At 39.2% G+C, this 143,320-nt stretch overlaps 12 protein-coding genes across 13 annotated transcripts; 8 read left to right on the forward strand and 4 right to left on the reverse strand.

Annotated features, from left to right (window-relative positions):
- Window positions 1–24,529: 24,529 nt before the first annotated feature.
- Window positions 24,530–84,272, reverse strand: LOC129758382 (pseudouridine-5'-phosphate glycosidase-like). The gene is made up of 8 exons (XM_055755886.1): window positions 84,068–84,272; window positions 78,980–79,064; window positions 70,823–70,988; window positions 70,161–70,526; window positions 69,761–70,097; window positions 69,554–69,699; window positions 69,323–69,382; window positions 24,530–24,733 (listed from the first exon to the last, which is right to left on the reverse strand). The coding sequence occupies exons 2-8, from the start codon at window positions 79,057–79,059 to the stop codon at window positions 24,701–24,703; spliced, it is 1,188 nt and encodes a 395-aa protein (XP_055611861.1). The 5' UTR covers window positions 79,060–79,064; window positions 84,068–84,272; the 3' UTR covers window positions 24,530–24,700.
- On the forward strand, window positions 47,943–49,069 carry LOC129758384 (luciferin sulfotransferase-like). Its single transcript, XM_055755888.1, has 2 exons — window positions 47,943–48,337; window positions 48,394–49,069. Exons 1-2 carry the CDS (start codon window positions 48,000–48,002, stop codon window positions 49,004–49,006), a joined length of 951 nt encoding a protein of 316 aa, XP_055611863.1. The 5' UTR covers window positions 47,943–47,999; the 3' UTR covers window positions 49,007–49,069.
- LOC129758383 (luciferin sulfotransferase-like) lies at window positions 57,128–58,878 on the forward strand. Its single transcript, XM_055755887.1, has 3 exons — window positions 57,128–57,457; window positions 57,541–58,056; window positions 58,116–58,878. Exons 2-3 carry the CDS (start codon window positions 57,719–57,721, stop codon window positions 58,729–58,731), a joined length of 954 nt encoding a protein of 317 aa, XP_055611862.1. The 5' UTR covers window positions 57,128–57,457; window positions 57,541–57,718; the 3' UTR covers window positions 58,732–58,878.
- LOC129758385 (luciferin sulfotransferase-like) lies at window positions 59,190–60,431 on the forward strand. Its single transcript, XM_055755889.1, has 2 exons — window positions 59,190–59,534; window positions 59,594–60,431. The coding sequence occupies exons 1-2, from the start codon at window positions 59,197–59,199 to the stop codon at window positions 60,204–60,206; spliced, it is 951 nt and encodes a 316-aa protein (XP_055611864.1). The 5' UTR covers window positions 59,190–59,196; the 3' UTR covers window positions 60,207–60,431.
- On the forward strand, window positions 79,498–84,178 carry LOC129758381 (EF-hand domain-containing protein 1-like). The gene is made up of 3 exons (XM_055755885.1): window positions 79,498–80,606; window positions 80,673–80,857; window positions 82,979–84,178. The coding sequence occupies exons 1-3, from the start codon at window positions 79,873–79,875 to the stop codon at window positions 84,001–84,003; spliced, it is 1,944 nt and encodes a 647-aa protein (XP_055611860.1). The 5' UTR covers window positions 79,498–79,872; the 3' UTR covers window positions 84,004–84,178.
- Window positions 84,273–84,974: 702 nt separating the features above from the next.
- Window positions 84,975–86,722, forward strand: LOC129757710 (uncharacterized). Of its 2 annotated transcripts, none has more exons than XM_055754999.1 (5): window positions 84,975–85,187; window positions 85,247–85,953; window positions 86,007–86,325; window positions 86,379–86,578; window positions 86,644–86,722. In XM_055754999.1, the coding sequence occupies exons 1-5, from the start codon at window positions 85,023–85,025 to the stop codon at window positions 86,708–86,710; spliced, it is 1,458 nt and encodes a 485-aa protein (XP_055610974.1). In that variant the 5' UTR covers window positions 84,975–85,022; the 3' UTR covers window positions 86,711–86,722. The 2 variants fall into 2 exon arrangements, with proteins under 2 accessions (XP_055610974.1, XP_055610975.1); XM_055755000.1 differs by having other exon boundaries at window positions 86,406–86,578.
- Window positions 86,723–87,322: 600 nt separating this feature from the next.
- Window positions 87,323–88,676, forward strand: LOC129755550 (MRN complex-interacting protein-like). Its single transcript, XM_055752101.1, has 2 exons — window positions 87,323–87,429; window positions 87,493–88,676. The coding sequence occupies exons 1-2, from the start codon at window positions 87,379–87,381 to the stop codon at window positions 88,444–88,446; spliced, it is 1,005 nt and encodes a 334-aa protein (XP_055608076.1). The 5' UTR covers window positions 87,323–87,378; the 3' UTR covers window positions 88,447–88,676.
- Window positions 88,521–89,387, reverse strand: LOC129755551 (probable Golgi SNAP receptor complex member 2). The gene is made up of 2 exons (XM_055752102.1): window positions 89,119–89,387; window positions 88,521–89,053 (listed from the first exon to the last, which is right to left on the reverse strand). The coding sequence occupies exons 1-2, from the start codon at window positions 89,250–89,252 to the stop codon at window positions 88,552–88,554; spliced, it is 636 nt and encodes a 211-aa protein (XP_055608077.1). The 5' UTR covers window positions 89,253–89,387; the 3' UTR covers window positions 88,521–88,551.
- A 774-nt stretch (window positions 89,388–90,161) lies between these two features.
- LOC129755979 (histone-arginine methyltransferase METTL23-like) lies at window positions 90,162–91,111 on the forward strand. Its single transcript, XM_055752724.1, has 2 exons — window positions 90,162–90,319; window positions 90,381–91,111. Exons 1-2 carry the CDS (start codon window positions 90,188–90,190, stop codon window positions 90,969–90,971), a joined length of 723 nt encoding a protein of 240 aa, XP_055608699.1. The 5' UTR covers window positions 90,162–90,187; the 3' UTR covers window positions 90,972–91,111.
- On the forward strand, window positions 90,996–91,378 carry LOC129755980 (SRA stem-loop-interacting RNA-binding protein, mitochondrial-like). The gene has a single exon (XM_055752725.1). The coding sequence runs from the start codon at window positions 90,996–90,998 to the stop codon at window positions 91,269–91,271; it is 276 nt and encodes a 91-aa protein (XP_055608700.1). The 3' UTR covers window positions 91,272–91,378.
- Window positions 91,379–91,666: 288 nt separating this feature from the next.
- On the reverse strand, window positions 91,667–93,741 carry LOC129755133 (probable ATP-dependent RNA helicase DDX55 homolog). The gene is made up of 2 exons (XM_055751484.1): window positions 93,518–93,741; window positions 91,667–93,430 (listed from the first exon to the last, which is right to left on the reverse strand). The coding sequence occupies exons 1-2, from the start codon at window positions 93,623–93,625 to the stop codon at window positions 91,691–91,693; spliced, it is 1,848 nt and encodes a 615-aa protein (XP_055607459.1). The 5' UTR covers window positions 93,626–93,741; the 3' UTR covers window positions 91,667–91,690.
- Window positions 93,742–95,905: 2,164 nt separating this feature from the next.
- LOC129755541 (uncharacterized) lies at window positions 95,906–110,042 on the reverse strand. Its single transcript, XM_055752088.1, has 3 exons — window positions 109,896–110,042; window positions 99,375–100,471; window positions 95,906–99,312 (listed from the first exon to the last, which is right to left on the reverse strand). Exons 2-3 carry the CDS (start codon window positions 100,373–100,375, stop codon window positions 96,339–96,341), a joined length of 3,975 nt encoding a protein of 1,324 aa, XP_055608063.1. The 5' UTR covers window positions 100,376–100,471; window positions 109,896–110,042; the 3' UTR covers window positions 95,906–96,338.
- Between the last annotated feature and the right edge of the window lie 33,278 nt (window positions 110,043–143,320).

A 143,320-nucleotide genomic window follows, 5' to 3' on the forward strand; every position in this document is an offset into this window, starting at 1 on the left:
TCGAGTTACAAGAGTAGAAAATAAATCTGATTTGAACCGCAAACTAAATCTCTTACTTTTATTTCTAAAAATTTCACCAATGCCTCAAATAATTATGCCTGTAGTTAAATAGAATAAGCTGACTACTTTCTAATTTAAATTAATTTAAACATTTTTTCTTTAAAATTAAATCTTCAAATTCTCATTTATTTTTTAATCTTCTCGAAAAAAAAAGGTAACTTCAAGTTCTTATTTTCGAAAATTTCAAGTTTAAATAAATACTGTACTATTTCTGTAAAACAACTACAACCTGAATAATTCTGAAGAACCTTCGGTTTTTTTTTACTTCTTTCTTTATGTATGCATGTATCTTCTTCTTTATGTATGCATCGTACAAGCAAAAATGTTAAAGAAAGAGTTTTGTCACAAAACCTGCCGCCCCTCCTCTTCCATAAGCCGTTTTTGTCTTCGGCTTATCTAGAATCTAAAATTAAGAATCCAAAACCTGAAGCCTAAAATCTAGAATCCAAAATCTAGAATCTTTGACCCAGATCTAGAATAAAGATTCTAGAATCTAGAATCTAGAATCTGGAATCTAGAATCTAGAATCTAGCATCTAGAATCTAGAATCTAGAATCTAGAATCTAGAATCTAGAATCTAGAATCTAGAATCTAGAATCCATAATCTAGAATCTAGAATCTAGAATCTAGAATCAAGAATCTAGAATCTAGAATCTAGAACCTAGAATCTAGAATCTAGAATCTAGAATTTAGAATATAGAATATAGAATCTAGGATCTAAAATCTAGAATCTAGAATCTAGAATCTAGAATCTAGAATCTAGAATCTAGAATCTAGAATCTAGAATCTAGAATCTAGAATCTAGAATCTAGAATCTAGAATCTAGAATCTAGAATCTAGAATCTAGAATCTAGAATCTAGAATCTAGAATCTAGAATCTAGAATCTAGAATCTAGAATCTAGAATCTAGAATCTTGAATCTAGAATCTAGAATCTAGAATCTAGAATCTAGAATCTAGAATCTAGAATCTAGAATCTAGAATCTAGAATCTAGAATCTAGAATCTAGAATCTAAAATCTAAAATCTAGAATCTAGAATCCATAATCTAGAATCTAAATTCTAGAATCTAGAATCTAAAATCTAGAATCTAGAATCTAGAATCTAGAATCTAAAATCTAGAATCGAGGACCTAGAATTTAGAGTCTAAAACTTGAAGTCTAAAATCTAGAATCAATAATCTATCATCTTTGATCTAGAACTAGAATCTAGAATCTAGAATCTATAAACTAGAATTTAAAATTAGGAATCTAGAATCTACAATCTAGAATCCTGAATCTACTGTCTAGAATCTAGAAACTAGAATCTTCAATATAAAATCTTGAACCAGAAACCTAGAAACAGTAACCTAAAAACTTAAAGCTTGAATTTTGAATATGGAATCTAAAGGCTGAAATATAGAATCTTTAGACTAGAACTAAGATGCTAGAATCTAGTCTTTCGAATCTAGAATCATATATTATGTATCAGTATTCTGAAATCGTATATTAAGATCTTGAAAACAAAAACCAGAAATCTTAAGCAAGGATCTAGAATACAGAATTCTTATGCTAAATTTTCCGTCAAAAACGCAATCAAATTTCAAATAAAGAAAACACTGTCCAATATCAAAGCTCCATTACAAGAATTTCAGATCTCTGTTCTGATTAGCTTAATGTTTTAAATCAATATATAAAAAGCCCGGTTCCAGTATCAAATATGGATCGAACAACAAATTCGGAGCATAGAAATTCTGCTTTCAAAAATTTCTTAACAGTTGTAAGAAAATTAAAAAACGTAGGTAAATATTATTTAAAAATCATTTAAGCCTAAGTATGTAAACAGAAAGCTTAACTTCCATACAATTTTTTGCATAACTTGAGATCTAATCAAGCAAATGGAACCAAATTTGGCAAAGAAGGTATTTGAGTACTTTAAATATTTTATGAATATTTGGAACCCCTCCCTCAATCTAGTGGAAAGATAGGAATGGGAAAAGAGGCTGCCTTAAAGTATTTTTAGATAAAGAAATTTGATTATTTGAGACACCAATACACCAATAGGAGTACCATTTTGTTGACATAACTTTAAAATAAAGTTACCAGATTTCCCGGTTTTATAAGGGGTTTGCCTGAATATTTAATATAAAATTCGGGTACATTCTGGCCCGGCCCGGTTGCCAGGATTTCATTGAAAAATGCCCGGTTGGTACACCGTCTTAGCCGATTTAGGCTTTACAGACTGAATAAATGACATGGACAACATAAGATTAACATCAAACACCCAGTACCGAGATGGGAATCGAACCCATGCTATCCCATGTGGTCCAGCGAATACAGTCTTAGCCACGCTAACCAATCGACCATGAAAGGTTTTTTGGAAAATATTTTTTCCCCAATGTTATTTCATTGATTTTTTTTTAAAGTAATTTCTGGGTTTTGACTAAATTTGTCCGGGTTGTTAGTCGCCAATTTTGAAATCAAATGCCCGGATTTTGCCAAGTTTTTATATGACATGCCCGAATTTATCCGGTACAGTTAGGTGCTGAAAAAAATCTGGCAACCTAACATTAAAACAACCGAGCAAATGGAATCAAATTTGACATGGGAAAGAATTTGAGAGGAGGGGACTCATTATAAATTTTGTTTAACATTTAAAAACTTATCAACCAATTAAATGTAACCAAAATTGATGTGAGAGGATTTTTGAGTTATTTGCTCAGCAGTGAGGGATGGGAAGCGAAAGATTTTTTGGCATTAACCGAGAACTTATCAAGCAAAAGGAACCATTTTTCACAAGAGAGATTGTTTGGGTACGAATAATTTGTGTCCCCAGGATTTTCTTCAAGCTTCATTCGGCATAATTCGAAAATTTATCAAACTAATGGAGCCAAATGTAACATGTGACTTAATTTAGATACTAAAAAATATTCCTATCATGGTCGTGCGCCCAGTCGTGCGCCCTTCCCACATTGGAATAGGAAGGTTGGGGGATCCATACAAGTGAAAGATACATTTCAGCATAATTTAAAAGTCATAGCGCTGAAATAGAGTAAACATTTCAAATCTTGAAACAAATTCAGTGAAGAAGTTCCAAGAAGTTCGATTATATCATCTATGTAAGGCAATTCGATACTCCAGCTACAGTTCTCATTTGAAACCGGTTGCTTCTGAATAATGTTGAAATATGATTTGATCCAAATAATAATCTTTACTAACATCGATTATTTTTGGAACGCACACAGGATCAGCTAGTCATTAATAATTCCACAACAATTAAAATCAGTATCAAGAACTTTAACATTGAGATTGAGACAGAATTCAGATTCTAAATTTGATTTTAAAAGAAAATTAGAACTTTAATAACAATGCACAATGCAATTCGTTTTAAAAATAAAAACAAGTAAGAAAATGAATATAATTCAGTCCCTCTAAAAATTCAAGTTAGCTGGATTAACAATGTACTTTATTATTTCAACTACGATGCAATTTGCGCACTTTAAAGAATGTAAACAACGGTAGATAATTGGTTATGATCCAGTCCAAGCTCTATTGGATTGAGAGAGATACATGAAAATATTTATTACTTATTTTCAGTTTTACTAATAAACCCTTTTTGAGTAAATTACGAATTCTTTTGAAAAAAACTCGAAAAAAATATTAAGAATCTGGTAAATTTTACAAAAAAAAAACTTTTCTCTACCAAACGCACGATAGGAGTTTACTAAAACTTATTGATTTCTTTTTTTTTAGATCCACAAAGTTACTGAGAATACTTTTGCCTCGAATCTAAGTTTTCATTTTCCATATTTTCAAGTGAACGAAGATTTTCCATCAAAAAAAATAAACGATTTAGGAACTCAATTCTGCTTGAATATTCACATGAATTTATTAACTTGCAAAAATAATCGTAAATCGCTGTATCAAATCTGCCCAGGTCCCAAATGTTTCGAAACAATGTTCAAAGTTTTTTGTGCCAGTATGTAGTTGTTTTGTTCACATTTCCACATGCAACCAACATAAAGTAACAGATTTTGGTTCAGTATGTTGAGTTGAAAGTTTGTAAATGATAAATCCAGTTGTCACAAACTTGCATGTGTTTGTACATAAAAAGGATAAAGGGAAAATTTTGGACCAGATGATTATTTTGGACCACTTTGCATATATCTCTTATACAAATCTATTAATTTTGAACAATTTTGGCAAATAAAGTTGAAGCCTGGGCTTCAAATATTTTTTTCTAAAATTGTTAATGATTGTTTGCTTTATAAGAGAGATGTGAGAAACCCAGACAACCATTTGGTGGGTATATCAAATTTGCAACACAAATATACGTGCAAATATACGTGTAAACATATCGTATATAATGCAGCAAAACCAGTATATACGTATCATTTTGGATGCCAGATAGGTATATTAGCACACATATTCTTGATTTGGATTGTATTGTCGTAATAAAATCATGCAATGTATTTAAATACGATAAAGAATATGCATGGGCCGCACATTGTAGGTGCAGAAATACGAAAATAAGTTTAAATAGCATTCATACGATATAATCTGTAAAATAATATACGACTTCTGGTTGTCTGAGAGGTGGTCCGAAATAATCACCTGATCCAAAATAAGTCCATTACCCTACGCCAACTATAAATATGACGAAACATTTCGAACCGACAAAACTTTTCCATTCGAATTCTGTCAGACATAATTGAATTGTCAGTGTCGTTCAGCGTCCGTCAATATTAAGTGATGTCACAAATTTCAAAACAAGTTTCAATCGCATTCGGATGAAAACTGTTCTCTTCGATAGAAAATATTCACAATTTGCAATATTGTTGTACATCGCCATCATCATCGTCAGCCGGTGCCGTGTTGCAAATTGAACGAACACGATACATTCCAATCAAAGTTGGGTGCAGGCAGCGGCATTTGGCTGCGTAGTTTATTTCCATCCAGCTGCATCGAACAATTCCCAGCCAATTTTAGCTAGTTCTGGCATGAAGCGAGCATCAACTAATTGAATTAATTTGACAATTTAAAGCATACACATAATTTCAAACGCCTAACCCTCTCCATTCAGTTTGGTGGGAATGGGTCGATGAGAATTCCAATTTCTGTAATAAGAGAAGAGGGACAATTCAGCGGAAGAGCCTGCGAGGAAGGAGGATGTCCTCAATTCTTTCTCATTAGTCTCCCCATTCAACCGAGAGTTCATACAGTTGACATTGTGAAGCAAAGCCGGCTCCATTCTTCCCGCTTTTGGCTGGCTGGCTAGCCGGAATTTATAGTCTCATTTTAGTTTAACAAAAGCGTTATAAAACAGAACAGAAAGGCAACCGATGTGGGGCACCTTTTTCCTGCTAATTCGCACCAGATTAAAGGTAATGAGAAAATTTGTACCCAATGTTTTTTTTTCCTCTTGCTTACTTTTTTCTACTCTCGCCTTCAAACGAAAGAGAAAAGATCCTTTTGGTTTGGTAGGGATTTCGTGAGGTCGGTTCCCTCTTTTTACCCGGCAGGAATGAAGTCATTTTTGTACTCATTTCACTTTACGACGTCCTGGGATGGTAAAGGTATAGGTACGCGTCCTTGTGCACAGAAGCGTAGCCAAAAATCGCGATTCTTTTCAGCGAAAAGCTGCTTACTTTTAAATGACTTTTTTTGCATTCGTATTTGGAGTTTTCACTTTCATCGAAGAATCATACCATCAGCATTTCTTATTGCTTCCAAACAAACGTTATTCTCGGTAAAGTAATATTATGTAACTCTCTGGAGCCACTAACTAATTATTATAGGTGATTATAGAGTCAGAGTTTCTGCTACAAAAATATAAATTTTGAAGTTCCATCAAGTTCAATCGATAAATGATAAACTCAAATTTTAATCATTTTTTCATAATTTTAGCAAATTAGACCCATTTTCAAAATCTTTAAAACATGCTGTATAATATGTAAAAAAATATTCTAAAATCTGAAAGCCCTTTTCAGTTACCCTTTGGAAATTTTGATCGATATTGGAAATAAACACTGAACCTACAAATAGGAAAGGGTTTCAGAATCATTATCGAAATTTAAGCCTCTATTTTATCAATAATAATTCAGATTCTAATTTTAAAAAATAAATTCAAGCGGTTGCGAACCAGATAATTGTATACATCAGAAACTACAAAAAATAACTAGAATTGAAACTCAAATAACTCTGAGTTCGAATGCAGAATTTAAAAAAACGAATTGAGAATATCTAACATCAAGGATCGAACTTCCAATTTTATTTGAAATTCTAAAGCTACTAGTCTGAATTCTTTTAGGTTAAAAATCGAAATCAGAAGTCTTGAAAAACCAAACCAAACATTACCAAAACTTAGACTTTTACCTCTTGGGATGCAATCTTTTAAGATTGCAGTTATAAAAAAAAACCTACTGTATTTTTACTAAGAAAGTTTTTCTTATAATGAACATAACAGGGTGACCAGCGGGTTTCCATTTTAAAATTCCCGTTTTCTCCCGGTTTTTCCGTAAGATATTTTAAGATTTTTCCTGTTGAAGAAATCTGTCCATCGGTTTTTTTTTTTAATAAAGCAGTAAACATTTATGTGTATGAATGTTTGTTTTGTTATCCAACAGAAAATAAAATATAAACAAATTGAATTACAAAGCTTCAAGAAAATAATTTGAGCAGAAAATAATTCTAGTATCCTGCGAAATCTCGTCGAATATTGCTAAGTTTCTGAAATATCATGAGCGCTTAATTTTGGAGTGAAGTACTGAGCCACAAATCAAAACAAAATTTCAAATTGGAATTCATAGTTTGAAATTAAATTTAAATTTTTTCTTCTAATGTTGGCTCAATATTCATGTTAGGTAAAATTCGTTTTTTTTTTTTTTGTTGAACAACTTTAATTAACTTTTTAAATGCGTATCTAGAGTCTGGGTTCTGGGTGCTGGATACTGGATTTGCAATATTAATTTAAAAAAAATGTAAGAATTTTCAGACGGGCCCCAAAAATATCTTAATTTAAAATCCAGATATTAAAAACCATACTTTCAAAACCATAGGAAATTATTAAATTCTAGATTTTTTGTGATGAATATTATTCCAAATTTCATACACATATGATTAGTATTTTTTCACATTAAGAAATAGTTTATAGACGAGAAATTTTTTGCTACGTTTCGTTATTTTAAAATACGTATAAAGTATTTTGGGACTAAAACAGGAACACTGAAAATGTAACCGCTGCTAGAGCAAAGGAATTTCGATTTTTGAAAAATCTCGATTTTTCTTCAATTTTTCCTTACGGAATGTAAAGTGTACTCTGAAATGTAAAGCTTCTGGGAAATAAATATTCGTGTTGAAAATAATGAATTTTAGAACTGAATAGATTTCTATATGATTCTAAATGATTCCTAAAGAATTTTCCTGGTTTTAATTTGAGATTCCAGGTATTTTCTCTCGGTTTTTCTAGTTCGCTGAATGGACTGTCCAAGAAAATCAACGATTTTTTTTTAAACGTTTAAATTGCACAACCAAATCTTGAACAAGAAAGTAAAGAACTTTAAGCAGAGTAAACGCACTAATAATTTCCCAATCTCAGCAATTAAAAGGCTGTATTTGAAGAGTTATCTACTATTAACGCAGCAAATATGAAGTTTGAAGCAGAGGCGAAAGTTGCCATGTGAAAGTAATTTATTTCTTCATAATAACTTTTCAGTAGATGGGTTTTCAAACTCCCGATTTAGACTATGCAACAGACTAATTATTTTCAATGAAAGAAAATTGTGCACAACGGATACCTGTGAACGGTTTTGATTTGCAAAGATTATAAGGATTTTTTTTTCGTTAAAAGGAAAAATGTTATACAAATTCAAGACATAAAACGGTGGTTTTTGGCATTAGTTTGACATTAGCCTGATTTAAAATATATGTTAAAAAAAATTACTCTTAAATTTATATACCTATTTTTTTAATTTTTTGATAAAACGGTACAAATATACAATATGAATTATAACTTTGTTGTAGGTTTCCGAATTTCAACTTTGATTCTATTACAAAACAAATTCGATTACAAAACAAATTCTCAATCATAGTTCCAATTCTAAATTTTTAAATCTGAAATCTGAATAATTCATATTTAGATTTTGAATTTTTTAGGTCGATAACATTAAAGCTAGAAAATATGAATTAAAAATTGGTTTTCAAAACATTTTGAACAATAAATATGAACTATAAAGTTAAATTGTTCTTTTTGAACTTGAATTTTCAATCAGAATAATGTTGCGAATTCGAATATGGAATATGAAAAATAATTTTAATATCGGTTTTCTATAATTTTTTTATGTTTAAAATATTTATTACAAATCAAATTGAGACTTAATTCAACTTTAAATTATTAACTGTTCTTCGAAAGTTGACTTTATGTCTAGTGCTTAAATAGTTTCAATACCTACTGTTTAGATTTTTTCCAACTAAGCTGAAATACAAACCAAGAAGAGTTTTTTTTTAACCAGTCATAAGCAACATTAGAATTATTCACTCTAACGCCTCACCTTCCATTATTGAAAAAAACTGAAAATTCATATCGAAATTCTTGTCTGAGATGAGTGTTTGAGGCTATTATTTCTGTTTTTAATCATTATTTTTACTCTCGAAACACAAGTTTTGATTGAGAGTTTTCAGTAAAAAACCTCGTAAGATGTTTTTTCGCCCAATATTTGCCGCAGCTTTTTCAACTCGATGAAGGATAAGATGCATGACACATCTTTAATGCCAAAGTTTTGTTTTTGAGCTTTGACCACTCTCCAAATTTAAACTTCTCTAGAAACTGTTTTTATTTATTTTATTGTTTTGATTCATTTCTTTTATAACTTGTATGTATGTTCAACGCTCAACGTGAGATAAGAAAACCTAAAAAGAAATTAAAAAAAAAACTCCACACTGAAATGGTAAGGAGAAAACTGATTTCATTTAAATTTTCCAAAAAAAAATTCATTTAGAATTTGAGTTTAGCAACAGACCCCAGATGCGATTTTTTTTTACTTTAAATTGTTAAATTAAGGATCTCAATTTCGAAATGAATTTTGAATTATATTCGTTTGAGTTCTAAATAAACATGAACTACAAGTGATTAAATTTGGAAGAATTGTTTATTTGTCGATTCACAGTTCAAAACTTTCAATACATTTTGAGGATATTCAGCTGCCTTGGACGGTATCAGCTCAATCTTAGTTTTGATCAGTGAAGAAATTTCACCTCTGGAGCCACAATTTTTGATGAATTTTAAACTTTCAAAGTCGTTGGCCCGTGCTGAATAAAAATTTGATATGTGATAATAATGCTTCTAAATAAATTCTACCCGCTCAATTTTCCCATCTTTCATTTCTTTTAACTTTCTATCCGTTTATAAAATTTCAAATTCTTGAGATGTTTTTACTAAAAAGCCCATCACTTTTCACCGATAAGGCCGACGAAATTAAGTAACATAAAGATTAATTCCATATTGAAGACTCATATTAAAACCAACATTCCCAAATTCATTTCACCACATTATCAAAGGCAAATAAAATCCTTAAAGCCAAAATAATCCTTAAACAGGCGAAAGTATTTTTTTTGTTTTTTTTTAATTTCATAGAATTTAGAACCACTCCTCAGCTGGTAGAAATCGCGCTAGGATTTATGAATTAAAAATCTTCTACTTGTTACTTTAAAACATCCCAACTTCCATAAGAAGACATTAGTAACTGTTGACGGAGATTAGGCAATTTTACTCTCTGGAGCCACAACTAAATTGAAAAAAGATTAAATTTAAACCGAAAAATAAACCAACAACAAAGTTTTTAACTAACCTTTCGAGAAAATATTTTGTTTAGGGTTAAGCAGGGTTTACATTCAAGTTCGATTTATGATTTCCTGCATTTTTCCAATTTTTTCCAGCATAGATTCACGGAATTCCCGACCCTCATAAACTAAAAAACCTAAAATGAGGTTGCCAGATTGTCCGATTTAATCCGGGTTTGCTCGGATATTCAATAAAATTTGACAAAAGTCTGGCGCGACCCGGATGCCCGAATTTCATTGAAAAAAGCCCGGATTTTGCCCGGATTTTTTCACTTTATTTTCCTTAACAAACAAACAAAAACAAATTGTGATGTAAAAATCTTTAATAATGCGTCCAAAAGAAAGTTTTACGAAAATAATCGTGAAAGGTTTTTTGAAAGCCTTAAATATGATTTAAAACTGCGGATGAGTTATGACGAAAAAAAAAATGTTTCTAAGTTTTTTTCTTGATTTGTGTTGAATAATTCCTGGGTTTTGACCAAATTTGCTCTGGTATTGCTCAGACTCAGATTTTTGGTCGAAGTTTTTGAAGTAAAATGCTTGGTTTTTCCAAGGTTTTCTGATAAAATAACCCGTATTTGTACGGCCCAGGTACGTGCTGAAAAAATTCTGGCAACCTAAAACTAAAACATTTAAGAATTCTCAAATTCGCTATGGCATTTGGGGTTTGGTGAAAATTTTTGTAAATAAATCTTAAGATTTAGAAATTTGAAAAAACCTCATTTAAAAAAAGCGCGAAACAAAAATGAGAAAATGCGCAAAGTTTGGAACTAGGTAAATAAAATTTAAAATGTTTTGATAATTTTTAGGAATTTTTTATACACTGATAATGTCAGAAAAAAAGGAATTTCCCATCTAAAACAAAGCGGGAAAGATTTAGTTTTATCGGAAACTTGTATACATGAAATTTGAATAAAAATGATAAAACGATGTATTGTAGAAAAACTGATTCCTATTGACATTTAGTATAAAGTACATTTAACGATTCAAAACAATCCCAATGGCTTTCAAACAATCCGAGAATTCAGTTTAAAAAATTCAGATTCAGTTCAGATTTGATTTCAATATTTTGATTTAATTTTTTTATTTCCTAGCTTCCTATTGATACCAGAGGACAAATATTCGTAAAAAAGTTCACTAAAGGTGGTAATTGTTCAATTCAAACAAAAAATTTGAGTATTCAGTGATATGTCCCAAAACTCAACATAGTTATGTTATCGCATTTTTTGAAAATATTTTCATTTAATATACTCTTTTTACTGAGCCGTTGTAATTTGTCCTTCGGATTCGTTCAAGTGCTTCTATAAATGGAATGTTACTGACTTACCTCCATGAACTTAATTGATTATTTCATAAACGAAACTTTAAACTCTAAACTGTAAAGAATTCAGCAAAAAAGAAGTATGTACTCCTGGTACACTCCTGTAAGTATACTCTTAAACAAAAAAAAATCTTTAAAACAAACCCCTCGTAACTGCACCTAAACTTGTCAGGATTCCCTTTGACCAAAAAAACCATTCTAGGACGACGGGTGCCTGCTCTATTCCTGGCACCAGGCAGCACTCCTAATGATGGGGTTGGTTCTGGGCCAGCCATGGTTTGTGGATTTTATTACGGTGCAAATTTGACTGCACAGCAAACCCAGCCAGCTTTGGCACCTTCACGAGGATGCCATCATGCAGGTTGGGCAATTATTTGCAAAGTTGCCAGTTCGCGGTCATGAAGCTGTTAAAACTAGGCGGTGGTGGCAAGATGGTCAGCAACCTAGTTGTTTGGAACAATTTAGCTTGTAACCTGGTAGATTGCAGTAGGATTTTTTCAGGGATTCACGATGGCGATGAACTTTGAACTTTTTTGGTGGAATTTGAATCAAGTTCCGAGAACAGAAGGACTAAGAAGAAAAAAAAGTCATTGGTCATATAGCAATTTTGAACCAAGCAAAATAATTTATGGAAAGTGTACAGTGTACACATTATCGAAAAACATGAGTTTTGCGTTTCTTCATTGAAAAGCTTGGTATAGACCTATTGGAGTTGATTTGCATATAATTACAAACTTTACACTACAATGTAATGTAACGCTTGAAAAATCAGCTTTTCTAAAATGAAAAAAAAAATCGAGCTCCACGATGCGATATCTTAAAAAAAATCTTAAAGCTGGGTATTGCTTTGTTCCAAATGAAATTTGTAACATCATGCGAAGCGGTACACAATTTAGATCAACGAGAAAAACTAGAATTCAAATTGCCAATTCCCTAGCGCTTTGAAATTTTCCCAACATTATTAAAATGCACCAAAATCCACCAACTGCTGAAAAAACTCCCAAAATCGCGCCACATCAAAGAACAAAAATGTGAATAGAAAAAAAATCCTAAACACAAAGAAAATCCGAAAGGAAACCCAACACATTTTTGCTAGCGCATTCTCTACTTCTCCCAGGCAGCCGAAAAAAGAAGCAGTAGCTTGAAGCGAAGCTTAATGTTCCCATCGTTAAAACCACCCACTCACTCAATTGGGAAAGTTCCACGGGGTTGCCTCCCACTTTCACTCTTTTATTTTCGGTTTTATTTTTCCACCGGGAGTTCTGGAATGCTTAACTGGCTTAGAATGAGTGAAAAAAAGAACTACCGAAAGAACGAAATAAAATGCAGCAGTTGCAGCATAGTTGGTGATTCGGTGAAAGGAACACCCAAAATTGTCTGCATGTTTAAGTACTAGAATGACAATGGCTGCCTTCAGCAATGATGAAATTTTTCTAGTAAATTTAACCTATTTTTGCAACTTTCTCTTGACGTGGACCTGTACTTTTGACTCCATATTTTGGCGAAATGATTTTACTCCTGCCATAAGTAAGGTTATTTGAGAGGTTTCACTCTCTGGAGCCACTTTCAGCTAAAAAAAACTGCATTTGCTTCCACATCTAACGATTTTTAACAAATAAACACTTTATCAAAATTTTGGGTGTAGAAAGCAGTTTCTAGTAAACGGGAACAGTTGTTTATGTTCGAACAATTTGGTGGCAAATTGCAAATCCCAGCCTTGGATGCAAGGGAGCAGCTCAGCAAAATGTATAAATTCAGTCCAACTGGGAGAAGCATTATCTTCATCATCCTACTGAATGAGCACCGGAGCTGGCACTTGGGGATAATCTATGAAATATGATTGGACATAATTCTTGATATTGAGTTGAAATACAACTCTTTTTTTCCTACAATTTTTTAACTGACTGTAACTAACGGTGTTGATGAAAGATGAAAATAAAAGTTTTGAAGAAAATAATCAGTATCATTATTATCATTTCAAACGCCGAAAATCTAAAAAACTTAGTTTCAAGCAAGGTTGCCGAAATTACAGAAAAATCTATAGTTTCACAGAATTTTGAGCAAATTTTTAAAATGTTGTATGCATTTCCAAAATAACAAATGTTGTGTCAACAAAATTTTGGATTTTCATCTTTTTTTTGCAAAAAAATGCTAATATTGGCAATGTCAACTGATTTTTCTTAAGTAAATGTATAAAAGACTAATTTCTTCATGACTTTTCAAAGAAATTTATGCTGCTACCATTACAGAAAACGATCACAGAATCTGGGTAAAATCACAGAAAGTTTTTTGCAAAAACAAAGAATTATTTTCGGCAATCTTGGTTTCAAGTTTCGACTAATATAAATACAATTTGGAATTTAGATTAGCATATTGGTTTCAGCTTACATAATTGAAATTTAGATTTTCCGATTCAAATTTTAGTTTCAGTTTTTGATTTGAACTTTATTTTCAGATTTAACATCTCAGAATTCAAATTCAAATTTGTGATTCAGATATAAGATTTTATATTTCACTTTCAGATTTCAGATGTTAGATTCCAGATTTTAAATTTCAGTTTTTAGATTCTGATTTCTTTAGGAATGGAACGACTGTTTAGGTTGATTTTTTTTAGGGATTTTTCACGGCTATCAGTCTCGAATTTTTTCAAATTAAAACGACTGTTTTTTACTTCTGGAGTAAAAAACAGTCGTTTATACTTTTAAAAAAATACGAGACTGATAGCCGTTAAAAATCCTTAAAAAAGGATTCTGATTTCAGAATGAGATTCAAAATTTCAGATTCTGATCCTAGATTCAAATTTCAGAATTTATATTTTTTTTGTTGAATTGGATTTTGATTAGCAGAATAAAATATAAGATACCGGATTTAAAATTATAGGATGCAAATCGAGGTTTTAGATTACAGATAATGATATGAAATATCGGATTCAAAACTTTGATGAAACTTAGATTGAAATTCAAGATTAAGATCTAAACTCTTCATTCTATTTTCTGATGCAGCATTCAAATTTGATATTTAGATTTGAGGCTAACAACTCAGAATTAGGATTTCAGCCTAAGATTTCAGATTTCATAATTCAAATTTCAGATGCCACATGACCAGCTTTGAGCTTGAATTTCAGGTTGTACAAGGCAAATTTAAATTCAAACATTTGATTCTTATATTAAATTCAGGAATAAGAATCTAAAATTCTTGTTCAACACAAATATTTTGTTGAAATTTTCGAAATCTATTATGACTGTTGCTTTTTCAGAATTTGTTAAGCTTACAGATTATTATATAAAATTTAGGATTTAGAACTGTGATAGAACTCAGATTTAATTTCAAGATTAAGATGTAACTTCTTTATTCGGATTTAAGATTCAGATTTGAAATTCATAAATCAGAATTAAGATTTCAGATTTCATAATTCAAATTTCAGATGCCACATGACCAGCTTTGAGCTAAAATTTCAGATTGTACAAAGCAAATTTAAATTTAAATATTTGAATCTAATATTAAATTCAGGAATAAGAATCTTAAATTTTTATTCAACACAAATATTCTGTTTGAAGTTTTTGAAATCAATTATAGCTGCTGCTTTCATTTTCCTAAATTTGTTAAGCTTACAGATTATCTTGTCAAATTTCGGATTCAGTACTGTGATAAAACTTAGATTTAAATTCAAAATTAAAATACATACTCTTTATTACAATTTAAGATTCAGATTCGAGACTCCTTGCTCAGAATTAAGATTTCAGCCTAAGATTTCAGATTTCATAATTCAAATTTCAGAACCACATGATTAACTTTGAGCTGGAATTTCAGATTGTATAAAGCAAATTTAAATTCAAATATTTGATCGTTATATAAAATCTAGATATTAGAATCTGAAATTAAAATTCAACAAAAATATTCTGATGGAAAATTAGAGGAATCGATTATGACTGCTGCTTTCATTTTCCTGAGTTTGTTGAGCTTGACTAGAAGTGAAGCACTTTTTATCCTTACTTGTACATCATCAAATCCTTCTTTTAATCCTCATCATCTGAAATCCGTTATGTTTTACTTTGATTCGTAAAACTAAATAAAAATTAAGGAAAAAACATGAATTTATATGCAACATGGTCAGAATTTTTTTTTAAGTATGACCTGAAGAAATTGAAAAAAAAATATTAGAGATTAACTCTAACTAGATTGATAAGATTATTTAAAAACATTTAGACATTTTTTCACTTTAAGATTTTCAAAAAGAGCTCCAGATGGATAAAAAATTCCTGTAAAAAAAAGACTTTCTACACACGATTATGCTTCCTCCTTTTTTCAACACATAACATCTGCCTCTCATCGATTTGCTTGAAATTTGACTAATAATTAATATTTCACGGTAATAATTTAATATTTCACGATTAAAAATTTAAAAATAGAAATTTGAACTCATATTTTAAGTTCAGAACAACTTTTACGGTTTGGTATTTTTCAAATGAAAAATCAAAAATCATCAAAATTTAAGTATGAGTTCCAACGAAAGTATGAATTTACATTGATCGCAGTAGCTTAAGTACTTTTTATTTTCATTTTAAATTTTAAGACCAGATTCAAGAAGAAAAAACAATTCATTGAATTAGTTTCGGATGTTTTCTATGACTCTGTTTTCTTTTAATTACTTTTTTTAATATTCTGATCTCAAATTGTTAGGATCTGAGACTTTTAAAGAAACCAATTCTGAAATTTTAAATAAAATTGCATTGATTACCTCAAGTATTTTTTATTTTAAATTTTATTTATTGGCCACTGTCTACGGCAATTTAATGTCATACAGACTGATAACTTAATCTTATCTTGAAACTATCCTTACTTACATTGAAATCAAAATATACATACACTTGGTTGAACAAGATATGTCAAACAGGTTATAAAATTCGTTCCTACCATAGTTGTTCAATCTCAGAGGCTCAGTCCAGATTCTGGAAAAAAAAAAGTTCATTGAATTTTTTTCGGACGTTTTCTATGACTCTGTTTTTTTATTATTTTTTTAAATTCTAGATCTCAGATTGTCGAGATCCGAGACTTTTGAAGAAACCAATTCTATTTTATTTTGATTATTTTTAAATAAAAAGTATGAATATAATGTAAGGTTGCCAGATTGCCCGGATTTATCCGGGTTTGGCCGGATATTTAAAACTAAATTTAAGAACAGCCCGGATTTATTCACTTTATTTGGCAAATTTAACAAACAAAAACAACAAACATCTCCAAAACGAAATTTTTTGAGCAAGTTTTATAAAAATTATCATGAAAGGTTTTTTGGAAGCCTAAAATACGATTCAAAATCTATCGATGAGTTTTGATACAAAAAAAAAATCATTTTTTTAGAAAACTAGAAGTCTTTTCTATGAATTTAAAAAAAATATCAAAACTTACTGAATTTATATTGAAATTACTGATTGAAGTTATGAAATTATATGAATTTTCAAATTTTTGTGGATGTATGTATCGGAAATTTTATTTTGAAACTTTAAAACAAGTTAAAAAAAAACAAAATACCCTCTCTTATTTCCCTCTTATATGCTCCTGATGAATTCGCTTTTTTTTAGATCTGGTATTTTGATTTAAAACAACATTCTGGGTCTTTTCATTAATGCATTTGCAATAACAAAACAAAACCAGTGATTTTTGATTTATGATTGGAAAACAAATTGGATTTATGAAGTTTGATTTCAATTATTTCAACTGAATTTCAACTTAAAAATTATTCAGCTCTTCCTTCAGCTATTTTTGGCAGTTTTTTCATGCTCGTTAGTTCTAAATTATTTTTTTAAAGCTTTTATGAAAATTTAGAACTGTGACCCAGAGATGGGTCTTGACTCAAACGTTCAGTCAGCGAAACTTTTTTTTGTGAAGAAATGAATCCAACTTGGTAAGTTGAAATTTAAGGAATAGAATAGATGAAAAATGATGTTAAAAAACATGCGAACAAAATTTGCCTTGTCTCCTGGTAAAACTTTTACATAAATTTTCATCTGATCTATTCCCTAAAATTTTATTATAATTTTCAAGCTCTTTTTGTTTTTATTTTATATTTGTTAATCTAAAAATGAAGTCTTTTGAAAAAAATCTTTGGTTCTCAGCAAAAAAAAATAACTTTTGATGGAACAGAAGGAATATATCTCACGTGAGCTTTCGTTACGTCGTATGAAACATCTTAAGAATTCACAGAAAACTGCTGCAAAATTTATCAAAACAACTTTAAAATTTGTACTTTACATATAGAATATTTTGTCCAGACTACAAATATTCTAGACGGAAAAAAGTTGCGACTGATTTATGTCAATTTTTGAATTTTTTTTTTAATACAACTGTTTGTTTACATTTTTTTTACATAGAGAAAAACTAAAAATTAGTCAACAACTTTCAAAAGGAACTTTGACTTGTGAAACGAATTCTGTGACAAAATAAGCTTAAAAATTTACATTTTAAAAGACCTTGGCAATATTTTTTTAAGATTGCTGTAAAGATTATTTGAAAAAAAAAAAAAATTATAATATTTAAAATATCAAAAACTAACAGAAGTTTTTTTTTGTAAATTGCGACCCAGAGATGGGTCTTGACTCAAACATTCAGTCAGCGAAACTTTTTTTTTTATTTTTTTTTGTAGAGAAATGAATCCAACTTAGATGAAATTTCAGGGACTAGATAAGAGAAAATCGATGTTGAAAAACATGCGAACAAAATTCGCCTTGTCTCCCGGTGAGACTTGAACCCACATCTTGCGCCTCTCCGGGGCCCATGTATTAACATTCTACTACAGGAGACCAACCTGGCGTATGAATATTATACTGGTTGAGTGTCGATGTCTATCGGAATGAAGGGAATAGTTCTCCCATGTGATCATAATCATTTTTCTTGGTCTATTTCTATTCCCATCATTTCATCTTATGGTAGTTGGAATCAAGTTTGGACATTTTTAAGCACGGCAAGATTTGCATTGCCTTCTCATATCCTGCACGGGTTGTCAGTTATGATGAGAAATGATGCGTTTGCCGTATTATGATCACATTGGAGAACTATTCCCTTCATTCCGATAGACATCGACACTCAACCAGTATAATATTCATACGCCAGGTTGGTCTCCTGTAGTAGAATGTTAATACATGGGCCCCGGAGAGGCGCAAGATGTGGGTTCAAGTCTCACCGGGAGACAAGGCGAATTTTTTTCGCATGTTTTTCAACATCGATTTTCTCTTATCTAGTCCCTGAAATTTCATCTAAGTTGGATTCATTTCTCTACAAAAAAAACTAACAGAAGTTTTTCGATTTTATCACGGCCAGAAAAAAATTCACCGTGAATATAATAAAAATTGAAGTGGAAAAAAGTATTTTTATTGTCTTTAATCAATAATTTTTAATGTTTTCAGTAGTGGAAACGATTTGCATCAATAAATTTTGATAATAAGATGTAATTATCAAAGATTGCTGAACACAAAGCATCGATTTTAGTTCAAATTATTCTTTCTACAGCAATTTTAAGATTTTTTCTTGAAATAAAACCATGTAGAATATCAATTTGATAGTCTACATCTAATTAAGGTAAATTAAAAGGTGATAAAATTGAGCGTGAATTTGGCGAGTATTTAAAAAATCGAAAAACTGCTGTATTTGCATTTTTCACCCATAATTTGAGATGAGTAATAGCAATCTGTTTGGATTGAAAAGAAGGTTCGATAATTTCTTAAATGAAATTGAAGATAAAACAAGAGATAGTTCTCAAATTTTATTCAAGAAGACACGATTATGAAACAAAAAAACACCAACTGCAATATTTAGTTTGAAGCACAAAACTTAGATTTCAAAATAGAGATTCAGGATTGGATATTGGATCAAACATTTTTAATGTTGTTAAACAAAGTTAAATACGAATAAAAAAAAAATCAAATTGTCGATGCTCTCTTACACTAGTTTTAGCAAAACTAAAAGAAAATTTGATGTCTATTCAAAAAGGATTTTTGGATAAATCTTTGATTTCCACTAAGAGATTATAGACGGTTTTCCTGCCAAATCGACACGAAGTTGGCATGACCCTTTTCGAATTCAAAGAAACTTTGTGAGCCTAAAGATCTTACCTAGTAAAGCAACTTGGCACACTTAGTTTTCCCAAAAATTATCTAGACTAACATTTGAAAAGAGCCATACTTTTCGGGCAAAAATTTTCTGAACATTTTTTGCTCGAAAATTACAATTCCTACTCAAATGTGCTTCATTAAAAACTTTAGAAAAATGGTTGAATTTTTAAAGAAATTTTGTTTTGATTATTTTTTTTTTGGAATCCTTCACTGAGAAAAATGCATTTCAAAAACAAACACTCAATTTCGCAAAAAATGCCATCTCAGCAATTTATGATTTTTTTCTAAACCGAAATAAAAAAACAGAAGAAATACATATGTGTACATTTTGTAAAACAGAAAATTTAAAAAAATAATCAACAACTTTCAAAATGAGCTTTAATTTGTGAAACGAAGTATGTGGCAAAACAAGCTCAACAATTTACTTTTTCAAAAACTTTGGCAATATTTTTCAAGATTGCTTTAAAGATGATTTGAAAAAAAATTAATAAATATTTGAAAATATCAAAAACTATCTATTTGCATTTTCACCCATAATTTGAGATTGATAAAAGCAATCTGTTTGGATCAAAAAGAAGACACGATAATTTTTTAAATAAAATTGAAGATAGAACAAGAGATAGTTCTCAAGTTATTTTCAAGAAGACACGAATTATCTCAAAAACACCAACTGCAATATTTAGTTTGAAGCTCAAAAATTTGGATTTCAAAATACAGATTCAGGATTGGGTGTTCAATTAAGAATTATTAGTATTGTTTAACAAATTCATATTTGATATAAAAAAAAATATTGCAAATTGTCGATGCCCTCTTATCCCAGTTCTAAGCAAAAATAATAAATTTTTCTTATGTCTGCCCAAACAGGATTTTTGGAAAAAATCTTAGATTTACATTAAGAGACTATAGATGGATTTCACGCCAAATCGACACGAAGTTGGCATGACCCTCTCAGAATTCAATGGAACTTTGTGGGCCTAAAAATCTTACCCAGTAGAGCAACTTGGCATACTTAGATTTCCCAAAAATTATTTAGACTAACATTTGAAAAAAGCCATACTCTTCGGGCAAACATTTTCTGAACATTTTTAACTCGAAAATTATAATTCCTACACAAATGTGATTCATGAGAGATTTTAAGGAAAAATGATTGAATTTGTATAAACAAATTTTTTTTAATTTTTTTTTTTTTTTTAATCCTACACTGGGAAAAATGCATTTCCAAAACAAACACTCAATTTCCCAAAAAATGCCATCTCAGCAATTGATGATTTTTTTCGAGGCCGAGAATAAAAAATAGAAGAAATATATGTACATTTTGAAAAACAGAAAAATTACAAAATAATCAAAAACTTTCAAAATGAGTTTTAACTTGTGAAACGAGGTATATGACAAAATAAGCTCCAAAATTTACTTTTTCAAAGAATTTGGCATTATTTTTTAAGATTGCTTTGAAGATGATTTGAAGAAAAAAATAATAAATATTACAAAATATCAAAATCTATATAATTGCTTTTAACACCCATATACTGAGATTAATAAAAGTAATCTGTTTGCATTAAAAAGAAGATTCGATAATGTCTTAACTAAAATTGAAGATAAAACCAGAGATAGTTCTCAATTTATTTTCACACGAATAATCTCAAAAACACCAACTGCAAATTTAGTTTGAAGCACAAAAATTTGGATTTCAAAATACAGATTCAGGATTGGATGTTCAAGCAAGAATTATTGGTATTGTTTAACAAATTCATATTTGAAATTTAAAAAAGAAATTGCAGATTGTCGACGCCCTCTTATCCCAGTTCTAAGCAAAAATAGTAAATTTTTCTTATGTCTGCCCAAACAGGATTTTTGGAAAAAATCTTAGATTTACATTAAGAGACTATAGACGAATTTCAACGCCAAATAAACACGAAGTTGGAATGACCCTCTCAGAATTCAATGAAACTTTGTGGGCCTAAAAATTTTACCTAGTAAAGCAACTTGGCACACTTAGATTTCCCAAAAATTATCTAGACTAACATTTGAAAAGAGCCAAATAAACATTTTTAGCTCGAAAATTACAATTTCTACACAAATGTGGATCATGAGAGAGTTTAAGAACAATGATTGAGTTTTAGAAAAAAAAAAAAGATTTTTTTTTAACATCCTACACTGAGAAAAAGAAAAATGCATTTCTTCAAAAACAAAAACTCAATTTCCCAAAAAATGCCATCCCAGCAATTGATGAAATTTTTTTCTAAGCCTGGAATAATAACGTCTACAAGGCGTCCATACATTGCAACTTGTGCATTTTTAAGGGGAAAAAGTTTTTCTAACAAAAACTTTTTCATGATTTCATTGAAAATCTAGTAATTTATTTTTTCAGTGTAGATTTCCAACCTTTAAGTCAAAAACTGCTTCGTTGAACTGATTTCGAAGAATTAAGAGCTTCGATTGTAATAATTTATGGTGAAAATAAGTGAAAATCCTACACTGAAAAAAAAATGCAAACTAAAACTTGAAGTCGATTTAAAAAAAAGGGCCTTCTAAGAATTCGATGATTTTTTCTTTTGGTGGTAAGTAATAATGTGGTCTACAACTCTTCTAAACATCGCAAAGTGGGCAATCATATAGGAAAAAAAATTACCAACAAAAACGCTTTTAGGTTTTTTATGAAAACCGCATAAAACGACAAAATCTGGTGTTATCCCGAAAAAAAAATTGTCAAAAGTTTACTTTAAAATTTCAAATATCACGTCAAGGGAAATTTGGAAAATCGCAATTTTAATTTTCAAGCCAAATAACTTAAAAATGCTTCAAACATCAAAATCTGGTGTTATCTCGAAAAAAAAATTTTTTTTTTGGTTAAAATTCTTCTTGTGGGATTTCGGAAAACCGAGTCTCAGAATGTCGAGTTTTGCTTTCTTTCGAGATAACACCAGATCTTAACGTTTCATGTGTTTTTAAGCCATTTCTTGGCTTAAAAATTAAAATTTATTTTTTTCCGTTTTCCTTTGGTCCCCCATTCGTTGATTTTTGAGGGTAAAAAACCGAAATTTTTAGCGCTTTGAGGCACCCCTAAATCCAGTCTGATTGAGCTGAAATTTTGCTCAGGGCAATTTTTTGGGCCAATCTTCAAAATGTATATGATCGGTTTGCGAAATTCGACATTACCCCTTTTGGTTGTCACCCTAATGTACAAGTGGATTTCGATCGTCGTTAACAGACCTTTGAAAATTGGTTTGAATTAAGCAGTAAGAATTTTGAGAAAAATCCTATAAAAAAATTTCTTGTCAAATTTACTAAATCGTACAGATATATCTTCAACAGACCTCTTGTAGGATAAAATATGATATAAGGTAAGTAAATCATAGGAAAAAGTAAAAACAAAAATCATGTATTTTATAGCACTTAAGTGTTTTGTTTTTAATAAATAGCAATTTGTTTTTTTTTTAAGTTTCAAAACTTATTGTTTAGTATACCTTTAACTTTAGATTTTAATTTCTTAAAAAAACTGTATTATTTTTGTGTTGCCTGCTATTTTCATCAGTTTTCCCCCACTTTGCAGAGATCTATTTAGTACCAACAATTGCTCCATGATAGTTTCATTTGCTACTTTCACACTTCTTTCGAATGAAAGTCGTGCTCTTGGCTTCCATCGTTGTACTTATTCGTTTCCACTCTTATTTAGTAAGAATCCCTGGTACACAGTATCCCGCAGAGCGTTGTTGGTGCACTCGTAAGGGAAGCTCAGCCACCCCTCACATTTTGATGGCAACAGGACGTACATTACGAATGAAACGGAACGAACTTCCTTCGGAATAACAGACGATTCATAAAATCTGCAACTTCTCAGTTGAAAAAAAAACGTTGAAAAGAGCTGGTAAAATGCCCCGGGATTTTTGTTTCCCTTATTTCCCTTCATTAACGGAGCAATGGAAATGGAGAATGGAACGTTAAAATCAAAATTAGGTCATTGTAGCTGTGTACTGAATAAAATTAAATAAACTGTGTGGGAGAAAAAAGCGACCGCATCGCAGAGAATGTGCCAGCCTGTGGATAAGTTTGCCAGTTGTGTCCTACTTGTGTGATGTAAACTTCGAAACGAGTTTTCATTTGAAAAATGAACAATAAAGTGCTAAAAACAAAACTACAAAATACCATGTGCCCCTAACATTAACGAAACAAAAACAAGCTTACTCATTAGGATATTTAATAATTAAAACGTCAAACGACTCACACTTTAACACTAAATTAGCACCACACTGAGCTGTTCTAATTTAAACAAAGTATTTTCAATATTTAACCAATTGGAAAAACAAAAACAAATCTTCCAGCTTAAAGTGGTTCAAACCTTTCCGAAAGAAGAAAAAACTCCTCATCCAAACGAATTGGGAAGATGAAAGCGAACACAAAGCAAAAAATTAAGAAAAATGTCACAGCACTCAGCCAATGTTCTATAGGTGTGAATTGGTGTCAAAATGGGTGTGAGCAAATTAAAACAAATATTCAACAAAAAAAAAGTCCTGAAAGCAGACGCCCGTACGTATGTACGTTTAATGTTTCAAGTATTTAAAACCAAAATATTTAAACTAGCAAGTCGCATCGAACGAACCCGGACCTAAGGTAAAGATTTCTTCAGCAGCATTATAACCGGAATTAATAGAAAAAAAAACACTGACATTTGTAAGGATTTGCTAAATAAAAACCCAAACAAACGAGCGAATAACAACATTGAAAAGTTGAACAAAAGCAGTTGAGTCATAAAAAGAGCAACTGAAAAAAACGCGCACATGAAAAAGTTCGAAAGAACAATTAAAGCTAAACAGAACCGAGTTAAAAAAAACGAAGTAACATTAAAAAACAAGACAGCTCGCTCGTGGCTAGCCGCTGGGACATTGGAAACAAGAGAGCGAAACAGCAACAGTAACAAAAAAAAAACATACAGGTTAGGTTAGGTAAGATAAAATGAAATTGAGATTTCAGAGGATAAAAAAAGAACCAAACAGACATACAAGAGAGCTTTTTTGCTCCAACAGAAAAACTTCGGACTACGTTATTTTTTTGATGGCTTCTTCGAAGGACAGTCTGAAGTAGGTTTAACTGAAATTTAATTGCAGATTTTCAATTTGGCTTTTCTTTTTTAGGTAATGGCTTTTTCTCTTTGTTTTCCAGACACACTTACAGGCAAATGCAAATACTTTTGAACAGAACTGTAGATGGAGACCGATTTCGAGACACATCCACCGGTACAGCTCAATTAGCATGATGTTAAAGCTAATCTGAGTTTAAATTGGGAAATTACATTTTGAGACCTTTCCTATTGTTTGAGGGATTGTGATCACTCGTTGGGAATGGAATCGTTTAAGATCTTCCGACCAATTTGAGATCAATTTTCAGAACTCACCAATTATGAGGTTCAAATTGATCCTTTTCCATTTATGTGTCGTACCTGAAACGGAATTAAAAAAAAAATTATTAATATTTGTTCATAAACAGCTCATTCCTTCAGAACTTCATTATTAGTTCATATTATTATGGATTTTTTTGAAATTAATGATAGCTTTGAGCGATAAATTTTTAAAAGTGTCATCAGTAATTCATTTCGTATAACAAAATAGTTCAAGCACCTCCAGGATTCGTCAGATAATCGCATATTCAAATCAGGGAGATCTGGTCGGGATAGTAATCGTAAGGACAAGAGATCACATACCTACATCCTAAAATTAACCTGAAGGTTAAGGCCTTTCCTCACCAAACTTTTGTACGTATCTCAACAGATCAGAATCATTCATTGAGACGTACTCAGGTAAAGAGTCGCTAGATCTTAACTGAGACCTCTGAATTACAGCCCAAAGACTCTGAATTGTATTTCGATTAGACTCTGACGGCCTTTCTCGACAATATAATACCAAAACTTTCGATAAAAATCCAGTAAAGCTAGCTTCAGATAGAATTGGAACAAAAAAAATTGCCTGTATTTCAATTAAAAATACGGATAAGATTATTCGTCACGGTTTCGAAGGAATTCTCGAATTTTTCCTGTAACACGGCTCATTAAGCGGAGCACACCTTCTTCGTCCATCGTTTTAGCTATCTTATTCCACCAGGTCTTCATTTGAGTCATGTATTTGACAACCTTTGCCTTTGCCTTGAGTCTCCTCTTCATGATTGCCCAGTTTTTCTCAACATTGCGAAACTGTGGGCAGTTGAGTGTGTATTGATTTTTCGGAACAATCTGGACCCCTTTCTCTGCATACCATTCTTGAACGACTTTGCTGTAATGACAGCTTGCCGAATCTGGCCAAAACATTACGGGATGGTTGTAAGATCGAATGAACGGAAAAAATCGTTTTTGGAGACACTCTTTTTGGTATAGTTTCGACGTCATTGTCTTATTTGTAACGAAAACTTTCGTTTTTTGACACAGCTGCGAATGTACTGCCAAATCATAAATTTTCGTGCAAATTTTTAGACAAAAATAAATTTAAATTTGGCTGGAACATCCCTTGAGCCGTTGACATAGGTTTAATCGTCCATCAGAAGACACCCGTCGAACTTGGTCAGCACCTGGTCGTATAGTTTCCGAGCACGGATTTTGGCAACACTATCCTGTTTTATGTTCCGATTTGGCTGTTTGCTAGCTCGATACGTCTCGATTTTTTCCCGGCGTCCAATTCTCCTTACGGTACTATGGACAGCACCGAATTTTCTGGCCAAAGTCTTCAAAAACTTACCACGCAGTTTCCGGTCGACAGTTCCACTCCGACGATTGGCTTGAGGCTTTCGAATCGTCGTCAATGTTTCTATATACCGTTTAATAACGCGCCGTTTAATAATTTTTCCCTTCTCTCGGCTTCCATGTTGATTGTTTACAAAGTACAGCCGATTTGCAGAATGTCAAAAATGCATACGTGAAACTGACAAAATTCCCGACACGTGGGCGCCAAGAACTTCCAAATCCGTCCATCAGGAGTGCCCCAATATAAGCAAAAGTTTGTTCCAATTCTAAATGAAGCAAGCTTTATTCCACTAACTGCTCCCCTAGCTGCTTCGAGGTTCATAAGCATTTTTGGTTCTCTTCGAAGACAATTAAAGATGTGCTTTTGTTTACTTTTCTATACCTTCCAACTCTTTTTTTTTTCCTTGATGGAATCCGAATCGGCTTACGACACTTGTCGTCTGGATTAGTAATCAACTTGAGCCTCTCTTCTCCACGCCAATAAAATAACGCTTTCCCAAGGATAAATACTGCGGAGATGGTCAAATGTTAACCCTACAGCTTCTATCCTAAGAAAGTACACTGATCGGATACTACGCGGAATACCCGAAGTATTCCATTACTCAAAAGGTCTAATCTTACGTTACTTCCACTGTAAGATTGAAGCACTCAACTCGACCCATCGATGACGTCAGTTCGACCATAATCTGGCCTTCCTTTGATCCAGGAGTCTGGACTAACACCTGTCAAAACACACGCTCAGAACTTCTTCCACGCTACGATTCGGATGATTCTCAACGATGACGACATCCTCCACTGGCTTGAGAGTATCTCCCGATCGGTAGTGACATATCTCCTTCCTAAAAGATCCACTTTTTTCATTAGTTTATTATCCGCGTGGTAAATCCTCGTTTACGGAGTACAGTCCAAGGCAAGGCAAGTCACTGCGTAGGTCGTACTCGCTCTCGTGCTCTCCGCGGCATCCCAGCAAACATAAAAACGCATTAAAAATGATAGCTCAAATCGTTAACACTGTTAATGAGAATATCAATTCCTACCAAATAAGTAAACGATCGTAAAAATGGCTACATAAAGTCGGTATAGATCGGATATAATAAAAAGCCCCAAAGCAGCAAATATTGTCGCTGGCAACGGTTTGCAAGCAATGAGAGCAAAACTTCAGCTCTCTCGCATACTTTCAGGATGTACGAATAAGGTGTTGAATATCGTCCAATTTGAATATCTCTTATCGCTTAAGCCAGATGTAAAAAATATGTATGTATATCACCTCCACTTTGGTAGGTAAATGCTGTTTTTCGATTTTTATGCGATGATTCTAAAATGTATATGAAACGTGTAACAAAGTTTGTTGAGAAATTCACCTACAAACAATGTTCGGAAAATCACTCAATTCTCATGAGAGACACTGCCATGTTTTCAACAGCGAGAGCAAAACCGAAATTGTGGAATGGTTTCTCTCCCAACGGGGCAAAGATTATGTTTGACAGTGCTGCTCCGAGAATCAAAGAAATGAGATTTGAAAGAGAGGCGTTCCTCCTCCACTTGGGATTCTCAACTGAATGAGGAGCTACCTGATTTTCAGTTTCTTGTTTCACTCAATCACTTTTCCTGCTCACTCACTACTCACTCACTCACTCACTCACTCACTTACTCGATCACTGATCGATGATCGTATGCTGTCTGCCTGATAATTCTTGCTTTGATGTTGCTGTTATTTTTTTTAGTAATATCCATTCGAGCGCACAGGCAGTATGTTTGTATGTATGTATGTCTGCCGGTATGACAGAAGGAACGAAGGTAGTATGAACCGACGCAAGGCCGCATTGATTGAATTGACTGAGTTAGTGAGTGAGTGTCTTTTAGAATTGGACCTTGTATCAGTAATACCGTATTTGTTCTCTCCCCTCGTTCAGTGTTCCACCGTACCCGATAAAAACAAACACAAATCATCGCCAGTGTATTGCTACCTCACTCACTCACACGCTCTCTCGCAACACTGACAAAATTTTCGGGGCAACACCGCCCGATGCACAGTGGTCCGAAAGGGCTAAAAGTGGAACTTTTTTCGTAGCGCCTCTGTCTTTCATCTGATCTCATCAGTGTCTTCAGAACATTTGCTTCTTCAAACATGCTTCATAACCTGAAAATATCAAAAGTTAGTCAAAGTCCACTATAAAAAAATAAAAAATTTCAACTTTTTTATTCCAATAGATAGAGCTTTACTTTGTACCACAAAGTTGTAGAATACGTAAAAATATGAAACTTTGTTGATTACATCAAAACTCTATCTCTTCTAAGAGCAGAGTTATAAAGGTTTTATAATAAAAGTTATTTAAAAGATAGTTTTTTAAACTTAACTATACTTAGATGGGGATTTTCCTGAAAAAGGTGTTCTAGACATTTGTTGGGGCATCCAAATCACACGTTTTGCACAAGATTTCAACATTCTACGACGTTTCTTAGCCAACTTATTGCAACTTTAAGTTTTATTTTTACTCAACTTCACGAGCGTTTATTGCAAAAACGTGCAAGTGGAATTTTAAAACTAATATACCATATTGAAGCTTGAACTTAGTACAACGAATTGGCGTTAGCGCCATTTGTCTCCACGCGCACATAATTGATCATAACAAGCATATGTTTGATGTGTTTTGCGTGTCTCCATACAAAAATTTTTTCAACTGGCTTCTGCCTTCGTTTTGCGTTGCATCTGCGTAACCTGGAAATAAATTTTTCCATTTTTTGTATGGAAACACGTTAAACACATCGAATATAAGCTTGGTGTGTTCAATTATGTGCGCGTGGAGACAAATGACGCTAACACCAATTTGTTGCACTAAGTTCAAGCTTCAATGTGGTTTATTAGTTTTAAAATTCCACTTGCACGTTTTTGCAATAAACGCTCGTAAAGTTGAGTAAAAATAAAACTTAAAGTTGCAATAAGTTGGCTAAGAAACGTCGTAGAATGTTGAAATCTTGTGCAAAACGTGTGATTTGGATGCCCCAACAAATGTCTAGAACACCTTTTTCAGGAAAATCCCCATCTAAGTATAGTTAAGTTTAAAAAACTAACTTTTAAATAACTTTTATTATAAAACCTTTATAACTCTGCTCTTAGGAGAGATAGAGTTTTGATGTAATCAACAAAGTTTCATATTTTTACGTATTCTACAACTTTGTAGTACAAAGTAAAGCTCTATCTATTGAAATAAAAAAGTTAAAATTTTCAATTTATTTATAGTGGACTTCGACTAACTTTCGATGTTTTCAAGTTATGAAGCATGTTTGAAGAAGCAAATATTCTGAAGACACTGATGAGATCAGATGAAAGACAGAGGCGCTACGAAAAAAGTTCCACTTTTAGCCCTTTCGGACCACAGTGCGATGGCAGTGCAACATCAGGTCAAAACCAGTGCAACACTTTCCGAATAAACAAACAGTTTGACAGCACCTAGTGGTGCACCAGTGTAACACTAGTGCAACACTCGGCATAAACAAATACGGTATAAGTATCTCTCTCACTTCTGATGCACCAGGTAGTGAGCTTGAGTTATCGACTTTGATGCGAATCAGCTCTCGTTTTTGAATCCTGTTTACATTGATCTCGCATTGTCGCTCTTTCGGCTCTCTACGGAACTATAGAAAGCAGCATGCGAGTTTGAATTTTTCCAACTGTAAACGGATCATGAGCGTTTCTTCCGAGTGATTTTCGGAACATTGTCTACAAAAATGTTTGCTGGGATACTTTAGTCAACGAAACCACTTTCAGTAATGCCTCTCTTTCTTACGACTCGAGCGAGATCGGATCTGATCGCGATGTCCTTCTCTTTTTTCTCTACTCTAATGACTTAAGAACAGACTTCCCCCTGTAATGACTCATGGTTCACACTATAACCTCTTCTCTGACTACTCGAAATATGACCTCTCTTCCTAATGACTCAAGATTAACAATACTTACCGCTCCTCTATACGACTCAAGACCAGACCTCTCCACTAACGACTCGAGATCTGAGCTCTCCTCGCAATGACTCGATGTTAATACGCAATCTGATGCGCAATGATATTTTTTCTAACGACTTGAGATCCAACCTTTTCTCGTAATGACACGGGGTTTGAAACCCAACCTCTCCTCTTGGTGACTTATGCCCGTCATGTTTCGGTCGAGAGCAGCTTATCCTTTGTAACAACATTGCCCTATCCGGAGTGCATCAAAGTCAACACGCAAATTCATAATCTCAGAAAAACAAGTAATTTAATTGGCAAAACTGGCCGAAGATTCAATTCACTAACGAAAGCTTTAAGCATGAGATGCGCTGAAATTGGCCCGACAATTATAAGGCATCTTGCCACAAACATTGAATTTAAGGTACGAGATATAAGTACGGTTTCACATTGAAACTCTATTCTGAATCTATCTTAATGCCTTATAATCTAATCGAACCTGTACCCCTTCACATAAAGTTGTTGCTACTGATCAATGTCAACGGGACCCTGTATTCGTAGAATGCTTTCTCACATGCATTTATCCTATACGCCTCCTTCGCAGCACGCGCAACTCACTGCGTTCCAATACCGTGATAGCTTCTCACTTGCTCTGTTATTGCCTCTGCCTCGAGTGTAAACATGCATACAACACTCTCCTTGTTTTGCGTCTCTCTTCGGCAAACACTATTGCTCTATTGTTGTCGGAGTTCTCATTCCGCGGTTTTCGAGCGCTGATCGACAATAAAGTACTGTGGCGCTCATACACACTGGGCGACGAATAATGACAATCAGTTGATTGAGTTTCAGGCAGTTCAAGCAATATTCTGTCGCTTTCTGATCTCCTTCAGCAATCAGAATCATATTAAGAAAAAGGCCCTGAAATGGCATGATTTATGTAAGTATGCACGTTGAATTCTAGTGCTCGTTACTTTGTCCTAAATACCTGCGTCGTATACGAAGACCTTCTCTGGTTCGGCAAACAGTGTGTAACGGGTCGTAGTAGGCAAAGTGGAAATATCCGTAGTAGGAATTCCAAATCATAATGAGAGCATGTATCACGCCAGTCTTACTGAGAAACTGTGTACTGAAGTGAAAATTTTCGGTTAAATGGAAATTCCACCTATAAGGACTACAGAATAACTTATCGTTATTCTAACAGTCATCATGAGTTACCAATAGAGACCTTCCTTTGGGATGTTGGAAAATGGAGTTTCCTTGAGACCAAAAACAAGAAGGTAATCGAGTTTGGAAGACGTCCTTTTGAGTAAGCTGTGAATTTTATAATTTAGTATGGCAGTTTTTATACTGTCGTCACAAATTTTCGTCCGTTAAATCGCACCGAGTATTACGCACCGCGCAATAAGTGATCCGAATCTACGATGATCTCGATAGTTAACAGCCTGGCTCATAGATTCCGGCCGCCAACCCCAGTCCGAGAAATTCTCAGGCTGTAGCTGGTATGTAGGTGTACCCAGTAAGCGCGTCCTCTCCAAAATCGACAGAGAATTCACAAAATTTAGTACTGGGTATCCCGACTTAGGATGAAACGGTTGTATTTCGGCAACACTCGCGCAAGCCGAGAAATGGAGAAATCGATAAGATTTCTCTGGCGATTTGAGTTTTCTCTCTGTTTATTAATGTTTACTTGACGATTTTACTGGTAAGTTGCATTTGTGAAGTTCTTTTTAAGCATTGTGTTTGGTATTTTTATGATACGAAAATTACGGCTATTACCACGGCGACAAAGTTCGTGTAGATACATACACAAACTACCCTCATTTCGGCAACCCCATTTTGTTAAGTCTTCTTTGGAAGCCCACCCCTGGGAAGAAAGTTCGGGTTTTAAGCTACTTCAGCACATCAACTTTCTGAGGGTTACATCGTCTTGTTTCAATTTCGAACTCCGAAGGAAATCGAGACGGTACAAGTAGGAGCCACTTCAGTTAAGCGGCTATCGTATAATCGAATGTTCGATGATTTGTGGTACATAGATCATTTGATTTTCTCAACTGCACATCTATGTTACTCATTTATGAGTTTGTTGCTAAGCGAAATTCTTATCGCTGGAAAGTAGGTCGGGATGAATCATCCACACGGATGAAAATCCGTGCAAAAAAAAATCGTTGGAAAGTACTGTTACAATTTGCACCTGACACTAAACACTTGCGGGACTCGCGCAACACGTCGAATGACTCCCTTCACAGCTTCCGTGATGCAAAGAAGCTTAAGTCTTATCTTTGCAGCTTCAACCTTAGTATCAGGCGCACACTACTCGACGGCCTCTACCCGGCAGAATCTACTGCGACCGTGGTCCGGTATTCCTTCATCCTATTGGTTGGCAACCCTAGGTTTTTGGCTGGAGATAGTCGAAAACGTTGTCTATCTCGGCTCACTGGTGACCGCAGACAATAACACCAGCCGTGAGATCCGGCGACGAATCATCAGCAAAAGTCGTGCCTACTATGGACTCCACAAGCAACTGCGGTCGAGAAGACTTAGCCCTTGCACGAAGTGTAACCTGTATATGACGCTCCTTAGACCGGTTGTTCTCTACGGGCACGAGACATGGATATTGCTCGAGGAGGACCTGCGTACACTCGGAATATTCGAGCGACGAGTGTTAAGAACCATCTCTGGCGGCGTACAAGAGAACGGAGTGTGTAGGCGAAGGATGAACCACGAGCTCGCGCGACTCTACGGCGAACCCAATATCCAAAAGGTGGTGAAGGCTGGCCGGATACGCTAGGCAGGACGTGTTGCGAGAATTCCGGACGACTGTCCTGCAAAACAGGTGTTCGCTACGAATCCAGTAGGAACAAGACGAGCGGGGGCGCAACGAGCGAGGTGGTTAGACCAAGTGGAGCGTGATCTGGCGAACGTGGGGTGTCCGAGAAATTGGAGAACGGTTGCCATGGACCGAGAGAATTTTAGGAATTATGTTCGTCAAGTTATGTCATGAGACGGAATACTATGTAAAAAAAAGAAAAAAAATGTTTTTGGCCCACGGATTTTCTACCCGTTGTGTGCCGGTCGAGATCGAGGATAGGCGGGCGACATCCTAGATTCACAGCACACGATCGGCACTGCTTCTGGGCCTGTCTCTTCTTCGCTGCATATCTGGAGTCTAGTCAAACGCCTCTCTGCAAATCTCTATTTCATCTTTTCACAGCGTGTGCCTAATCTAATCATCTCCACTTACGTTCCCGAATCTTGATTTCTAGCGCCTTTTTATGACACCGGCGATGAAGTTCTACGATTGAGATCCTGTTGGCAGGCCCTCAAGCGCGGATAATATTCTACAGACAGCTATTCACAAATAATTGCAGTTTTCGCGTCGTCACTGTATAAGTTTTGCACTCGTACAACAAAACGGATTTGACGTTTGAGTTGAAGATTCGGATTTTCGTTTCGTATAGGGATCTGGCGTAAGCGCCAGATGTTTCAGAGATTCGCGAACTCAAATCGGGCTTTTCTTCCAGGTCTCGATGTCTTTCTCGGTACCACCATCAGGCGTCATCTGACACCAAGAAACTGAAAGCATTCCACTTTCTCATGTGTTGATCCCCATCGACTTGGTCTTTCCGACATTGACTTTGAGACCTTCTGCCTTTCTGAGCTTTCGGTGAGGTCATAAAGTTTGCTTTGCATGTCTTGTTGTCTTTGGACAGGCAATACAATATCATCAGCCAGGTCAAGGTCGTTTAGTTGCTCCATTGTCGAGGGATTCCATGGCAATCCCTGGTTCGGTGCACAGTAGATCGGTGCAGTAGTAGATAAAATACATACTTGTCTCACTCCAGCAGTTACCGGGATTTTATCGAACAAAACACTGTCGGGCAGGACCTTGCACGAAAATGCCTCGTACTGTGCTTCGATGAGATGAACTAGCTTCTCTGGGACTTTCCCGAGAGTACCATGGCTTGTCGTGATGAAGGCATTCTTGATTCCACACCACTGCTCGTCGACTGTTCCGTCTGACGCCAGTTCCGAGGCTCGGGATTCAATTTGCTCGAACATCGCTTTAAAACGTACAAGTTCAAAATGCGTGAGTTATCTGTATTTGCAGGTACCTTAAAAGATCATACAGTTGCCTACAATTTTTGATCCCTCCGAACAACAAGCGAAACCATAAGACCACCCAAAAGTGGTCAAATTTTTCAAACACAGTCTGCTCACCTCTGTTGTACTCGAGGAATCACTCTTGGACGTAATTCTTGACGGGGAATCAATCTTTGGAAGAATTTTTTTTTTGTAATTTTTTTATTTGAAACGGCTCATACTTATGTTTTTTTTCTAGAAAATTAGAATGGTTGCTCTGATGGGTCATTATTTTTAGACGAATTATGTACGACTCTTTTCTCGATATTTTATATTGATGCTTGAGAAATGCCTTTTAATTTATTATGACAGTATTCAGCGGAATTTTAAACCCCTTTTTTCTCGTCAAAACAAACATTACGGAAACGGGGCAACGAGCATCTAATTGAAATAAAAGCTCGCGCGCGCACCCAAACAGCAGCTAGTAGCTAGCAGCTTCAGCAGTTTAATTTCAACCGTAAACACGATGACGGACGCCTTTAGCCACCGGCAGTTTTTTTATCCATTCCGTTTCGTCTCCAGAGGGAAAAAAGAAAACCACACGGTTGACTTCCGAGAGCGCCCGGGCACGGTGGAAAAACGGAAATAAAAGTATACGTGCACAAAAATATGCACCACCATCATAAGAAAGCGGATCCATAAAAGTCCCTTAACGATCCACTTTTCGGAAATGGTGGCGGAAAGAACGAAAAAAAGAATGCTGGGAACTAGGAAAGGGGGGATGAAACACATTCGCTGTGTTTGGAATCCGTTGAAGGACAGAAGCTCTGGATCTGGTTTTGTTGTTGTTGTTGCTGTGTTGAAGTTGGATTTCTTATTTTCTTGGAAATGTCACATCATGACCTGGGATTGTTTGCCCACAAGCAGCAGCAATGGGAATTTTTTTTTTTGCTCGACTTAAAACAGGTGCTGAAAGTTATTTCGCTTTAGATTTGTACAAGCGTATCGCTTTCTACGGATATTTAAATATAACAGCAGCAACAGAAAAAGAAAAAGCGGCAGCTGAAACGAGCGGAAATAAGATATGGCAGTAAAAAGATATTGTAAACACTGAAGAAAACGAAAGAATGGAGGGGCCGAAAAAATCTTCGAGGGAAAGCTGTTTATGGCCGGGGAAAAAGTACTAATCCAAACAAATATTTAGAATATTTGAGTGTGTTTTTACGAGCTTGTTTTCCGGGGCCCAAATGGCAAGAGCCGGTCTCCAATCGACGAAAGAATACTCGCAGGTAATTTTTTTAAGCGTATTTTTCTGCTGGATCGAAAATTTAAAAAAAATATGAAGTGTCCTCTACAATATGTTCTTGTTCAATTGTATTTCGTTTGTTTAAAAAAAACCTCAAAATTCTTAATAAAAAAGTACAGTTATTTTTAATTTTCTTATCAAACATTTTAACAGAAAAATTAAAAAAAAACCTTGAAAGAGGACAAAAACGTTGATAACAGAAAACACAGAGATATAGATGAAAATATAGTGAAAAAATCAGATACAAACAAATCGAAAAATTGCTTTGGGAGATTGCTTTAACTGAGTGTAAATAATTTCCAATATACAGTATATTTAGAACAGATAATCGAAAATAATAAAACGAAACCTAGGGAAAAAATCCAGTAAATAGAACAATAGTAGGAAAAGGTAAAGAAGGAATAATTTATCAATGATAGATGAAACGAAAAAAAAACTAAGATTCCGGATAGGACGCAAAAATTGTTCAGTGAGGTGCAAATTTCCTTGGGAAACCTTGCAGGGCCAGATCAAATTTGTCATTTGTTGCCTGAGTCCGCTTGCCTTACTCTCTGTATCTGGTAAGTTTTTGCTAGAACAAAAATGGAAGGTGTTACTAAGCCACTTCTTCAACTACACCTTCCTTCACCCTCTTTCTCGCCAACTATTTCTATCTTTTATCTATTGTACAGACACTTCGTATCTTTGGATTCAAAAAGAAAAAAGAAAGAAGTTATTCTTCAAGATTTGTTCTACGTTCCGTTAAATGCACGTAGCAAAATAACAAAAAAAAAAAAAAGATTACGCACCCACTTCAAACTTTGTCTCTACCCGATAAGGTTGGTTGATAGGAACGAAAATGTATAAAATAAAAAATAACAACATTTTTCTCGCCCCTTGGCATTGAAGGAATCACACCAGAGAAAAGGAAGCAAAAAAAAGCAGCAACTTGGAAAAAGTGATTCGCTTGAAGTGAACAAACACCGAAAACGTTCAAGTGTGATGTGCGTTGAAGAAAAGAGAACAAACTCCGTAAGAAATCCAAGTTGGAAGAAAAGGAAGTCACAGTCAGGCCAAGAATATTTTTATAAAAAAATGAACCTAAATTGAGGGAGTAAGAGAAAAAAAAACAGTCACGAAAACTGCGTTTCCAAGACGTAAACTTCTTCTTACTGAAAGAAACTGAGAAAAAACCAACTCAACCCAACGATTGGTGGGTGAAAAAACATAAAAAAGCAAACTTGAAAGTCAAGTGCCTTAAATTTTATACTACTATCAATGAATTGAATTATCTAAGAAAGAAAAAGAGCAACAAACCGAAACAACCAACACTGTAACTAAAAGTAACGAATGAATTGACTAAAGAAAAAAAAGAGAGAGAGTATTTTTGTACGATTCTAAGCCAGATATAGAAAGTCCTAAATAAATTACATACTTTTTAAAATGTGCACCAAAAAATTGAGAAATTTTCAACACCCCTCTGTCTAAAGCTTTCTCAAACTGTTGTTCACCTCCTTCGACTATCAGATTCTAACACTTTCCGGGAAAAAACAGAGGAAAAAAATAGCCGGATCGCTTTCAAACCCCGGTAAACGCTAAACGTACATATACCTACTACACTTCACTGAACAATTTCCGGTTGTGCGTTTGTTTGATCGGGAAATGAGGATTCAAATTGAAGGCGGAAGAGTGAGGGAAATCCGGACGCGTGTAAAGAAAATCTGCTGCCGGATGTGACTTCGAGAAAATAGGGCGTGAAGGCTTCGAGTGTAGGGTTAGGAAAATTTAAAAAAAAAAGTAAAAGGTTGCTTCCACCATCCTTTGGTAAGTTTGTTTAGATTTTCAAAATTACAGAATTGTTGAACCCAAAAACAATAATTTTTACATGATATTGATAACAATAGAACAAGTATCAAGAAAGTTTGCATTAGATCTACAGAAATAAAACTCAAACAAGGTCAAAATCGACGATACTGAAACTTCGAATGTGAAAATATGATCTTGATATGAATAAGAATCAAGATCTAGTATCCAGAACTGCTACACTTGAATTTAGAATTCACATTAAAAATCAAAATTAAGGATTCAAATTCAGAGTAAAAATTCAGAATTCCAATTCAGAATCCATCACCAAATTCATAAATTTTGAGACATTTATATCTTTGAGATCTGAAATTGATTTTTATCAATAAGATAATTTCGGAACTAATATTTTCAAAAATAATACTTCAATAAACGAAATTTCGAAATAAATTGTGAAAATTCGGAATATTCGCAGAAAAAATGCAAACTTTCCGGAAAAATATAAAATTTGATTTTGACTCACAATAATTGTACTCTTCAAACCAAAACTACGACCAAACGAATTTTTGAAATCATCCAAAATTATTTACGCTTAAACCAGTGAGTAGTTAGCAACGATTGTAGAAAATAGGAGAAGATCGGAAAGTCAAGCAAAAGTAGAGTAAGCAACTGAGGAAACCTTAAAACTCATATCCATAGATAATGAAAACCAACAGAAACTAACTACAAAAAAAAACACTACAGAAAACAAAAACAACAACAACTGAAAAAGAAAGCTGCTTAACAATAAACAAATAGAGGGTTTAAAATTAACAATAGTAGGAATTATAGAGAGCGCGCGTGAAAGAAGGAAAAACACTAGTCGGAAACCGGAAATAGATAGTTATGTACATTCAGATTTCTTTTTTCGAATTGACGAATAGTTTAGTAAGAAGAAAACTCTAAAGATAGAAAATGTAAACGATGAAAAAAAAACCTAAACTGAACATAGTCCCGTTTCTGTGGAAAAAAAAAAGTGTAACCCAACTGATAATAATAAAATTAAATTAAACTAAAATTAACTGAAAATAATTCTCCCTAAAAAAACTCCATGAGTGACGGATAGAATAAAAAAAAATACTTAAAAATTTAATCAGAATAATAATGAATAGAAGTTTAAACAGCTCTGTATAATAATAATTTAAATAAAGTGAGAAATTTCTTCTGCTTTAAACAAAAACTCGATCATTGGCCCGAGAGACCAAGCGATGAAACACATCAAAACGAGAGATAACATTAAAACGAATTCGACATAAATTCATCATTAATTTAAGGGAAATAACAGCAACCATATTCTGTCGGGAGCGATCGCAAATTAATCTATAATAAAAAAAAACTCGGTTACAACAATTCATGAATGTTAAAAGCCAACGAAGAACGATAACAGCGATGAATGGAGAGATTAAATGACACCTGTTCAGGCGCAAATCAATCAAACGCACCAAAAACATGATGCTCACTGGCTCACTGCAATTTCCGTGATTGGCAAAAAATGTAAACAGACGCAACAAAAAAATTACAAAGAATGAAACTGACATGTCCAAACGAGATAACGATACAATCTGTTCGGGTTCCAGATCGAAAAAAACTCCCCTCGAATTAAATACCTGTGAGCACACATATGAATGTACGTTTTCCAGATAAACATTAACCAAATAACAAACCGGATAGTGAACAGATTGGAATTAAGTTCGCGTTCGCCCCAAAAAACCCAATCAGCCAAGCTCGGTCAATTTCGGATCCTGTTTAACGACATGAAAATTGCAAATTAACTTGCAATCGACGCGCGGCACGACAGTTTGTGTTAATGGCATTTCCGCGGGATTCCGGAGCACCCAGCTTCCAGCAAAGGTAAGAGGACGGAAAGCTGTCCGGCACATTTGGAGATGTGTTTGGCTCATTTGGGAAGATGGTATGATTGGTCACGTTGACTTTTATATATAACATGCATCCGGATAGGGAAACTCGAATAACGACCCGAAAATTGTAAATATGCACGTGTTATGCTTGCCCGACTGATACAATGTGAATTTTCTCCAAAACTCGGAGTCGAGATAAGCTAAGGTTCCATCAACATTTTGCGGTATTGTACGATTACGACTGGCATAAACGAGAGAAATACACTTTTGCAAATGGCAACAACCCAATCAGTAGTGAATTAGGGAATCAGGAAAGGGGAAAACTTCAAATTGAAATTCAACAGGTCAATGAGGCCGTCGTAAAACTTTGCATGTCGTCAGACCACAAAGGTCATCGTGATATCTTGAAGGTCGTCTTCAGTCCTTAAATGCCGTCTTTAAGATTCGAAAATCGTCAGACTTCGAAGGTCATACATATTCAGACCTCAAAAGTCACCTTCAGTTCGTCTTCAAATCCTGGAGATGTCAGGCCATTAAGATCTTCGTAAAGCTGCGAAGGTCGTCAGACAACGAAGATCATCGTAATGCCTTGAGAGTCACGTCAACCTTGAAGGTTTCACACCTCGAAAGTCGTCGTCAGGTATTATATGTATGTCGTCTTCAGGCCTCAAAGGTTTTCGTGAACCTTGAAGGTCGTTAGAACTTCGAAGGTCATTGTAAGGCCTTGAAGATCGTTATAAGACTATGAAGGGCGTCGTCAATTTCGAATGCCGTTAAACTACAGAGGTCATCCTTAGTCCTAGGTGGACATCATCGGGCCTCAAAGTTCGTCGTCAACTTTAAATGTCGTTAGACTTGAAAGGTCATTGCTCGGACCTTCAAGGTCCTCGTTAACCTTAAAAGTGATCACACCTTGTCGTCAGACTTGAAAGTCATCAGACAATGAAGTTTTGACATCCGACCTGAAAGGGACCTGAAGGTCGTGGTCAGACCCTAAAGATCATCATCAATTGAAGATCGTCGTCAGGCTTCAAAGGTCATCATCAAGACTTGGAAGTCATCGTCAGACTTCGAAGATTTTCAGGCCACAAAGGTATTCATTAGGACTTGAAGATGATCGTCAGGCATTACAGGTCGTCAGACCACAAAGGTCATCGTGATGCCTTGAAGGTCGTCGTCAGTCTTCATAAGTCTTCTTTAAAACTTGGAAATTGTCAGACTTTGAAGGTCATATTCAGCCTCAAAGGTCGTCTTCAGGACCTTAGGTCGTCTTCAAATCCTGGAGATGTCGGGCCATTAAGGTCTTCGTAAAACTGCGAAGGTCATCGTAGTGCCTTCATCGTAGTGCCTTGGAGTCGCGTCAACCTCGAGGGTTTTCATTACTCGATAGCCGTCGTCAGGTCTTAAAGGTCCTCTGCAGGCCTCAAAGGTTTTCGTCAACCTTGAACGTGTTCAGAACTTCAAAGGGCATTCTAAGGCCTTGAAGGTCGTTATTAGGATATAAAGGTCGTCGTAAATCTTGAATACACTGGTCCTCCTGAGAACATTGGTCCTCGTTAACCTTAAAGGGTATCAGATCTTGAAGATTGTCGTCAGACCTTAAAGGTAATCGTTAACCTTTAAGGTCATCAGATAATGAAGATTGGCATCAGATTGAAAGGGATCTTAAGGTCGTCGTCAGACCCTAAATATCTTCGTCAATTGAAGGTCATCGTCAGGCTTTAAAGGTCGTCATCAAGACTTGGAAGTCATCGTCAAACCTCGAAGATTTTCAGACCACTGAAGGTCATCAAGAGGCCTTGAAGGTGGTCGTCAAGAATTACAGGTCGTCCTCAAACTTGGAGGTTGTCAAAGTTGGCGATTGTCAGACGTAGAAGGTTGTCGTCAGACCTTGAAAATCTTTGTCAAACCTTCAAGGTCGTCACCCTGAATAACGTCCTCATCAAACGATAAGGGCCATAAGATCGTCCCTCAAGATCATCGTCAAAGCCAACGTCAGATATCAAACGGCGAAGTCAGGCCCTTAAAGTCGTCAAAGTTGTCGTCAGACCACAAAGGTCATCGTGATGCCTTGAAGGTCGTCGGTAGTCCTCAAAGATCGTCTTCAAAACTTGAAAATCGTCAGACTTCGAAGGTCATATTCAGACCTCAAAGGTCACCTTCAGGCTTAAAGGTCGTCTTCAATTCCTGGAGGTGTCAGGCCATTAAGGTCTTTGCAAAACCACGAATATCATCGAAATGCCTTGAGGGTCGCGTCAGTTCTTAAGGGCCGTCGACAAACTTAGAATATTGTCAAAACTTATAGCTTGTCGATAGGCCCTGAAAGTCATCGTTAACCTTGAAGGTTTTCATACCTCGAAAGTCTTTGTCAGTTCTTACAGGTCGCTTTCAGGCTCAAAGGTTTTCGTCAAACTTGAAGGTTGTCAAAACTTCAACGGACATTGTCAGGACTTTGAGATTCCAGTTAACCTTAAAGGTCATCAGACCATTAAGATTGTGGTCAGACTATAAAGGTCATTGTCAACCTTGAAGGTCATCAGACAATGATGATTGGTATCAGAACTGAAAGGAACATAAAGGTCGTCGTCACACCCTAAAGATCATCGTCAATTGAAGGTCGTCGTTAGGCTTTGAAGGACGTCATCCAGACTCGAAAGCCATCGTCAAAACTTGAAGATTTTCAGACCACCAAGGTCATCATAAGGGCTTGAAGGTGATCGTCAGACATAAAAGGTCGTCGTCCAACTTGAAGGTTGTCAAAATTGGCGATTGTCGAACCTCGAAGGTTGTTGTCAGACCTCGAAGTTCGTCGTCAAACCTTGAAGGTAGTCACATCCTGAACAATGTCACCAGGACTTGAAGGTTATCATCAAACCTTAAGGTCGTCATCAAACGTTTAGGGCCGTAAGTCCCTCAAGATCATGGTCAAAGCCAAAAAAGTTGGCGATTGTCAGACCTCGAAGGTAGTCATCAGACCTTAATTCAAGATCGTTGTTAGACATTGAAAGTTATCGGACCTCAAAGGTCGTCGTCAATCCTTGAAGGTCGTCGTCGAATGTTGAAGGTTGTCAAACCCTGAATAACGACGTCAGGGCTTGAAACATTAAACCTTAAAGGTCGTTATCAAATTTTTAGGGTCGTAAGTCCCTCAAGGTCATCGCCAAAGCCAACGTTAGATATTAAATGGCGATGTTAGGAACTTGAAGTCACCAAAGTTGGCGATTATCAGACCTAGAAGGTAGTCGTCATGCCTTAAAAGGTTTCTAAGTCCCTCCAGATAGTTTTTCAAACATTGAAGGTTATCGGACCTCAAAGGTCGTTGTCAAGCCGTGGAGGTCGTCACACCCTGAATAACGTCATCAGGCCTTGAAAGTTATCATCAAACCTTAAAAGTCGTCATCAAACGATTAGCCGTAAGTCCCTCAAGATCATTGTCAAAGCCAACGTCAGACATCGAATGGCGAAGGCAGGACCTGAAAGTCCTCGAATTTGGCGGTTGTCAGAACTTGAAAGTTGTCTCCAGACCGTAAAGGTTTGTAAGATCGTTGTCAGACATTGAAGGTTATCGGACCTCAAAGGTCAACGTCAAACCTTAGAGATCGTCACACCCCGAACAACGTCGTCAGGCCTTGAAAGTTATCATCAAACTTTAAAGGTTGTTATCAAACTATAAGGGCCGTAAGTCTCTCAAGATCGACGTCAAAACCAAAATCAAGCATCGAAAGGTGAAGTCAGGTCCTTAAAGTCGTCAAATCTGGCGATTGTCTGACCTCGTGGTTGTCGTCAGAGATTCAAGGTTTGTAAGGCCTTCAAGATCGTTGTCAAACATTGAAAATTATCGGACCTCAAAAGTTCGTCGTGAAACCTTGAAGGTCGTCGTCTTACAGTGGATGTCGCCACACCCTGAATAAAGTTGTCAGGCCTTGAAGGCTATCATCAAACCTTAGAGGTCGTCATCAAACGATTAGGGCCGTAAGTCGTCAAAGTCAACGTCAGACCGATGTCTGGCCCTTAAAGTTGTCAAAGTTGGCGATTGTCAGACCTCGAGGTTGTCGTCAGACATTAAAGGTTTGAAAGGCCTCAAGATCGTTGTCAAAAATTGAGGGTTATCGTAACCTTGAAAGTCGTCACATCCTGAATAACGTCGTCAGGTCATGAAGGTTTTCATCAAATCTCAAAGGTCGTCTTCAAACGATTATTGCCGTAAGGCCCTCAATATCATTGTCAAAGCCAATGTCAGACATCGAATGGCGATGTCAGGACCTTAAAGTCGTTAAAGTTGGCGATTATCGGACCTCGAAAGTTGTCTTCGGATCTTAAAGGTTTGTAAGGCCTCCAAGATTGTTGTCAGACATTGAAGGTTATCAGACCTCGAAGGTCATCGTCAAACCTTGAAGGTCGTCGTCAAACCATGAAATTTATCATACCCTGAATAACGGTTTCAGACCTTAAATGTTACTATCAAACCTTAAAGATCGTCATCAAACGATTAGAACCGTAAGTCTTTCGAGATCATCGTCAAAGCCTACGTCAAACAACTCGTCAGGTCTCAGAGGACGTTTGTGGCCCACGATGAACACCGTATGGTCTAGAAAGTTTATGTTAAGCTTTGAATAACAACGTTGTGTTTAAGAGGTCATCAGGCCACGAAGGACTTTGCCAGATCTCGAAGGTCTATAGGCATTTATGATCGTCATAATCCTCAAAGGTAGTCGTTAGGCCTGAAAAGGCATTTGAAGTTGTCGTCAAGCCTTAAAAGTCATCGTTGAACCTTAAAGGTTGTTGGATTTTAAATGTCGTTAAGCATTAAAGATCGTCGGCAGGGCTTGAAAGCTGGGGTTAGGCCTAGAAGGTCGTCGTTAGGCTTCAAAAGCAGGGTTACTGATAATCGCTTCGTTTGCCTCAAAATTTCCAATTGTTACCGATGCAACCACAGTAACGACGCTGTTTTGCATTACTCGCGAACGAATCTAAACATGCAACAGAAAAGCGCCGTCTTAGTGAACTATGTACGATGATTTTTCGTTCTGTTTGTGTTGCCTAGCGTTCCTTGCTGATTTTCTCCTCCCGATTTTCAGTCATTGTTTACTCCAGCAATCATTTACTTCGCAACAGAATCAATTCGTTAGCGAGTTGATTCTTCGCGAGTTGATGACGATGTTGTTCATTCATGCCTAGACTCAGACCTTCAAGGAAGAATGCTACTAGGGATTAATCCCCGGGATAAAAACTAAGGACCGTATCGTAAATTATGAATACACGTTATAAGTATTCTATTTATTTATTGCTCTTTTATTTTTCAATGCTGGTTGTTTGTACATGTTTATTAGACTTCAAAGAATGAGACAACAGCAAGGATAATCTAATTATCTGGTCAGTAATGGATCTGCTCAGTTCACGCACTTTTCCATTGATTCCTCGCATTAATTTTTGCACAACGGTTGCATCGATGGTTTTGCTTACATTTATCCAGTCCTTCTTGAACTGATTGATGTCAACAGCTCCATGGTCCTTCTTCCGCAGTTTCCCTTTCATCAGGGCCCAATACCTTTCGATAGGCCGGATCACTGGGCAATTTGGAGGATTCATCGCTTTTGCCACGAAATTGACTTCCATCTCTCGATACCACTCCAAGACTGAACCCGCGTAGTGGCATGATGCAAGATCTGGCCAAAATAGTGTCTGACCTTTATGCTTCTGAATGAGTGGCAAAATACGCTTTTAAATACATTCAGTCCGATATATTTCGGCATTCATGTTCCCGAAAGTGAAAAAAGGTGATGACTTCATACCACATTGACAAATTCCTTGCCAAACCAGCACCTTCATACCAAATTTTTCACAAAAAATTGACTTCTCCGAGTTTGGGACATCCGTTCCTTGAGGCACAGTGTAGAATTGTGCACCTGGATGTTTTGTAGTCCATTTTCACAAATGTTTCATCATCCATAATAATGCGCAAATTCTTCTTGCTCAAAACCTCATCGTACAACTTTCGAGCTCGAGTATTCACGGATTTCGCCTGAATTTTGCTGCGTTTCGGACATTTCTGCTTCTTGTAGGTCTTCAACGAATTACGTGCATTGGCACGTTGCACCATTTCGATTGATGTCCCACACTTTCTTGCGCAATCCCGAACTGACATATTCCGTTTTCTTTTAAACTGCTGGCATATTTTTTTGTCCAAAGCCGGCTTGGATGCACCAACTTTTCGGCCACGACCAGGTAGATTCCTGAAAGTGTTGTGCATACCAAATCGGGCAATAGCATTTTGAACTGCACAGATGCTGATTCCTTCCTGTTTCGCCAATTTTCTTATAGTCAAGCCGGGCTCCGAACAGTATTTGGTCACAATCGTTTTCTGTTTTTCTTCCGAAAGTCCCTTCATTGCTGCGCCGGGATTCAAAACTCAACTTTTTTCGAGATATTCTGTTTGTTTACTATGTTTATAATACGCGATCAATGAACAGCTGTCAAAACACTTCATAGACTTTTTCACAGAGAGGCTTAAAGTTGTATTCATAAATTACGATACGGTCCTTAAGACCCATTTTTAATAAATAATTAACATAACTTGAGAGGAAGATAAGCCAATATTGGCATAGATTTGGTTTTTGGGCACCTCTTGCGTTCCTCGAATTGAATCGCTTTGCTTCATGAAGCGTTCGCGGCGAAGCATGATCGTCAGCGAGTCGAGTAGATGTCGAATAATTCGACGCCGTCCACGCGCAATGTATTCATTGGTGCGATGATTGCGATGATTGTTTGATGGTTACCGATATTAACTCAGAAAATAACTGATCACTAACGAGGGGGAAAAAACAAACTTGGTATGCGTCTTTCGATGCTGAAAAGCGTCGTTTGTAAAGAAAATAAACTTTCTATGTTGTGGGGTAAAATCGTTGGTGACTAGGATGGGAGTAAAAACTCATTCTGAGCAAAGCCTTCTGAGTCAAGCCTATAAAGTTGACAAGCCTTGGTTGTCAGACTTCAAAAGTCTCGGAGATCTTCATGTCTTGATGAAGGTCGACGTAAACATCAGGATGCAAGAGTCATCGTCAAACATTAAAAACTATAGGTCTAGAAGGTCACGGGCCTCGAAGTTCGTCCTAAGGCTCTGAAAGTCAACAAGACTCAAAAACTGTTGTCAACTCTTGAAAGTCTCCAGGCCTTATGGGTAGACATTCCTTGAAAGTTGTCTTCAAGGCCATAAAGGCCTTCGTCAAACCTTTCAAGTCATATTGAAGACATAAAGGTTGTCAGGCCCTATTCCAGAGAAAATCCGGAGAATTAATTTTGAATCAGTCAGAGTTCATATTTTGTCACTTTTATAAAAATATCATTGAAATTTTTTGAGTGCTTAAAAATCCATACAGAATCTGCTAGGTGAGCTGAGCATTTTTTCTGAATTTGAATGCGTGACTTCAATCATACCTTATTCGAATGGGACAAAACAAACAGCAGCATAATTGTCAATAAAGCATCACCTGTCACCGGAGGAAATCCCAAAACAGCAATGTAGAGAAAAAAAAAAGTCATGTATACAAGCCAAACAGCAATACACTGTGTGACGAAAATCAACATCGTCTGGTTCATATGTAGCTACGCAAAAACAACCCTGTGTGGTTCCGCTTGCCATTTTGTTGCCGAAACAGGTCTACAAATCCAAACAACAGCAGCAGCATCCAGCAGAATGACTGCAAGGATGAATGAACGAGCAAATAATGGGTGCTATGTGTATTATTGGCGAAATGAAATTCACATAAAAATGTGTGTGCCCCGAACAAATTGCACGGGAACGAGTCGGAAAAATATCACCGAAAGCAAAACGAATCTGATTTGCCAAAGTTAGAACAGTGCTTTTAGTATTCAATTTGACACAAAATAAAACATTGCAGCAAATAATCTCCATACGTTGGCAATACAAGTCTTAGAAATACGATTCGTTCGAGAGTGTTTTTCAACTACTTTCTGTTCAAATTAAGATATTGTTATAACTATACTATCACTATACTAGATGCTATAATCTATAAACTACAAAAAAAAACTGTTACTGTTACTATCGCTACTAGGAAAATGAACTGGACTAACGCAAAGAGAATGTGCAACATTTTCAACTCATTACATAAATTATTTAAAAAAACACAGACTGCATCTCGAAAAATGTGCAGAACATTTGAACATAAAAAAAGATTAAATTGACGGTATAGATTGATGATTCAGACAAACATAAGTGTAAATTGTAAAACTTTATATAACTATTTAAAAAAAAGCTAGGAAATATCGTATAAACTAGATCTGAACAAAGTCGAGAAGGGAATTAAAACCAAACAACACTTGCATATAAATGAAATGGTTCACCCAAACCAAACTTGCCCAAACTAGGGACAGGTATTTAAATATATACATACATACATATACACATACTGTATTTATTATTCCTATTATAGATCTTTACGAAAATTTATTCTGTTGAAAATTTAATTAAAAACATAAACCAAAATCTGTACATAATAAAATCAAAAAACAGTGAACAAAGAGAGATATAAAATAATTAAAATAAAAACAAAGTATTTGACAAATTTGCTGTTGTCCTTGTTTGTATTTCATCCGAAATAAAATTGTCATCAACAACCTGGAAATGAGTTAAAAGCAGAGTCATACGTGGCAAAATGCCGCATTATTTAAACATGGATTTAACACTATCAACACATTTTGCTTCCCTACTAACAGACGCTTTAAGCGCCGGCCTTTCTAAAGATAATTGCGTCATCGTTCTGATCCAATTATCAATAAATACACTGGCCACTGGCCGAGTACACATTTTCTCCGGGGACGTTATCACTAAACTAAAACGATAATGGCTTATGGCCAAAGATGGAGTACAAAGCTACTACAACTAGTTAGTAGTGATTTCAGTACCAATTGTGCTGCAGAATCCAACAATCATCACATCAGAACTCAGAACATGGCTTACGAGTACTTTCCGATCACCGATCCAACTTGGGAGGAAACGAATCAAGAGTTAGGTGAAAGTGATTACATTCTGGTGAAACCAAAAGACTACTCCCATGTTCCCATTGGCATCCCAAATTGGGAACCTCAGCCCTGTTGCATGTCGGAACTGTTTAAAAATTGGGAACGTGAGCTGCACCAGTTTGAAGTGAAGCCCGATGACGTTTGGGTGGCTACGTATCCCAAAAATGGTACCACCTGGACTCAGGAGATGGTTTGGTTGATTTGTAACGGACTGGATTTCGAAAAAGCTCGAAACAACCACATTCGACAGAGGTTTCCCTTCTTGGAGTAGGAACTCGTCAAAACGCTAACGAACATTTCAAAATAACAGATTTATCTTACAGGATTTCTACAATGATCAGTGATAGAGACTCCTTCGGCTTGGTAAGAAATATGGCTAGTCCACGGTTTATCAAAACGCATCTACCCGTGGGACTTTTGCCTCCTCAGATATGGTCCGTGAAACCTAAAATTGTTCACGTTAAACGAAATCCCAAATCGGTTGCCGTTTCCTACTATCATCATTCGAAAAATATTCACTACAAAGGCAGTTTGGATCAGTTCATCCACTCCTTCAAGAAAGATCTACAATACTACTCACCCTATCACAATCATGTGATAGAATACCACGAACTTCAAAATTATGAAAACATTCTGTACCTATCCTATGAAGATATGAAACGGGATCTACGATCTTCGATACTTGAAACTTGTCACTTCTTCGGGGAAACTTATACGGATGAACAAATTGAACAGCTCTGCCAACACCTATCATTCGATTCGATGAAAGCCAACAATAAAGTGAACTACACCGATGAGAAAGGCGAAGGAAAGTTCATGCGTCAGGGTACGGCTGATGGTTGGAAAAGAGAGTTGAGCGTTGAACAGATAACCGAAATCGATTGCTGGACTGAGGACGTCGTCGAAGAAAAGTATCGTTATTTGTTTGATGTATAGTGGACTAAAATATAGATTACGAAAAAAATGCTTCAAAGTATGAAGTAAAGACGATCTGACGAATTTGGACAAAAAATGTGTGTTTTTATTTGTTTTAATTGTTTTTATCTTGATAACAGAGTATAATGATAACAAAAATAACTACACCCACAAATCAGACTCTACTCCAATAATGAACTTCATTGGAGGTGGAATTATCGGCAAAAACCACCAGTCAAGATGAGCAGTGCGTGTGTCTGCAAACCGACCGGCAATAGAAAATAGTTTATAGCTTCCCATTCCCATCCCCATACTCATCCCTTTCCCATCAAAGACAAAGGAGGTTGAAAAAAAAAAACACCGGCCAAATGGCAGGCTTTGACAATAAACTTTCGTTGCTAAGCGACTCAGATGATGCACTGGGTAAGATATCGGACTGACAAGCCAAGATGAGATGTTGCACTGAGTTCGATTCTCACTATATTTTTTTTTGGGATGAGTTTTCCTATAGAATGAAAATCCCAAGAAATGTTTTTTTCTTGTTTTGCTTGAATGTAGTGGTCATGCAAGCGAAAACTTAAGTGTAGATCGCTGAAATGTTCCGTCATTTTTCTCCGATAAGCTAAAACTGTTGCCTAGCTATAAGTCATTAAAACCCTCCCTCAAACAACAAATTATTGCTAGTTCCAGAGCCCGTAAGATGTATAGCCGGTACAGAGGATTAGAGTGTCCATTTCCCGGGCATTTTATGTTCCCAGGAATCGGGAATTCTTATGAACCTTTTCCCGGGAATTTTCGGGATTCCGGGATAAATTTATAAAGAAGTTTTCAACCCTCTCCTGCATACAAAATTCGATTTTTCTAAAATATTTTATACTTATTCTGCTCCTGTGAAAAAAAACAACAATTTTCAAAACAAAAACATTGGATTTCGCTGTTTTTAAAAGCTTTAAAAAGTTCCCTTGAATGTATATTTCGCAAACTAAGATGTTTAACTAACCGACCGATCATACTTCAAGTTCAATCTCATGATGGATTACCTTCGTTTTTGAAAGAAGACATTTCAGTAAAAACGATTTTAGTGGCACAAAAATAAACAATTATTTATTTTCATAGTATACCGTCTCACGACATAACTTGACGAACATAATTCCTATAATTCACTCGGTCCATGGCAACCGTTCTCCAATTTCTCGGGAACCCCACGTTCGCCAGATCACGCTCCACTTGGTCTAACCACCTCGCTCGTTGCGCCCCCGCTCGTCTTGTTCCTACCGGATTCGTAGCGAACACCTGTTTTGCAGGACAGTCGTCCGGCATTCTCGCAACATGTCCCGCCCAGCGTATCCGGCCAGCTTTCACCACCTTCTGGATACTGGGTTCGCCGTAGAGTCGCGCGAGCTCGTGGTTCATCCTTCGCCTCCACACTCCGTTCTCCTGTACGCCGCCAAAGATGGTTCTTAACACTCGGCGCTCGAATACTCCGAGTGTACGCAGGTCCTCCTCGAGCAATATCCATGTCTCGTGCCCGTAGAGAACAACCGGTCTAATGAGCGTCATATACAGGTTAGTATATATGTCCATAGTAGGCACGACTTCCGCTGATAATTCGCCTCCGGATCTCACGGCTGGTGTCATTGTCTGCGGTCACCAGTGAGCCGAGATAGACAAAGTCTTCGACTATCTCCAGCTCGTCGCCGTCGATCGTGACCTTGTTATTACTGGACAAGCGGGTTCGGTCGGTCTCGGATCCGCAGGCCAGCATGTACTTCGTCTTGGACGTATTAATCATCAACCCAATCCTTCCTGCTTCGCGTTTCAGTTTGCGGTAGATGTCTTCCACCGCCGCAGATGATCTGCCGACTATATCAATGTCATCGGCAAAGTAGTTAAGTTGACTGGATCTGTTGAAAATCGTGCCCCGCATTTCGCCAACCGCTCGTCGAATAACACCTTCTAGCGCCACGTTGAACATCATGCAGGATAGACCATCACCTTGTCAAAGCCCCCTGCGCGATTCGAATGAACTCGACAATTCACCCGAAATCCGCACACAGCACTGCGTTCCATCCATCGTCGCCTTGATCAGTCTGATCAGCTTCCCGGAAAAGCCGTTCTCGTCCATGATTTTCCATAGCTCGTTACGGTCGATCGTATCGTATGCGGCTTTGAAGTCGATGAATAATAGATGGTGCGTAGGGACTTGGTGTTCCCGGCATTTTTGGAGGATTTGCCGTAATGTGAATATCTGGTCCGTCGTTGACCGTCCCTCCATGAAGCCGGCCTGATGACTTCCCACGAATCTGTTTGCTTGTGGCGTTAGGCGGCGGAGTAGGATTCGGGACAACACTTTGTAGGCGGCATTGAGGACAGTGATCGCTCGGTAGTTCTCACAGTCCAATTTGTCGCCCTTCTTGTAGATGGGGCATATTACCCCCTCCTTCCACTCCTCCGGTAGCTGTTCTATGTCCCAGATCTGGACTATCAACCGTTGTAGGCAATCGGCCAACTTGTCCGGGCCCATTTTGATGAGTTCAGCTGCGATGCCATCCTTCCCAGCCGACTTGTTTCTATTCAGCTGGCGAATGGCTTCCTTAACTTCACTCATCGTTGAGAGTGGCTCCTCTACGTCGTTGGCTACGCCGGCGATGTACCTTCCCCCACCGTCTTGATCTACTGCATGTGCGCCGTTCAGGTGTTCATCGAAGTGCTGCTTCCACCTTTTGATCACCTCACGATTGTCCGTCAGGATGCCCCCGTCCTTATCCCGGCACATTTCGGTTTGCGGCACGAAGCCTTTGCGGGATGCGTTGAGTTTCTGATAGAACTTTCGTGTTTCTTGGGAACGATGCAGCTGCTCCAACTCCTCGAGCTCCTCCTCCTCCAGGCGGCGCTTTTTCTCCTGAAAAATTCGGACTGGCTGCCTCTTCCGCTGTCGGTGATTTTCCACATTTCGACGGGTGCCTCTTTGCACTACTGCCGCCCGCGCGGCATTCTCTTCGTCCATCACCCTTCTACACTCCTCGTCGAACCAGTCGTTCCGTTGAGATCGCTCCACATAACCGATGACGTTCTCCGCAGCACTGTTGATGGCTGTCTTGATGGTATCCCAACAGTCCTCGAGAGGGGCTTCGTCAAGCTCGCCCTCTGCCGGCAGCGCTGCTTCGACCGATTGCGCGTAGTCTGCCGCGACCTCAGGTTGCTTCAGTCGTGCGATATTTAACCGAGGCGGGCGCCGGTTTCGCTTGTTGTTCACTACGGAGAGTTTTGGGCGCATCATCACCATCACCAGATAATGGTCCGACTCGATGTTGGCGTCCCGACAGGATCTGACGTCGATGATGTCCGAAAAGTGCCGGCTGTCGATCAAAACGTGGTCGATCTGTGATTGCGTTTGGTACGGTGATCTCCAGGTGTACTTGTGTGGGAGGCGGTGCTGAAAAAAGATACTACGTACGGCCATTCGTTTGGAGGCGGCGAAATCAATAAGTCTAAGGCCGTTTTCGTTGGTCAGCTGGTGCGCGCTGAACCTTCCAATTGTCGGTTTAAATTCCTCCTCCTGGCCGACCTGAGCATTGAAATCCCCGATGACGATCTTGATATCATGTTTTGCGCAACGGTCGTATTCACGTTCCAGCTGCGCGTAGAATTCGTCTTTGTCATCACCGGTACTTCCGAGGTGAGGGCTGTGCACGTTGATGATGCTGATGTTGAAGAACCGGCCCTTGATTCTCAACCGGCACATTCGTGAGTTGATCGGCCACCACCCGATCACGCGCTTTTGCATCTTTCCCATCACTATAAAAGCTGTTCCAAGCTCGTGTGTGTTGCCGCAGCTCTGGTAGATGGCACGACCATCTGGATACGTTCGTACCGTGGAGCCCTTCCAGCATACCTCCTGCAGCGCTACGATGTCGAATTTGCGGCTCTTCAATTCGTTGGAGAGCACGTGGGTACTGCCCACAAAATTTAGAGATCGGCAGTTCCATGTTCCAAGTTTCCAATCGCTAGTCCCTTTTCGTCGCGAGGGTCTTTGCCGATTTCCATCCGAAATTTGTTGTTCGTTATTCGTTGCTTATGTTTTTTTAGTAGTCACAGGCTCGCAAGGCCCGCAGCTAACCCCACTATCTCGCAGGAGGACCGTCGTGATGTTGCTGTTTTGGGTCCCGAACACCACCAGGACGTTGTTGCACTCCGCACGCCGCCCCTAACATGGAGAACAGACGCGTACGAAGCCTCCTAACTCATTCTGCATGCGACCAAAGCATCCACCGGGGTTGGGTACCCGATCTCCGCTAAGGTTGCTCGCACCCCAGCACCACGGGGAGGTAGAGAATCGGAGTTGCAGACAAGAGGTGATATGATTACTACCCGAGGGTTGGGTGTATGGGGTCTCGAGTTGCACATTGTCTACTTCACTAGCCATGGATTATGTAGCGCATACACTTTGGATCAATCAATTTTGATCATAAGATGTTTACCAACACTGTTTACTACATAAGTTCACTAAACACAAATTATCGATTTCAGTTCAAATTATTTTTCTCCATAGCAATTTTAAGATATATTCTTGATGAAAAAGCATTTTCTCAGCCAATTAAAGTGAATTCTAACGTCAATTAAAAAAAAAAAGATCCAAAGAAAACTGTATCAAAAAATTATCTTCTGCCAATTAATGATTTTAATATTTAAATCTTCCCACCTTTGATGAACTGAAAAATTTACCTTTTCGAAAAAATATTTTGAAACTTGCACAACCCTAAAAATGTGTTCCTCGAAATTTGCTTTATGCTCAGATAATCGTTTCTTTTTCATACATTGCAGAAAAAAAAATCAAAGTCTCATTTACATATTTTATGGCAAAGCTAGAAGAATATCATCTTCATAAGGAAAAATCTATCAGACAACACTAAATCAAGATTGCACATGGCATCCTCTTAAATAAACGAATATTTAAAAAAAAATCATTTATTTTCACGATCGCTTACAGTCACCCACATTTCTATATGATTAAAAAACCAACTAAGTATTCTATTTTAGAGCTGCTAAGCAAGCACAAATAACAACACTAGCAATAGCGTGACATCGAAATACTTATTTCGAATATTACAAACTTTTAAAAAATCCAAATGACGATTTTACACACTTTACAGCTGAAGTAAGCAGTTCAATGACATTTTCATATTATTTAATGCTTTTATACCATAAACAAAGACGCACTACGCTTTTGAAGCACATCGGTTTTTTTTTATTGATCGATTTTTTTTAATATTTACATAACAAACTTAAAACTAACACTTTTTCCTTAAATCTTATTGCACTCTCATCAACTAATACGACTTAATCAAATCATATTTACATAGTTCTGAAAATGTTTCTGGAAAATAAACATATTGTTCCATCTTAAGGATCGTACTCTTTCTTTAATTCCATTTATATTCATATCTTTTCTCATTTTTATTATGTATGTTATGCATTCTAGAGTCAACCATAATCCTGCCTTATACTTATAATTTTTCTTATTATTTGTAGATTGGAATAAATCTTCTGCATCAGTTATATCTAATTTGAATTTCGTTTTTAGTTCTTTATTTAACCAAGGCCAAATAATTTTAGATCTTTCACATTCTTTAATTCGATGCACAGTACTGTCCTTTAAGTTACAAAAATCGCATTTCGAAGAATTTAGCCCCATTACATTGTGCCTGAACATTTTATCATTTGCTGGAATTAAATCTCTCAGCAGGATAAAAAAGGAAGACTTCTGACCTGAGCTAAGGCAATTTTGATTGCAATTTTCAAAAATAATTTCTCTTTGAAGGCTCGGCAATTCTTTTTCCACTTTAATATCAATGTCAAATCGAAAAAATCATAAATTAATTTACTGGTATTGAAATTTGGAAAAACTCGTTATTCATTTGCCAATGCTAGCCATTCTCGCATATTCCTGGAGAAGATATTTTTATTGACAATGCGCATAATAAAGTCGTGCGGATTTAGCTGTCCATTTCTAGTGTATAAAACATAATGCTTTTGATTTTGTTTCAACATCAGCAAGTGCAATTCCACCATTAGAGACCGGTAGATACAATTCTATGTGTGATACAAAATAAAATATCCTTTCCGTATAAATTTGCTAGCAAGCTGTCTTAAAATACTTATATGTTTGTTTTCCATTGGTAAAACTTGTGCAATATACCATAGTTTTGAAAAAACGTAACTATTCAAAGTCCACGATTTTTTAAACAAATTTAAAGTCTTTTACTATGCTGGGTTAATGTCATTTTAATATTGTTTATCAGACTATTGTAATTTTTATCTATAGTAGTTTTAAAATTTGGAAAAAAAATGCAATCCTAAAATTTTAACACTTTCCTGTTCTTTAATTTGCTGTGGTCCAAAGTTACAGTTGTTTAATGTTATAAAATTGTATTTGAAAACATTCTTTTTAAGTTTTGAAAAACTACTAAAATAACAAAACAACTGCAAAACTGTATCAAACTCATGATCATTTCTTATCAAAATATTGATGTCATCTGCGTAAGCAATAACTTTTATAAATTTATTGTTCAAGAAAATGCCATCAACATTTTAATAAATCCTTCTTATGAGGGGTTCGACAAAGAGTGTGAATAAAGCCATGCTTAATGGACATCCTTGTCTTACTGAACTACAAATTTGGAATGATGAAGTTAATAAGCCATTCAATAAAACCTTTGATGTAGCGTTTAGATAAAGTCTTTTCAAAAAATTTACAAATAAAACTGGAAATCCAAACCGATTCAAAATCTTTCACAAAAAAATAATGATCAACACGATCAAAAGCGTTTTCTAAGTCTATTGTAAGAATTACACATTTAATTTTTTTATTATCATTGGCTTTGAGAAAAACATCTCTTAAGTCCAATATACATGACTCTATACAAGCTGATTGTCCATGATCTATTAATTCTGTTAATAAAGGTCGAAGACGTATCCACAGCATTTTAGTCAAAATTTTATAATCTGTGTATAACATGCTAATTGGTCTTTTACTGTGAATATCATACTGATCTCCTTTTTTAGGTACTAGTGTGATAATTCCTTCTGTAAATAAAGCTGGCGGATATTGACCATCAATGAAATAATCGTTAAAAAGGTTCAACATTTCTTCTTTAATTTCTTCAAAGAAAATATTATAAAACTCACAATTTATTCCATCTGGTCCTGGGGATGTACGCTACGCTAACACGCTACGTGTTTTATGGCAAATTTCAACTCTTCATAACTAAAAGGGTGAGTTAAAATGTTAACTGACTCATCTAGCTTTTTAGTGATGCAATCCAAAATGCCTTCTCTATCTTCATCAACTGTAGAGATTTTTTTTTAAAGTCTCTGCAAAATGAGCATGAACAAATGATTTTAATTGTGAAGGATTATCAATAATTTCGTCATTTACTCTTAATTTTAAAAATTTTGATGGATCGTTTCTCTTCAAAAAGGATGTAAGCTGGAACAAGGTTAGCTGATGATTCAATAAAAATTCAAATTTAAGGTTATGTGATTCTTTAAAGGAATTGAGCAAACTAAACTTAAAAAAAAAACCATTCAAGCATGTACACCAAATTCCTTGATAATCGGTCACGATATGGAAACTTTAGGCTCGTTAGGTCAAGAAGGTTCGCAGAAGTTTGACGTCAAACACTATGGCACGAGCTTTCAGCTTTGTAAGCGGGTTAGAACAAATCATTACAAAACTTTGAACTTTGAAAAAACCTGATCACCAATCTTCTGTTGATTTTCTGCATTATTATAAAGATTCCCAAACTTTACCTGCAATAAATGGTTAGGTTCGTTAGGGTGACCTACTAGAGGAATGTAGTTCGAACAGTTCAAATTCACAATGTTTTTTTTGTTGATTCAATTTTCACGAAACCCTAAGTTTTAAACTTTTTACGATCAGACACTATTTTTGTGAGAAAAATTTGTAGGTCCATAAAATAAAGCGCCAAAAAATTAGAGCCACCCCAGTGAATCGCCCGATCGTGCAATTGTGTTAGTAGATTCGATTTGTTTACTTAAATAAATTCAGCCTCTTTTATTTACTTCCCGATTCAGTAGTTTGGGAAAGTCTACTCGGTAAGAGTTCAAAAAGTGAAAAAAAAAATCCGTGATCAATATCACGCAGTGGTTTATAAAAATGATTGAGTGACCCGTTTTAGCTGAACTTTTGTGAAGTATTTATGTTGCCAGTACCCTTTTGAATTTTGTATTTCTTGTGATAAACCGGAGCATCTCTTTTTAAATTTGTGTCTATCTTGAATAACTAAACATTCCGCCTAAGCTCTAAGCTTAATACTCAATGGTTGAAAACATATGAGATGTTGTGCTTTTGTAGATAACAAGTTTATCTACATCATCACAAAGTTTATTGTATCTCGAAACGCATGCATGTTGAAAAACACAAACATTTCGCTTGCTATCGACATACAGGTAAGAATAATAAAATAAAATATCTAAACACAATTCCACAAATAAAACAAATTTTGGCCTTTTTCATCAAATCACTCCGACAGCTTGTAATCATTCTGCAAATATTGAGCCATTTATAATTGCACCGAAAATATTTGGGCCATACATCAAAGATAAAAACTTCTCACGATTCTCGATACAAGATCTTCAAGGCGTTGTCTTTTCAATTTCTGTATTGCTTCTCCCAGTGTCTGTCGTGTTTTTCGTCAGTGTCGATAAATCATGGCTTACGAATACCTTCCAATAACAGATCCGACTTGGATCGAAACAAAAGAGCAGCTCAATGTTAGTGATTACATTCAGGTGAGGCCAACAAACTGTGCGGATGTTCCAATTGGTATCCCGAACTGGGAACCTCAACCTTGCTGTCTCTCGGAACTGTTCAAAAATTGGGAACAGGAGCTCCGCACGTTCGAAGTAAAGTCGGATGACGTTTGGGTGGCCTCGTACTCCAAAAATGGAACCACCTGGACCCAGGAAATGGTATGGTTGATTTGCAACGATTTGGATTTCGAAACGGCTCGCAATACCCACCTCCGGCAGCGATCGCCCTTTTTGGAGTAAGATAATTTTAAAAAATTATCAAACATTCTATTTACTAATGAAGTCTCTGTTACAGAATTTCAACTCTCCATAAAGATCGTGGAAATGCATTCGAGTTGTTAAAAAACATGCCTGGTCCTCGAGTCATCAAAACACATCTTCCTGTGGGTCTTCTGCCTCCTCGAATTTGGTCGGTGAAACCTAAAATTGTTCACGTCAAACGAAATCCCAAATCGGTAGCCGTTTCCTACTTCCATCACTCGAAAATGACTCACTTCAAGGGTGATTTGGACCAGTTCATCCAATTGTTGAAAAAAGATCTTCATTACTTTTCACCGTATCATTGCCATGTGATCGAGTACTACGAACTTCAAAACTATGACAACATTCTGTATCTCTGCTACGAAGATATGAAACGGGATCTACGATCGTCAGTACTGAAAACTTGCAAGTTTTTCGGCAAAACTTATACGGATGAACAAATCGATAAACTTTGCCAGCATTTGTCATTCGATTCGATGAAAGCCAACGATACGGTTAATTATAAGGACTTTGGAGGAGAAGGAAGGTTCATGCGGCAGGGTACGGCTGATGGTTGGAAAAGGGAACTAAACGATCACCAGATAGCCGAAATTGATCGTTGGACTGAAAGCGCTGTAGAAGAAAAGTATCGTCACCTGTTCAATGCATAATTTTAATCTGTTTTTTTAGTGTGATAAAGGAAAAATTAAGAAGAACATAATAACTTCGAAGGTTTGGGTGTGTATTTTTAAATGTAGTGCATGGTTTATATTGTAGATTTTTCATTCAGGAATTCACTCCGAAAAAATCCGTAGATACAAAATTGCAGGCATGATGAAAATTTACAAATCAGACCTTTTCTGGTTATAAAAATAAAATGATCCCAAACAACCAAGTGCTTCGAACGACAAGGAAAAACTGAACTTGACCCATATTTCGCTAACGCTTCTCCGTTTGTTTGTAATCAAATTACAAACATGACACTACTTCAGTAAAATAACGCCAACCATTACAGATAAAAGCTTATCTAGAAGCCGGGTGAAAGATCTGCTCATAGCTCTTTTCAATCTCACTCAACTCTCATTTCTTCGGAAGTCTATCAATTCGTTTCAGTTAGTCTCGAGTCTCGAGAGAACATGGCGTTCGAATACTTACCAATAACCGATCCAACATGGATTGAAACAAACGAACAGTTAAACATTAGTGATTACATTTTAGTGAAACCAAAAAACTATTCCCAAGTTCCCATTGGCATTCCGAATTGGGAACCTCAACCTTGTTGCCTGTCAGAACTGTTCAAAACTTGGGCACATGAGCTGCACCAGTTTGAAGTGAAGCCCGATGACGTTTGGGTAGTCACGTATCCCAAAAATGGAACCACTTGGGCTCAGGAGATGGTTTGGTTGATATGTAACGATTTGAACTTCGAAACGGCACTCAACACCCACCTGCGACAGCGTTCACCATTTTTCGAGTAAGATATAGTTGAAGTATCAAATTTTAAAATCCTTAAAAAAAACATCTTTTTCGCAGAATTTCCACTTTAGATAAAGACCGCTCAAACACAGTCGAGTTCCTGAAAACTGCACCGAGTCCTCGGATAATCAAAACGCACTTCCCCGTGGCTCTTCTACCGACTCAAATATGGACGATGAAACCTAAAATTGTCCACGTCAAACGAAATCCCAAATCCGTTGCCGTTTCCTACTATCATCATTCGAGGATGGCTCACTACAAGGGCAGTTTGGATCAGTTCATTCAATCGTTCAAGAAAGATCTCGAATACTATTCGCCTTATCATAGCCATGTTATCGAATACTACGAGCTTCAAAACTATGAGAACATTTTGTATCTCTCCTACGAAGATATGAAACGGGATCTACGATCGTCGGTCCTGAGAACTTGTCAGTTCTTTGGGAAAACTTACACCGATGAACAAATCGAGCAGCTTTGTCAACATTTATCATTCGATTCGATGAAAGCCAACGACAATGTTAATTACAAGGATTTCGGAGGCGGAAAGTTTATGCGTCAAGGTTCGGCTGACGGTTGGAAAAGGGAGCTGAACGCAGATCAGATAGCCGAAATTGATCGATGGACTGAGAGTGTTGTCGAAGAAAAATATCGATACCTATTTGAAGCATAAATTGAAACAGTCTATTCAATGCGAGAATTTAATTGAATTGCGAAAAACGGATTTAAAGGTTGAACCTTAACATACAATGTTCATGGAATAATCCCATAAAATAAAATAAGCCGTTTACATAAAACAAAAGAAGAAATATTCCGCATTTGTGTAAGATAAATAAAACAAATATATCAATTCTCAGGTTTAAGTTTCAATATAACTCTCCCCAAACAACAAAACAATAAATTTACCCAAGTACATACCACAGATTAAACCAACTAGCGTTAGGAAGTTTTATTATGGTTTCATTATGGCATATTTTTGTGCAGCTCGTTTTACGATGGTTTTATTGAAGTCATGAAAAATGCTTATCTTTTTGTTTCGATCATTTGTTTTCAGGTAGTTTTGAAAACGCTATTAAAGCTGTTACTAAATATACTTTTCTTGTTTCGATTATAGTCGTTTTACCATCTTTTAGGCATTCGCGACTTTATATCAACATTGCATTTGGCGAATAGTTATTAAAAAACTCATCCGGTACAACTCTGTGTTTGACATCGGCTCAAGAGGCAACGGACTTGCCAACTGAGCTATATAGTCTCACTAAGTATACTGTTTAAGTTGTTTTGAAAGAGTTATGATGAATGCTCTGTTAAAACTACAATAAAACATAAACTTAGAAGTTTGCTCCTAGCTTTCTTTTGCATGTTTTATAATAGCACTCAATGCTTGATTATAAAATCGCCAAGAAACTTAGTGACAGTTCTCGATCAAGATGTCAAAACAAAACACGCTCAGGTTAGATTGCACTTATTTGAATTGGTTTTTTTTATTTTTACACATTTTTGATAAGTTATGTGTGTTGTTTTTGAGTTTAATAAAAAAAAATTTATTTTTTAAAAACTTCAAATCCCCGGAAGTGTTATGAATGTCTTTACAATATGATGATTGAATTAAAGTAGGAAAAATTGTTACTTGACGCCATCACTAATCCAAGATGGCGGCTTCCGCTTTTATTTTCGTAAATATCTGAAAATTTCATGAAATATCCACAATATGGGTTTTAGATGAAAGGGGGTTTCGTTGCCCGACGCCATCTTGAATTCCAGATGGTGACTTCCACTTAACTTGAAAATACTGTAAATGACTGAAAATTGCATAAAACCCCCACAATATGGCTATTAGTTGTAAGGGATCAACGAGTAGAAGTTGAATTTCGCTATCTTACGCCATCTTAAAATGGCGGCTTTCAAAAAACTTTAAAAAATGCTATCTGACGCAATTTTGAAATCCAAGATGGCGACTTCCGCTAAACTTTAAAATGCTGTTAATCACTGAAAATCACATGAAAGCTCCACAATATTGGTATTGGATGAAAGGGCTAAACTCAAGGAATATTTAAATAAGGTAGTGCCGAGAGCCATATTGGTTTTTTTTTGTGACGTCACAAAAACGTTTGTATCGAAAATTTATGTGAAAATGGTAAGACTTTCAAAGAAAAACATGTTTAAGAACGAAATTGAATTCCAATTTCATTTTGATTTAGTTGCAAGGCCTCTATTTCACAATGTTATGAAGTTTTTTAGTCCTTTGAAGATTGCATTATGTTTTTTTTTCTTAATTTATTAATGAATGCATTGTCGCCTTGAAGCTAAAACGTGCAAAAATGAAGAAAATATCAGCTGCGAAAAGGTCTAGCTGGTGGATATTGTGTGTTCAACTGATTGTCATGATTTTAATCCAACGGGTTTACCATATACAAATCTTATGTACAACAATTAACATCAATTCATGATTGTCAACTCAGTTTACTAAAATGCCAATAAAAGATTGTGATTTCGATTGAAAAATTGGGTTTTGATCACTTTATTGTAATGAGGAGCTTAAACTGCACTGACTTGAACATTTTAATGGAAGAATTTGAACTATTTTTAAAGTTTTGCAAATTTCAGTGGTGAAAACCCACAATTTTTTCAAACTTCGATGGTGTACTTTATAGAAAAAATATTTGAAAATGCAACTTTTTTTGTACCTATCTTGAAGAGCAAGAATCATTCTATAATAACATGTTTTCAAAGTGGAAAATTTCCAGCAGATTCTTCGAATTATCATCGAAAAAGAAAAGTTTCCTAGTAAATTAACAGATTTTTCGTGATTGTGACGTCGCAGTATGTACCAATACTAGAGCAGGGCTGCCTTGGCACTACCTTCTTTAAATATTCCTTGGGCTAAACTAGAAAAAGTCGAACTTCGCTTTCTAACGCCATCTTACAATCCAAGATGGCGGCTTCTGCTGAATATTAAAATGATTTTAAACACTGAAAATTAAATGAAATTTCCACAATATGGGTATTGGGTGGAAGGACTAAACTAAAAATCATTGATCCAAGATGGCGGCTTTCGCTTTTTTTTAAAGCTTTAAATTACTGCAAATCTTATGAACCATCCACAATAAAAGATATTTGTTGAGAGGGATCAACGAGTAGAAATCAAATTTCGCCATCTGAAGCCATCTTAAAATCCAAGATGGCGGCTTTCGATTAACTATAAAAATGCTATAAATCATCGAATACCGTATGAATCCTCCAAAAAATGGGTATTAGTTAAATGAGATAAGCTAGAAGAAGTTGAATTTCGCTATCAAACATCATCTTTAAATCTAATTTTGCGGCTTCCGCTGAAATTTAAAATGCTGTAAATAATTGAAAACCGCATGAAACCACCAAAATATGAGTATTGGTGAAACGGTTGAACGAGTAGAAGTAGAATTTCTCTAACTGAGGCCATCTTGAAATCCAAGATGACGGCTTTAACTTAACGCTAAAATGCTGTAAATGACTGAAAATTGCATAAAACAATCACAATTTATGGTGAAAGGGATCAACGAATCTTAATAGCTCAAACAAATAATATTAAGTGCAACAAAATGAAATAAGATGAAAAAACAAAGTACAGCTTGGCATAACAAGTTAAAATTATATACAGCAAGATAAAACTTGATGAAGATAAAGATGAAGCATCTACAAGATAAATCTAACTTGAACAAGATAAAACATGACAAAACTAGATGATTGAAAATAAAGACAAAACTAGATAAAAGGGTGAAACAAAGCAAAATAATTATAAAACAAAATTAAACAAGATGAGATAAATGAAGATAAAAAAAACAAAAAATAAAGAAACAAACTAAACAAAATTAAGTAGTTAAAACAAGATTCAATGCAACAATAAAAGGTATTGAAAATAACCAAGTAAATAAAATTTATTAAAAAATATGCATTTTGAATTAAACGGAAGCCTTCATTTTGGGTTGACCTGGTTTTTTTAACATTCGTTACCTAATTTTATCCTTTTTTAAATTGTTTTAATCTTTTTTTTTTGTAAATTCTTTATTTGAAACGGCTCCTACCTTTAGGCTTTAAGGAGCCAAACACGTTTTCTATTTTTACAATTTTCATGCTTAGCTTAACACTTGTTTAGAAGAAAAAGGAGTGATAAGTGATAAGTCTTGTTATTCTTGTTTATGTGTTTTATCTCGATTTGTAGCATTTTATCTTCTAACGTATTTTTAACCTAGCTTGAACTTGTTTCGTTTACTTGGATAATGTTTTATCATGTTCTATTTTGTTATTTTTTTCTTTTTTGCACTTGTTTCTTGTTCTATTTAACAACGTGTTTTTTTTATTGTTTTTGGTTGTTTTATCATGTTCCATCTTGCTCAATTTGGTAAAATCATGTTTAATTTTGTTTCATGATGTTCTGTTATGCATTTTCTAGTTTTCTAGTGTTTTGGATTATTTTAAATTGTTTTATTTCTTTACACTATGTTTCATTTTGTTTTGGTTTTGTCTTTTTGTACCTTGTTTTAGTATATTTTTTTTTTTTTTTTTTGACTGGTTATAAATAAGATGAGTATTTTGGTTTTATTTATCATGATGAATCTTGGTTAATCCAGTTTCATTCAAACGCATCTGAATCTTACTAGTTTTGTCTAGTTTGATCAAAAAACGAAAGAACATAAGCCGTAAATATCATGATTTTTTCGAAAAAGATACAACGGCTTACCGGCAGGACTTGAACCTGCAATCTCGGCGTCAGTACAACGGCGCGTTAGCCAATTTCACCACGGTGAACATGATGAAATCGGCCAACACGAGCAATCGAGCTCTGCCGATCAACTGCTGGACCTTTTATCGAAACACCATGTATATTCCGCATGTGATCTTTCCCACTATTGATCTCTCTTGTTTCTCTAACCCCAGCCATCGACTCGGGATTTTAGCCGAGCGAGCACATGGTCGATTGCTTCGGGTTTGCCGCAACTTACGGTCAGATGAAGAATGATATTTACGGCTTATGTTCTTTCGTTCTTTGATACCTCATGTTTCTCTAATTCTTTCCATCACCTACGAAAATGTGATCGTTTTGAGGTACAAAGATGTACCAAGCGATTTCATAAAATCAGTATTGATTTCAACAGAGCAACACCTCTTCTTGGTGACTTTAACCAATCGCAATTGTTCTGGATTCCGGGTCAGAGCAACAACATGGTGTTGGAATCTTCTTCCATGATAAATTCTGCTAGTGCTACACTATTGGATGGAACGACATTGAATGGAGTTAGTCAACGAAACGGGATACGAAACTCTCAAAACCGAACGCTGGATTTGGTTTTCTCAGATGATTCTATTTCGATCAGTCCCATTATCGAAGCCAGTGGTTTCATTGTGCCGATAGACGTGTATCACCCTCCTTTGGAATTTGAAATTTTCTTCCCGAATCCTATCACTTTTGTTGAAGATTTCGATGTATCAGCCCGTGATTTTAACCGGGCGGATTTTGATACTATGAACCGTGTTCTATCTGAAGCTGACTGGTCTGAAATCCAAAGTTTGTATATTTAAAGCAATCCTGGATGACGCTATTGATAAATCCGTACCCCTGGTGCGGCCTCCTCTTCGACCTCCTTGGACTAATGCTCACTTGAAGCGGTTGAAACAGACACGATCAAAATTGCTACGGAAGTTTAGTAACTCCAGGTGCCCATTCGTGAAAATCAAATTGAACGCGGCTACTAAATGTTACCGGATATACAACCGACTTTGCTATCGTCGTTATGTGCATCGTACTCAGACTGAACTTCGTCGCAATCCAAAAAAGTTCTGGAAATTTGTAAACTCCAAACGGAAAGAGTCTGGGCTTCCAGCTGTACTCCAATTAAATGATCGTATTGCCATGTCAGCTGACGAAAAATGCGACCTTTTTGCGACGCACTTCGCCAGTGTTTTTTCAATCAAATCGCCAACCGCTAGTCAAGTGAACGCCGCAGTAACACGATTACCCATCGATGTGCTGGATCTGGATGTTTTTGCTGTAAGCGAGGAAATGGTGTTAGAGGCAAAAATTAATCTGAAAAACTCCACGACAGCCGGACAGGATGGCATACCGGCGTGCGTACTGAAAAGGTGTTGCTCTTTACTGGTGAAACCTCTGACAAGCATTTTCACTCAGTCTCTAGAACAGCAAAAATTTCCCACCATCTGGAAAAAATCGTTAATGAGCCCAGTGTACAAAAAAGGTGACAAAAAAGATGTTCTTAACTACCGTGGTGTCACATCGCTAGCTGCCTGCTCGAAAGTATTTGAGAGGATTGTCAACGATGTCATGTTTTCGGCTTGCCGGAACTGGATCTCTGAGAACCAGCATGGATTTTTTCCTAAACGCTCTGTAACTTCAAACCTGATGGTTTTTACATCCTTTTGCATATCAAACATGGATGCCGGCAAACAAATCGACGCGATATATACCGACATTTCCGCGGCATTTGATTCTGTGAACCACGATATTCTTCTGAAAAAATTGCATCGATTGGGATTTTCCGAGCGATTGTGTGCGTGGATCAGAAGCTACCTAAGAGATCGTCGATTGGCTGTGAAAATAGGTTCAGCTGAATCTTCTGACTTCATTCCAAAGTCTGGGGTACCCCAAGGCAGCAATTTGGGTCCTTTATTGTTTACGCTGTTTTGTAATGATATCAACCTGTTGCTCATTGGATGTGGAGTTCTCCTGTACGCGGACGACTTAAAAATATTTTTAGTCATAAACAGTAAATCTGACTGTTATGAATTACAACGCTTCTTGGACACAGTTGTAAACTGGTGCGCCAATAATTTACTAGTTTTGAGCGTTACGAAGTGCTGTATTATCACGTTTGGGCGTAGGAAAAATCCATTTATTCATAAATACGATATTCTGGGCGAGCAGTTGCATCGTGTTGAGGAGATAAAGGATCTTGGCGTTTTGTTGGACAGTCAAATGACTTTTAAGCGGCATTACTCTGTGGTACTCGAGAAAGCTAACCGAATGCTTGGATTTATTATACGTTTGAGTAAAGAATTCACTGATCCTCTCTGCTTGCGAGCTCTGTATTGTTGCCTGGTGCGATCAACATTGGAATCTGCGAACCTAGTATGGTGGCCTTTTGAAGCTTCATGGACAGCGCGTTTTGAAGCAATTCAACGTCGGTTCGTTCGTTATGCTCTTCGTGAACTACCTTGGGAGAATCCTTTAAACCTACCGCCATACGCTCATCGTTGTGCTCTGCTTGGACTTCATACGCTGTCGGATCGTCGTTCCATCGGTCAATCGCTGTTTGTGGCAAAGATTCTTCGGAACGAAATTGACTGCTCCTGGTTACTATCTCGCTGTAATATTTATGCTCCAGAAAGAACACTACGTAATAGAAACTTGCTCTCCCTGGAACCTAGAAGCACGCGATATGGCAGTAACGACCCTCTCCGTTCCGCAAAAATATGCTTTCTTCGTTATTATGCGGTCTTCGACTTCAATGTTTCCATTTCAACTTTTAAACGCCGTATTGAATCTGACTTAAGTGACCAACTGAGAAATTAGGAAAAGTATCATGTAATGTACAAATAATATTAAGTAGATCATTAAGACACCTAAATATGTCAGATGATTTTATAACAAATAAACAATAAACGATAAACAATAAACAACACCTCCCTGTATAACTGGTCTACTCGGAACCTTGAGCAGCACTGATTGCTTCTTCATTTGACCGTAAGTTGCGGCAAACCCGAAGCAATCGACCATGTGCTCGCTCGGCTAAAATCCCGAGTCGATGGGTGGGATTCAGCCTTGCCAGATCTACGGATTTCTCCGTAATTCTACGGATTTTAAGTAATTCTACGGAGCTACGGATCGATGCTCGAAATTTACGGCTTTCAACATTTCCTACGGATTTTCTACGGATTATCGAATATATTCAAGGGATTCTGCGGATAAATGAAAATTCTACCTGACGACCAAAAAAAAAGGTCATCAAGTTTTGTTTTACCAAAATCAGTACAATTTTCGATTTTCGTAAAATCTACGGACTCTTATCAATCTGGCAACGCTGGTGGGGTTAGATGAACAAGAGAGATCAATAGTGGGAAAGATCACATGCGGGATATACATTGTGTTTCGATGAAAGGTCCAGCAGTTGATCAGCAGAGCTCGATTGCTCGTGTTCGCCGATTTCATCATGTTCACCGCAGTGAAATTGGCTAACGCGCCGTTGTACTGAAGCGGTGAATGCAGGATCAAGTCCTGCCGGTGAGCCGTTGTATCTTTTTCGAAAACTTCATAATATTTACGGCTTATGTTCTTTCGATCTTTGGTTTCTCTAATTCTTTCCATCACCTACGAAAATGTGATAGTTTATTTAATTTTAATGAGATTTTCGACCATTAACAGCGTTTTAAAGATTAGCAGAAGTCACCATCTTGGGTGGGGTCAGATATCGAATTTAGCCTTTACACCCAATACCCATATTATGGGGGTTGAGATTTTCAGTCATTCAAAGCATTTTTAAGTTTAGCAAAAGCCGAAAGTTTAGCAGACCATGAAATATTTTTTATTTTATTTTTTAAAATAAATATTTTATTCAAATTTCCTTATTCTAAAGATTTGACGAGGCACATTTATTTTAAGATACTATTTCATACACATTCTACCTATAATCTTGGCAGTAGAATAGAGGCTCAAAATATGGTTAAAACATTGATTTTATGTTATTAATTCTACCGGATCATATCTCAATAATGCAATCATCATTCATCATCCTTCATGATTGCTAGAAAAAAAACTGGGAGAACTCACGGAATCGAAAAAAAAAAACACAAAAATGGCTAACATTAAAGCTTTGGAGACCAAAAATTTATAGCGTAGTGATTTTATCGAAGCATAAAAAACTGGCCATGATGACAATTCTAAAACATCCAGATTTTAGCTTTGTTAGAGTTCTGGTGATGCATGGAATGCACTTTACCTTGTAATGAACGTTAAATCCAAGGTCCTAACGAATGTTTGGTTGACGATAATAAAGCTAACATTATTATTTGGGTATGACAGGTTTTGGAAGCAAGTACATTTGTTAGGAAAAATATCAGGATTCATTCCTGATATTCCTAAGCAGTGAAATTCGAAGAAAAAAAACAACAGTTGTATCGTGTACCTAGGATTTTTTTATGTTAGTAAGTGTTTTTAATGTTTCATATATTGTTATCCTTAAGTGTATGCAGCATAGACTAGTTCACTTTTCGACTTTTTTCGACATTATTTGCTTAAATATTTCCATTCAAAAATCATTAAACTTAGTCTCAATTATAAGGGGAAATGAAATTTCTGCTTAACAACTTTGTCAAAAATCGTAGCGACGTATCTCTCTAGGTGATAATTGATTTCCATTCCTCGTTAAAACGTGTTAAAACTCTTTTCTAACGGTGCTTTTCATCTTTGACAGGATTTCAAAGTTTTTTAAAGAAATTGTACCCAGATTAGATTTTCGGTCAAGCAAACTGGAACAACTCATATGACAAACACTCTCGTTTTCACGCCAAACTCGATGGCAACACTAAACAGGAGGTTTTTTTAAATCTTCCAATGTCGCAACAGTGGATCGTACATATGCTTTCATAACGCATCAAGATTTTAATTTTCAATGCAGGTTTCTATCTGAATTCTAAGAACTTCGAAAATGTGTGTCGTAGTGAGGTATCGAAGATTTTCAACTTCCGAGAGCTCTGAGAATATTTCGTGTATCTAGTTTTTTGCATTCAACTACTTACCTTTAGATCAGCGTCCTTGACCATGATACACGTATCAACGACTGAACCACCGATGACGACCTGTAATAGAGAAACAAAAGTTGAGCTATTTCTTTCAAACTGCATTAGAAATTAATGAGTAGCTTGTATGACAATGGAAAAAAAACATATAAAAATAGATTAATGTAAGCATGAAATTTATTCCTAATTATATTTACAGCCTTAAAATTCTAAATCAAATTATCAACTAACCGGAACACGTTGAATGGTACTGTTTGTCACACTTTCACTTCGTCCTTCATTCACACTTTCACTGTTAACACTAGAACCCTCAACCCTGCACAATTCAACGGCAATTTCAGCTGCCACCCGAGCATTGTTCTTGATCAGAGCCATATCTAAAAAAAAACAGTAATAATAAGATAAAACATTCTTTTGAACCAATTAATCTTAACTTACTAGATTCCAAACTTTTCCCCCGAGTAAGTTGCGAAACTGCCGAAAGGATAAACGGAGTGACTTCCTTCCCACGAACACCCTGACGGTCAGCTTCGGCTAGTGCTTGGCTAATAACATCATCCATCAATTTGCGATCCAAGGCAAACGGTTCCGGAATCGGAACTCCAATTACAAATCCAGAACCCAATCCCAACGATTGACTAACGCTGATCATCCGGGCGGCATCCCTAGCGCTTGCTAGATTGTAAGCAGCCTTACAACCGCTTGATCGAGTGTAAAATGCTGGGAAGTCCAATGTCGGACATTGGTAAGAAGCGACACAAACGCCTTGAGTTTCCTGAAAGAAGTTAAACAGGGATAAGAATTTGGAAGGTTTGAAAAATGATAGTTTTGAACCTACCAAATACTCCAACGTTCTAGGAATGTCCAGAATTGATTTAATCCCGGATGAGATGACAGCCACCGGTGATCGGCCGAGTTCCACTAGATCGGCCGAAACATCCATGGTGTCCTGAACGCCTCGATGGACTCCACCGATTCCACCAGTAGCAAATACCCGAATGCCAACCATTCCGGCCACCATCAGCGTTCCAGCTACCGTAGTTCCTCCGTCCAGCCCTTGGCTCAAAACATAGGCCATATCGCGACGAGAAGTTTTGATGGTCTGCTTGCCGGAGTCGATCTTGGCCAGCCGTGCTAACTCATCCGGACTTAAACCCACCTTGATACGACCATCTATTATGGCAATCGTGGCCGGAATTGCACCCTGTAGGAGAATTTTGAGAACAGAAAAATTATTATGAGTGAAAACAAGTATCAAAAATTATTAAATAAGTTTATCTTAAATTGACTTAAGATTGTTTTTCGTATTTTGAAATGTTATTTTACCGACACACCCAGCTGTAACGCGCCATAAGAGTACAACTTAAACCGACTTCCTGTTGCCCTCAATAGGAGAGGTTGAAATTTTTACAACCGGATTTCCTTTCACCCTTGACCGATTGAAGTCAAGAGAAAAGAAGGCAAAATGTGCGACGGAGCGCATCGAGAAAACTAACGTACCTCCTGCCGAACAATCCGTTCCACCTCCAGGGCCGTTTCCAGATTGTGCGGATAGGGCATTCCGTGGGTAATGATGGTGGACTCGAGCGCCACCACCGGTTGCGGGACCGACTTTTGCCCCTGGAGAGCATCCCGGACGTCCGGTTTCACGTCGACCAAGGCGTTGCTGCAAGTGAATGGTAGGAGCAAGAAAGAACAGAGATGAGCACAGGAAATTTAGACTGGAGTACAATGGTACACAAACATGTGTATGTTTGTACCTCCTATGACTTCAGACATACAATAAAGTGCAATCTAGTGGGACCAATTAAGACATTGATGGGTGCAAGGCGAATTGCAAGACTCCAGAGTGATTGCGCAAATAGAAAGCCAATTACCTACATGCTGGCACATTTAAATAAAACGGATACTTGAAGTGTTTGAATCCGTTATTTTTTTTTAACCATAATCAATTTTTTTCTGGTTGAAACTTATTTCCTTAAAACTCATTGCTGTTTTGGCATTTTATAAGCAATCGTTATAAGTTTTTGGTGAAATTGCCATCCGTAAATAAATATGAATATTCAATATCAGCTGTCGATTGCTGAAATATGCCTGGTTGATTTTTCTACGTCATCGAGGATCCCAAGACAACATGGAGATTTTAATGTCTGTAATATGCGATTTGATATCACATTTTTCTATTATTTCCGAAAAAAGCATGTTCGGACTTGAAAATGGAGCTATGGCTGTTTTACCCTCAATTCCCCTACATTTTTCAAATAGTTGAGAAACGCATGTTCAGACTTGAAAATTTTGAACCAAATGGCCTATTTGGTTCAAAATTTGGCCGCACGGCTTGGAAACAAGAGTTATGGTTGTTTTACCCTCAATCCCCTTACATTCTTCAAATATTTAGTCCAGAAAAAGCATGTTCGATCTTGAAAATTTTGAACCAAATGAGACTAATCTTATAAGATTTTTTCCTAGGAATCGAATGAAGGCGAATGAGCTACCGCACGGTTTGGAAAATGGAGTTATGGCTCAATTTCCCAACATTTTTCAATTATTTAAGACAAAATGAGACATATCTTATGTGATTTTTACTCAGGAATCCAATGAAGGCTGTTTGAGCCACCGCACGCTTCGGAAACTGGAGTTATGGCTGTTTTTACCCCCAATTTTACGAATTGATTGAAAAATGTTGGGAAGTTGTATTAAGAAGTGTTTTACTACAAATTAAAGTGTGGTCGATGTTTTTTTAAGTTCAGACTCAGATAAAAGGCTTAGCCTAGGATCATTAATAAATAAAAAAAAAAAAAAAAAAAAACTCCTGTTTCCAATCCGTGCGGTGACTCAAATAAGCTTCATTGGGTTCCTCGGAAAAAATCACACAAGATACGTTGGTTCAAAATTTTCAAGTCCGAACTTGCTTTTTTCTGAAATAATTGAAAAATGTTGGGGAATTGAGGGTAAAGCAGTCATAACTCCATTTTCCAAAGCGTGCGGTGGCTCAAACAGCATCAATCCGTTTCCTTGGAAAAAATCGCATAAGATACCACTGATGAGTGAAGATACGTCAGACCTGGTTCAAGATTGTAAGTCCGAACATGCTTTTTCTGAGCTATTTGAAAAATGTAAGGGAATCGAGGGTAAAATAGCCATAGCTCCAGTTTCCAGTCCGTGGGGTGACTCAAATAGACTTCGTTGAATTCCTCGAAAAAATCACGTCCCGTTTGGTTCAAAATGTTCATGTCCGAACATGCTTTTTTCTGAAATAAATGAAAAATATAGGGGAATTGCGGGTAAAAACAGCCATAGCTCCATTCTTGAGAGAAAATTTCATAAAATTGGTCTAGTTTGTTCAAGATTTTCAAGTCTCAAATAATTTTTTTCTGAATTGTTTACAAGATATAGGGGAATTAGGGAATAAAAGGGCACTATAACTCCGTTCATAAGCTCGTGCGGCGTCTGAAACTACACCCAATCAGCGGTGTTTAAACTCGCCTCGGAAAGAATCATTCGGCTGATTTTTTCCGAGTTTAACTTGTTGTGTGCAGATTGATTTTATCTTCGTTCCAATCATGACGTGATTGCACACAAAACGAAGAGAACAGTTCCGAGTTGATGTTTTCCCCTCCTCGCAGGAATAAAATCACACCAATGAAACAACAGAACGAAGCTTACCGTACACGAATGCTCACGAGCGATCGTTGCCCGACGGACCGAGTTAACATTCCTCGCACCCTTCTCTCGCTCGTTTCCCGTTCCCTTGTATCTATCAATTTAAGCCACGCCCCCATGCGTTGTCCGATTGATGTGTTCGGCTGCCGAACGAAAACGATTTTTTCTTTAATTCGCAGAACTGTTCGTTTGCTTCGCTGATGTTTCCCCCGATTGCTGTTTACTCCTGCCGAGTTTACCCGAAGCTTACTTCCTGATGCTATTCGAGTTGAACTTTAGATAGCATCATTGCAGATTGAGTTTAACGAAATAAAATCGTTCTGCAAAGAAGGGCAAAGTGCGAGTATGTAGACTCGCGATTTTAACATCTCTGCACCCAATTGATTTTCCGGACATTTTCACTTAAGGAAAGTACTTTTTCATAGATTTGTTTTGTGTAGGAGAGAAGCTATTAAATTTATTTGCGGTTTATACACTTTTTTCCCCATTGTGCGTTGTATTTCTGATACTGAAATATTTAGACGATACCTGAATCATTAAGTGAATGAAGGATAATAAATAGATTTAAAATCTGTTTTAGTCATTATGTATGTATGTAGTTGATTAGTTATCAGAGATCAATATTATTCAAACTGATCAATTTCAAGCAGATTTAATTTTATTTCTAATTCATTTTAGTTCAAAAAAGCGTTTTATTTTATGAGTGATGTAAAAAGGCTGATAAAAAATGAATACTTACTCTTTTGTCTTCAATACCACGAAGAGTTTGTCTGATAATAGTAAATATTTGTTCCCTACAAACAATAGATTTATTTGACACGGCTTCGCCACAACAACAAAAAAAAGGAGGAATTCGAACTTACTAAACACCCTGTATGTTTTTGCGGGGGTATTTTTATTGGTGATTCTGAAAACGTATACCGAATGTGGAGGAATATTTTATCTTCCTGCACTGAAAGAATAGAACAAAATAGTTGCGTTCAAAAAAGAATGAAATCGCATGAAGCTGCGCACTCTCTTTCAAATTTGATAAGCTGCCATTTCTCTCTCGGTTGATATTTTTTCATGACATTTTTACACAATTCAGTTCAACAGTCCAACTAACGCTCTAAAAAATTTGTAGTTATTACAATGATTGGAAACAAAGATCCAGCTATTTCCGTAAAACAGGGAAATTTGGAATTGCTTTACTAAATTCGCTGTATCATCGATAATTTTCATTAAAAAAAAATTCATGAAACTTCGTCCGAAGGTGTAAAAATGTATGATCTCTTAACTGGCCAAGTTTCACCAAAATCGATTAGCGTGATTAATAATGTGTAACGGTTCCTCTCAACACTGAATTAAATTCAAGACGTTATTTAAAGTCAACGACCATGTAATGAAAATTTAGGCAATTACAAATCATTAGTACCATCTGTACTTTTAATTTAAATCGAAGTTGCGGCCTTTGTATAATGGTGCAATTGAAATGCTCACAATAGCTCTTAAAATTTAAATTAATGCTCTTAATTTGATAATGGCAATCTGGCACTCATGCACGATAATCGAATGCTAATATGCTTAATTGTCTATCGCAATTGATCTTAACTTCTCAGTTTTCCTTAATGCTACAACATGCCTTTCGCTCCTTGTTACGCTCCTCGACGGGGCCCCGGGAATCCTCCAAAATCAGCTCATGCAAATCTCATTCCTTCATGCAGTGTTCTGGTACCTCCTTTCCAGCTGTTGTTTTGGTCTGCATGCAAGCCTGGCTTGGGAAATCCCCGAAGTCAGCTGTTTTCAAAATAGCACTAGCACTCAGGCAATGCCTCTCGTTTCGGTAGTTTACATGCACAAACCTTCCTCCGACCAAAATCCTCCACTCTCACCAATCCAGCTCCTGTTGGACGGTTGGACTACGCTGTTCGATCCTCGCTTCCTCGTGAATGAATCCGAAAGCTTTTCTCGCCCGAGCACGTTAGGTTCCGATCGTGTGTTTCTCTCACGCATCAAAGGGGTATTAGATCTCCGACGACCGATCCGATTCTCCAACGAGTGTGCGTGGAAGCTCGTGACAAACAGTGGTGGTGATGGACTAGCTCTATCGTGAAATCGGCACCTAAATAAAAGCCCTGAAGGCAGGCAGATTCTAACATAACAGATACGATGACGTCATACCTCTTCGGGAGGGCTTTGTTGCTGTGTGGTGCTCGTGCTTCGACGGGTAACGACGTCACGCCGCTCTATGATGATATACACCGCTAAACAGGGAATCGCATTTTAGGAGTTAGGTCTAAAGAAAACAATCCAGTCTATTACCTTTCGCGTAGGGTTTTCTTTTTGGGATCCACTATTAGTATCTGTTGTGACAACGTGCTGTTACGCTACGTGCAACTGCATGCAATGAAATTACTTCGCTGGTAATATCCCTTGAAGAGTTTTGGTGATGAGCGGTTAGGACCTTGAAGGGAGTGGCTCAATATCAGTCTTGATGATTCAAATGTTTTTGTAATGAATTTCGGTTTACCTGTTCGCTCCTTGAGCTGATTTAGTTCAGCCAACCACTCCGCGTGCAACTAGGTTGAGCTCTCAATTTTGCCTTCTCGTCGTCCAACGCAATCTTTGGAAAGAGGTATTGTGATGAATTCTCTGTCGACTAATCTGTGCATTAATACCTACATTCAGCGGATGATATTATCGATATCCTCACACCGGTTCGGCACTTCGGTTAAATAGAATTCAATATCCGACGACGTTCTCGCAACCGATCAATCGCACTTCTTGCTTCTCTTCGTCTTTTTAACGGAAGTCTCAATGACATTTGCTTTGATGACAGTGGGTGGCGAAGTTGTCCGAGCCACCCTAACCATAGCAGAAAAAGATGAGTTCTCTCACAAGGACTCACTCTCAACAGCACGATCGACTATCAATCGTGATATCACCCAAGTTTGGCCAGTCCCTCCAAGTGAAACGGGACAGATCGGGAAGCTAAAATACCCCGATTAGTGATTGTTGGAGGCCTTAATTGCCCCAGAGAGTGGACAAAATTTGTGTGCTGTTCAGATCGTCCAGTAATCATACAGTCCACAATTAGTGTATGACGATCTAGAACACAATTCTTCAAATATTTTATTAGAATATGACTTTCTATGATTTTTCAATATAAAAAACTTGAAATTTGTATTTATCATAAGTTTTTATTTAAAAAAAATCCCATTTAAAAAAATTCCATTCGATTTGAAACATCTAATCACAGACCGGACTCGATTCAGGTTTCCCCTTTATTTTTTTCGGAATAGATAATCGAATCCGACGGATAATCGAGTCAAAAAAAAAACTTACAAAAACTTTTTGTTTACTTGCCTAGCCGGAATATATTGATTTGAACAGAAGTTTTCAAAATGGTGCCTACCACCCCCGGGGACGTCGAGAATCTATAAAAATATACAGTGTGTGGAGTATGGATGCACAGCAAAAATTATTTCCTGTAAAATTATGCAAATATCCTATAACAAAAAGGAGCAGGACATTTACCGTTACAACAAATTACGTGACATTTAATTTTCAAAACATTATAACAGGACGTTTGCTGTAATAATAAATGAATCTTCGTTAACTTTCAAGGAAAACAATTTAAAATAACAGGTTTTGTTAATTACAGGTTGATTTATTTTATAGGTTGTAGTTTCAGTGACACGTAATAGTCAAATTTTTTTTCTGTGTGCAATGATTAATCTTCATAATGAATTGACTTCTTCAGTTGAATATCCATTTGATCTGAGTGCTGAAAACTTATGAACCGATTTCCATAAATTCCCGCTTTTAAGAACCAACCATTTTCATATTTATTGAATTCCTCATCGAAAAAGAAAATTTTTATATAATTCTGAGTTATAAGTTGAAGGCTGCGATTTCAAAGCATTGATAACCGTCGGAAAATATAAATGAGGGATTTGAAAATCTGGAAAAAACCAAATCCAACGCATGAAACTTTTTAGTAGTTAAACCTAAGATTTTAAGTGTTGTTAAATTCAAATTGACCAATGATCAATTTCTAACTTTTGAGTTATTGTTGATCATCAATATGATCAATTTTACCATCCAATTATGAGAAAACTCAAACCGTTTACTTAGTACTGCGGATTCAACTGAATGATATCTGAGCATTTTTTACATTGATCACACTTCACCATAACTAATTGGATAATTGTGTCGAAGAATGGAAAAACTGAAATAGAACTCAAGTAAAACTTTTTTCATAACATTTTAAAATAGGCAATTTCGATTCCGAAATGATTTGTTTTCGATAGCTTCAAAAATTATCAGTGGAACATTCAACATCTAAGAAAAACTTATCATAAAACAGCGTGAAATCCGAAAAGTACACATACTATTGAAAACCTGCAAAGTAAATCTTAACCTTCCCATGCCGTTCGGGTCAATATGACCCGAAGCGCACATTTCAAATCTCTTTAACATCATTCCAATATACTGAAGAACTTGTAATTTTGACAGACCAAGTATGTTCTATGAAAATAATGATCAAATAAACGTCAAAAAATTAAAATTTGAGTTTTGAAAATCGGTTCATTGGGAAATGAAATACAGCTAAGCAAAGCAAAAATTGGATATCGTTTTTTTAAAGTTCGATTTTTTTCTACCGAAAGATCTGAGATAGCGGTCAAAACTTTCATTGGACCCCAACATATCTATACACTGTCGGATAGATGGATTCTTGACGATTTCAAACATCAATGAAACACTTAAATACAAAAAAGCTGCCAAAAGTGATGAGCATTTTAAAAATAAAATTGATTTTTCGGACTTTTTACTTTCTGAAGCAGTTTCTGATATCTTGGTAATACATATCGACTATATTTTTAAATTTTGAGTAATAAGAATAAATTACCTGCACAATGAATATAATATCATAAAAATCGGTTAACATTTACAGCCAGGAGAACGAAATCAAACTACAACTCAAATTTCCCCGAAACGGATATTTTGCGAACGGCATGGGAAGGTTAAACACAGTTCAACAAGGTTCAATTCTTTTTAGGAATTTCTAAGAGAATAAAATTTGAATATACCATTGAACAGGGAGATCATCCATCTTGAGAAGTGGGATGAACTCCAAAAGAGATTTTCATTAGATGGGGGATGGTAAAAATAGAAAAAATAACAATTTTTCATTTTAAGTAAACAAATATATAAGGTCAAATCGATTCAATATTTCTAAAAAAAGTAGGTATGGTAAAGAATCTTTTGTGTAAACATTTGAAGGAAATTATTTTCAATTTCTATTAATACAAACCTTATATTATAAAAACAATAAACACAGTAAATAATCTCAATCAAAAATTTAAAAAGACTAACAAAACTCACAAAGCTCATATGGCAAAACATGGGCAAAATTAGTTATAATGATGAATACCTACAATGCTTCCAAAATTACTGAAGGCAAGCGACTCATTTCAATCTATATTTTATGTGAACCCGAGCGAGGTCGGGTAAAATCAGCTAGTTCATAAATATTTGAGACTATTTTTCTCCGAATGATAATCACGTTGTAGTAAAATTACGGAATATGTTGGCCTATTTTAAGTCAGTTAACATTTCTGTGTAAAGCAAGGCTTAGTTTTGTTTGAGAAGCTCATCCGGTATTTCGAACTTGTTCAAGAATTTGTGCAAATTTTCATGCTGAAAATTTTTCACCTGACCCACATTGCGGAACATTTGTGTTTTCATTCTACTTTTTTTCCTTTGATGTTTTCGATTTTGTTTTTGATTTTGATGAAATTTGTAAATGAAATTCAAAAACTAAAAGTTATTGAAAGTTTACTTCGAGTTTTTTTTTTATTCGATTTCAGGCAACCGAATCGCACTGAACTTTCCCCAAATTTAGCATTGCATATCCGGGTAATCTGGAATGCTTATTCTTGTACCATCTAAGTTTAATATGAAAAACTGTTAGCCGTTTATTGAAAAAAAATTTAAAAAAAATATTCTTACCTTATTCTTGGCAGTTGCGACAAGCGGCGCACGGACGGAGTTTTGCTGGTCGAAGCCAATTTTCTAGCAAAACGCAACATTATATCTGAAAAAAAATAAGGTAATTTATCGTTAAGTCCGGTTTACAGTTCAAGTGACAATGAACGTGAGAAAAACTTAGTGGAATCGATGGAAAATGATTGAAATATGAAAATCCAACCGGACTTTTTCGTTGAAACCTTCTATAACGGTTTTTTATTTCGGTTCCCCCGGTTTTCCCCGCGGAAATTTCATCATGGCGGGATAATCGGAATAAAAACAGTTCAATCAGGTTTCAAGGAACGAGTCCGGCTGGATTTTCATCTTTAAACTATTCCCCATCGATTCCACTATGTTACAAAACCTAGTTTCGTCGCGTTGTTTAGGTATTGACGAAATAAGATTTTTCAAGTGAAGTATAAATGGGCTTTTAGTAGGAAGGTAGGTAGGTATTCTTTGGAAATATCCATATTGTGAAATTAAATAAAATTTTTAGAAACGTCGCTGGTGAACTGGCAACAAAATACAGACTTCCGACAATCTAGTACTTCACTTTTCTTTGTCGGAAGTCTGAAGTCCGGACTTCCGAAGTAAAATTTAGTGCTGGCGCTATTATATTTCAACACACAAGCTGCTCTGATACCAAACGTCCAACAGGTGTTTCCGCAACCGCATTTTATTCACTCCACGTGTTTGCGTGTGGCTGTTTGATTTTTTTTAACGGAAACTCACAGCGCAGGCGAAAAAGTTTCCCTGGTAACGTTCTACAATCGGTCGAATTTTGTTTATTTCCAGCACTTTCCGATAAACCTCAGAGAAAATATCAAAAATCGAACTTTACAATAATCTAGCAGCAATTTTATCAGCTTTCAAGAATGGAAGGCCTTCCGAAGCTTCCGGGTTACGAGTTTGCCGATCGGATACGCCAACGCCATAATGTGCCACAGTGTTTCAAGTACATCAACGGATATCCGGTTCCGGAAAAACCGGCCTGCGGAATCGGTGGGGAGCAACTGAACGAGGATTCCATCTTTTTCTGCACCGACGATACGGATGCGACGATGTACGACCCGATTCTAACTTACGGACGCATTAAGAAACTTCCGATTAAACCGTTCCGGCCGCATTTCGTTCTGTACGACCAAAAGACGCTTAAATTCAATGCTTTCTTTCGGCAACCAGTCATAGAGACTCCGAACGAAAGTTTTCGTGTTCGGTTTGTTAATATCCTGTATTTTCTGGAGGACGACACAATGACCGTAATTGAGCCATCTGTAGAAAATTGTGGATATCCACAGGGACGTTTAGTAAAGCGTGGTAAAATACCTAAAAACTGCTTGGGAGAATCATACAGTTGGAAGGATTTGAACATCGGAATCGATCTGGACATTCATGGCTACGTGTTCCACATCACCGATTGTGACCCATTCACCAAGGAGTTTCTGTTGAGTAACGGAATCGAACTGAATGAAATGGAATTCCCTCCACCGGATCCGGGAATGACCGAGCGATCCATTCGGGAACGACAGAACTTCAAACACCATAAAATGTATGCGGTACCTCGGGACAACCTTCGGAAGTATTTAGAGTTTCAGGGCAAAGTTTTACAGTAAGAGCCTTTTCTCTATTTTTTTTTTTAAGATTTTATCTTAACACACATAAACTTTTTTACAAGATTTGACGTTATATTGGACGAATCCGATCTACCCGGTGGAGAAAAAATGACATACAAAATGTACTACTTCCTGGAAGATGACACAGTATCGATTAAGGAGTTGAAGGAAAATTCCGAAGGCAGAGATTACTTTCCGATGATGCTGCGCCGGCAAAAGTTGCCCAAAAACTGGAAGGACAAGCTTGGTGAGTTGATTTAAACTGACTAATATTACTTTTTTCAGAAGAGAAAGTGTTTTGCACTCTCTTATGTCTAGTTCTGAACTATAAATCATGTTTTGAATTCTGATTGTATGAATTGTATACAGATTATTTTCAGCATGTTATTTTTTAATCAGTCAAAAAGTTTAATTGTAATTTGATAAGTTACTTACCTATTACCAATATAAAACTGATTTCGAAGCTTGAAATTCGAATTTCAGGAGTATCTCGGATTCAGAAAATCATATTCAAATCCGTTTGAAAAATTTTAACGTTCCAAGGTAAAACAGTAAAATTCAGAATTTAAAATTTTTAATTCAGAAACATTTTTCGTATTTTTTCTACCTACCTACCTAAGGGACCGGCGCCGATTGGCCGACGCATAGGGCTGAGATAAAAGATCTCCACTGCTGGCGATCCGGAGCCAGCGTCTTCACTTGCTGCCAGCCAAGGTTCTCGTCAACTGTGCGGATTTCAGCGGCTAGACTACGCCGGCCAGAGCTTTTGGGCCTGCCTCGTCTTCGATGCCCATCTGGATTCCAGTCAAGCGCCTCTCTGCAAATCTCGTTTCATCTCTTCGCAACGTGTCCCAACCCATCTCCACTTACGTTCCCGAATCTCAATTTCTAGCGTCTTTTGCTGAAACCGGCGATGAAGTTCCACGTGTGAGATCCAATCGCCAGGCCACCAAGCGCGGATGATGTTCCGCAGGCATCGATTCACAAAAACTTGCAGTTTTCACGTCGTCACCGCATATGTGCACCAAGATTCATACCCGTACAACAATACGGATTTGACGTTTGAGTTGAAGATTCGGATCTTAGTTCGTAGAGAGATCTGGTGTGAGCGCCAGATATTTCGGACATTCGCAAACGCAAATCGGGCTTTTCTGATCCGGGTTTCGATGTCCTTCTTGGTACCACCATAATGCATAATCAATCTGGCTACAAAGATACTGGAAGCACTCCACTTTCTCAACCTGTTGCCCAGCTACTATGAAACTGGAGGGATTTGCTGTGTTGATCTCCATCGACTTGGTCTTTCCGAAATTGACTTTGAGACCTGCTGCCTTGGAGCTTTCGGTGAGGTCGTCGAGTTTGCTCTGCATGTCTTGTTGTGTTAGCAGCAGCCCAGATGTTTTCGTGGTTCAGTCGGTCGAATGCTTTTTCGAAATCTACGAACACCAGCAGAGGAGAGTCCTGGAATTCGTTGATTTGTTCCAGTATGATTCTTAGCGTTGTGATGTGGTCCACACATGATCGTCCGGATCGGAACCCAGCTTGTTGCCGTCGGCTTTGAGCATTTCAGCAGGAATGCAATCGATTCCAGGCGCTTTGTTGGATTTCATGTCCTTGATTGCCGCTTCTATATCAGCCAGTGAGGGCGCTTCCGAGTTGACGCCATTAATGCAACTTACTGTTCGCTATTTGTGATTCGGAAAAGTTGTTCAAAATGCTCAGTCCAACGCTTGAGCTGATCTGTTCGATCTATCAGCAGGTGACCTGTTCGGTCTTTCAGCGGCATTCTTGCATGCGGCTGCTTTGGCTGACCCGGTACATGCCTGCTCAATTCCGACTTTCGCCTTTCTTCGATCATCCTCCAGGTTTCATTTGACATCCATTCACTTCATCTTCCACAAACTTTACCGAAAGTACCATGACTCGTCGTGATAAAGGCATTCTTGATTCCACACCACTGTTCCAGGCTCGGAATTCCAGCTGTTCAACGTATGCCCTTTTCACCTCTGGATTCTCCAAACGGCGTATCGACATCCGACTTTCTCCTCTCGTCGTTGGACACGCGCGACTCTCAGTCGTATCTCACCAAGGACGAGGTGATGGTCAGATGCAATTTCTGCGTTTAGTTTGTTGCGGATATCAAAAAAATATTTTATTTCGGGATGCTGAGCCTTGGATAGCAAAAATTTAGATTTGGATTAGGATTTGAACTTACTGAATAAAACCTCTGGTCGTAGTAAAAATTATGAAAATTTTAATTTAAAGTTTGTAGAAATTAAACTAACAAATAATAAAGCGCTATACTCGTGTCTAGAGTTTGCAAACTTCTAACAAATTTCTATACTAATTGACCTTTTATCTTTTAAAGTAACCTACCCCTCGATCGCCCTGGAGCTTTCCGAAGCGGAAGTATCGGAGTACTACTCTCCCAAGGATTTTCTGGTGGGTGGAACCATATTCGTGTACGGGCGTAAATTTTTGCTACTAAACTGCGATCAGTTCACCCGTAGCTACTACGAACGAGCGCTCAAGATTCTGCAACCGAAACCGGTGGACATGAGTGCTGCACCACCACGGACACCTCGTCAGGAATTACCGGTTTATTTAGGTTTGGGGACTCCGGAGGATTCAATTGCCTCTCATCACAGTTTGGTTCCGAAAAGTCCGAAAAAAGATTTGGTGACCTATCTGATTAATATGAACAAATATTTGCGCTACGGATGCGTGCTGGACAACGTTCATCCGGAGGACTCTATTCGGAAGTTTGTCATGAGTCTTTCGTTGGCCGATGGAACGATCACGATTATGGAGACAAGGATCAGAAATTCCGGCATTCAGGGGGGTAGATTTTTGGCGGCCACAAAGGTGTGGAAACCTGATTGCGATCCGAATGCTCCGGAATATTATACAGCTAAGGATTTGTATATCGGGGCAGTTATTGTGGTTCATTCGCATCGTTTCCGGTTGGTTAGCGCAGATTTGTACGTTTATCGGTACATGCAGGCGCATCCAGAGATGTTTTCTCCCAGTGCGATTGACACGGTTCGGGGATATTTGTTGAGTCAGGGTCATTTGAAGGAAGATTTGCAAAAGGCAATAGAGGAAGATTACCAAAAGTATGGCCGTAGTGAACCTGCGGATCCAGTGAGAGGAATCGGGGAGGTAGAAAAAAGATTGAACGATTTTAGCATCTCGGAAGACGGAAAGCCAATTTCAGCTCCCGTTGTGGGGACATTTGATCAGCACTACTGCCCCTCACCGATTGTTCCGGACGAGGAAATCAAGAAAGCGTATCATACCAACGACAGCGAGGAACTGGCGATGCAAGGCCAAATCGAAGGCGATGAAGTTGTCAAATGTGGAAAAACTGTTCGATTTGAGGATCATTGTTGATCAGTCGTATCAAAGTAGTACAATTGAAATGGAAATTACTGGGACAGCAGGGAATTTCACTTACCGGTTCACAACAGCACCTTTGGAAAGTGTTCAAGAGTGTTTTGGCACCAGTGTTGATTGACAAATAAAAGCACACCAAATTTCGTTTAAAAAAACTACACTTTTAACCTATTGAGAAAGAAAATTCCCGAAAACCGACGATAAACTGTAAAAAACACGATACCGGCACTTTTTACTGATAACACAAACAGCTGACTTTGTTTACATTTACGAAAAACACGTTTTTGTTTGAACAACATGGTAGAAAGAAAGGTGGTGCAAGTTATTTGATACGCGAATGAAATTATAATTTTATGCAAAAATCAACGATTTGTTTTCCCGTTGTTCAAATATGAAAATATTATAATATATTTCTTTAGAACTGAAGTTTTCTGAACAACATAAATAAAATTTATTGCTTCCGAATAAATTGTAGGAAATATAAAATAGATCATGTTCCCATGTTTCAAAATAAAGTTTTTAAGAATTATTCTATGATCAAATTGATATCAAAAATTCAAAATTAGTTAAATAATAATAAAAATTATTATTCAACCGAATTTAAATTGAACCTTTCCAATACGGAATAAATGGACTGAGTTTTTTCCGTGTGTTTATAAACATAAAGATTTCATTCAATTCGTTTCTGAAGGGGTTTCATAACCTCCTTGCAGCACGTGTTACAAACCGAACCAAACCACTTTGAATATCAACGAAATGACTGCCACAGGTGGTTAACGAATGCGTTTAAAAAAACTCAAACTTATTGCTCCAAACATTTTTTTAGAATTGGAAATCAAAAGAACATAAACTCTAATGTTTTTGACACATAAAAGCAGTTATTGTTAGATGTCAAAAATTTTCTGCGCGCTTGCCGTTACCATGGTAACGGACAAGCAAAACATATATTGCAAAAATTATACAATCGAAAACAACCATAAGATACATCAAAACACTAAAAGTTCCATTAAAAAACCATGAGTTTGGACTGTTTCACAATGGTTTCGAACGATGTCGTTGAGTTTCGTTCGACTTGGCGCACCGGAGAAAAACCGGTACTGGTAGACAGTGCCATTGGGACGGATCCGCCGGTGCCGAAGAAAGATGTCTCGGTCGATGTCCTTGAGCGCAAAGATATTGCGGTGAGTGATTGTTTTTTTTCTAATGTGACAAATTTTACATTTTTGATTTTTAACTAAAGATTCAAACCGAAACATTCTCTCGAAATGCGGACACAACATCGGACGATGTTAAGCTGTCTAATTGGTTGAAGAAAATATACCCCTTAGTGGAGGAAGAGCTTTCATCTGGTATTAGTGAGGTGTATGACATAAACGACAATTATGGTGATCCAGCTGGTAAACCAACCATTCGCAAACATCAAGAACTTCTGCTACGGAAACTCAATCCGGACATGGATGCACAACCAAATCCAGTTAAGCTAAACATGGGTGCTGCAACGTGGCTTTCGGTGCTAACACGTGATGCGCCATTGCTTGCGTTAGCTTGTGGATCGCACCACGAGGCATGGTGTGAGCACACTTATTCAACAGTAACGGTTTTCACACCCAAACGTGATACGTATGGATCGATTCAATGGACGGAGCTTTGCAGCAGTCCCGTTAAAGCTTGTATTGAAACATTGGAAACGAATCCATTTAATAAGGACATGTTTGCTGGAGGATCTGTTTCTGGTGACATCTACGTTTGGCAGTACGAAACTAATATGAAAAGTGAACAGAATTCGATTGTCGAACTTTTCTCGGAAACTGCAGACTACGGTCGGATAGTCGATTTGGCATGGATTAAGTTCAATCCGATGACCAAGGATGTTGGACTGCTTTCGTGTCATAGCGATGGAATTATCACCCTGTGGAAAACTGGGAAACTAATCGGAAAAGATAAAACGTAATTGTTGTTTCACATAATCTAGCCAGTTTAATTAATTTTAATATTTTAAGGTTCCACGTGGCATCAGCATCGTATGCTCGAAAGTCCATAATTTTGACTCAAATTCTAACAATATCCAATTCAGAATTCGTTGTCGGAACAGCAGATGGAAGCATACTGTTGTGTTCGATGGCTCAGTTGAACCCGATTGGAGGTTCCGGTGGTGTGGGGTTTTCAAAAAAGAATTCTTTCGCCCCGGCCATAACCGAGCTAAAATCTCACTCCTTCGCTGTCACCAGCCTGCTTAAAGTTGAGAACTCGCGGCAGCAGTTTCTGATCAGCTGCGATCTGACCGGAGAGGTTTATTTCCACGACATCACCGATGCTGTTGTAGGTTTTATAAAAAATCATTTAAAATTGTTTCTAAAAAAAAATTATTTCAGAATTCCGCCCCAACGGTTATAATAAAGCTGCCTTTGCCCTTCAAAAATCGCATAATTTGTACCGAGGATATGCGTTTTATAATGAGTCCAAGCAACGATGGAGTTCTGGAAGTGTTTCAGGTTGACAGTGGGCTGGTCGATGTGATGGAGGAAAGTGGAATGCGAGGCAAACCGTGTCTTATTCGGAGCAGTTCGAATGGGTATGTTAATTTTATTTTCTAATCTTCAGCAAACTGGCTTTTAAAAATATTTTGTTTTAATTTAGGAAATGGCTTCTTACCGGACCGTATGATGGAGGATTTATAATATATTCAATAAACAAAGCTGAATAAATTAAAGAAGTTAAAAAATATTGCTAATTTCCTATACTCAAAAATATGCGTTTAAAATTTAAAAAAAATCCGAATATTATAGTCGATAAAATAATAACATCATTTTGAACAGTAATGAAATAGTTACATAATTGTATATAAAAAACTTCTTCGTTTATTTGCTGCGTAGGCGAATTCGGTTTAAAAATAATTAGCTATTAATAAATTAAATACCTTATAAGTTAAAACTCAATTTTACTTGAATTCAGAATTTTTTTTTTTACGCTATGGTAGATAGATTTTCAACGAATCAACCAGATTCTATTTTTGTGAGTTTAGTTTATGATAAAAACAACAGGTAATTCATGATCCGTAAAATTGAGAAAGTTAGATACTTTTTTATGGATTTGAGGAATTATTACGGCGCGTTTGTAAATTGATTTTTTCTATCGAAATGATTTTTTATCGATGCTGGCGTTCGTAAATTATAAACAAACGTATGCAAAACATCAATTTACGATCGCGCCGTTATTGGGTTTCAATCGAATTTGAAAATGCTGTTGAATTTCCCCTTCAGAAACAAACATTCAAAAGTAAACAAAGAAATTTGCCACAAGGGCTAAAAAAGCGCAAAAATATTTAAAAAATTTAATGTAAAATAAACGAATTTCTCGAAAACTTTTGTTAAAATGCCTCAAGAATTAAGAGTAGTGCGTTGTTTTGAGTGCAAACAGTTTCAGGTACGTTTCCAAATCTAACAAATTCCAATAAAACCTTCATTCAGTCGTAAATTTTAATTCCAGACCGATATCGTGAAAAAGGCCAACAAATGGGTGTGCAAACTGTGCGGCACCAAACAATCGCTACTCAAAGAATATGGCCGTGGTTCCGGTCGTGACTGTCGATTGCTTGCCCAGGAACTGAGTTCCCGCTCCATGGACGAAGAACGGCTGGAGCAAGCAATCGCACAGCAGGTCATTTCCGGTGGGCTACAGCTGCCGCAATCTGCTTCCGGTGCTCTACGGGACGAATCTCAACGGTTGGTTGATGCTCAACAAAATCGCGAAGCACGGTCTTCTGGCAGCAAATGGGAACGGTTTCGGGATGGCGAAGACGACGATGATGAAGGGAACATTTGGAATAGCATTGAAAAATCAACAGCGCCTAGTCAAAACAGCAGGAATCATTCAAACTGTTCAACACCAAACGGGTCTTTCAGTCAGATGCCATTGCAAGCTATGAGAGATTCAAACTGTTCAACATCCCATGGTTCGTTCCATAAGAAGCCGTTTCAATCTGTAAGTACCTCCCATCTTAAAACGTTTGACCAATCAAATGGTCCTAAATTAGTACCGTTGGCCGATTTTCATCAAATGGACAAAAAAGAAAAGAAACAATTCAAGTGGCAATCTTACAATAATTCGAAAAATGTTTCGAACAATCAAAATAGTAATCATAATAAGGCTAAGGAACCGGAAATTTCAGTAACCCCTACAAATTCCCAAGTCAATTTGACTTTACCAACAGAAAATTACAATAATTTAAAACGTAAATCTACCGCTGAGATATCAAAAACTGCCACTCCAATGATGTCGTTTGGTAAAAGATCTAAAGCGGAGATTTTGAATAGTTATTCAGAAACAAGTAGTCAAATTTCTCCTGTTCAAAAACACGTACAACACACAGAGAGTGGCACAATTGCGACATCTTCAAAGTGGTCTAAATTTGTTGTTCCGGAAGAGGACGATTATGACTAGTTAATAAACCTTGTAAATGTAAATGAAAACGCTCCTATAGAATAGTTCGAAAGCCATAGTTTGATAGCAACAATATGAATTTACTTCTTAAAAAGAGCCGGATACTTAATATACAAAAAAGTAGATCACCAGAACAATTATCAGCAGTGTCAGAACCATTCCTCCAATCATAACGTACTTGTCTTCGACTAATCGTCTCTCGATCATCTTCATCGTCTGATTCGAAAGTCCAAGCGTACTCCCAACATCCATAATTCGCTTGCGGGCCCCTTTGAGCGTTTCTCGCTGGCTTCGCAACCCATCGAGCACATTCGATCCTGTCATGATCATTTCATCCACACCCCGGTGTGCGTTATGCATTGAGTTGTGGTGCTGCAGCGAATAGTCGATATCGATCGAGGTTTCCGGGTTGGCGGTAAACCGTTTGTTGAGAAGTGTTTCCCGCTCGGCTTGCTCTTGGGCCCTACGGGTTTGTTTGCGCTGGAAGTTTTGTAAGGCCGCGTTCAGGTGTCGCACGTCATACTTAAGTTGATCCACCCGCATTTTTGCATTCTGTCGTTGGGTGGCCGGAACTTTGTACACCAGCACATCGAGACGGTCACAATTACTGCTCGGAGTAGAATACCAGTCGGTTATTAAGTGTTAAATTAAATATCAATTGAAAAAACTCACGCATTAATAGCGGCCAGTTTGGTTTGGATGTCCGCCTCCACGGCGCCCGTATCAACTCGGGTGTTGCTCAGCTGTTCGAAGCATTGTTGCGTCTCCTGGATCAGGCTGTTTGTTTGGAAGTATAACGCTTCCATGGCTGAATGCGTATTATCTATTTAAACAAATTATTCCCTAAATTTAACAATACATTTTCGCTTTAATTAGGAAAATTAAACTTTCTAGGATAGAGAACAACTGAAACACGAAAACGGACACATCATAATGTTTTGACAAATGAGTGGTTTTTTTGGGTGCGTTTTGTTTGCTTTTGTTTGTTCCCAATAAGAATTTTGAAATCGAGCAGTACCAGAATCCATCTAGATCCCATCGTTTTCCATGATACTCCCAGTCTAGAAATTTGGATCATAAATAATCTAATATTTGGTCCGATTTTTCTATAACAAAACGGACGAAACTGAATCCTATCATCTGTGTGACGTGATCAGGCGCGTTTATTTTTGAGTAATTCGATGGTTTAGTTTCAGCATTCTTATTACTTAAGGGCCGAAACTAAAGCTGTTCACTGTTGACTTTGACAATCCGGAGCAAGAGTCTTCACTAGATTCTTTTCGACAGTTCGGATTACTGCGGCTAGGGCATGCAGTTGATCGATCTAGTCAAGGTCCCAACGCATACATATACGTTTAGGCTGATCTGTTTGAACTGTTGACCTGCCGGTCTTTTAGCGGCAATCTAGTTTTTGGCTTTAGGCTAAAACGGCGAAAAAAATGGATATCTCCATTGGCGGCAGGCTCTACGCATATCGTATGCGAACGACTGCTTTGGCTTATTGACAGATGCAGGATTCTCCAAATGGCGAAAGTCGTTTCAGCTTCCCCTGAACAAGAGAATTGGCACTCGCAATGACTCCTCCAAATTCGCATAAATGAACATAACGAGTGAAATGAACTGCTTCCAAACCGTCCAATGGAATCTGCCGAAAACTTTTTTAGACTGGGAAGTTGTTTGGTGACAAGAAAAAGAAGAAGTAAACTAGAAAAAAAAAATTACAGTACCTGCCGCGTCAAACATGACAAGATTCCATCAGCAGCAGCAACAAATGGAAAACAATGTTGAACAGATAAAAACGTTTATTTTTGGAACCAAAAACAAACACAACGCGGCGGAAGCGACAGAAAAGTTGGAAGTGCTGATACCGGAGGTGAGTTTTTTAGTATTTTGGTTGGTTTTCCATTGAAAAAGTTTGTTGAATCAAATTTCAGCTTCTTCTTCCCGGGTATTCTTTTTATACCTGGCCCTCGGCTCACGTCCTAGCTTGGTTCCTTTGGCAGCGGCGGGTATCTCTGAGTAGCAAACGGGTGCTGGAACTGGGAGCCGGGACTTCACTCCCGGGGATAGTAGCGGCCAAGTGTGGTGCTCACGTTACCCTGACCGATTGCAGTACCTTGCCGAAAACGCTTCAGCACATTCAACGGTGCTGCCGGTTAAACCACTTGATTCCGGGCAAGGATATTGAAGTTGTCGGGCTTACTTGGGGACTGTTCTTGGATCAAATCTTTCAGTTGGGTGCAATTGATTTAATTATTGGATCGGATATCTTTTACGATCCATCGGTGTTCGAGGATATTTTGGTTACGGTTTCCTTTCTGTTGGAGGCAAATCCACAGGCTAAGTTTCTGTTTACCTACCAGGAGCGAAGTTCGGATTGGAGCATAGAGACTTTGCTGAAAAAGTGGGGACTCAATTGTAACGTCATCAGCTTGGATAATCTGAGCACCGAACTCGCCATCGATCCGCAGGAGTTGATGGGCAACCACACGATCCATCTGCTAGAAGTTACTAAGAGATCGTAAGTTTTAAACATTCAAAAATCAATCATGTCTTCCTCGGGGGCTGCAGCCATCGCACGTGGCGTTCAGAAGCTGTTCGTCGGCAATCTTCCGTGGACGGTTAGCACCAAGGAACTGAAGGCGTACTTTTCAAGGTTTGGACACGTGCATTCTTCCAATGTTATCTACGATAAGACGACAGGGTTGAGTCGTGGCTACGGATTCATCGTGTTCAGCACACGAGATGGCTACACTAATGCCACAAATAATCGGAATCATTCGCTGGAAGGACGCTTGTTGGATGTGCAACCGGCTGCCTCCTGATTGCCATTATTTTAACAGTAGTTTCGTGTTAGGTCCATAATGTAGTGATAGAATACTGAGCAAACACTACGTACAAACGTAGTAATAACATTTAGATGTAGCAACGATTTGAGTTTGAAAATTTCTGATTATCACATGCCTTGAGAAATGAAAATTGTACAAACAATGATTGAAATATCAACTGAATCGTACTGCCTATTTGATACCAAAGATTTTTCACGAGGGAGGACTCTTACTTTCCGAAATTTTTCTCATCGCTTTTCAAAATTTGTTAATGCTCGTCCAGGTACTTATCAAATATGCTCGGGATGAATGATTCACATAAATAATTAAAATCCCGTGAAAAAGCAAAAAAAAATCAAAGATTTGAGTAAAACATTTCATTTGAACTAGCCAACAATTTGAACAGTTTATTTTCATTAACTGTCATCATCCTCGGACCCGCTTCCTATTCCCAGTTCATCGTCACATTCTTCCTCGGTTATCTTTTTCTTCTTCAACTTTTTTAACGAACGGATATCGTTGGCCAGCTCTTCGAGTTCCTCCCGGGAAAACTTGGCCTTCTTCTTCTTGGGTTGAACCGGGCCATCCGCGCTATTTTCTGCTTCCTGAGCGGCCTTCCGTTTCTGTTTCTGATCCCGACGCTTCTTGCGAATTTCCTTCCGTTCATCCCGGGCTTGTTTGGCCAGTTCCCAGGGAATCGATTTTTTCTTCAGTAGCTTTTTCTTCCCCTTCCATTCGCCGGTTTCCTGGTATATTTTCAGCTTGCTGTCGTAGGACGCCTGCTTTTGTTTGTCCTTGTAGGTGAGCTTGGTGATGTCCAGGGATTCGGGTGGACCTCGGAAGGTTGCCTTGAAGGCATCCTTCATTTCGGGCATTTTCGGAAGCTGCAGCAAACCGTAACTGGTGGCTATCCGGCCGAGGTCCAGATCTTTTAGACGAAGAATTAAGTTACACTCGTACTTGGTGTAGGCTTGAACGTGTGACACGAATGCTCGGTTAGCTTTATCGTAGACAGCTCGATCTTGTTTCTGAATCCAATGCAGGACGCTTAGCGTTTTGGTGAGCTGTTTTTCATTGTGGTCTAGTGTTACTTTCTTCAGAGAAACTTTTTGATTGCGTGTTAGGAAATCAACATAAGAGTCCTCGGTAGGTAGAAGCATGATTAGCGCGTTACCTTGATTGCCCTGTCGAGCTGTTCGTCCTACTCGGTGCACGAAAGCAGCCGCGTTTGAGGGAGCATCCCACTGCAAAACCCAATCCACTTCCGGAATGTCAACTCCTCTGGCCAATAAATCTGTGCATAGAAGTAACGCATTTTCTGACTGACGGAAATCTGCGAGGATTCTATTTCGCTGTGATTTCATTTTCCCATGTAGAGCCAAAACCTTCATGCTTTTAAGAAGTTCGGCCAGAGCGATTCCCCAATATTCTACACAAGCGCACGTTGGAAAGAATATCATTGCCTTCTTCACATCCTGCTTACGGATGAAATTCAGCAGCACAACCAATTTATACTCCGGTTCAACGATGACGTAATAATTCTGAAGCAGCTTCGGTGTGCTTACAGTGGCTTTCTCTTTGACACTCACCAGAACTGGATTCCTCAATCCAGCGCGCATCAAATCCTTGACTTCCTTAGTTTGTGTAGCAGAAAACAAACCGGTTCGCCTCTGCCGTGGTAAATAACCCAAAATAGTATTGACAGTTGTTTCGAAGCCCATGTCCAGCAAGCGGTCGGCTTCGTCCAACACCAGCAGTTCCAAACTCTTTACCTTCGCAGGCAAATTCAAATCACCCTTCTTTTCCATCAAGTCCTTTAATCGACCGGGTGTCGCAACCAGAATATTCGCCCCTTCCTTCCTCAGTGCATCGATGTCTTCCTCAACCGGATTACCGCCTATCAGCAACTTCTGTCTGAACCCACTCAACTGGTCGTGACCCAAGAACTCATCCAGAACGTCGCTTATCTGAGTTGCAAGTTCCCGAGTAGGGGAGATAATGACGGAACCGATCTCGAATCGTTTCCAAGCTGTGTCACGTTGCCGTCTCAGGAGCAATTCCAACAGCGGAACAACGAAGGCCAGCGTCTTACCGGAACCGGTGACAGCTTCTGCCGCCACATCTTTGTAGTTGAGAAGCAGCGGTATTGTGGCTGCCTGTCAAGATAAAATTTTATTTTATAACATCTCATTCGGTCAAAATCATGTTAAGTATCTATTTATATTTTTATAAATCATGTTTACCTGAACCGGAGTCATGCGTTCGAATCCGAGTTGATCGATCACTTCCAAGATTGGAGCACTGAGTGGTGGTTTATCTAGTTCGTTCCACTTTGAAGTTGGCTTGGCCATATTTTTGAATACTTACGATGCTCAGTCTGATCTTAACTATTTTTTAAACCAACTTTTAATAAAAGTTTTAACTGTATCATGAATTTTTGGCTTCTGCTTTCGCGCACGTGCGTTTATTTATATTCAAATTTCGACAACAATTAGAATCCATCTCCTTCATGAGTACACTGAAATACATTCATACATGAAATTTTCTTGAAAATGTATAAGATGCTCGAATCGAGTCAGTCTAATCGAGAGAAGCAAAAGTTCGAGTACAAAGGTCGGACTTAACAGAAATATCTTGACTTGAAAATTTTGGGCTTAAAAGTGCTAACATTTAACCGCAAAAGCCATAAACACTACAGGTTATTGAAAAATTTCAGCCTTTTTACTGCAGTGAACATGTTCGACGTTTCCAATGTTAACATTCAATGTGTCATATCCTAAACCTGAACAGACCTGAACTATATTTATAACTGACAGGCTCATGTACTCGTAAGAGCAAGTTCACTGGTGTTAGGAAAAAGTGGTAGAAATTTTGACACTTACGGCACAATTTGAAAATTTTTCCATGCATAAACATTTTCAAGATTTGTGGCATTCTAGTTTTTCTACAACACATGTTGTATTTTCGCATGCTGTGATGCAAAAATAGCAATATTTCTATCACATACGGTTGAAATAGAAATAGTGCTGTAAAAAATAAAACGTCCAAAGGTTTGAAAACATTTTTGCATGGTAAAATTTTCAAAATGTCAAAATTTCTACCACTTTTTCCCAACACCAGTGAACTTGCTCTAACAATAAAAATTAAATATTAAAAGTTTTCAAAACCTTTGAATGAAAACGCCTCAATCAAAGGGTGTAAATTGCAGGTGATTCGAACTGTCAAATTTCAAAATCTACCATGTTGATTGTTTCGTTGCATTTGTTTATCTTTGATCCATAGAACAGCTGAGGCACACTGTTAGTTTGTGCTCGGGCATTACCCCCACTCCATGCAGAGCACCTCTCTTCGCCATCTTGCTGCAAAAGTCAGAGAACCTAGTATTTTAATAATCTTGTCTTCGGTGAGAAAAATTCATACACACTCCAAAAAATGTAAACGTAATAAACGAAGGAAATGTTCGGATAGAAAACAATCTTCAAACAAGAAAAAGTGGATATAAATATATAAGATATTTATTACTCTTTTTCAGTTATTGTATACATTGAGATAGCTGCATAAGAATACGAATTTCATGTGTTTTCTCATATTTTTTAAAGTTTTTAACCTTTTCTTTTCAATAATATCAGCCCAATTTGTACAGCAGGCTGCTCAGAATTTCCCGATTTTATATGTATGCTCGTGTAATAATTGAACCTTAAAATATACTAAATATCCATAATATGCTTCATAATACATAAACAATTCTATAATATACTCTCGTATGCAGCTGCGCTACGATTTTGTGTTCCGTGTCACTCTCTGTTTCTCTCACTTGTATTAGAAATGTCTAAACTGTGTGTTTTGTTAGCTGCTGTTTTTTGGCGATAGCTGCTAAAATAGTTTACAACCGAAAAAAGATCGATCCGCGCTTGGTTTTTCCTTTCCGTTTTCTGCACAATTTGGCAAAGTAAAAGTTGTTTTTTAGTATAAATACATCACTACAAACTAACTAGCTACACAATAGACGACATCAGTAGGTGTAATATTAATTATAGTTTTTTTTCCTGTTCAAAAGCATCATATCATTCTAATATTTTGAAACCAGAAAACCGCTACCAACTTTGCTCACGGTTTTCCGTGATATAAATTTCTAAATGCCACAAAATTTACAATTATACAGATAAAGAAGGAATAAGAAACCCAACGAATAACCTGTTTTTCATTCTACAACAAACAGCGCAATCTATTGCTCTCTAAAGGTATTGGTGTTGAATGTGTTGGATTCCCGCATGTGAACCATTTTCATTAGTTTGTTTGCGTGTGTGGTTGTATCTGTATTCGAGCCTACAACGTAATCAAGCAACAACGTGGAATATACCTCCTTCAGCGTGGGTATCGCTTTCGCTCGATAATTTATATAGCATCTTCTACTTAGTAATTTCAATAAATTGTATCAACTTATAGAATTCACAGTTATCTTTTTTGTTTTTGGTGTGCTTTGCAACTTGTTCTGATGTGTTGTTGTATTGTTCCATGTTCTCTCTAAATTCTACGAGTACGAAAATTATTCGTTCGATTTAGCGTAGTGCGATGTACGAGTGTGTTCACAAGTGTTTTATACGTTCGTAATGTAGTGTTTTTATTTAAAAAAAAAAAAGAAAAGAAACATTAATGAGAAAAATGAAAACGTTGAAGAATTCGATGTCTGTGCTTGAGACATTCATAAGTAGAAATCAAAGAAAAACTTCTTCGTTTGAAGAATTTCATAAAAAGCTTCTATTATCACGTTTTATTTGTTGAATGCAACATTTCATTATATATACATAGTTAGTTACGATCTTAAATGCTGAAACCAGACTAAAACAATTATTGAATATTTTATGAAAAAATAATAGCCAAGATAGATGAAAAATTTTAACCAGTTTTCAAAAAACAATTGAATTAATTAATTGGACCACTTTACAAAAAAGATTTAAATTATTACTTTATCGTACTACAACGAACGTATACACCAAAACACATCTATCTACTTCATTCATCAACACTTTACTACTTACGCTTGTGAGATTCAGCGTACCACAATCATGAAAACGGATTGCTTCTCCGTTTCAGCGAGCCGAATTTTTTCTCAGCCTCCAGCAACATTTTATCGTTCCGAATCACCTCGAAGGGAGCAATCTTCATCAACCGACCTACGCCGCTGCTGCCGCCACTCGTTCCTTTCGAGCCCGAACCTCGGACGGTGGACGGTATCGGTTCCTCCAATGCTTCGTCCGAGGGGAAATCTTCGAAGCTCATATTACAAAGGCCCACTTTATTGCCGGATTTGGACTTTGCTGAACCTGGTGGGAGGTTTTGCTGACGACTGATGTCTTGGTACCGATCGATCGCTGAGCTGGTACCACCGTTCGATTTATCTTTTTTGGTGGTTTTGCCAGATACCTTCCGGTAGCCGGGGACGTTGACCTTCACTTTCTGACTAAGCTTTGCTGGGATCACCAGCACGTGATTACCACTTGAAGTTGCTCCTCCCACGGATACCATAGTGCCATCATTAGCAGAAGATTTACCCTTCAAAGAATTGTATTTAACCTTTTCCTTTTTGCTCAAGAATCCTCCCTTGGAAGGTGTTTTCACGACAACGGTATCACTACTATCGTCATACTCGTCGGATTTAAGCTTCCGAGCGTCATCATCGTCGTGATCGTAATCTTCGTGGAAATTCACGTAGTTGTTGTCCGGCGTAATGCTTTGCTGTGTGGCGTTCACTTGACTGAAGTTAATGTAGTTCAGACGAGCGGTCATCGAGGCCGGTGGTTGATGAAGAGGAACGTTAGCTGAATTGGTATTGGGTAACTGCGGCTCCGGAGGTACGTTGGTTGCAGGAATAATTTGAGTCAACGCGACAGAACCAGGCTCAACGGAAACCGTGGGAATTTCAGAGGAAAATTTAGAAACCGTTGCGATTGGTGGAGACAAAATGAGCGCTGGGAACGGTTCAGAACCGAAAAGATCAGTTCGTGCTGTTGGCTGTGTTGATGATGACGTTTGTGGTGCTTCAATGCGCATGGGAGCAACTTCAGCTATCGGTGCAGGATTAGCGGGAGGTGCGGCAGTGGTTGGCGATAAATGGAACAATTCGGTTTGAGATCTATTATGTTTCGGTTTGATGGGAGTAGATGTGCTGAAATCGTCTACCTGTGGCGGTAGAGGAGGAGCAGGAATGGTCGGACAATTCTCTGGGATCGGGTGAATGTTGGGAGTATATTTAATACTGTTACGCCTAGGAACTATCGGCTTTCGAAAAGGTGCCATTGCAAAAGGATCTAGCACAACTTCATCCTCTTCTGGTTGCTGTTCCGATTCATCTGGTAGAGATTCTGGTGTGAAAGGATCCATCAAAGCTTCCTCACTACTGATGTTATTTTCTGGAGCCGACTCATAATCTAACTCGTCATCCAATAGTAGCGGTTTATCACCTTGGATCATATCCTCTTCGCCTGAATCATCTTCATCGATAACACTGTGCTTCGAATCGTGTTCACGCTTTTTGATCCGCACACGTGTTACGATGCGGCTGCTATTATCTTCATTGGTTGTAACACTTTCGCATTCGGCATGGTAGGCACTTGATCCGCACGTTTTAATACTTTCACTAATACAATCATCCACACTTCCTTCGCCGAAAGCCCCTCTATTGAATTTCTTCGGTATACGACCTACAACAGCTTTGCCATTGTCCACCTCTTCCCCGTCTATAAAATCTTCATTGGCCCTCAAATCACTTGCCGATCCAATCGAATCGTCCGAATCATCATTGCCTTTTCGTGCTTGGTCTGCCACCGTTTCTCGCACCCGATTTTCTTTCGCCCCACTGGCACCCTTCTGATGCCTCTTTTTAACATCATCTTTATGCACAACCTTTCCTCTTAATTTCCTAACAATCTGTACATTTTTTATCTGACTTTTATCAACCTTATGGTATACGGCCTGCAACTTTTCCGGAATATTATTTTCTACAAACTGTTTGAAGCTTTGCTTCTTGACTCCTCCTACCGAATCCGTGTAAAATTCTGCATCACTATCGTCTGACGTTACGTCGTTCGAATTCAACTTTTCATACTTGTTTCTGTCATCTAGTGGTAGTTTGATGAAATTCGGGGAACCCTTCTCACCCGCACTGATCAGATCGTCCAGCTTAATCCCCAACATATCTCCATTCCCAATCGTTCCATTATCTCCAGAAGGTGGCCCTCCAGGAGTCGTCACTATCAAACTTTCCTTCCCTCCGGTACCGGAAGAATTCCGCCATAAGTTTCCACCAGCTGTAGCATTCGATATGACCTCACTCAACTTCGAAGTTAGTTTCGACGAACGACCCGCCTTATCTTTAAGCCTCTTTGGCAACGTAAAAGGAGCTGAACCGAACGGGTCCTCTTCTGGTATCATATCTGGATGGCTCAACCCGGCGGTGACCAAGGCACCGGTTGAAGCTGCTCCCGTCAGTGATGTTGGTAACGAGTGACGCTGGTTGTGTGACTGCTGGAACCACTCGGCTGGAGGCATTCTACCGGCGCTTGTCAAAGAGGCTCGCTCCGAGCGTATTTCTTCCGGGGAGGTTAAAATCGAAGTTTGACTTCCATCTTCTAGTCGCAGTTTATCGAACTCGGCCCCAAACAACTGATCCTCGATAAGGGTTGAATTTGGGCTGAAGGGCGACGCATCCCCGAAAGGGTTCCACGTTGAGCTTGTGGTGGATACCGTGGGCGAAACCAACGATTTCTCGCTGTTGGAATTGCTCAAAGTGGTGGTAGTCGGTTGTTGGTAATGGTGATGTTGTAGACGCGGTTGCGATGTTGAGGATGTAGTCTTTTTAGAGGAAAGCGAAGGCAGCAGGGATGTGGGACGCGCTCGGGTCGACGAACTTACCGTTGTGGATGGTTCTGTTTCGAAGGGAGATAACAGGGACGATGGTGACGCTGCCATCGATTTGTCTTTGGACAATGGTAAATCGGGAGGTGGCACCAATAGTTTATTCCCATCACCAGCATAAAATCTACAAAAAACGAAGGCATTAAGTTAAAATTACCTAACTTTAAAATCTGTGTACTTTTTTACCTAAAACTGCTATCGATCGACCCTCTGGATTGAGTTAATCCGGTAGCCGGACTCTTCGCTAGCGTACCGCTCTTGGTCTCATTGGATGTAGAAAATTTTTCTCCAAAATGTGCGACGAACGTGCAGCGACTCTCATTGTGATGATCGTTTCCTGTAATTGCAGTAGCAGGGATGGGCGAGATAACGTTTTTAGGCGAAGGGTTTAAAGGTGGTGGTCCAAGGTTGAAGGAATTGGACGAACTTCCGCCGGTATTGGTAGGTTGACTGTGCACCTTAGGTCGGGATCGTGGAGCTACGCTAGTTCCACTTATAGTTGGATGTTGAACCTTCCGTTCCTGTTGATCACTAATGTTTGTCACAACCGGAGCTACCGCATGTACGTTTGGTTGAGATTTCTGTCGTTCCAATGCTATACGCAGTGGATTATCCTTACCAGCAACTTTAAACGCATGTTCGCACACTTGGTAAATGCTTGGACGTTTCTCGGGATCCGGTTCCAATAGGATACGGATCAATTGACACAACTCGGGGGAATATTTGTTCTTCTCTGGAATATTAAACTGACAGTGAAGAATCGCCTTGGAACTTTCCCCGAAAGGCATTGTTCCAAAGCAAAGTTTGTACAGTAGACAACCCAGTGCCCAAATATCGACTTTAGTTGTGATGCTATGACCGGAGTTCAGATCTACCATCTCCGGGGCACGATACGGCATGGTAGTGTTCTTCTGGACTTCCTCTTCCACCAGTTTCTTCCCATGAGCCACGGGATTTAGCAAACGAGACGTGGCCGTTCCCGATTCCACCAGCATGAATCGGCCCATATCGTTTTGGACCACATTCTCCACTCTGATGTCGCGGTAGATGATCGGCGCTTGGCTGCAGTGCAGCGGCGCCAGGGACTCGCAGACATCACAAAATATTTTCAGCACCTCGTACTCGCTAAAACCATTGCTACCCCGGCCTTTAATTAGCGTGGCCAGGTGGCTCTTAGACTGTGGCATTGTGGCGTATTAAATCTCCTGCACAGGCATACAAGTCCATTGCCTTGCGGGTGCAGAGTGGGACTCGTGCGTGTTTGTCTTTTCGCTGGAATATGTCTGAAAAATGGATAAAATAGGGATTAAGTTCATTTTTGCAATTGGTGATTGTTCCCATAAAACAATAGAAGAAAAAAATATTCCAATATGTTCAAGACCGATCAGCATGGATTAAACACGTGAGACAATCGAATACACTTATATAGCAGAACAGCGAAAACATTGCCGTCAGAAATGAATCAGTCCTCAACTGTAGTCGGCGGAATGTAGTGTGAAGGCAAATGAAATCTCCAGCATATTATCCCAGCCAAATCATATTCAATCACCTCTTCCACTTTAGCTTAGCTTAGCTTAGTTGACTACTCATATCCACCTTAAATCATTGAACTTGAAGTGCTTGGATATGGTCATCTCTTTTAAATTTCATATAACATATTTGATTAGACTTTGTTAAACCTACGCACTTCAAGTTCCATAATCGCTGGCGTGGCTAAGCAGAACAAGTTTTACCTCGCCAATGGTTGCTACTCCGTGATTGATCGAGGCCATCAGCTTTGTGCAAGGGCCAAAAGAATGGTGCTTGGGACTAGCAGTTCATTCACAATGCACAAAACTCATGCTCTCCCTATGAAAATGATCAATAACGGCGCCGGCCACGTCCTAAAGTAGTCAATGAGGAATGAAGGAGGGATTGTTAGTAGGATACTTCATAGGATCAATTAACAACCTTTTGTCCCTTTGTATTCCAAAGATTAATTTTGAAAAATTCAGAAACAAAGGTAAGCCAATATCACCATCTATGGAAACCGTCTATACGTCTGCGAATCTATATTTCAATATCCAAGGAATATATTCAATCACCTCTTCCACTTTAAATAAAAATTCGTCTCTTTAATCGGTGTACTATCCGCCCAAAAAGACATTATGAGCTTACTCGACTGCCGTTTGGGTTGGATGTTACACCCAACGACCCATCGACAGACGAGAAGGAATGGGAAGTTGTGCTATTGCCGAGACCTCGTAGAGTACTATTCGGATGTGGCAGCAGAAAGTTCAGTCTGATCTTTATAGATGTACGGATAAAATTTGTGGTGAAATTTTCAAAAAATGAAGTGCTGAAATGGTTTAGGCGTTCTGGATTAGAATTCCGGTAGCAGCAGTAGTTTTTCTGTTAGAGCCACTTTATCTACATTTATTTAGATCCGTTGGGAGTATTTTAAGTAACCTTTCTTATCCCGCAAATGGGCTTCTTCCAACTGACATTGTAAGGAAATAACTGCTCAAGATCGCTTACTGTTCTCACCAGCCTTCCTAAAATGTAAATTTCTCTTGAACTTTCTACACGTTGCTTCCTCCCTTCAACAACAGCTTCCTGCAACCCCTGTTACAAAAAAACTTAGGTACATACTTTCAAATTGTTGAAGCAGCACTTTCTGTTGTGCAAATTTTTCGGTGGTAGAAACTAAAATGACAATCGCTCTCCAATTTATCGGACATCCTACATTCGCCAGATCACGCTCTACTTGGTCTAACCAAGTAGACGCCCCTGCTCGTCTCTTTCCCACCGGATTCGTAGCGAACACCTGTTTTGCAGGACAGTCGTCCGACATTCTCGCAACATGTCCTGCCCAGCGTATCCGGCCAGCCTTCACCACCTTCTGGATACTGGGTTCGCCGTAGAGTCGCGCGAGCTCGTGGTTCATTGTTCGCCTCCTCACTCCGTGTTCTTGCACACCGCGAAAGATGGTTCTCAACACTTGTCGCTCGAATACTCGGAGTGTTCGCAGGTCCAGGTCAATACCCATGTCTCGTGCGCGTAGAGAACAACCGGTCTAATGAGCGTCATATACAGGTTAAACTTTTCGCGAGGGCTACGGGGTAAGTCTTCTCGACCGCAGTTGCTTGTGGAGTCCATAGTAGGCGCGACTTCCGCTGATAACTCGGATCTAACGGCTGATGGCATTATCTGCGGTTACCAGATATACCAAGATAGACTTTGACTATCTCCAGCTCGTCGCCGTCGATCGTGACCTTGTTATAACTGAACAAGCGGGTTCGGTCGGTCTCGGATCCGCAGGCCAGCATGTACTTCGTCTTGGACGTATTAATCATCAACTCAATCCTTCCTGCTTCACGTTTCAGTTTGCGATAGATCTCCTCCACCGCCGCAGATGATCTGCCGACTGTATCAATGTCAACGACAAAAAGATAAGTTGACTGGACCTGACGCATTTCGCCCACCGCTCGTCGAATAACTCCTTCTAGCGCCACGTTGAACATCATGCAGGATAGACCGTCGCCCTGTTGAAGGGTCGCCAGGATTAGATTACTAATTGTCTACCTATTATGTTTAGAATATAAGTGTTGTTATTCATCCAAACGATTACTACGAAAAGACAGATTTCAACACACGCATTCCGCAGTCTCGGCTGCTCCTCTTCAACACACGCACCGGATCTCAATCGTCGTCGCCCTAAATAGCCCAACGGTCTCGTTCCTGTAACAGCTCGATTACCTATTATTTGGCTACCGGCTCGACGATCTTACAGTGGCTCCGGCCCATCCACCTTATATGATTCCTGACGATCTTCCAGTTGACTTTTGGTCTCGACTCGCTTGGCGCGAATGGAAACATTCCCTGCGCCTCGACGCCATTCCTGAGGTCGACGTCTCCGAGTGGTTCCAGCAAGAGAACCCAGAATTTGGCTTTCCGACCCGACGGCCTGACGGTAACAGCTTGACAACCTTCCCTAGAACGCTGCACGAAAGTCCTTAAGTGGCTCCTGATCCGAAGACTTGACGACCTTGTTTGGTTGCGGCTCGACGCTCTTCTTTTGGCCCAACGTCTCATCAATGGATTTCGATCTACGATCTACAATAGAATCGGCCCAACGACCTTTCAGGGTACCTGTCCAACGGCCTCCGGTGTTTCTTGGCTTGTCGACCTCCACCTGGCTTTCCGGTCGAACGTACTTCCAGTTGTCTCCTGATTCGACAAACTTCCACAGTTTCCAGCTCGTAGAACTTTCTTGGCTTCGGCAGACTATCCTTCCATCGGCTTCTTGACTGTCCACTATTGATTCCGCTTCTCTTCTTTTTCGCTATTTCTAGGCATATAATCTGTTGTATCAGCACTGTGGAATGGCTTATATTCTTTTTTATAAGGAATTTCGAATCCTTAGGTATCCACTTCACCTTACTGTTTTTTATAAATAGGAAAACCATCTCCATGGTTACTGTGGAGTCTCGGTATTCAACCCTATTTAGGTTCATACTGGACAAGACCCTGGAAAGGTCAGTTATGCTAGCGATTGCTCAACATCGTTCGTTAGTTGCGTTTGGCTACTCTATACTCAGAGTTGCCAACAATTTTTTTTTCTTTAAAAATCAGGTACTGGTGTCATAATTTTTTTTTGTTGGTCGTCGATCCACATTTTCATTTCAGCAATGGTATCTTATGCAGTTCCTTACAACCCATTTTTCATCATGTTCGCAAAAATCAGACAAAATCAGTCTTATGGCATTTCTGCATATACACCAAGGTTTTTTTTTACACGGTTTTTTTTTACGCGGTTTTTTTTACACGGCTTTTTTTACACGGTTTTCGGGAATTAACACGGTTTTTTTTTACACGGTTTTCGCGAATTAACACGGTTTTTGAGAGAAAATATTCCTTTTCAAAGGAAAACACTTAGAATCTTTTTGAAGTTGGGAAAATCTTATCTCTTAGACTAAGAACATGATACATGGGACCTGAGACCTTGGACCTGGGACCTGAGACCTGAGACCTGAGACTTGAGACCTGAGACCTGAGATCTGAGACTTGAGACATGAGACATGAGACATGAGACATGAGACCTGAGACATGAAACATTAGAAATTAGACATGAGACCTGAGACCTGGAACCTGAGACAAGGGATATTAGACTTGAGACCCCAGCATGAATTATCAGCGGAAGTCGTGCCTACTATGGACTCCACAAGCAACTGCGGTCGAGAAGACTTTGCCCTCGCACGAAGTGTAACCTGTATATGACGCTTATTAGACCGGTTGTTCTCTACGGGCACGAGACATGGATATTGCTCGAGGAGGACCTGCGTACACTCGGGGTATTCGAGCGACGAGTGTTAAGAACCATCTTTGGCGGCGTACAGGAGAACGGAGTGTGGAGGCGAAGGATGAACCACGAGCTCGCGCGACTCTACGGCGAACCCAGTATCCAGAAGGTGGTGAAAGCTGGCCGGATACGCTGGGCGGGACATGTTGCGAGAATGCCGGAAGACTGTCCTGCAAAACAGGTGTTCGCTACGAATCCGGTAGGCACAAGACGAGCGGGGGCGCAACGAGCGAGGTGGTTAGACCAAGTGGAGCGTGATCTGGCGAACGTGGGGTGCCCGAGAAATTGGAGAACGGTTGCCATGGACCGAGTGAATTTTAGGAATTATGTTCGTCAAGTTATGTCGTGAGACGGAATACTATGTAAATAAAAATAAAAAAATAACCCCAGCATAAGACATCAGATCTGAGAACTGAGACCTGAGGCATGAGACAAGAACCATGAAACATGAGCCTTTAGACCTGAGACATGGGACATGAGACATGAGACATGAGGCATGAGACATAAGACATAAGACATGAGACCTGAGGCATGAGACAAGAGCCATGAAACATGAGACCTGAGGCCTGAGACAAGCTACTAGTATTAGTACCGCGAAAAATAAGTTTCGCTCCGATTTCAACATGCGACCCCTCTAGTGAAAGGGTTTGACTTGTGGGTGACGAAAAATAGTGTCGCGAATTCGCTAGTACAAGCTACTAGGATTAGTACCGCGAGAAATTAGTTAAGCTCCGATTTCAACTTGCGACCCCTCTAGTGAAAGGGTTTGACTTGTAGATGACGAAAAATAGTGTCGCGTGTTCGCTAGTACAAGTTACTAGTGTTAGTACCGCGAGAAATTAGTTAACCTCCGATTTCAACTTGCGACCCCTCTAGTGAAAGGGTTTGACTTGTAGGTGACGAAAAATAGTGTCGTGACTTCGCTAGTACAAGCTACTAGTGTTAGTACCGCGAGAAATTAGTTTAGCTCCGATTTCAACTTTCGACCGGTCAAGTGAAAGGGTTTGACTTGTAGATGACGAAAAATAGTGTCGCGTGTTCGCTAGTACAAGCTACTAGTGTTAGTACCGCGAGAAATTAGTTCAGCTCCGATTTCAACTTTCGACCGGTCAAGTGAAAGGGTTTGACTTGCAGATGACGAAAAATAGTGTCGTGACTTCGCTAGTACATGCTACTAGGATTAGTACCGCGAGAAATTAGTTTAGCTCCGATTTCAACTTGCGACCCCTCTAGTGAAAGGGGTTGACTTGCAGGTGACGAAAAATAGTGTCGCGACTTCGCTAGTACAAGCTACTAGGATTAGTACCGCGAGATATTAGTTTAGCTCCGATTTCAACTTGCGACCCCTCTAGTGAAAGGGTTTTACTTGTGGGTGACGAAAAATAGTGTCACGAATTCGCTAGTACAAGCTACTAGTGTTAGTACCGCGAGAAATTAGTTAAGCTCCGATTTCAACTTGAGACCCCTCTGGTGAAAGGGTTTGACTTGCAGGTGACGAAAAATAGTGTCGCGAGTTCGCTAGTACAAACTACTAGTGTTAGTACCGCGAGAAATTAGTTAAGCTCCGATTTCAACTTTCAACCGATCAAGTGAAAGGGCTTGACACTACTCTTCGTCACCCACAAGTGAAACCCTTTCACTAGAGGGATCGCAAGTTGAAATCGGAGCTTAACTAATTTCTCGCGGTACTAACACTAGAAGCTTGTACTAGCGAACACGCGACACTATTTTTCGTCATCTACAAGTTAAACCCTTTCACTAGAGGGGTTGCAAGTTGAAATCGGAGCTAAACTAATATCTCGTGGTACTAACACTAGAAGCTTGTACTAGCGAACACGCGACACTATTTTTCGTCATCTACAAGTCAAACCCTTTCACTAGAGGGGTCTCAAGTTTAAATCGAAGCTTAACTAATTTTTCGCGGTACTAATCCTAGTAGCTTGTACTAGCAAACTCGCGACACTGTTTTTCGTCACCTAGAAGTCAAACCCTTTCATTCGACCGGCCGAAAGTTGAAATCGGAGCTTAACTAATATCTCGCGGTACTAACACTAGTAACTTGTACTAGCGATTTCGCGACTCTATTTTTTGTCACCTACAAGTCAACCCCTTTCACTAGAGGGGTCGCAAGTTGAAATCGGAGCTTAACTAATTTCTCGCGGTACTAATCCTAGTAGCTTGTACTAGCGAACTCGCGACACTTTTTTTCGTCACCTAGAAGTCAAACCCTTTCATTCGACCGGTCGAAAGTTAAAATCGGAGCTAAACTAATTTCTCGCGGTACTAACACTAGTAGCTTGTACTAGCGAAGTCGCGACACTATTTTTCGTCACCTAGAAGTCAAACCCTTTCACTAGAGGGGTCGCAAGTTGAAATCGGAGCTAAACTAATTTCTCGCGGTACTAATCCTAGTAGCTTGTACTAGCGAAGTCGTGACACTATTTTTCGTCATCTACAAGTCAAAGCCTTTCACTTGACCGGTCGAAAGTGGAAATCGGAGCTAAACTAATTTCTCGCGGTACTAACACTAGTAGCTTGTACTAGCGATTTCGCGACACTATTTTTCGTCACCTACAAGTCAAACCCTTTCACTAGAGAGGTCGCATGTCTAAATCGGAGCTTAACTAATTTCTCGCGGTACTAATCCTAGTAGCTTGTACTAGCGAAGTCGCGACACTATTTTTCGTTACTTACAAATCAAACCCTTTCACTTGACCGGTCGAAAGTTGAAATCGGAACTAAACTAATTTTTCGCGATACTTACACGATACTAAGTAGCTTGTACTAGCGATTTCGCGACACTATTTTTCGTCACCTACTAGTCAAACCCTTTCACTAGAGGGGTCGTCAGTTGAAATCGGAGCTAATCTAATTTTTCGCGGTTATAACACTAGTAGCTTGTCTCAAGTCTAAAGTCTCATGTCTCAGGTCTCATCTTTCATGGCTCTTGTCTCATACCTCAGGTCTCATGTCTTATGTCTCATGTCTCAGGTCTCAGGTCTCATATCTCATGTCTCATGCCTCATGTCTCATGTCTCATGTCTCAGGTCTCAGGTGTCATGTCTTAAGTCTCAAGTCTCATGTCTCAGGTCTCATGTCCCATGTCTCAGGTGTCAGGTCTCGTGTTTTATGTCTTAGGTTTCTAGTCTCAGGTCTCAGGTCTAATGTGGACTTAGGTCTCAGGTGTCATGTCTAAAGTCTCAGGTGTCATGTTTAAAGTCTCAGGTCTCATGTCTCTAGTCTACATTCTCAAGTCCAGGTCTCATGTCTCAAGTCTCAGGTCTCAGGTCTCAGGTCTCAGGTCTCAGGTCTTAAGTGTCAGAACTTCAGAGCTGCAGAATTCGATTGGTCTTTTTTTACACGGTTTTCGGGAATTAGCACGGTTTTTTTTTACACGGTTTTCGGGAATTAACACGGTTTTTTTTTACACGGTTTTTTTTTACGCGGTACGTATATCAGTGTAAAAAAAAACCTTACTGTACTATCTTATGCCCTTTTCGTTTATCTCCACTCGCGCGGGGCAAAACTTTTTCTGAATAAACAAACAGAATCGTTACCCGGGACGATGCAAATATATGGTTGCTATACTCACCCTTATGCTTACCCCCAACACTGACAACTTTTACGGGGTGCAACCGCCTGCTTGAGGTTCAAATCTCGGGCAAAACTAGTGGACTTCTGAATTAATAACCGAACATAATAACAGCAGTTAGGGCAAAACTCGTGGGTAACTAGGTTGCCACTGCCAATAAACGAAAACACTATTACACTCAGCTGAAAATGCAACGTTAAATTCACCTAGATTTTCACGTAGGTGCTTTTTACGTGAATTTTTGCTCGATTTACGTGAAGCACTTAGAAGTTTCAAAAAAAAATACTTAATTTTTACATGAAATTCACATAGTCGTTCACTGTCAAAACAAAGTCACATTCGATTTACGTGAAAAAATACAGCCCGAATAAATCTAAACCGGGAAACACCGTAGTTCGGCACTCCAAAGTTCGGTAAATAACTAGTTGGAAAAATTGTTTTTTTTTTTTTAACTATTCACGCTGTAAATAAATCAAAATAACTTTGCGCACAAAATTTTCCGATTTATTTCTAGAGTTGGTTTGCTTCATGAAATATTTTAAATATATTTTATTCTTAAGTATTTGTTTTTATTTCTATCAGAAGACTTTATTTTCTGATAGAAAAAAACAATATCAGTGTCAGATAGACTAAATTGCTTTTTTAGTTGGCTGTAAGGATATGAAAGATATCAACTTGTGAATCCGGAAATGCCAATCATTCCTGGAAAAACCCTTAAAACGGAACAAAAGGTACAAGGAACGTTGGCGACTTTTTGGCGTGTGGGAGCATACCTATGCAACCCCCACAAATAAAAGCTCATCGAATGTGGATTGGGTGAGAAGAACAAGATTATGTCTGTTCAATCAACTCTAGTAGAAACGGGTCGAAACAAGTAGAAATGGATTGACAGTTGATCACCTGTCTCTTTCCAATTGACTTCGACCGATTTCTACCAAGTCGAAACTAATCCTGCTGCCGAGCTGGATTGGTTTCGACTAGTTTCAACTTGCTCCATTGAACAACGACCTGACTTGTTTCGACCAAAACATTGGCTCGTTGAACATCTATCAGTTGACAGAAACCAGTTGAAACCGATTTTTACTAACGATTGAACGAAGCTATTATGCTGTGGCACCGCAAGCTAGGCTTTCATTCAGCTGCCACCAAACTTCAGGAGAGGGATGAAGAAATCCGAAACGGTGGAGATAGGTAGAGGTGCTGTGGAGTAGAGAAAGCATCGGCAGCGCCCGATTTCAGCCCACTCAAATCCCCCATTGGAAGTGCAACTTAACTCTTAACGTGTGCCGTGTTACACTTTGCATTTCGTTATCCATACTTCTTGCTTACCACTTATCGAGGAGTACATCAAACTGGCTGCAACGCATATCTTGAGCGCTGGAAAAAATTGGTTTCTAATGTAGCGGGGCAGGTGGGTGCCAAGAGGAACAGCCAGCAGCAGCACGACTGCACACTATCATTAGCCGATGATGCAGTTGCTGGGAGGGGAAATAAAAATTTCATTGTAAGTTTCCGGCGCTTCGCCAGATGCAGCAGCATAGAGGAAACATACAAGAAAAATATCGCAAAAGAGAACCGAGCATAACACCGTTCCTCCATTCGAAACGGGGAAAATTCTCCTCCTTTCCAACAGCTGATGATGATCATTGACTACGTCAGCTCAAGAATATGGTGATCGTGCTTTCGAAAAGTTGCAATTCCCGAAATCGGTATTGCAGCTTATTTCCCGGGCCAAATAATAGCACACAAATTGAAAGCAGCAATTGGTACTTACCGGGGGACAATTAAAAGCCACACCAGGAACCTATAAACACGATTTTACTTGCAAATTTTTCGCAGCTTTCTTCCACTGCTAAAATCTGGTTGTTTTCACTTCGCACTTTTCCATTCGAGGAACAGCGGTTGACAGCGGCCGTGCGAATTTGACGGATTCGAAAAAGCGACTGACGTTTTGCGTGTTTATGTGGGTTTGGACAAAAAATATCGAATACGATTACACCGCAGTCCTCGTAACTTTTTTTTCGGTGAATTCATCGATAAAATAACTGTCAATAGATGAAACTCACTTTATTGAAATGTTATATCATTCGTGTGTTTACATGAGTTTTTAATAATTAATACTTACTAGAATATGCTATGCAAAATATCAAAAATTTAAAAAGAAATAAGCGGAATAAAAATCACAAAATTTATTTACAAAATAAAATAACAAAATTAGGGGAGTCATTCGTATCGCACCACTCGTATCAAACAGTCGCGTTTTCAAACGTCCCGATTTTCGCGAACTAAAAGTGAGTGTGATCTCGTCCAGTAAATCCGGGTATTTGTGCCGTTCGGACGGTTACAGCGGTGTTTTGTTCCGTGACATTCGTTTCCTGCCAAAATCAGGTCAAGAAGATTAATCCCAGCTCAAAGAAGGGTCGATCAATCGCCACGAGGTCCGCCGCCATTGTTTGGCGAACCAAGTGCTTCATTATCATCATCATCGAATTGGTCGTTCTCGTCCGAGACCTAGTCGAGACGTTGCGGTCATCTTTAACCAACGAGGAGGGGCCAGCGCTCGTTTGGTTGGGTTCTTCGGTTGACGTCATCCTTGAGGATCAACGCAGAACCACGTGGTTGGATCAGTCCATATACACTGGAAGAAATATTATTCCAAAAAGTGCTAAAATAATTTGTAAGTTCTTTTTTATTTCATTTTTCACTTTCTCTTTTTCTATCATATTTCCCTTTATATATATTTCGAAAATTCTGTGCTTCGCTTATATTTTGAACACGGAGGGCATTCGTGTTCCCGTTGAGAAATATGAGCGAAGGCGGGGGATTATACCCTCCAACTGGGGATGATGCGGATGTCATCTATGAAGATGAGGAGCATCTGGAGGATTCGGCGAATGCTGGTCCTTCAGATGCAAATCGTTCTCGGATGGATGACAATGTCGATTCATCCGCAGTTGAGAGTAGAGTCACCCGGCTCCGACAATATACAGAGGGCTCATCTTCCTCTGGGCCATGGGTGGTTTTCATCCGGCCCAAAGCGAACGGTAAACAGCTTAATGTGGTTCAGATCACCAAAGATCTGGCGAGGTGGCCCTCTGTAACCAGTGTTACGAAACTGCGTCCGAACAAGCTGCGCGTTGTTGTGGCTAACTGGAAAGCCGCAAATGAGATTGTGGCCAGCAAATTCGTAAACCTAGAGTATCACGTCTATATCCCGTCTCGAAACGTAGAGATCGAGGGCGTGATCACTGAAATGAGCCTACAGGCGGAGTACGTTAAATCCAACGGCGTTGGTAAGTTTAGGAGCCTTGATTCGACTTCGGTCGATATCTTGGATTGTCGCCAACTCCAAACTGCCACCGTCGTGAATGGAGTTAAAAAGTACTCCCCTTCTGCCTCATTTCGTGTGACCTTTGCGGGTACCGCCCTCCCTCACTACGTTTTGATTGACGGAGTTTTAAGATTACCCGTGCGACTCTTTGTGCCTCGCCCAATGGATTGCAAAAATTGCATTAAGTTGGGGCACACTGCGTCGCACTGCTGCAACAAGCCGCGGTGCCCCAAATGCGGGGAGAATCATGGGGATGGAGCGTGCTCAGCAATAGAACAGAAATGTGTCTATTGCGGGGGCTCACCTCATGAAATCTCTTCGTGTGAGGCATTTAAGAGTCGCTGGGATAACCAAAAGCGCTCTTTAAAGGAACGGTCAAGGCGGTCTTATGCCGCCATTTTAAAGGGCGCGGCGCCTCCGATCCAAACTCATTCGAGTAATATTTTTGCTGTATTGCCAGTTGACAATGTAGACACGGACACAGCCGACGAAGAACTTCCAGTTGTGTTTACTGCTAATTCCCGGAAACGTCCAAAACCAGCTCCTAAGAACACCAGAATCCCCAAAAAAATAGTCACGTTGAACCCTCCAGTCGTCGAAAGACAAAAAGCGCCAACTGTACAGAAAGAAAAACCATCTCCTCCTGGATTCCAAATGAATATTACACCTCAGTATAAACCCGAAGTAGCGGGAACTTCTAGTAGCTTCAACCCCAACGTAGTTTCACCAGAATCAACCTCCCAACCTGGACTTTTCAAGCTGTCGGATATTCTGAATGGGGTTTTTTCGTTTTTCAACGTATCAGAATCCATAAGAGGCATTGTAATCTCAATGCTTCCTATAGTAAAGACATTTTTAAAGCAATTGATGCAAACTTGGCCCCTCATTTCAGTGTTTATCTCTCTCGATGGCTAATTTACGCCCAGAGGTCGGAGATATCACTGTTTTACAGTGGAATTGTCGTAGTCTCATTCCTAAACTGGATCCGTTCAAATTTCTTATTCATGAAACTAGTTGCGATATTTTTGCCCTTTCTGAAACATGGCTTTCTTCTCAATCAAACATCACTTTCCACGATTTTAATATTATCCGTTTGGATCGCAACGATTCTTATGGAGGGGTGCTTTTGGGGATCAATAAGCGCCACTCCTTTTATAGAATCCACCTCCCTTTATCAGGAGGAATTGAAGCTGTTGCATGTCATACAACTATAAGAGGTAAGGACTTATGTGTTGTCAGTTTGTACTGGCCTCATAGAGTTGCAGTGGATCGAAGTCACCTAGAGGACCTATGCTCAGCAGAGGTGCAAATGAACGTTCAGCGCAAACGTCGTCGAGAAAAAGTCGCAAGCTGATTATTTCTTGAAAAGGTTAAGATCAGCTACGACGCCTAACTTGTGGTTGAAAAAAATGAACGCATCGCAACGACGCTGTGGCACGATTGGTTCAAATGACTGCATCTCTTAAGTTCATTCCGATGCTTTGCGAACAGTTCTCCTACTGATTTTAAGGCGACGTCAACCGAAGGATCCGTTCGTTTGAATTTATCGGGGATATGAACAAACGACCTTATCGAGATAGGGTCGTTTGAACATTCAATTGAATGTTCACTTTTGAACGTTCAATTGTATGTTCGTCTGATGCGTTCGGCAGCCTAAGGCAAGACGCCGAGCCGTGTTAGGATGGGATGGATTATCGATATGGTGCATTGCTTGCGTGTGGTGTTCGGACGTCGCTCGACGATTGAGGGTGTCGGGTGTCTTGTAGCGCGCGGATGACTAGGTAAAGAGAATGAGGCGCAGTTACAGTTTACTTTAAAAGTCCAATTTTACTGAATAAAATGCAAACCGCCCAACTACGGTTGGGCTTGTAAGAGATTGTTTATTCTTTTTCAATCCAATTTGCGGATATTGGCTGTTTGCTTTAGTTCTGAACCTTAAACTAAAGCAAACCATCATTATCCGCGAAATTTAATTTCAGGTTCAGTATGCATGAAAATCTGTTTTCAGATTTCTGATTCCCATTTCAGATTCAGATTTCAGATTCAAATTTCAGATTCAGATTTCAGATTCAGATTTCAGATTCAGATTTCAGATTCAGATTTCAGATTCAGATTTCAGATTCAGATTTCAGATTCAGATTTCAGATTCAGATTTCAGATTCAGATTTCAGATTCAGATTCAGATTTCAGATTCAGATTTCAGATTCAGATTTCAGATTCAGATTTCAGATTCAGATTTCAGATTCAGATTTCAGATTCAGATTTCAGATTCAGATTTCAGATTCAGATTTCAGATTCAGATTTCAGATTCAGATTTCAGATTCAGATTTCAGATTCAGATTTCAGATTCAGATTTCAGATTCAGATTTCAGATTCAGATTTCAGATTCAGATTTCAGATTCAGATTTCAGATTCAGATTTCAGATTCAGATTTCAGATTCAGATTTCAGATTCAGATTTCAGATTCAGATTTCAGATTCAGATTTCAGATTCAGATTTCAGATTCAGATTTCAGATTCAGATTTCAGATTCAGATTTCAGATTCAGATTTCAGATTCAGATTTCAGATTCAGATTTCAGATTCAGATTTCAGATTGGAAATGGCCTTCCGCTCATTATGAGTTGATGTTTAACAGTACATTTACGACTAGCGCTTCAACGTTAACCCAATCATCTCATACTTATACACATTGAGCTTAAATATATTGAGTCCCAAATTCGTGGCGTACACAATATGATTAAGAATAATATTAATACAATATTAATATTAATGAAAAATATGATAATATTTTGTTCACAAGAACTATCAGTAAATGCAATGAAATGATTAACTGTTGGTAGTATATTTCAAACATGATTTACTTTTCAAATGCCAATTAAATTCCTTTTTATTCCGTTCCGATGGAATGAACACTTCGTACAGGAAATGACGTTTGGGTTGGTGGCAAAGGGGTCTGCACTTATACCCCTTCGGCTCCAAACAAAAAGTAATTTTCAGTAAGCAGGACCTCAAATATGAATCTGAAATCTAAACCCAAAATCTTAACCTCAATTCTAAAACTGAATACTTAATATGAAACCTGAATCCGATATCTGAATCATTATCTGAAATTTGAAATCTAAATCAAAATATGATTCTGAAATATGAATGTAAAATCTCAATCTGAAATCTGAATCTGAAATCTGAACCTGAAATCTGAATCTGAAATCTGAATCTGAAATCTGAATCTGAAATCTAAATCTGAAATCTGATTCTGAAATCTGAATCTGAAATCTGAATCTGAATCTGAAATCTGAATCTGAAATCTGAATCTGAAATCTGAATCTGAAATCTGAATCTGAAATCTGAATCTGAAATCTGAATCTGAAATCTGAATCTGAAATCTGAATCTGAAATCTGAATCTGAAATCTGAACCTGAAATCTGAATCTGAAATCTGAATCTGAAATCTGAATCTGAAATCTGAATCTGAAATCTGAATCTGAAATCTGAATCTGAAATCTGAATCTGAAATCTGAATCTGAAATCTGAATCTGAAATCTGAATCTGAAATCTGAATCTGAAATCTGAATCTGAAATCTGAATCTGAAATCTGAATCTGAAATCTGAATCTGAAATCTGAATCTGAAATCTGAATCTGAAATCTGAATCTGAAATCTGAATCTGAAATCTGAATCTGAAATCTGAATCTGAAATCTGAATCTGAAATCTGAATCTGAAATCTGAATCTGAAATCTGAATCTGAAATCTGAATCTGAAATCTGAATCTGAAATCTGAATCTGAAATCTGAATCTGAAATCTGAATCTGAAACCTGAATCTGAAATCTGAATCTGAATCTGAAATCTGAATCTAAAATCTGAATCTGAAATCTGAATCTGAAATCTGAATCTGAAATCTGAATCTGAAATCTGAATCTGAAATCTGAATCTGAAATCTGAATCTGAAATCTGAATCTGAAATCTGAATCTGAAATCTGAATCTGGAATCTGAAATCGGAAATCTGAATCTGAAATCTGAATCTGAAATCTGAATCTCAAATCTGAAATCTGAATCTGAAATCTGAATCTGAAATCTGAATCTGAAATCTGAATCTGAAATTTGAATCTGAAATCTGAATCTGAAATCTGAATCTGAAATTTGAATCTGAAATCTGAATCTGAAATGGGAATCAGAAATCTGAAAACAGATTTTCATGCATACTGAACCTGAAATTAAATTTCGCGGATAATGATGGTTTGCTTTAGTTTAAGGTTCAGAACTAAAGCAAACAGCCAATATCCGCAAATTGGATTGAAAAAGAATAAACAATCTCTTACAAGCCCAACCGTAGTTGGGCGGTTTGCATTTTGTTCAGTAAAATTGGACTTTTAAAGTAAACTGTAACTGCGCCTCATTCTCTTTACCTAGTCATCCGCGCACTACAAGACACCCGACACCCTCAATCGTCGAGCGACGTCCGAACACCACACGCAAGCAATGCACCATATCGATAATCCATCCCATCCTAACACGGCTCGGCGTCTTGCCTTAGGCTGCCGAACGCATCAGACGAACATACAATTGAACGTTCAAAAGTGAACATTCAATTGAATGTTCAAACGACCCTATCTCGTGTTGGACTTAATATTTCTCGGTGGAATAACAAAATAACTAAAGTTCCACATCATCAAAACGCGCCATCAGATAAATAAAGGAAATTTGTTCCCATTGCACATGTATTCTACATTCATGAATAAATTGAATTAACTCACGTGGTTTTTCTGGTCATCTTATGACGTCCTATGATGATCGCATGCACTTCCGCTCCGAATTCCACCAACCAAGGTCTTGGCTCTGCTGCCCCGGACAAAACGAACTAATTGCCCGACATCGGACCTCTGGATGCTGCTCGTATCGTGCTTGTGGGTGGCCTGAGAAGGAACAAGCGGACTCCGCTCAAGGTTTCCAATTTCCACCGATGGCTGACGAAATGTCGCTGCTGTGCTGCAGACCTGAAGGGAGCCAAGTGGATTCCCGGACATCGGACCTGTGACTTCTGTTGGTGCTGCGATCCTTGATTGCTTCCGGAACAGTGTCGGAAGGCTTCCGAACGGAAGAGATGCTGCTCGTGCTCACTCGCCTGATTATCTGGCAAGCGCTCGCTGATTGGGCTTGTCCTCGTTTCACCAGGTTCCCGGCACTAGTTGCTGTCGTGTTGATGCGCAATCTGGAAGGTGTTCTCAAAGGGCTGCCCCCTGAGGCGACTGCTGTTGCGATTCGCCGATGCGGCTGGCGAAGTGTTGCCGGATGCTGATGTGCTCGATGAGAACCAAGCAGGTTTGCCGGGCACCGGACCTCCGGGTCCTGCTGGTGTAAAACGACCACGAAATCCCTGGCTGCGTTCAATGATGAGGAATCACCGGAAGTGATGTTGGCAGCTGCTGGGAGAAAAACACGCGTGGAACAAAAAAAAAAAACCCCGATATGGGGTCTTTTGCCTTTGGTAATCCTTCTGGTGCTTTGTTGTCCGCTTTGCTTGTACAGATGTGTTTAGCGGCTCTACTTTTTCTTGCACCGTTCGCCGGTCCGCGATCTTGCGAATTCTGCTTGGGCGAACTTGAACCACGGATGGTTCTTTAACCAGCACTGGCCTGTTTGACCGGCGGAACAACCAGCAGCTGTAGACGACGACCGTTCCTTCCCCAACGTTGTTACGGTGACTTCCGCGGCTAACTTTGGAGGCTTGAGGATGACCTCCTGGTGCGCTGGTTTCTCCTGTCCGGATCACGTGGCCACCACTTCTTTTTTTTTCCACTGAGGAACAGAATGACCGGCAAATTCCTCTTCACACGCAACTTTCGTTTTTTTTTTCTTTCTTTTGCACTGAAGCAAATTGAATTGTAGGAATTCGTGCTTTTTGACATTTTCGCTGTCGCACGAGGGGTCTCCTTATTCACACAAATACTCGTCCACACTGAGTGGACTCGAGGTACTTTACAGCTCAAAATTTCATGAATGTGCGTTGAATACATGACTGACTAATTATTGTTACACAATCCTATCATGGGACCAGAGTTTTTTGTGAGGCTTAGAAGAACCTCACAAAAAACTCTCTGCTTGCGCTTAGGTTTCGAAGCGCAGAGACTTTTAGGAAGATCAGAGAATGTGGGTAGATCCCACGCGTAACTGGATTACGATGAGCGGCTGAACCGCTAAGACGGTTACTACATAACAACAAAACTATACGGCAGCTGAACTGCAAAATACGGCAACATTGTGTGCCTAGACGGTGATCTCAACGCCATCTCATGGTGGCTAAACGTCTCTGAATATTGCACTCTGATAGGTCCCATGAAACATTTAACTTAAATCGTGATAGCTTAACTAATTCAAAACTAGACGATTTAACAGGTAACAAATGAGAGGTTTGGCATTAAAACTAATCTACAAAAGATTTTAAGCAAGGCAGTAGGAAAGGGAGTATTTAGTTCCCAGATCGCCAGGAGTCCAGAATAGAGGTTATCAACCGCGCCCCTAGATCGCGTTGCTTTTGATGATTTGTCCTGACGACCCCCAAACCGTACTTAATGTTTGACTTGACCCAATGTATAGTGTTTAAGACTGAGTTGGATTAAATTGCGTTTTTAAGGCTTAAATTCTTCAACGTATTCTCTTAGCAAGTAGGTTTTGTATTCAAATTGAACAGCTTTACCATAGATGAGGGTTGTTTGGTGGTTTGTGGCCTCCAATCTTGGTCAGGGCTTATTTTAGCGGCATGTTGCTCGTTGTCGTCAGTGGTGGTACTGCGTACATAGCGGGATGATCGAATAGATGAGTGCCTTGGACGTTTCACAGCCTACACTGAAGTCGATATGGCGGTAGCGGCCGTCATGATGTCTACCCCTCACAACTTGCAGTGCAGTGCTGTATTCGCTGGAATGTCGTTTTCGGGATGTGCCTGCGTCGCTTCGCTTTTGTGGTGGTGACTTTGCTTCGCCGGTTCCTCTCCTGGGATGGCGAAGTGACGCTTTCGGCTTGGCGTATTCGACTGTTGCCGAGTTGGGTGTGTCGTTGCATCGGGTATTTCGTCATGTTCGATGGTTTGTTGGCTGCGTCTGCTGACTGCACTTGTTCTTTGATGACGAGTTTCCTCCGTAGTTTCTCTTCGGTGTCTTGATGTCTTGTTCCGTTGATAGTGTGACGGGTTTTCGCTTTCGGGTGTTCGATGACTTCGGAGGCTCTTCATGATGTTGCTTGGAATGTACAAGAATGACTGTTTCTCCGAATAGCATGAGAGGTGAGGTTTCCAGAGTAGATGTTTTTCCGTCAGCCCTCATCATTTCGTATTTAGGCGGCGTCTAAAGCTTGTGGTCTGCAACATGAAGTCTGCTTACATAGCTTGAATGTGTACCTGCTATTCGTTTTTGTGGTTGTTGGTGTCCTGACAATCGTTTCAATTGCAGCGACGTGGTGTGTAGCGCCTGGCAACGGTGACTCACCAGTTCTACTATCCCAAGCGCGATAACGCTGCTGTGAATGACAGGATTGCTTTCAGGACACTGAGCGGCGGCAATCCCACGCAAGGTTGCCGGCCCCCCCAAATTCTGACGAACTGCATGGCCGAGTTCTCAGAGTCCGTACAGCTGACGCTGGTCCCACGCAAGGCCGTTGTCTCCTTCATGAGCGCCTACTTCTTCGTGTTCGTCGGTGTACTAGCGACGAAATAGCATCAGCTGTGTTCCATGGAGTTGTTTGGATGGAAGAATTCTGCATAGTTTGGTCCGAGTTGTTGGGGCGAGGTTTCAAAGATGATGTTGGTCCTTCAGCCTTCTCCATTTCGTGTTTTCTGCTCCAAGTGAGCTCGTGGTCAGCGTTTATGCTTACATAGCTTTAAAAACTTTCACTAGTCTGCCTTGATGTCTTTCGTATGGTATCGACCTCGTTTTCCGCTTGCGACGTCTTCTAGGGTGTAGAGATTGGTCCCAAGGACTTCTTTCACCACTGCTGGCACGAATTTGGGATCCAATTTACGTGTCATGTGGTCTACCTTCGATGATAGTGTAAACGATCTGCGCCATACTAAATCTCCTACCTTGAACTCTACTGTTCTCTTGCGTAAGTCGTACCGAATTTTGGATTTAGCATGGTTGCTACTAATCCGCTTGACAATAAACTCCTGGATACGCTTCATTGAAGATAGTCGGAGGTCTAAGGCGACTTTCGGATCTTCGTTTGTGTTCAAATCTTCTTGGACGTAGAGATCGGTGTGTAGGATCAATTCTTTTCCGAAGTTCGCAACGTGTGGACTGACTCCCGTTACGTTATGCTGAGCACTGTTTATCGCGGCACAGATTGATGGTAGATGCTCATCCCAGCTTCTATGATTTTCGTCAATCAATGCCCTTATGCATGTGATGAGTACCCGATTCACTCGTTCTGCGTTGTTGACCATAGGACAGTAAAAGGCCGTTAGCATGTGCTCTATCCTATACTTGTTCAGCAAGGTTTTGAACACCGACGAAGTAAACTGCTTGCCGTTATCCGAGAGAATTATTCTGGGCCGGGAAAATTTCAGGAATACGTGATTCTCCAGAATTTCCGCCATTTTTGTAGAGTCTGCCGATTTCATAGGGTGAACGACGATGTATTTTGTGATCCAATCTACTACAACCAACATCACTGTATTACCGGAACGCGAACGCGTCAGAGGACCTACGAAGTCTACCGATATAAGCTCCCAAGGAATGCGAGCTGGTTTCAGTTTTCCCATGGTCGGCATCATTTTTGAGTTCGGTGCTTTGCTGGCTTTACAGGTACTGCATCTTCTGACGTATTGCGCTATGTCTTCGCGCATCTTGGGCCAGTAAAAGTGCGCTTGGATCCTTTGGAACGTTTTTTGGAACCCCAGATGAGCGGCTGAAGGAGCGTCATGATTTTTCTGCACTATTTCTTCGCGACTTGCCTTAGGTACAGCTTTTTTCCACCGATGTGCGGTTGATCCCGCTTCATCTTTGTAAGAGCAGTTCTTGTACAGTTCTCCTTGGATGATCTGGTAGTCTGCAAAACGGTTTGGATTTTCTCTGACACCTTTTAATACTGCTTCGTACCACTCATCTACGTTGTCTGCCCCTGACAGGGTCACCGTGTCCACAATTCTTGACAGCGCATCAGGAACTACGTTTACCGAGCCCTTTCTGTAGCGAATCTCGAAGTCAAAGGCGTTTAACCGGATCAGCCATCTGCACATCAACGCTGTTGGATTCTTCATCGTCTTAAGGTAGCTAAGTGCAGAATGATCACAGTACACGATGAAATGAACGCCTTCTACGTATCCTCGGAATTTCTCGATAGCTCTTATAACTGCCAGGCACTCCCGCTGCGTCACTGAGTATTTCCGCTCCGCCGTCGACAATTTTTGCGAGAAGTAACAAATTGGATGTTCTTGACCGTCAGTTTCCTGTGTGAGCACTGCCCCAATCGCTACATCACTCGCATCGCAAGCGATCGAAAACTGCTTCGTGTAATCCGGTGGCGCGAGAATAGGCGTCGATACTAATGCTGATTTGAGTCGTAGAAATGCTTCTTCCGCTTCAACCGTCCAACGAAACTTGTGCTTTATCTTGGTGAGCTCCGTGAGCGGCGCCGCTATCTCCGAGAAGTCTGCTACAAAACGACGATACCAGTTGCACATGCCGATGAAGCGCTGCACCTCTTTCCTGGTCGTTGGAATCGGAAAATTGACTACACAGCTTGTTTTCTCTGGATCAACCATCCAGCCATCTTGGTTTAACACATATCCCAAGTATTTTATCTCCTTCCTACAGAAACAGGATTTTTCAGCAGAAATTGTCAGATTAGCTGCACGAAGTCTTTTGGCCACTTCTTCCAGTAACTTTATATGCTCTTCAAAGGTCTCCGAACACACAATAATGTCGTCAAGGTAGTGGAAGACCTTTGGTTCCATATCCGCGAAGATGGTTACCATTACTCTCTCCAGTCCTTGGCTAGCGGTGCACAATCCGAACGGAACTACCTTAAACTGAAAATGGCCTCGCTGAGGTACCGTAAATGCCGTAAGTTGCCTTGAAGCCGTTTCAAGAGGTATTTGCCAGAATGCGTCCTTTAAGTCTATCGATGAAATGAACTTGCAGCCGCTGAGGTTGTTCATAATTGCTGCAATCTGCGGGATTGGATACCCTTCATTGATCATGATGGAGTTTAGGTGGCGAGCATCCAGACACACTCTATATTGGCCCGTCTTCTTCTTCACGGCTACCAGCGGGTTGTTCCACGGTGAAAAACGAGCTTCTTCGATAACGTCCAGCTTTATCATTCGATCCACTTCCTTGTTTACCTCGTCCAATACGTATTTTGACATCACATAGTAACGTTGCTTTTTCGGCTGAGCGTCCCCGATTTCAATGCGATGTGTGTAAAGATGGGTGCGACCGAGACGACCGTCCGTTGCTGTTGGGAAGTTCGCTACTGTTGCTTCTAACATGGCAAATTGTTCCGGTGACAACTGCTTCTGCTGATGCCTCCTGGTCGTTGCATTGTTGACGACGTTACTGTTGACCTCCTCTTCATCGTTGCTCAGGACTTCATCTTGTAACTTCATGCTACAGCATATTGCCTTGACTCCGAATTCATTCCAAAAGTTCATCCCCAGAATCACGCAATCCGGTAGGGTTGGTAACAGCAATACTGGAATTACACGAGTCTTTCCATTGTAAGCGATAGGTAAACGAACAAACGTTTGGAAATGATGCTCCGTACCATCTGCAGTCTTAATTCCTCCAGCCAAAGATCCTTTCCGCAATTTCAGCTGCTCCACTAGCTGTACAAAGCTTCCTCCGAGAAGCGAACAGTTCGCCCCGCTGTCTAAAAGGCCAGTAATGCTTTTTCCCAGGACTTCAATTACTGCATGCGGTCGATTGTCGTTGTCGAGATTGATAACTAAAGAGTTGACATTGTTAAAATCCGGTATCTGGGAAGGATCATCAAAACATGGCGAGGAATTCGGTCCCTCCGTTACTAGTTCCCCGCCGGGGCGTTTCCCGAACGATGACGGCAACTTGGGCAGCTCCGTAACGAAAAACCTTTTTGCCCACAACGATAGCAGAACAGTATCGCCTGTGGTTTGGAACAATCCATAAATCGATGCCCCTCTTCGTCGCAATTCCAGCAAATCATTGGTGGTCGAGTGTTCACGTTCGTTGATTCTGGATGCTCCTGAATAGACACTGCAGGCCGAGATTGGTTTTCCCGCGTGTTTGTGGTGTTTTGTTCTCTGCGTTCAAATCTCACCCTCAATGCGTCGACTTGATGAATCAGATCCTCCAAACGTTCTTCCACCTTGTTGTTACTGTCGATCACCGACGGTTCACCGTACGAACTCATTGCTTCTTCATTTCTGCGACTATTAATTTCTTCTAGCATGTTGACTCTTCCGTAGCGCTGATTCAACGGAGCATTGCGATTAGCGCGCTGTACTGGCACTGGTGTAGCGAGCGATGGTTCTAACAGTGATGCTGCAGGAAGTAGCATTCGCCGCTGAAGCCGTTGGAGCTTTCTAAGCTCGTCGAATTCCTTGCATGCTTCTACTAGTTGTTCAACCGATGCTGCTTGCTGTGCTGCCGCAACCGGAGCATATGTAGAGTTCATATTCTTCTTGATGATAAACAACTTCTCTCTATCCGTTGCAGGAGGATTGGCGTAACTAAACAGTGTTGAGATATCCGCGAAGAAATCGCTAAAGGTTTCTTGCTCTCCTTGGAGCCGATGATACGCCTCAGCCCTCAATATATATGCGTAGCTGCTTGGTAAGAACTCTCCCCGGATCAACCGTTTGAAATCTCCCCAAGACCTCAAATCGCCTCTCAAAAACGCTCTAGCATACCACTTCAAAGCATCGCCCTTCAGTAAGTGCTTGATGTTCTGCAATAGCACCTGCTCAGGAACTTCTTCGGACAATGCGAACACCTCCACGCTTTGAATGAACTCGTTCAATGATGTGCCATCTCTTTCGCCTTTGTAGAAGATCTGCCAATTGTGAATTGCCTTGCTTGAAGAACGTCGGTCTTCCCAACGCTGCTGTTGGTAGGCTTCCTGCTCCCGACGCATGAAGCGCTCCAGTAACTCATCCCTTAATCGGCTGTACTCATTCCTCGTGGCTGCTTCTTCTGCTTGTTCCCTAAAAGCGTACGGTGGCGGAGCCGATTCGTCTACCGGATACCCATGCTTCTCGTCACTCCTAGGTGCACGCTGCTGACCGAACTGCTGAACGTAATTGCCTTCACGCAGGTATGTTGCCGTCTGCTGTGATTCATATGCGTCGCGCTCTCGGTCCGAAAGCCGTTGCCTCTGCTGGTGTCTTCTTGGAGCAGGTTCTTCTACAGCGGCAGCACCGCTCACCCATGGTGAATTCCCTAAGTACGTGCTGTCGCGCTCTGAACTGAAGGAGTTGGCTTCCGATAGCGACGCCCTGCGAACTGACTTCTCCCTCCCGATGTAGACTGGCTGATTCAAGCTGGCTGAGGTCATGTTCCTCGAAGGCTTTGGTATTGTTCCCGTTCTGCTCGAGTCGGCCCGGGAAACATTCAGATCCACTGCTGCTGCACCATGATCCTCACTAGCACTTTGCACTTGCCCACTTGCTTTTTTTCGCGGGTTGCTTAGCACATCTTCAATGTCCTCCAACGAACATTGAATAAGAAGAGTAAGTGTTGCGTATGTGTCGTTTAATTTTGCCGGCGGTTCTACTATTGCTAAACGTTCACGATAATGAATGAGACGCGACGTTGCTTGACGCATGAATTGGTAATCCGCGGATTTAAACGCTACTTTTAACCGTTCTAGCAAGTTATCTACGCGATCTTGACATGTGCGGATGTTTTGCTCCGCATCCATAATGTGTGAAGAATTTTCATAAATTTTGTTGTTTCTTATATCCTCTAGCATAATTTGCCGAAGCCTTAACGCTTTCGCTCTTCTAGGAAGAGAACTTAAATTAGCTACGTGACGTAGCGCCAACTCATAGCTCACCTCGTCTTCGGAAAGACAAGCTGGATCCATATCCATCGTTTAGAAAAAGGGTCTTATATTCTTAATTGCTAAATGCCAAACCTATTAACTTCAAAATGTGCTGCTTAAATAAGCTACAACACACTAAACACCACAACAAATTAAAATGTGGGTTAATTATAGTTGGGCGCCAATGTTGGACTTAATATTTCTCGGTGGAATAACAAAATAACTAAAGTTCCACATCATCAAAACGCGCCATCAGATAAATAAAGGAAATTTGTTCCCATTGCACATGTATTCTACATTCATGAATAAATTGAATTAACTCACGTGGTTTTTCTGGTCATCTTATGACGTCCTATGATGATCGCATGCACTTCCGCTCCGAATTCCACCAACCAAGGTCTTGGCTCTGCTGCCCCGGACAAAACGAACTAATTGCCCGACATCGGACCTCTGGATGCTGCTCGTATCGTGCTTGTGGGTGGCCTGAGAAGGAACAAGCGGACTCCGCTCAAGGTTTCCAATTTCCACCGATGGCTGACGAAATGTCGCTGCTGTGCTGCAGACCTGAAGGGAGCCAAGTGGATTCCCGGACATCGGACCTGTGACTTCTGTTGGTGCTGCGATCCTTGATTGCTTCCGGAACAGTGTCGGAAGGCTTCCGAACGGAAGAGATGCTGCTCGTGCTCACTCGCCTGATTATCTGGCAAGCGCTCGCTGATTGGGCTTGTCCTCGTTTCACCAGGTTCCCGGCACTAGTTGCTGTCGTGTTGATGCGCAATCTGGAAGGTGTTCTCAAAGGGCTGCCCCCTGAGGCGACTGCTGTTGCGATTCGCCGATGCGGCTGGCGAAGTGTTGCCGGATGCTGATGTGCTCGATGAGAACCAAGCAGGTTTGCCGGGCACCGGACCTCCGGGTCCTGCTGGTGTAAAACGACCACGAAATCCCTGGCTGCGTTCAATGATGAGGAATCACCGGAAGTGATGTTGGCAGCTGCTGGGAGAAAAACACGCGTGGAACAAAAAAAAAAAAACCCCGATATGGGGTCTTTTGCCTTTGGTAATCCTTCTGGTGCTTTGTTGTCCGCTTTGCTTGTACAGATGTGTTTAGCGGCTCTACTTTTTCTTGCACCGTTCGCCGGTCCGCGATCTTGCGAATTCTGCTTGGGCGAACTTGAACCACGGATGGTTCTTTAACCAGCACTGGCCTGTTTGACCGGCGGAACAACCAGCAGCTGTAGACGACGACCGTTCCTTCCCCAACGTTGTTACGGTGACTTCCGCGGCTAACTTTGGAGGCTTGAGGATGACCTCCTGGTGCGCTGGTTAAGGCCAATGTTGGACTTAATATTTCTCGGTGGAATAACAAAATAACTAAAGTTCCACATCATCAAAACGCGCCATCAGATAAATAAAGGAAATTTGTTCCCATTGCACATGTATTCTACATTCATGAATAAATTGAATTAACTCACGTGGTTTTTCTGGTCATCTTATGACGTCCTATGATGATCGCATGCACTTCCGCTCCGAATTCCACCAACCAAGGTCTTGGCTCTGCTGCCCCGGACAAAACGAACTAATTGCCCGACATCGGACCTCTGGATGCTGCTCGTATCGTGCTTGTGGGTGGCCTGAGAAGGAACAAGCGGACTCCGCTCAAGGTTTCCAATTTCCACCGATGGCTGACGAAATGTCGCTGCTGTGCTGCAGACCTGAAGGGAGCCAAGTGGATTCCCGGACATCGGACCTGTGACTTCTGTTGGTGCTGCGATCCTTGATTGCTTCCGGAACAGTGTCGGAAGGCTTCCGAACGGAAGAGATGCTGCTCGTGCTCACTCGCCTGATTATCTGGCAAGCGCTCGCTGATTGGGCTTGTCCTCGTTTCACCAGGTTCCCGGCACTAGTTGCTGTCGTGTTGATGCGCAATCTGGAAGGTGTTCTCAAAGGGCTGCCCCCTGAGGCGACTGCTGTTGCGATTCGCCGATGCGGCTGGCGAAGTGTTGCCGGATGCTGATGTGCTCGATGAGAACCAAGCAGGTTTGCCGGGCACCGGACCTCCGGGTCCTGCTGGTGTAAAACGACCACGAAATCCCTGGCTGCGTTCAATGATGAGGAATCACCGGAAGTGATGTTGGCAGCTGCTGGGAGAAAAACACGCGTGGAACAAAAAAAAACTTACCAACTCTTAACTGTTGGTAGTATATTTCAAACATGATTTACTTTTCAAATGCCAATTAAATTCCTTTTTATTCCGTTCCGATGGAATGAACACTTCGTACAGGAAATGACGTTTGGGTTGGTGGCAAAGGGGTCTGCACTTATACCCCTTCGGCTCCAAACAAAAAGTAATTTTCAGTAAGCAGGACCTCAAATATGAATCTGAAATCTAAACCCAAAATCTTAACCTCAATTCTAAAACTGAATACTTAATATGAAACCTGAATCCGATATCTGAATCATTATCTGAAATTTGAAATCTAAATCAAAATATGATTCTGAAATATGAATGTAAAATCTCAATCTGAAATCTGAATCTGAAATCTGAACCTGAAATCTGAATCTGAAATCTGAATCTGAAATCTGAATCTGAAATCTAAATCTGAAATCTGATTCTGAAATCTGAATCTGAAATCTGAATCTGAATCTGAAATCTGAATCTGAAATCTGAATCTGAAATCTGAATCTGAAATCTGAATCTGAAATCTGAATCTGAAATCTGAATCTGAAATCTGAATCTGAAATCTGAATCTGAAATCTGAATCTGAAATCTGAACCTGAAATCTGAATCTGAAATCTGAATCTGAAATCTGAATCTGAAATCTGAATCTGAAATCTGAATCTGAAATCTGAATCTGAAATCTGAATCTGAAATCTGAATCTGAAATCTGAATCTGAAATCTGAATCTGAAATCTGAATCTGAAATCTGAATCTGAAATCTGAATCTGAAATCTGAATCTGAAATCTGAATCTGAAATCTGAATCTGAAATCTGAATCTGAAATCTGAATCTGAAATCTGAATCTGAAATCTGAATCTGAAATCTGAATCTGAAATCTGAATCTGAAATCTGAATCTGAAATCTGAATCTGAAATCTGAATCTGAAATCTGAATCTGAAATCTGAATCTGAAATCTGAATCTGAAATCTGAATCTGAAATCTGAATCTGAAATCTGAATCTGAAACCTGAATCTGAAATCTGAATCTGAATCTGAAATCTGAATCTAAAATCTGAATCTGAAATCTGAATCTGAAATCTGAATCTGAAATCTGAATCTGAAATCTGAATCTGAAATCTGAATCTGAAATCTGAATCTGAAATCTGAATCTGAAATCTGAATCTGAAATCTGAATCTGGAATCTGAAATCGGAAATCTGAATCTGAAATCTGAATCTGAAATCTGAATCTCAAATCTGAAATCTGAATCTGAAATCTGAATCTGAAATCTGAATCTGAAATCTGAATCTGAAATTTGAATCTGAAATCTGAATCTGAAATCTGAATCTGAAATTTGAATCTGAAATCTGAATCTGAAATGGGAATCAGAAATCTGAAAACAGATTTTCATGCATACTGAACCTGAAATTAAATTTCGCGGATAATGATGGTTTGCTTTAGTTTAAGGTTCAGAACTAAAGCAAACAGCCAATATCCGCAAATTGGATTGAAAAAGAATAAACAATCTCTTACAAGCCCAACCGTAGTTGGGCGGTTTGCATTTTGTTCAGTAAAATTGGACTTTTAAAGTAAACTGTAACTGCGCCTCATTCTCTTTACCTAGTCATCCGCGCACTACAAGACACCCGACACCCTCAATCGTCGAGCGACGTCCGAACACCACACGCAAGCAATGCACCATATCGATAATCCATCCCATCCTAACACGGCTCGGCGTCTTGCCTTAGGCTGCCGAACGCATCAGACGAACATACAATTGAACGTTCAAAAGTGAACATTCAATTGAATGTTCAAACGACCCTATCTCGATAAGGTCGTTTGTTCATATCCCCGATAAATTCAAACGAACGGATCCTTCGGTTGACGTCGCCTTAAAATCAGTAGGAGAACTGTTCGCAAAGCATCGGAATGAACTTAAGAGATGCAGTCATTTGAACCAATCATGCCACAGCGTCGTTGCGATGCGTTCATTTACAATCAAAAGTCGGCGTGCTATGTTCGCAAGCCGACGCTTCCGAAGATGAAGTTAGTTTGATGTGGTCGGGAAAAAGTCAAACGTTGCTTACAAAATGATGCGATGCTTTGCACCTCTGATGCTCAGTGCTCCCTGAGCCAAGGTTGATCCTGGGTGACTTTAATTCACATGGAACTGTCTGGGGAGAACAAACTGACGATAGTCGTTCTACTTTTATTTATGACATTTGTGACAGTTTCAATTTAACAATTTTGAACACGGGTGAAAAAACACGGGTGCCTAAACCTCCTGCAAGACAAAGTGCAATTGACCTCTCACTCTGCTCAAATTCACTATCATTGGATTGCCAGTGGAAGGTAATCCCTGATCCCAATGGTAGTGACCACTTACCAATCAAAATTACAATCACCAATGGGGCCAGCACTTCAAATCAAACAAATATGGCATATGACCTTACAAGACACATCGATTGGAAAAAATATGCGGACACGATTACAACAACCATCAATTCTATGAATGTTTTACCTCCTTTGGAAGAGTATAACTTTCTCGCTTGTTTGATTCATGATAGTGCAGTTTGTGCTCAAACGAAACCCATCCCAGATTCATCTGCACGTCGAAGGCCTCCTAATCCATGGTGGGACAACCAGTGTTCCAAGCTTTATAAGGACAAATCAAAAGCATTCAAAGATTTTAGAAAACATGGAACCCTCGATCATTTTCAGACATATCTAACCCTTGAAAATCAATTCAAAAAATTGATTAAAGGGAAAAAACTGGCACATTGGCGTACATTCGTGGAGGGTTTATCACGAGAAACTTCCTTGAATACCTTGTGGAAAGTAGCACGAAACATGCGTAATCGATCTTCAACAAATGAAAGTGAGGAACATTCACATAGATGGATATTCAACTTTTCACGGAAAGTCTGTCCCGATTCCACACCGAACCAAAAAATTGTCCGGAATGTGTCCCTAGACAGGTGCGATCTGGATTCCAGCTTTTCGATGGTTGAATTCTCACTTGCTCTCCTCTCTTGCAACAATTCAGCTCCGGGAATTGATAAAATCAAGTTTAACTTGTTGAAAAACCTTCCGGATGACGCAAAATTTCGCTTGTTAAATTTATTTAATCAATTCTTGGAGCACAACATTGTTCCCCAAGAGTGGAGACAAGTTAGAGTCATTGCTATCCAAAAGCCCGGAAAACCAGCGTCTGACCCCAACTCGTACCGTCCAATAGCGATGTTGTCTTGTATTCGGAAATTGATGGAGAAAATGATTTTGTTCCGATTGGATAAATGGATGGAAACAAATGGTCTCCTTTCAGATACTCAATTTGGGTTTCGAAGGGGCAAAGGAACAAACGATTGTCTTGCTTTGCTGTCTTCAGAGATACAAATGGCGTACGCAAACCGTGAGCAAATGGCTTCAGTGTTTCTAGACATAAAGGGAGCTTTTGATGCAGTCTCAATAGAGGTTTTGTCAGACAAGTTGCACTCCCGGGGTCTGCTTCCTTTGTTGAACAACATCTTATACAGCTTGCTTTGTGTTAAACATCTGAACTTTGCTCACGGAGATATTGCAATTAGAAGAACCTCCTACATGGGCCTCCCACAGGGTTCATGTTTGAGTCCACTTTTGTACAACTTTTACGTAAGTGACATCGACAGTTGTCTCTCTGAAGGCTGCACTCTAAGACAACTTGCAGATGATGGCGTGGTATCTGTAACAGGTAATACTGAGTCTCATCTGCACAGACCTTTACAAGATACTTTAGACAGATTGTCTTCCTGGGCTTTGGGGCTTGGGATTGAGTTTTCTCCACAGAAAACGGAAATGGTTGTTTTCACTAAGAAACGTAGACCTGCTCAACCTAGGCTTCAACTCCTAGGCAGGACGATCACTCAATCGAGGTGTTTTAAGTATCTTGGGGTTTGGTTTGATTCCAAGTGTACTTGGAGAGCCCACATTGAGTACCTGAAAGGAAAATGCCAACAAAGAATCAATTTTCTCCGATCAATCACTGGCACCTGGTGGGGAGCCCATCCAGAAGATCTTTTAAAATTGTATCGAACAACCATTCTCTCAGTGATGGAATATGGTAGCTTCTGTTTCCAGTCAGCTGCCAAATCTCACCTTATCAAACTTGAGCGTATCCAATACCGTTGTCTCCGCATTGCTCTGGGCTGTATGCCCTCAACGCATAACATGAGTCTCGAAGTTTTGGCAGGAATACTTCCTCTTAAAGATCGATTCAATTTACTATCACTCCGGTTCCTCATCAGGTGTGAGGTCATGAACCCATTGGTGATTGTGAATTTTGAATGGTTACTTGAGCAAAATCTTCAAACTAGATTTATGTCTATATACCATGTCCTCATTTCAATACAGGTAAACCCTTCTTCGTATTCTCCAACTCGTGTTTGTAGCCCAGACTACGATCATTCTTCTGTCCAGTTTGATTTGTCTATGCAGCAGGAAATTCGTGGAATCCCGGTCTCGCATCGTCCTCTTCTGATTCCAAGAATTTTCGAAGCTAAATATAGACACGTCGATGCTGATAAAATGTACTTTACCGATGGATCACTTATAGAGGAAACAACAGGATTTGGAGTGTTCAACGAAATATATAGCGCCTCTCACAGTCTTCAGTCACCATGCTCTGTATATGTAGCGGAGTTAGCAGCTATTCATTGGGCTTTGGACAGTGTCGCTTCACGGCCAGCAGAACACTACTATATTGTAACGGATAGTCTGAGCTCTGTTGAAGCAATCCATTCGATAAAACCGGGAAAGCACTCGCCGTACTTCCTCGAGAAGATACGTAATAATTTGAGTGCTTTATCAAAACGTCGCTTTACCATTACCTTTGTTTGGGTTCCCTCTCATTGCTCGATAATGGGCAATGAGAAGGCAGACTCTCTGGCAAAGGTGGGGGCGATGGAAGGCGACACGTATCCACGTGAAATCGTCTTCAGCGAATTTTACTATTTGGTTCGAAGAAACTCTCTTGTCAACTGGCAGCGCAAATGGGACGAGGATGAGTTGGGTCGGTGGCTCCACTCGATTATCCCAAAGGTAAGCCTTAAACCATGGTTTAATAGATTGGACTTGAGTCGGGATTTTATTCGTATATTTTCCCGTCTCATGTCGAATCATTATTCCTCAGACGCGGTACTCTATCGTTTTGATATTGCTGGCAGCAATCTATGTGCTTGCGGCCAAGGTTACCATGACATCGAGCATATTGTTTGGTCGTGCGAGGACCATCTTGTCGCCAGAACGAATTTCATAGACTCCCTTAGGGCCCGAGGAAAACCACCCTATGTTCCAGTGAGAGATGTGCTGGCTGTGATAGACTTGGACTACATGTTCGAAATATATCTTTTCCTAAAAGCTATTGATCTTCGTCTATAGTTCTTTTTATTTTCACATTTCCCTTTCTATCTTCTATCTTTTCTTCAAAAAGTGAACTAGATATAAGCACACAATTGTAATCCAAAATGAGTTTGGCTCCTTAAAGCCTAAAGGTATGAGCCGTTTCAAATAAAGAATTTACAAAAAAAAAAAAAAAATTAGGGGAGATGGGGGCATAATGGCCACCTTAAGGAAAACGCTTATTTAACCATAGAGAACAGCTGTAATATGTGAATTACATCATTGTTTCGTGTTCAGACACTCAAATAGTCTATTGCCTAATTGGATGAAACTTAATAAAGTAGTTAAAAACGTTTAAAAATGCATTTTAAAAATTTTTTGCCAAAACCTGAAAACCAGTCACTGTAGAGGCATAATTTTTTTTTTTTATATGATTTTATTGTCTAAGTTCACATAGTAGATAAGTAAAATTTGTAACTATTTACATCACGGTCGGTTTTTGGTGTTTCTATAATATAACAAATCATAGCAGCGAATTGTTGAAGAAAAAGTTTTCTAGTATTTCTTCGGAAATTTCGTAAGTCGGGAAATATCCAGTCCATTTTTTGAAGACTCAAGGTCCTTCTATCGACGCTAGAGAAAAGGTTCTTCTGGTAATTCCATATTATCCTGGTGTCGCAACAGCCGAATATGAAGTGCTCCAAGTCATCAGTAATTCCAGGACATAGGTCGCAATAAGGATCTGCTCTCATGTTTCTCCTGAATAAAAGCTCGTTGTTTCCTATTTTGTTATGAACGACCAAGAACCACGCAGACCGTTGATAGGATGATAAATATTTGGAGTGGATGTTCTTGAAGATCGTTTTCCATTCTCGATGTGGATTTTCTCTTACGATTTTTGGGTTTTTCAGTCTTTGGAGATATAACTGGTAGATACCGGATGAGAATGGCGAACGACGTAGGGTATCTGATAAGTACACAGATTCTTGTACAATGGTTCTGACGTGAGAATACTTTCTAGGAATTGCAGATACGTTCGGCGGACTAACATTATTCTCCAAGTAGCTCCACATAAACTGTAGATCTGATCCAGCTCGTAGAAGTCTATTCACCAGTAAAGATTTTGATTTTAGTGTTGGTGAATGAAGGCCTAGACCTCCTCTTTCTTTTGGAAGGATCATTGCTTCAAAAGCCACTCGGTTCCAAGATCTGCCATGCCAAATAAACTTTCCAATTTGGGCTATGATTTTGCCAGCGAACTTGTTGGGCAATGGAATTGTAGATGCTACATACCACAGTTTTGATGAAACGTAAGTATTTATCAGAATGATTTTTTGAGTTAGATTCAGTGTTCTGACATTATTCATCCACAGCCTCGTTTGGAAACTTTGTATCGTCTTCTGCCAGTTTTCAAGGATGATGCGTTCGATATTTTCGCAAAAATAAAGGCCTAGAATTTTGACCTGCGGCTCTATTTTCAGCCAACTGCTGTCTTGGGTTAGTGCAACATTCCCAATTATAGTTGCTACCGTTTTCTGAGGATTGAGTAGCGCTCCTGATACATGTTGAAAATCGCGGAATATGTTTACCAAAGTCGTGAGTTGATTTTCGTCTTCCAGAAAGATAGATATATCATCTGCATATGCATTTAGCACAGTTCGCGGGAGCATTGTACTTATTTTATCCAGTAACGGCTGTATGTAGATGACGAAAAGCAACATAGAAAGAGGATCGCCTTGTCGTACTGAGCGCTGTATTTTGATTTCGTTGGATAATCTTCCGTTGATCAACACCCTTGAGTAACTGTTGCCGAAGAAGGACATCAACAGCGCAACTAAATTCTGGTTGAAATTCATTTTGAGCATGGTGTCGGCTAGAAAACTATGCTCGACCCTGTCAAAGGCGTGATCAAGATCGAGAGCTACTAAAAGAGAGCTTTTTGAGCTCGTTTTAAGATGGCATATATTGTCTAAAATTTTCGCAGTTGCTTCAAAGATATTCCTTCCTCCATTAGTACACTTCTGCTTGCTAGACAGAACTCTTGTAACGAGGTCTGTAATGCGCCGCTTTAAGATTCTCCCAACAAGTTTAAAGTCAAAATTTAAAAGCGAAATAGGGCGATAGTCTTTTACACTGTTAGCATTATTTCCTTTTTTTATCAAGACAATTACTCCATCGAAAAATTCTTTTGGAGCAAGTCCGCGCAAACCATCATTCACCACGTGAGTTAATTCTCGACCAATAATATCCCAACATTTCTCGTAAAATTCTTTTGGTAATCCGTCAATTCCCGGGGATTTTTTTGAACAGCTAGATTTTACTGCAACCTTGAGTTCGTCGTAGGTGATTTCCTGGAGGATTTGTTGATTCATTGAGTTGTCTTCGGGAATTTGAAGTAGAGGTGTGAAGTTTTCATTTCGAATAATCTCGGATGGACTGTATAGATTCTCGAAGAAATTTTGAAAGTGTTGTTGAATAGTGTTCTGCTCTGTAACTATCCCTGTTGCTGTTTCAATCTGTTGTATGTTCGTTTTTTTCCTGCTGGTTTTCTGATTCGCGATATGAAATATGGATGTTTTTTCTCCACCAATGTAATTTTCATTCCATTGACTATTACTGGAGCAAATTTGCCTTTGGTGTCGGAGCATTAGACTTTTGATGTGGTTGATGTCTCTTAATTGCTGTGGGTCACCATAGTATCGATCATATGCTCTTCTCAACATTGCGTAGTATAATTCCGTTGTTTCATGATCATGCCGACGTTGAAGGGACGATTTCCATCGTAAAAATGACTTTATTTTTGGCTTCGCATATTTGATCCACCACTCAATCCAATTCACAAAGTTCCGCTTTTGTCTACACCAGTAGTTCCATTTTGTGTTCAGTTCTGCCATAGTTTCATGATCGCTTAATACCCTCGGGTGCATTCTCCAAATGCCTCTTCCTGGTGCCGTACCGAGAAACGGAAGTGCTACGCGAATTACATACGCTTTGTGATCTGAAAATGCGGTGGCAGTAAAATGTGCATTTCTGACCATACATTGCATATGTGCAGTTAGCAGTATACGATCCAACCTTGAGGAAGAGTCTGCTCTTATGAATGAGTATTCCACATTATTCCCGTTCAATATTTCCCACGAATCTTTCAGTTCAGATGAGTCCATCAGCCTACGCAACATCGGAGAGTGTGAGTTGGTCCCAGTGGCATCCTTCCGATTGACAACGCAGTTGAAATCACCCCCTACAATGACGTTTTGTACATTGTAGAGATGATGCGCCAAAGTGGAGTTGAAAAACGTTTCTCTACTTGCTCGATTTTGTGTTCCAGGGGGCGCGTATAGGTTTATAAAAGTAACACCATTTACAGATAAACTTATAAGTCGTGCATCTAAACTCCTTTGTACATTTTGATAGACATAATAGTCCCTAAGAGCTATTGCTGTACCTCGTCTACGCTCATCGACATAAAAAACTATGTTAAATCCGTTAATATCGAGTTTAGTGATCGCTACTTCCTGAAGAAATATTACATCTAGTTCAGATGTGCGGATAAACGAAATCAATGAATTTAACTTCGCTCCACAAGATACTCCGTTCATGTTAATGGTACCAATAATATAACTATACGAAGTCATTTTAAAAAAAAATTCCGACTCAGTTGGGACTGGTAACTCTATCACATATGCTCTTTTCTGCCTGCTATGCTGTTTGTTTTTGTTGTTTTGTTTGCTTACCGAGGGATAGTTTAACTGATTGCGCCCGGTAAGTTTCATAGCTGTGTTAGCACAACTGGCAACCTTGGTACGGGATCGGACAAACGTCAACGCGTTGGCGCCGAAAAGGGATTGTCATTGTTAGAAAATTGATCAAAACTGCGACACGTTTTTTCTTGACCTGGCAGTTAGTTAGTTTTTAGTGAATTGTTTTTAGCGAAAACAGTATGTATTTGATCATTAGTTATTTGATCATCTTTAATGTATTTTTTATAGTAGGTGGAAGCTATTTGGCCAGTTGCGCGTGATTTTTGTGCTCGCGGTTTAGTGAGTCGGAAGAGGTTAGGTGATAGAAATTCCTTACTGCGCAATTTGCCACTAAAATATTGTATTTCCTTTGATAGTTTGAGTGACCGTTCGATTGTTCCGGTTAGGTGTACCGGGTTGAGCTCAATTAGAGCGGTAGGAAAGAAAAAGCGTAAGTACGCAAGAATACTTGTTTTGTACCCGATGATAAATATGATTTTCGTCCATTAGCTTCAAATAGCCGGTGATATCCGACGGTTTAGGGTTGCCAGAGCTAGAGCTTAGGGTAAACGGCGAAACTTATTTGTAAGTTCATAAAAGATTGTTTACATTATCACCATTTAATAATAAATGTATTTACAGTCGAGTTCGTTCGCATACAACGTACTACGGAACAGTTTTTATTTCCCACAAATCTCGAAAATAAAGCTGCAACGAGCAACCTAAACCTGGAACCGATGATGGAAGGCCCTACCGGAGAGCTGTACAGCTGCGTGACATGTCGCCGCCCGGATTCAGCGCAGAGCATGGTCGCTTGTGACGAGTGTTCGCAATGGCAACATTATGGATGCGCCGGTGTTACGGCTACCATAGCCGATCGAAGCTGGCTCTGCTGCAGATGCGTAGCTATTCACAACGCAGTTAATTTGACTCAAACCGGCAACATAAACTCGCCCGAAGCACACACAACATTTGCTTCAGCTCGCGCTGCTGAACGTGATGGTAATACCACCGATCCAATAAGTGGGAGAAAGGACGATCGAAATTTCGGAAGACTTCAATCCTCGTCTAATTCGAATGCCGGATCAGTCGTCTCAGTCAATGCTATTGCTCATCTTCGTTTGAGGCACCTGAAAGAGCAAAAGGATTTGGAGGATCAAAAAGCGGAACGGGATCGCGAGTTTCTTGCTAGAAAGCAGCAGCTAGAAGCAGAAATAGCTTTGGAAGAGCTCAATGAAGGATGTGATCGTAGCGTAGGAGGAAAAAGTCATCGAAGTATCGCCGGTTGGGTGGAACAACAATGCAGATTCGTGCATACTTCTACCCCAGTCCAGCAGAAACCCGAGACAGTGGCTCCAAGTGCGAACCCACATCCCGCCATCCAACAGCGAGAGGAGCGGCAAAGAATGCAAGCAATAATTCAATCAGGTCAACAGATTCAACCAAGCACTGCGCCAAAACAAGCAGAGATTCCAGTAAGAAATCCTCCCCCAGCTATAGCACCGGGCCCAAGGAGCAATTATCTTGATTCGAATCCACGTTTTCCGCCAGTGGCTCAGAATCCAGTTCCACCTGTACCAGTGAATCCACTAATATTGCCACCGCCGAGCTCGTCGCAGTTCCCTGGATTTCCAGTGATGAATTACCCTTACGGGGCGATGTACTTCCCGAATATTCCTGACATGCCGTCATCTGGTGCTGATTATCAGTTTGCGCACCCTCAGGGAGGAGTCTTGATCAACAACCCAGTCAGGCATCCGAACTTTGGTTTGAATGTACAGCCGTGTGCTTGGCAAGCATCCGAGCAGCACCCGCCTACAGTTCCACCAACAGTGTCAGCAGATTTGGGTAAAGGATTTCCTCATGCTACAGGTCGCATGATTACGCCACAGCAACTGGCGGCGCGTCAAGTTGTCTCTAGAGACCTCCCCAAGTTTTCCGGGGACCCACTCGAGTGGCCCATGTTCTTGAGTGCTTTTGAATCGACAACGGCCATGTGTGGCATACAACCCGACGAGAACCTCGCTAGGCTACAGAAGAGTCTTGTTGGTAGCGCTCGCGAAAAGGTTCAGAATATTTTAATGCTGCCGGATGCAATTCCGGAAATTATCGACATCCTACGAGCCGAGTGTGGAAGGCCAGATCAAATTGTATATTGTCTGCTATCCAAGATCCGGAAAACCGTTCAGCCGTCTGTGGCGAAATTGGAGACGCTTGTGGCGTTCGGCAGGGAGGTACGCAACATGGTGACGTACATGCAGTCAGCTAAACTCAACACCCATTTGGACAATCCACTCTTGCTGGCAGAGCTGGTCGCTAAGCTTCCACCCGACTTGCAGCTACAATGGGGTATGAACTTAGCAGCTCTTCCAAAACCATCGCTTGGTGATTTCTGTGCGTTTGTGTCGGCTTATCGAACAGCGGCATGCAAGGTGAAATTGACGTCGGATGTTGGTCTGAATGAAAAAGCCACAAAAGGTGTTGTGAGAAAGGAGAAGCCAGTTTATTTGAACGCACATTCCGCCTCCGTGTCCTCAGCACCTGGACCACCGGCTTCGAAAGTTACTCCGGAGCTAAAGCCGTGCCTGATGTGCAAAAGTACAACGCACAGAGTCCGAACTTGTAAGCAGTTCGAAACGTTGCCGCTCGAAGAGAAGCTGAGGTTCACCAGTGAAAAGGGCATGTGTAAGCATTGTCTGGCGCCGCATGGAAGGTGGCCTTGCCGAAACAAGCAGCCTTGCGGGATCAATGGATGCCCTGAGCCCCACCATAAACTGTTACATCCAGGAAGTTGTTCGACTCTCAAGAGTCAAGGATCGGAATCTTCTGTATCGGTAACCGCCCATCATCAACACCAGCAAGGCACCACATTCTTCAAAATACTTCCGGTGACTCTTCACGCGAACGGGAAGTCGGTGTCCACATTTGCTTTTCTGGACGACGGATCCGACCTGACGCTGGTCGAAGACGAACTTATCGACGAACTGGGCTTGGTGGGCGAAAGAATTCCGCTTTGCTTGCAGTGGACTAGTAACGTCACGAGAAGTGAGAGTAACTCTCGTAAGGTCGAGATAGGTATCTCAGGTGCATCGAACAATCGCATCCATCAGCTGGCGAACGTAAGAACCGTTGAGAGCTTGGAATTACCGAAGCAGAGCCTGGATTATGAGAGTCTCTCGAAGCAGTTCCCTCATCTGAGTAGACTCCCCATCAGCAGCTACCGGACGGCCGTGCCACGAATTCTTATCGGTGTCGACAATGCCCAGCTCAACTTAGCTTTGAAGAAGAGGGAAAGATCCGGAGGAGAACCTATTGCTGCTAAATTTCGCCTCGGATGGGCAATATTCGGTGGAAGACGAGCACCTGAGACGATAGGTAGTGCTTTCGTTCATGTCTGCGAGAGATCCAATAGCCGCGAGCTCCATGAACCGGTCCAGCAGTATCTTGAATTCGAAAACCTGGCGATATCCGGATTGAATCCACCCGAATCCGACGAAGATAGACGGGCCAGAAGATTGCTCGAAAAGACGACAGTTCATATACCATCCGGAAAGTTCCAAACTGGATTGCTTTGGAAAAGCGATGAGCCGGTTTTTCCGAACAAATTTACCAAGGCAGTACGTCGACGCGGTTGTTTTGAAAAGCGCTTGCTGAAAGATCCCGAACTGAAAACTAATATTGACAAACAAATGAACGATTGTCTACACAAGAGGTACGTTCACAAAGCAACGTCAGACGAGCTCCGCAACAGTGACGACGGAAAGATTTGGCACCTGCCAATCAGCGCAGTGCGACATCCGAGCAAGTTAACAAAGGTGCGTGTATTCTGGGATGCTGCGGCTACGTATGGAGGAATCTTTCTGAGCTCCCAGCTTTTGAAAGGTCCGGATTTGGTGAAGCCCCTTCTATCTGTCCTCTGCCAATTCCGACAGAAACAGTATATCATCGCTGGGGACATAAGGCAGTTGTTCCAGTTGATTATTCGTCCGGCAGATAGAAACGCACAACGATTTTTGTATCAGGAGAATTCAGAAGCTGCGCTCAACGTGTACATGGACGTCGCAACGTTCGGGGCAACGTGCTCCCCGTGTTCAGCACAGTTTGCTAAGAATGGAAACACCCAGGAAAATAAAGATCGTTATCCGGAAGCTGCTAAAGCAATTGTTGACAACACATATGTTGACGATTTCCTTGCGAGCTGTGCCATTGAAGAGGCAACGAAACTGGCTTTGGAAGTGAGTCTGGTCAACCGATCAGCTGGTTTTGAGATACCTAGTTGGCAGTCGCACTCCAAACACGTTCTGAAACGGGTTGGGGTGACTACTGGAGATAATTTTGTAGTTAACATGGAAAATTGCTCGCGGTGTGGTGGTCTACTCAACCGAATTGCTAACCTGTATCATTTTGCGCACCGCTTTAAGCGCTTCAAACGGGATCCTGTGGAATCTAGCGAGTCCTGTGGTGGTCTGAATCGTGATGATTATGTGTCGGCGGACACAGCCATTTGGCGAGCTGAGCAGCGACAGGTGTTTGCAGGAGAAATTAAGGCGCTTAGAAGCAGTTCTGAGCCTTCATCGAAGCAGTGGAAGCGTATCGGCAAGGGAAGTGTCCTAGCGAAGCTAACGCCGATGATCGATGAGTCCGGTGTTCTTCGGATGGCGAGCGGAATCGACCCTCAAGCGGCTCATTATTCGTTAGACGTGCGAAATCCTGTGATAGTACCAAAAGATCATAATGTCATCACTTCTTTGATCCTGCGATTTTACCATGCCAATATCGAGACGGTGCTGATCGAGTACAAGCTACGTTACTACATTCCCCGGATGAGAGCCAGTTCGGAGAAGGCGCACCATCAAAGGCTAGACGATGAAGGACTGCGAACATTGCTCTCGGAAGCAAAATTGATAGTCAACTCCCATTCGCTGACGTTCGTGCCGCTGGAGGATCCCAAGGAAAAAGTGCTGACTCCAAATCATTTCCTTTGGCTAAGTTCCGGTGAAGACAGCAAACCACCAAGGGTACCAATCGACGACGCTGCGCCTCTTCGACCAAACTGGAAGGTTATTCAACACTTAACAAACCAGTTTCGGAAGCGCTGGGTGCAAGCTTATCTACCTACTATAGCCTGCAGGACGAAATGGTTAGCGGAAATGCAGCCGCTGAAGGTCGGCGATCTAGTGGTCATCGTAGACGAGTCCGTGCGCAACGGATGGCTTCGAGGTAAAGTGGTGAAGACTTATCCAGGACGAGACGGACAAGTTCACAAGGTCGACGTGGATACTCGCGACGGATCTATTCTTCAAAGACCAGCGGTAAAGGTTGCTCTGTTGGACGTGCAGGAGGATAGTAAAGTCGATTGACTACGACGTTACGGGTTGGGGTGTTAGCACAACTGGCAACCTTGGTACGGGATCGGACAAACGTCAACGCGTTGGCGCCGAAAAGGAATTGTCATTGTTAGAAAATTGATCAAAACTGCGACACGTTTTTTCTTGACCTGGCAGTTAGTTAGTTTTTAGTGAATTGTTTTTAGCGAAAACAGTATGTATTTGATCATTAGTTATTTGATCATCTTTAATGTATTTTTTATAGTAGGTGGAAGCTATTTGGCCAGTTGCGCGTGATTTTTGTGCTCGCGGTTTAGTGAGTCGGAAGAGGTTAGGTGATAGAAATTCCTTACTGCGCAATTTGCCACTAAAATATTGTATTTCCTTTGATAGTTTGAGTGACCGTTCGATTGTTCCGGTTAGGTGTACCGGGTTGAGCTCAATTAGAGCGGTAGGAAAGAAAAAGCGTAAGTACGCAAGAATACTTGTTTTGTACCCGATGATAAATATGATTTTCGTCCATTAGCTTCAAATAGCCGGTGATATCCGACGGTTTAGGGTTGCCAGAGCTAGAGCTTAGGGTAAACGGCGAAACTTATTTGTAAGTTCATAAAAGATTGTTTACATTATCACCATTTAATAATAAATGTATTTACAGTCGAGTTCGTTCGCATACAACGTACTACGGAACAGTTTTTATTTCCCACAAGCTGTGTTCGGTGATCGGCTGGCATCCGCATAGGTGTGTATTTCTGCAAGAGGTGTAACTTGGCTGAGGGCGGCAGTATCATATGGTGCTTCGGTTGAACATATACTGTTCGGTATGCTTACCAGTGAGAAAAAAACTGCTTCACAGCTGGTAAAGAGAGCGCTGATGAATATTCGATGGTTGACTATTCGGTGGGCAGTTAGTGTGATGTTTATCCTGAGTAATACGGTGAAAGTGAATTTAATGTTGGGTTTTCGGTTTGGTCCTGGATGATTCTCGCGAACGTGGAAGGCCTCGCTGTTCCTGGGAACGGGTGATTCGCTTTTCCTCGTGACTTTGTTCGACATTCATGGGTGATGCTGGTCGTTTGGTGTTCGGTATCAGATGTGCTGTTTTTGTAACCTCTTCGGAAAAACCATGGAAGTTTGGTGAAGTTGCTTCAGTGATCTCTATTTCTTTTTCGGCATGTGGAATCGTATTGCTCGGGACTAGCAATGGAGGGAATTCCTCATCCATTTCAGTTGATGAAATAGAGAGCTGCCTATCGACATTCGGCTGTATCTGGCGGGTGTTGTTTACGTTCTCGGGATCCGTGCTAGTTTTGAAGAGGTCTGAGAGCAATCTTGTTTGTGCAGAATTTTGAACTTGGAGTGATTTTGCATACTCCGAGCATTTTTGAGTATAGTGCACGTTACGATTGCAGTGTTTGCATGTTGCTGTTTGACCCTTGTATGTTACCAGTGTCATGGATGATTCGACAGTTATGTATGAAGGGATAGGTTTTATCAACTTCATTCGGACTATTCTTACACCGTTGGGTACTCCCGGAAAGAAATCCTTCCAGGTTTCTTGTCTTATCGACTGGATCTGACCATACTCACGCAGTCGAACAGCAAGTTGTTGGTTTGTTACTTGTGGTCGGAGATCATGGATCTTAACCTCAATCGAACCGTCCTCCATTGAAAGCTGTATGTCGTATTTCTTTCCTTCGTATTCCAATTGATGCTGCAGATTATGTTCTTGGACAATTTGCTGGGCTGTTTGGGGTGAATCCGTTCCTACGAATACCTGACCATTGCTGATCTGTAGATGCTTCACATGGGTCACTTCCAATCCAAGTGTTTCTATGATAAAGCTGGCTATTTCTGGATACTTGATTCTGACAGGAATGTTCCGAAGATTGATGACGAAGGTTTGTTCGACCGTTGAGGTCATTTCGGTGTTTTTGGTTCCTTAAAAGGAGACCAGCAAAGCGGTATGGGCGGACAAAGTCCGTAAATAAATTTGGAAAAAACGCTTTGTTGGCAATCAAAATACGTCTGACTCCAATGCAAGCAAGATGGAAACTTGAGGCATAATGAGAAACCCCCCGAGGCAGTATGAGCACCATTAATGAAGGCATAATGAGCGTTTTCTGCCGGGGAATCTAGCAGCAAATTCGACTCGATGAAGTCAACTGAGTAATAGAGCTAAAGCTTGACTTGCATCGTCTGACGATTTGGCCTATTGGTAAGATGTCGGAGAGGTAATCAGTAGGCTCGAGTTCGA

The sequence above is a fragment of the Uranotaenia lowii genome, chromosome 3 (genome assembly GCF_029784155.1).
Source record: "Uranotaenia lowii strain MFRU-FL chromosome 3, ASM2978415v1, whole genome shotgun sequence".
NCBI classification, from domain to species: Eukaryota; Metazoa; Arthropoda; class Insecta; order Diptera; family Culicidae; genus Uranotaenia; species Uranotaenia lowii.

Coding starts and splice junctions, on each gene's coding strand:
- LOC129758384 (XM_055755888.1), top strand. CDS start 48,000: ATGGCTTACGAGTACTTTCCGATCACCGATCCAACTTGGGAGGAAACG. Junction 48,338..48,393: donor CAGAGGTTTCCCTTCTTGGA/GTAGGAACTCGT, acceptor TTTATCTTACAG/GATTTCTACAATGATCAGTG.
- LOC129758383 (XM_055755887.1), top strand. CDS start 57,719: ATGGCTTACGAATACCTTCCAATAACAGATCCGACTTGGATCGAAACA. Junction 58,057..58,115: donor CAGCGATCGCCCTTTTTGGA/GTAAGATAATTT, acceptor TCTCTGTTACAG/AATTTCAACTCTCCATAAAG.
- LOC129758385 (XM_055755889.1), top strand. CDS start 59,197: ATGGCGTTCGAATACTTACCAATAACCGATCCAACATGGATTGAAACA. Junction 59,535..59,593: donor CAGCGTTCACCATTTTTCGA/GTAAGATATAGT, acceptor TCTTTTTCGCAG/AATTTCCACTTTAGATAAAG.
- LOC129758382 (XM_055755886.1), bottom strand. CDS start 79,059: ATGTTGCGTTTTGCTAGAAAATTGGCTTCGACCAGCAAAACTCCGTCC. Junction 70,989..78,979: donor TCGCAACTGCCAAGAATAAG/GTAAGAATATTT, acceptor ATTCACTTGCAG/CAACGCCTTGGTCGACGTGA. Junction 70,527..70,822: donor AACGGATTGTTCGGCAGGAG/GTACGTTAGTTT, acceptor ATTCTCCTACAG/GGTGCAATTCCGGCCACGAT.
- LOC129758381 (XM_055755885.1), top strand. CDS start 79,873: ATGGAAGGCCTTCCGAAGCTTCCGGGTTACGAGTTTGCCGATCGGATA. Junction 80,607..80,672: donor TTTCAGGGCAAAGTTTTACA/GTAAGAGCCTTT, acceptor CTTTTTTACAAG/ATTTGACGTTATATTGGACG. Junction 80,858..82,978: donor AAACTGGAAGGACAAGCTTG/GTGAGTTGATTT, acceptor TATCTTTTAAAG/TAACCTACCCCTCGATCGCC.
- LOC129757710 (XM_055754999.1), top strand. CDS start 85,023: ATGAGTTTGGACTGTTTCACAATGGTTTCGAACGATGTCGTTGAGTTT. Junction 86,326..86,378: donor ACGACATCACCGATGCTGTT/GTAGGTTTTATA, acceptor AAATTATTTCAG/AATTCCGCCCCAACGGTTAT. Junction 86,579..86,643: donor ATTCGGAGCAGTTCGAATGG/GTATGTTAATTT, acceptor GTTTTAATTTAG/GAAATGGCTTCTTACCGGAC.
- LOC129755550 (XM_055752101.1), top strand. CDS start 87,379: ATGCCTCAAGAATTAAGAGTAGTGCGTTGTTTTGAGTGCAAACAGTTT. Junction 87,430..87,492: donor TTGAGTGCAAACAGTTTCAG/GTACGTTTCCAA, acceptor TTTTAATTCCAG/ACCGATATCGTGAAAAAGGC.
- LOC129755551 (XM_055752102.1), bottom strand. CDS start 89,252: ATGGAAGCGTTATACTTCCAAACAAACAGCCTGATCCAGGAGACGCAA. Junction 89,054..89,118: donor AAACTGGCCGCTATTAATGC/GTGAGTTTTTTC, acceptor TACTCCGAGCAG/TAATTGTGACCGTCTCGATG.
- LOC129755979 (XM_055752724.1), top strand. CDS start 90,188: ATGACAAGATTCCATCAGCAGCAGCAACAAATGGAAAACAATGTTGAA. Junction 90,320..90,380: donor TGGAAGTGCTGATACCGGAG/GTGAGTTTTTTA, acceptor ATCAAATTTCAG/CTTCTTCTTCCCGGGTATTC.
- LOC129755980 (XM_055752725.1), top strand. CDS start 90,996: ATGTCTTCCTCGGGGGCTGCAGCCATCGCACGTGGCGTTCAGAAGCTG.
- LOC129755133 (XM_055751484.1), bottom strand. CDS start 93,625: ATGGCCAAGCCAACTTCAAAGTGGAACGAACTAGATAAACCACCACTC. Junction 93,431..93,517: donor AACGCATGACTCCGGTTCAG/GTAAACATGATT, acceptor TTATCTTGACAG/GCAGCCACAATACCGCTGCT.
- LOC129755541 (XM_055752088.1), bottom strand. CDS start 100,375: ATGCCACAGTCTAAGAGCCACCTGGCCACGCTAATTAAAGGCCGGGGT. Junction 99,313..99,374: donor TCGATCGATAGCAGTTTTAG/GTAAAAAAGTAC, acceptor CGTTTTTTGTAG/ATTTTATGCTGGTGATGGGA.